This window comes from Squalius cephalus (genome assembly GCF_949319135.1).
Source record: "Squalius cephalus genome assembly, chromosome: 17".
In the NCBI taxonomy this organism is placed as follows: domain Eukaryota; kingdom Metazoa; phylum Chordata; class Actinopteri; order Cypriniformes; family Leuciscidae; genus Squalius; species Squalius cephalus.
The window spans coordinates 24166360-24309709 of record NC_137138.1 but is presented as its reverse complement, the minus strand read 5'-3'; the positions used below and the strand labels follow the sequence as shown (position 1 = coordinate 24309709).

Genomic DNA, 143350 nt, shown 5'->3' with positions numbered 1-143350 from the left:
TCTCTCTATATATATATATATATATATATATATATATATATATATAGTCTTCCCCTAGCAATGTCCTTCTTCCTGGAATAGACCTTAGTCCTTAGTCTCACACCATACTGAATTTTATATATATTATATATTTCTTCCCTTGCAATGTCCTTCCCTCTGTATGTATATATATATATATATATATATATATATATATATATATATATATATATATATACACACACACACACACACACACACGCGCGTATTTCAAATATCTATCTAGGATTGTATATGTGAAATGCGTTCTTTGGGATAAAAACTGAAAGGCTTGAATCTCTTTCATTATGTGAAGCATTTTTGGTGTTTTGTTTGTTGGTACTGTAGTAATGAATACATCATGCTTCTCATTTAAGGTATTAGTCATCTGTCAAACATCGTCTTAGGCACATTTTGTATGAAGTATTTACCACATTGATGGGCAAATCAGTATGTGAATGTTGCCTAATGTGTTACTGTGTTTTGACAGCACATTTCTGAAATGGTATCTGCTTAGTTTGTGTCATTCCACGAAACAAATTATCTTGTTTGCCAAGTGCAAATGTTTCCTCTATGCTACTTTTACAACAAAAACTGTTTTGAATTTTTTTTTAAGGTGTATTATTTTTGTTTATTTATTTTTGTCTGTCCAACCAGCTGCTTAATGTACAGAATAAACATGGTGGTTTGTAATGCTGTCCTACAGAGTCATGTTCTTGTGTGAACATGTTGCACACTTTACGCCATCTAGTGTTGACAGGAAGCATACAGGGAAGACTTGGGAATATTTCAATACTAACCAACTAGTCAGTGTTTTTTTTTGTTTTGTTTTAACTCTGTTTGTCTCAAACCTTTATATAATATTCACATTTTTAACTGCATCAAATTAAAGTAGTGTAGAAATATATTATTTCTCCCTAAATAGTAAATTATTGTCAAAGAGTGTTGTCGTTACAATCTACCCCATGGGGTAGACTAATAGAAAATATGGACATTTTAAATTTGATTAATAATAATAGAGTCCTTGTTATCGCTCATTCTCAAGCAAAACTATTAAACCTTATTTCAGAAGAACTCCACTTTAAATCAATTCTGTGTTACTTTAGCCTTCATATTGAAGCTTTTAAACATTCAATTTAAAGGGATAGTTCACCCAAAAATGAAAATGACTCACCCTCATGTCGTTCCAAACCCGTAAGACTTTTCTTAATCTTCATTAACATAAATGAAGATAGTTTTAAAGAAAACTGAGAGCTTTCTGTCCCTGACAGCCTGCAAAACTACCACTTTCAAGCCCCAGAAAGGTACACTGTTAATTATTTGACTGTAAATTTAGAGGAAATTGCAGGTTACCAGTTGCATGACTTTCACAGTAAGTTACTGTATCATTTGTACAATAAATAATTGTGAAATTATGCCATCATATTACTGTGATTTAGCTGTAAGCTGCTGTAGAATTACTGTATTTAACTGTGAATGTATATATATATTAGGCCTACTGTGATTTAGCATAAATGATAGACCAACCAAAACTGATAAAAACAGTGGTTTAACTTTTATTTTTTAGAAGAAAAATACAATTTAATAACAGAAATGAACATTGGGTAACAAGAATGTGTGTCAATATGTGTTTGCATGAGTTTACTATGTGATAATGGTACTTCACAATGTAGGAGGTGAAAAGAGAAAGAATGAGAGAGAGAAGAGAGAGAGGGAAGAAAAGACAAAAAGGTGGGAAAAGAGAGAGTTGCATAGTATGGGTTCTGTCAACTATCTATAAGATAAGAAAGACAAAAAGTTGAAGTTACTCTGTGGTGGACTGGCTCCCTGTAAGTATGGTACTCAAATTGTAGACATTTTAGGATTAGTTTTACAATGCAAGTAATTTCAATTGTAAAACTCATAAATCATGTGAACTATATCACTTAATATTAAATCAACAAACCAGAGGACTCTATACTCACTCCTGTTACTTTTACTCAGTCCTGTTTGAGGTTAAGCAAAAATTACATGACAAATTGCCACATGGCGTACATAGTAATGCAACTCAGTAGTCAGTAATGTGATGTAAATTTACACTAAAAACTATTGTAAAGTACTGTAAATTTGACATTTTTATTCTAACCCATAAATAACCTATAACATTGAAAATGTACGTTAATATTCAAACATTCAAATAAACGTAAGAACAATGAATTCTACACATTTATTGTGCAGTCTCTCTAAACTCTCCATTGAACTAGGAGACACTATAGAACACATTAAAGGGACAGTTCACCCAAAAACTCACCCTCATTCCAAACTCGTAAGCCCTTCGTTCATCTTTTGAACACAAATTTAGATATTAAGATATAAATCCGAGAGCTTTCTGACTCCTCCATGGACAGCAATTTTATTACCACTATCAAGGACCGGAAATGTAGTAAAGATTGTTAAAATAGTCCGTGTGACTACAGTGGTTCAACCTTGATGTTAACCTTAACCACTGTAGTCACATGGACTATTTAAACAATGTTTTTACTACCTTTCTGGGGCTTGAAAGCGGTTATAACATTGCAGTCTATAGGTGGGATCAGAAAGCTCTTGGATTTCTTAAAATTATCTTATGTGTTTGGAACATCATGAAGGAGTGTAAATAATGACAGCATTTAAAATTTTGGGTGAACTAACCCTTTAAAAGCTCAACATCTTACTGCATAACTACATCTAGCTTAACACAGAGACCGTGTTTCGTTAGTCCGTTCTGAAGTTGGAGCACATGCAGCTTACATTAGATTGGCATCCATTCAAAGTCAATGAGCTTCCTGATCAGTGTACAGACTTGCGGGTTTATGTGTCCTCTCTGCCTCTTTGATTTTGTACCTGTCTCTGGGTTGATGCCCAAGAAGCACCTATAAACAAAAAGACAGAAGTAGGCTGTTAGTTTGATTCAAGTGGGATGAAAAAGGTGTCAGTTTCCAGTCATCACCTTCAGTGGGTCACTGCTGTTGCAGTACAGATCAAAACTAAATTTAGCTCAGTTTTAACAAGATGACATTACTTGGATTCAGTTAAACAGCAACCATTTAAATAACAGCAACTGAAAAACATTTATATCACAACCACACAGTCAAGAATAGTCCTGCAACAAAGTAGAGGTGTGTGTGATTTACCCAGGCAAAGCATTACAGCAAATGCTAACAAAGTATTTGAACGTTGAGCAGCACGCGAGCTCATTGGCTACTGATACAGCAGGAACCAATCAGCTTTGCCCTATAGTGATGATGTTGACATTTTAAGAACTCTATCAAACCCCAAAGTAACCATCTGTGACGAATACCAACCACCTAGCAACACCATAGCAACGAGCCAGAACAACCTAGCAACCGAGTGCTGAGTTTTGCCACTGCAAGCACCACTCACATTTTCTTCAGGAAATGTACATTCTAGTTAGTATTATCATGTCCACAGGCTCTAGTCTCATTATAGGGTTATGTTTTAGACAGACTCAACAATGCACGGAAGTTTGCAACCATGTAGATTTTTATGTACAGTTTTGTTTCGAGAAGCAGCGGGTTTTGTTTCAGTTTCTCATAGACCGAGACTGTTTAAAAGCATTTCTTCTTTTTTTATTCATTGAAAGCATTTATTCAAAATGTATTCAAAATTTCCGATATCGATACCGATACCATGACTTTGATACCGGTTCCTGAACGATACTTTTTTCGATACCAATTTAATGAACAGATAATATTATAGCAGAGGCTGTGACATTAATGTGAAGAGGGGGAGAAAACAAGAAAGCTAAACTCTTAGTGCAGCCAACCTTAAGGATATAAGAACACTTTACAAGATATCTAGTTTAATCAAAAAGCATGTGTGATTTATTGAAATCATGAAACTTTTCATGAAACTTAACCATGAAACAACAATTTATTAGCAGTTTAACAATGTTTAAAAAAAACTTAAATGTTTTTTTCATGCAAAAGACACTGCATGCCAATTTTCAAGTCAATCGGACTTATTTAATGTTATAGCGCCACCTATTGTTCAAACGTCACAAATTTTTTTACTGTGACCAGAGATTGTGCCCATACAAATATATTTAGCAAGCATATAACCATCTTGATCATAGATGGAAAAGACCATTTACAGCCAATACAGGCAATTTAAGGTTTTTAACAGTTATAGTGCCACCTATGGTCTGATCTCCATTTTTAAATATTTTTTTATATAAATGATTAGTAACAAAATGCTTAGGCTACTTGTAGTCTGAAATGGCTTTAACAAAAGAAGAAAAAAATATTCTTAGATCTCTGCTAGTTCTAATCATGTACCGATAAAGTAGCACAGTAGATGTATTTGAATGCTTTAGAGAGAGTGATTGCACTGTATGTGCAGTGTCTCTCTACTAATAGTGAATATGTAGTTTAAAGACCTCAAGAAGATTGAGGATCAACAACGTCATTATCTACTAGAAGAAAGTGACAGCAGCTCGACTGGGAGCCCTGATGACAGTGATGTTGAACCTGAGACACATGCTCATGTCACCAAGAAGAACAAAAAGGTTAGACTCGCTCCTGTAATTGTCAAGAACAGAAGGACTGAAATTGAAGTTGACAATGAGGAGGAGTATGAGGAGGAAGGCAAAAGACGAACCTGCATCGAAAAAAAAACTATTAAGAAATATGTTCCCTGTAAGACATATCAGCCAGCTTCACTGGAGCAAGTAGACAAGTGGTCAAAATAATTGCCAGACGTCTACAAGCAACCAAGGAAAGCTTGGCAATTGCTTAAACGCTTACAGAAAATCTACAATTTACATCCAGTAGATGGTGTGATGATTGTTAATGTGAACTTAAGGGACAATGACCAAAAGAGGCTAACTGAAAGTGTTGAAAACAGGGTAGGCGAGTCTCAAGAAAACATTGAGGCTGGATGGGAAGCTGAACGAACATTGTTGTTTGAACTGAAACCTGCAGAGGTTAATTGGGCTAGAATTACCTCATGCATGCAGAAGACTGGAGAAAGTGTTGCAGAGTTCGAAGAACGCTTCACACAAATTTGGTTGGAACATGCTGGTTAAAATGACAGCGAGGATCTTGACAAGGACACTAGCATGCCTCTGAAAACTGCTTTTGTAAATGGACTGAAACCTGAAGTTTCAAAAGCCCTCAAAATCCAATATGACGACTGGGACAGTGTTGGAACATCTTTTAATCAGATTGTTGAGTGGTCAGCAAAGATTGAAAGAACACATGAAGTCAAACTCAGGGCGTTGCGATCGAAAACAATGTCATACAACATGTGGAATGAGCATAAAGAAAATGAAGATAATAGACAGTCAAAAACTCAAGGAAGATGCAGGTATTGCAATGAAGAAGGACACTGGGTTTGTGATTGCAAGCTGAGTTTAGACGAGGACAACCTGTTGAGGAGGTTTCAGCAGTTGACAGCCAAACAGACTCTGGTAAAAGCTGTTGAGCCGCAGGGAAACTGAAGAGCCTCTCTCTGCAGCACCAACTAGTGACATCTCATCGGACAACTGATGGAATCCATGTGTATGCAAAAATGACAAATGAAGACACCACCCCAAAGGTAAAAGCATACACAGAAGTCTCAACAACTGAAGCCAAAGATGAGGTCCTAGTAGAAGGTGCTGCTATACAAGCCGTAAAGGAAAGAGGTGCACATACGGCGGCATTAAGACAACTTCAGAAAGTTTTGCCATGTAAACTGATTCAAAATGAAGCATCCAGAAAACAAATGCCATCAGTGATGGAAGCTAAAACAAAACTGCATAATGACAAGCAATGCAGTAAGGATGACCACAAGGAAATTGGACTATGCCCTTTTGAACATGTCACAGGTCGGCCCATGTCCAATGAAAACCTAACATCTGACAGCCTTGCCCAAACTGATGAAAGACTCCACAATGCCAAGAATCAATTTTCACCATTAGAATCCAGGAGGGAAAGCCTTCATGATCTCATGGTAACTGATGAAGCAGTTAAGGTGCAGAGAAAAGAGTGGACCGACGTGAGCCATTGGGATTTGAAACATCTGCCTAGAGACGAGGGATAGAGAGGAGGCCTAGAGAGGAGGCCTAAACACATCTGCCTTGTGACGGCAGTAGTGTTTATCAGAGTCCAGATATGGCGGGACTAGGGTTTTTAGGCTCTAGCTTGTCGCCTGAGGATGAAGACATAAACATACAGCCACTGATAAACACAGTAGTGTCCTGCCAATATTAAATAGGGACAGTTTTTCAGGCAGTTAGGAATTATGTGTTTAAAATCTTTTCCTTGGCAAGATACGTTTCCCTTTTCTCTTTTGTGTGATTGCAGGTGTTCCAGTGTGCCAGAGGATGAGCAAAGACATCCAACGTTTAGACTGCACTGCATTGGCCACCAAGATGAAAACTTCTAAACATTCACAGAACACAACACTATCCGCCACTTCCAAAAGATCTTCCAGAGGACTCGAGCATTCAAGATGCAAAGTTTCACCATGAACTCTTATCCTGTCATTTTAAACCAAGGTTATTGTAGTAAAACCATGGTTCATTTGTAGTTACTTTGGTTTTACTTCAAAAACCATGGTTAAACCAGTTACTACAAAAAAAACATGATTCATTTTAATAAGGGCCTGCTCACCAGCTGATCGACCTCGTGATGAGAAGCTTCAAAATTTGACTGCCCCAAAGAAGCACAGCGATGGTTTAATGTACAGTACTCAACATCCTAGGTATCTTGTAGAGATAAAAATGCAAAGGACACCAACATTGTATAAGCAAATGTGCTCTTGATACAATGCTAACTTTGTGCTTTCATGTTGCCTGAAACGAATGTTCTCTGTTACTCCATATATGTTCGGGAGTGACTTCAAGCGACATAGATGCGAATAGATAGGGTCTGCCAGCATTGGATGTTCCTGTGTTTTGGCATTCTGCCTCCATTATTTGGGAATGGAGAGAAGAAATTGAGTGATGTTCAGGGTAGGGTGGGGGGATTTTTTTTATATATATACACACTACTTTTTTCTCCTTCGCTTTTGGCCTCCTCTCTAATTATATATTAACCTAACTTGATGAATAGCACCAGAAGCTCAGTTAGATTCTTGAGTTGGAATGTGAAAGGACTTAATGGTCCCATTAAAAGATCCAAAATTTTGACACATTTAAAACAACAGAAACCTGACATTGTATTGCTCCAGGAAACTCATCTGCGCCTCAAGGATCAATGCAGACTCCAAACTCACTGGATATCACACGCGTTTCATTCCAACTTTGATTCCAGGTCAAGAGGAGTTGCCATTTTAATTAACAAGACTGTGCCTTTTTCTATTGACAATGTCATTTCTGATTTGAATGGTAGATATGTAATTGTGAAAGGGAAAATTTCACAAACGCCAGTAGTTTTGGTAAATGTATATGCCCCAAACTTTGATAATAGGCTACTCTCTTTGCTCATAATTTGTTTTCTAAGATCCCAGCTCTGAACACACATCTTCTGATATTTGGGGAGATCTAAACTGTGTTATTGATCCAGTTTTGGATAAATTAAGTACTGTTATGAAAGCTCCCTTTGCTATGTCAAAGATATTTTCACCATATGTGAACAGTTGAGAAAGAAACGGATGTTTGTCAGTTTTTTTCGGTCCGTGCAGTCGGTCTTAAAGTGACAGCACACACTTAATATTATATACTGTTTTCTGTGTCATTGATATTAATAAAACAAAATACAGCTTTAACAAAGATGACTCTATATTTAATTTATACAGTGAACAAAGTGTGTTATTTTACATTTAGGCTTAATTATTAATTTCTGTACCTGAATATACTGTTAGACTTTGTAAACTTTGTTATTTAGTATTTATCTCTGCTTGTAATTTGTGTATTTGTTCTTATTTTATTAATGACTGCTCACTTGTTTTAAATAGCGTGTGAACTTTATCAGTTAGGTTAGTAGTTTTTAATGTAGTAGCTATCGAAAAACTTCAAGTCAGCTTTAAGTAATAAATGAAAAGCTAAGTTATTATAAAACTTCTCAATTAAAAACTTATCTTACAGTATGAGATGGTTAAAAACAAAACTACTAAATCACAAAGTACTAGAGGCCAGACGAAACAAACTTCTATAAAAGCAACGCTATTCAACGCAACACCACACCCAAAAATGTTGATGGGCTATGTTTCTTGCTAAGAATCTTTAACAGGTTTAGCCTGGCATAATACCTTTGAATGTTGTCAATATTTAACTGTCATTTTTATTTATTTAAATATTACTTTCTTTTTGTTTACTGCATTGGTTTAAATTTGACTGAAGCAAAGAGTACTATTAGGCTATGTCTTATTTTGTTTCTATCTTGTTTGGTAACATAATGTTCAGGGTTTGTAGATCTTTCAAATAATAAAGCTTTTCAGAATCGTGAGAGAATCGTGATCTTTATTCTAAGCAAAAAAATCGTGATTCTCATTTTAGCCAGAATCGTGCAGCTCTAGTTCTAAGCATTATTGAAAGGGGCTCAATAGCTATGGCAAAAAGTAATGGAGATAGGGGACATCCCTGGCGCGTATACCTGTGATAAAGTAAAATACTCAGATTTAGCATTATTAGTAAACTGAAGCTTGAGGGTCAGCATATAATAAACGTATCCATGAAATCAATCCATCCCCAAAACCGAACTCCTCTAAAGTCCTAAACAGATAAGCCCCCACTCTATCCTATCAAATGCCTTTTCAGCATCTAATGAGATGATCACCTCAGAGGAGCTATTGTTTTGTCCCGAGTATAAAATATTAAAAAGAGTACGGATATTAGAAAACGAATACCGTCCTTTTATAAATCTGGTTTGTTCCTCTGAGAAAATACTAGGAAGTATTGCCTCTAAACGAGAAGCTAAAAGTTTGGCTGAAATCTTAACATCAGCATTGAGTAGGCTAATAGGTCTGTATGAGTTACATAATGTCGAGTCCTTCCCATCTTTAAGCAATAGAGTTATAGATGCTTGTCTCAGTGATGGGGGCAGCATACCTAGCTCTAAGGATTCCTCAAATACAGATAAAAGAAGCGGAGCCGATTTAGCATGAAATTTCGTATAAAATTCAATTCATTTGATTGCAATGAATTAATTGACTTAATAATCTCCTCTAAGGTAATGGATCTATCAAGTTCAGATGCTAAAAGAGAGTCAACCTTAGGGAAGTTAACAAGTCCCAAGAAATTGTTTCATTTCTTCTTTATAGTCCGAAGCTTCAGTTTTGTGCAGGGAGGAATACACATTTTTAACTAGATTAAAGACAGTTTATTATGAACAATAGTTTGATTTATTTTTTCATTAAAAATAAAAAAAAATCCTTGAGTTGACAAATGTCACTTATATTACCACAGAATATCACTGTTTGGCACATTGAACAAATGGAATGTGTACAAGTTTAAGGCAAGCATGATTTATGTTCAGACTTTGGGGACACTGATTTTTTTGTTGAGGTCTGAGACACAAACTCCATGTCTAGTCAAATTGACACTTAAGTCACCAAAAGATCAGTTCAGCCATTCATTCTGAGCCGTCACAGAGTAAGAATTGTTAGAATATGATTTCTTTGGGCAATGAGCTTAGAAAAGCTAGCTTACATTAGTTCATTCAGAACATTTACTATAAAGTTTCTGAGACTACTCACAGATTTTACATTGTTCCACATGTCAAATGTTATTTATCATCCCTGCTTTCCATACTGATAAGTAATGCTAGTAAGAACAGTAATATTAGTAAGGACAAACAAGGGGGAAAATGATACAAAATCAAAGCAAAAACAGAAAAAAATATAAAGATCCAAGCAAAAATGTTACACTCATAGTTCTGTGAAATTCAAAATGTTAAAAATCAGAAAAAAATAGGAAATAAAATAATTTAAAACAAAGTTGGAGTAATAGCATAATGCACAGGTACATAAGTTATCTGCAGTCAGATAAACAAATTGTTAAACATTTTATTCCTATCGAAACTCAAGTAAGCCATCGTTCATCCTTCAAAAGTATATCATTCCTTTATATCTATACACAACAAACCATTCTGATTTATTTGAATGTTTTTTGTGTTCCATTCGATATTCTTTCTTTCATGTGCATGTTTGAGACACTTGCTTCTGATGGAGTACTTCTATCAGTTCATCTTTGTCAGAGCTCATCCTTCTGCTGAAGTTTCTGATCCTCTGATCTCCTCTCACAGTTACACAGTGCAGTGTGATCGGATGGCTGAGGCACTGTTTCCATATCAGGATGGACTAGAGGCTGAGTGCTCTGACGATTTGCATAGGTCTGTAAAAGGACAGGACACACAAATTGACTACATTTACTACTCTCTGTGTTAGCTGTACCCAGAAAAGTCTCCCAGATGACAGCTCTAGGGCTTTTGTTAAAAGGTTAGTTCACCCAAAAATGAAAATTCTGTCATTAATTACTCACCCTCATGTCATTCCAAACCCGGAAGTGCTGCACTGTTTACACTACGTCAACAGCATAGGAGAATGACGTGCAAGAAAAGAGATTGTTGAATAAAGTCGTTATTTAGGGGGGTTTTGCGCATAAAAAAGTATTCTCGTCGCTTCATAACATTAAAGTTGAACCACTGTAGTCACATGGACTATTTTAACGATGTCTTTCCTATCTTTCTGGGCCTTGAAAGTTGCAACAATGTTGCAGCCTATGGGTGGTTCAGAAACCTCTCGGATTTCATCAATAATATCTTCATTTGTGTTACGAAGATGAACAAAGGTCTTACGGGTTTGGAACGACGTGAGGGTGAGTAATTAATGACAGAAATAAATGTTTTTCTACTGTATAGACTGTCAAGTTTTATTAAAAGCCCATCTCGCCAGGGGCAGGTCAGTTTTGATCTATTGGTTTGATTTGCCTCACAAATACTTTATGTATATATTTAAACATATATTTAGCCTCTTTGCTATATCTTACACACACTTTTAGGTCTGAACTGTTGGTAAACATGAATATGCACACGCAAAGACAGACGAAAAACAGACAAATATATATACTGTATATTTTTTAAAAACAACCCAAAAAAAAAGGTATTTTGAAATTTTTAAATATTTTTTTTTTTAAAAGGGTACATGTAGTAATAACATGGTAATATTTTCATATACACTCATTAACGAGAAGTTATTGATCAGATACAATATGGTTTTAGTTGAAAAATATTACGTTTTATAAGTTAAATGCAAAAGCTGTCTGTAGTTTTTGAATGCACTAGGAGGCACTTTACATTTATTAGTACATTATTCAGCATTTATTGTTGTAAATGGCAGATTCTTACCTGAAAAACAGTGTAGTAGTAGCAGTAGAGTCTGTGAGGCTGAAGCAGATCTCTCACCACCGATTGTCCCATTTTAGCTACGGCCTCAGCCTCTGTGTCATTGTTCTGTGTATGTTAAATACATATTCAAGTTCTAACAATTACAAGATTTTCCTTTTTTGTTTTGCATATAATATGGGTCTCTTTTTTGCAATTTTGTCATTGTTACATGTAAATGTATGCTGTTACTATACATATTCAATGTGCTCCAAAAGGACACCGTTTGTACCTTAGCCCATTTAATCTTCTCGATGAGGTCAGAAAGGTCCCTCTTCACTGGGATGTAGTGCACACCTGGTTTCAGATGTGTGTAAAAGTGTTCGTAGTATGGTGAATCCTGTTTTAAGACCAAGCTGTTGCCCAGCATCAGGTACGGAAACCTATAGGCTGCTACTGTTCCATCCACATTCATCTGGTATTTGTACTAGAGAGATTTTCAAGCATGTCCCAATTATTCATTTGTATTATTTATTAAAGAATTAGTTCACTTTCAAAACACTTTTTGCTGATAATTTACTCACCCTGATGTCATCCAAGATATCCATGTCTTTCTTTCTTCAGTCGAAAAGAAATTAAGGTTTTTGAGGAAAACATTCCAGGATTTTTCTCCACAGAATGGACTTCAATGGCAACCAACTATTCCAATGTTCAAAGAAGGTTCAAATGTCCGTCTCAATGCAGCTTCAAAGTCTCGACACGATCCCAGTCGAGAAATAAGGGTCTTACCTAGCGAAACGATCGGTCATTTTCTAAAAAAAATAAATATATATATATATACATATTATATATATATATATATATATATATATATATATATATATATATATATATATATATATATATATATATATATACATATATATATATATATATATACACATATATATATATATATATATATATACATATATATATATATATATACTTTTTAACCACAAATGCCCGTCTTGCATCATCGCTGAGATGCGCCAAGTATTACGTCATCACATTGGAAAGGTCACGAAAAAAATAAAAATAATAATTATATTAAATTAAAAGATGTCGGACAATTTTGAAGTTGGAGGAGAAAATGAGATGACATTTAGACCCGTAGACCCGTATTTCTAAGACCCGTATTTCTCGACTGGAATCGTGTCGAGACTTTGAAGCTGCTTTGAGACGGACATTTGAACCTTCTTTGAACATTGGAATAGTTGGTTGCAACTGAAGTCCATTCTGTGGAGAAAAATCCTGGAATGTTTTCCTCAAAAACCTTAATTTCTTTTCGACTGAAGAAAGAAAGACATGGATATCTTGGATGACATCGGGGTGAGTAAATTATCAGCAAAATTTTTTTGAAAGTGAACTAATCCTTTAAGCAGAGAAAAAGCATATCACAGTTTAATGAAGCTTTTTGAACACATTACTTACCTTAAAAAAATCAAAGAAACCGACCAGTGGTGTTTTTCCAAGTTCCTTCTCCCGTTCACGAAAGAAAAAAAACGCTGTTATTCCCGCATCGAGCAGCTCTGGATTTTCTTTGGACATGGTTACCAAACGCAAGCGCTCTTCTCGACTGTCCCTGCCTCTGAAGAACGCCTTGCCCGTTTTATTTGACCACACAGGACCTGGGAAAACCAATAAAGAAGTCCAGAAAGATGAGACAAAGGTAAGTAAGATAATATCGGAGATTGACAGGAGCTGATGTTCGAAGAAGCACCTGTGTTCCCCTGGACTGACAGCAGGTCATTTGTTACGCCTCTCATTGCCTCTAAGGATGAGTGTGTGATATCATATGTGGGAAGAATGATGTCACGCGTGTCCGTGGAGCCGCACCATGAGATAATAGGCACTGGTCCAGGTTTGTCATTCACTTTCCTGGTCTCCATTGGCCAGTCTCCTACGTTAATATAAAATTCCACATCAGGCATTTTTACCTGGTGGAGACAGGACAGATAAAACAATAAAATAGTTGATATGACCAATGTGTCCAATCAAATCACCATAAAAATGGAAAAATAAATCAATCAATAATGATTTTTATTCTATTAAATTAGAAAAATGCCAAATAGAAGCATATCCACTGATGAGTGATTTTTTTTTAAAAACTGTTTCAATGTGAAATAAGAATAAAAGGTAAGAAAAGCTTACTTTTCGAGCGAGGGAGAGCAGTATCTCATCCGAGAACATCTTGAAATCGGTGTACTTGCCCAGGGAGCGCCGATGCACCTGGTTGTTTAAGATGGTATAGTGAATGAGTCCTCCTCGCTTTGCAAAGCGCATTGGAACCTCCTGCAGGAGCTGCTGCAGGTCAATAGATGGGAATGAACTGAAATCCTCTTGAATTTGGGGGTCTTCCTCTGGGCACTGCATGACCCTCTGCCACGCTGCCACATCGGACTCTGGACAATCACAATACTCATGATGAACAGGACCTGATGGAATTAAAAAGATTTTATTATGGATATTTTGCAAGAATTGCAGATCATTTGGAAAAGAGTTTGTCTTTCCATAATACTAATAGATGTACACTTCTGCATACTTTGAAAGATTATACTTTTTACGGAAATAATATGCTTTAAAAGAATATACTGAATGCAATGTTTTTAGACACTTAATTTTAATTTTATGTATTATACAACATTTGTACTTTTATCATTTTTTTGAAATATGGTTAAAGTTCACTGCCGAATGTATTATGGTAAACAAATATTTACTTAAATGTAATTCTATTGACAGCTGTATGTCATGTATTTTAATATATTTGTATCTGCACATTTGTAATGATGAAGTTGCAATTTAGTCCATATAAACTATATTAACTGTAAGTGTAAATTTTCACACTACACACTACAGTTACAAATATAATCAAGTACCTCACATGTGCTTTAGTATGTTATTAAACATCAAAAAAGGACAACAAAAGGAAAAAATAAAGACTTTTAATAATAATTGTACTGTACTGTACTACTGTATTTATGTGGAATCTCACTACAAGTGCAAAAGCGAAATATAAAGTACGGCTGGGTAAAACTAAGCCTATAGACCACATCTATCAATGTCCAAAAAATACGTTACCCCTAAGACTGTACGGTGACTTTGCCACTGGCTTGTCTTGATACAAAACTTCAATCTTCAAACCCTTCATAGAACTTCCATAGAGTCGGTATCTGACAAGCAGGGAGCCGTCGCCCCGATCCAATGGCGCTGGGACATGGACACGAAGATACTCCTTTTCCAATGAGGATATCGTCACTTTGAAAGAGTCTTTAACTAAAAGAAAATAAACAGTAACCATAAAGTGTGCAAGAAAAGATACTGACATACACTGGTTTGAACTAAACAGATTTCAGTCAATTTACATGAAAGGGGAAAAAAAAACTAAAAATGTTTATTTGCATCGATTAATAATATTTTACAACTAAATACTGGCTTTTTAAGCCAGGACAACTGTGTATTACTGAAAAGGAGATCTTAAAAATCTGGTAATCCGTAATAATCATTAAAAAAAAGATTCAAAACACATACAAACACCATCACATTCGCCTATATACTGTAAAACTGAACAGTAAACATACATTCATTAAAAAATTACAAATGTCAAGAAACTTTAAGGCTGATTTAAGTTTTTTTCTTTTCTTTTGGATAACCCCCTTGATATGATCCATCTCTTTTCAAAGAGATATTTTTTAGATATATGATCAGTGTTGGTCAAGTTAATTAATTACTAGCTAACGTTACTGTACTAATTACACTCTCAAAAAAGTATTGCATTATTAATTACTAATTACTTTCCGAATGCCAAAGTTTGTAAAGGGAGAAGGTTACATTTAAAACATATATTTTAACATAAAAGTTGTATTTTAAATCCACTATTAGGCCTATTTTATATAGAATTGTTCTATAGTCTAGTATAATGCAATCAGAATTAACTGTAATTACATTACAGAAAAAAGTAATCCCAAAAGTAATTAGATTACTTAGTAATTAATTACACCCAGCACTGTATATGATTATTATACATATTTACATTCTTACCAGGAGAGACAGTGATGTTTTCTCCTCGTGAATCAACAGTCTGAATGTAGAAGTATCTGACAGGAAGCACAACATCAGGATTCAGCCCAGGACCCCACACGAGACATTTACCCGGATTAATATCAATACTCTGACAAAGTCCAACATTGAAAGCTGTAGTAATGACCAGGGCGAAGGCAACATTTGGCGTATTTGCAAAAGCGTTTCTAATGTTTATATGAGGGATCATTTTATCTGCTGTTCCTGTCGCTGAGCAACAGGGAGTTGAATTACAGCTAAAGTTCGCTGCAAAACTGCTAAGAATTTATTGACATGGTTATTACAGACGTGTTTAGCCTTTTCCTGTTTTATAGACACGGACTTGTTGCGTTAAGGTGGAAAATAGCAAGTTAAAAATAATTAGGGTGGCTTTTAAGTGTGGCGCTTGTGCTGCGGTGCGCCTCGATAATAAATCCGGCGAGTTTTAAAAACTATTCAAGAGTTCCGGATCTTATGGGAATGGAAGTTCATAATGTAATGCAGTTAATTTTAATAGTGCGAATGCAAAATCATAGACTGTAATTTGTAATGACATTTTTATCTTTTTTATGTGAAAATTGACTTATTAGGTGAATAAAGTTCGAAATGTGCTGCTTCATCTGTCTTTTTTCATTGATTATCAAGGTCATTTTTTTATATTCCACTCAGAGCTATCACAAAATTAAAAACCATTACAAAACATTACAAGAAATAAAGTCTTTATTTATAATACACTGTAGCAAAATACATTAAAAATATTTCAGTAAATAATTAATCTTCAAAACACAATTTAATCCCGAATTAATATTACAGTTATTTATATTTCAAAACGGTTTATAATATCACATTTGGGTAGGCTGAATATTACTGACTGGTTACTAGCAAATACATTTTCCTTCATTATTCACATGTACATTTTTTTAGCAATGACAATAAAGTGCACAAATCACTAGATGGTGATTACAATGTCCAGAAGCTCATGGAAATCAAGAAAACAAACTATTTAAGACATAACATCAATGCGTACTAAATTATTATAACCCCTTCCAGTCTGAATAGAGCCGTCGGTTCTCTACTACCCAGTCAACAAACTGACTGACGCGAGCATAAGCTCCAGGCCGCTCGGGTCGTCCACAGCCGATACCAAAAGATGTCGCCCCCACAAGAACCCAATGGCCAGCCTCTTCACACATCAGCGGACCTCCAGAATCCCCCTGTCAAGAGCCCACAAAATATGCCAATACATTCAAAAAAATAATGTATGCATAAATATGTATGGAGGATTTGCTGCCTCCAAAAGTAGGTACTACATCTGACTTTGAACTAAAAAAGGACGTTCTATGTATAGTATATATAAATCTGACTTTATATATTTCACAATTCTGACTTTATTTCTCACAGCAAACTTGCAATTGAGAGAAAAAAAAAAAGGTCAAAATTGTGAGTTTATATGAGGCATGTGAAAAATTGTTTGTTCACTATTAGTGGAGCGGCTAAGTGCTTATGTTTGGTAGAATCATTCAGTTTATGATACAAGCGTGAAAATTGGCATGAGCAGTCTCCATGGGTCACTTGACAAGAAAATTGTCCGAGCCACTTGAAATTTCAAGATGGCGGCCATTTTTCAAGATGGCCGACACCTTAGTGGAGCAGTTAAGTGATATAGTGGTTTATTTGGTGATACAAGCATGAAAATTGGCATGAGCAGTCTCTGTGGGTCACTTGACAATAAGCCACCCACAGCTACTTGAAATTTCAAGATGGCGGCCATTTTTCAAGATGGCCACCACCTTAGTGGAGCAATTAGGCTTAAGAAATCATTTAGTTGGTGATACAAGCATGAAAATTGCCTTGAGCCTAATTGCTCCACTAAGGTGGTGGCCATCTTGAAAAATGGCCGCCATCTTGAAATTTCAAGTAGCTGTGGGTGGCTTATTGTCAAGTGACCCACAGAGACTGCTCATGCCAATTTTCATGCTTGTATCACCAAATAAACCACTATATCACTTAACTGCTCCACTAAGGTGTCGGCCATCTTGAAAAATGAAAAATCTTGAAATTTCAAGTGGCTCGGACAATTTTCTTGTCAAGTGACCCATGGAGACTGCTCATGCCAATTTTCACGCTTGTATCATAAACTGAACGATTATATCACTTAGCCACTCCACTATATTCTTGATCTAATTAAATAAAAAAATAAATATGAAAACGTATACTATATAAAAATTAAAATGTACACACCTTACAGGAGTCCACCCCACCCTCGGCATACCCAGCACACAGCATGCGGTCTGTAATGTTGTACTCAGGCAGCCATTCCTGACACTGTGTGTTGCTTAAAATGGGCACAACAGCTTCCTGTAACACATTAGCTACGCTGCCTGGAGATCAAAAACAAACAGCTTATACACGACCATCCAAAAGATTATTAACTCAAATCTGAAAGCACAAATGTGTATATCTGACCATTTTCAGACAGCAATCCCCAACCAGCAATAAAACACTTTCTCCCTTCTTCAATCTGTGCTCCAGGATCCGGGAGGCAGATGGGCTGAATGTAATCTGGAAGAAAAATCTTTTTAATCCTTGGCAAATCTGACAACAAAATATGTACAAATCATTTTACATTGTTCTGATATATATATCTCTGTAAGTAGTGGTGCAGCAAACAACTGCAAAAGCCAATGAAAAAAAGTGTTTAAAATGTCGGTAAAAAAAAAAATTTATGTTTTTATTTAGCAAAATGTAATTTATCATTTTTTTGCTTTTGATTTTTGGGTGAAATAAAACTTTAATAATATAATTCTGACAAACATATTCCCCCTCATTATGGCCACCAAGTTGAGATCATACGACGACATCCAATTATCAGCAGTGTTGTGGGTAACTCATTAGTAACTTGAGTTACGTAATCAGATTACTTTTTCAAGTAACAAGTAACACATTACTTTAAAACTAAAATTTACAACAAAATATCTGAGTTACTTTTTCAAATAAGTAACGCACGTTACTTTGTCTTCCCATTTATTGACTGACTGCTCTCCTGTCCTCATGTTGAGACAAATCGAAGTGCAGAGGCGTTGTGTGGTTGTGTGTGTAAACATGATGGTTCTAGACTAAATGTGAGTGTGCATTTACTCATCTCACTTGCACAAAAAAATAGATTCAATATTTCATAAAAATAAATAAAATCAGTGAAATGCAGAATAATATGCAAACCTCCAATAACTAAATAAGTTAAATAAAACATTTTTTTATGCATTTAATCTCACATTATTGACCAATGTACTTGCTTCTGACCTTCGATGATTCAGTTGAACCATAAGAAAAAATGATAATAGATTTTTTTTTGTTTTTATTGGTAAAGTGTTAAACTTTCTTCTCCTTCATCCTATTCTTGCTTTATCCATAATAACAGCACCTGAAAGGTTTGCTTGAGCGCCGCCCTCTGCTGTACACACGTGAATCTACATTTCCTTCAGCCAAAAATACATTTGCCCTTTTTTGTTATAAAAAAACAAGCCCAGCCCAGGTGGAAAAAAAGTAACGCAAAAGTAACGTAATGCATTACTTTTCTAAAAAAGTAACCAAGTAACAATTAGTTACTTTTTAAGGGAGTAACGCAATATTGTAATGCATTACTTTCCCCAACACTGATTATCAGACAATTTCAAATGCAAAATTAATAAATCATAGATGATGAAATGAGCCTACATGTACACTACCGTTCAAAAGTTTGGGGTTTATGTTTTTGAAAGAAGTCTCTTAATCTCACCAAGGCTGCTTTTATTTGATCAAATACAGATAAAACAGTAATATTGTGAAATAGTATTACAATTTATATTTTAACATTTTAAAATGTAATTTATTCCTGTGATGTCAAAGCTGAATTTTCAGCATCATTACTCCGGTCGTCAGCGTCACATGATCCTTCAGAAATCATTCTAATATGCGGATTTGATGCTAAAGAAACATTTCTTCTTATTATTATTGCTGCTTCAAATTTTTGTGGAAACTGTGATAATATTTTTCAGGATTCTTTGAAAAATCCAAAGTTTAAAAGAACAATATTTATTTAAATAGAAATCTTTTGTAGCTATAAATCACTTTAGCATATTTAGCCTATAAAAAAACTGAGTAAAACCTCAACATTTGTAGAAAAACAAAGTGTTTTGTCTACGTACCTGTGTAGTTGACAGGAGTCTGTAAGTGCATTAGGGCAAAGTCAGACTCCTTTGTTATCCTGTTATAGCGCTTGTGCATGATAATCCGATCTATTAAATGGACTTGTTTGTTAGGGTTATCCGTCCCAAACTGAGAGTGAAGACCCAACACAGCTGCCCAGTTTGACAGGTGAACGTTTTTTCTATGGGATCAAAATATAATTTAGTCTCTCAGTGCATGTTTTTTTTTTACATCAACAACTACAGCCATGAATACTGAGCAGCGCTTACCCATGAACACAGTGTGCCGCTGTTATCAACCATTCCCTGTCAATCAAACTGGCCCCGCAAACATGGCGGCCGAGCCAGTTCAGAGACACTATCCATGGCCACGACCCTTCCTGGGAATCCTGTCCGCCCACAACTCTGCCTGATTGGTCTCTGTCCATTTCCACATTGGTCTCACTTTTTGAAGGTACTTTACGAACGCCACATGCTAAAACACAGAGTAATTTGTATTAATTAGCAGCATAAGAGCGAATGATACTGTACAAGCTGCGGGTTTCAAACTTACGTTGATTGTTACAATGCAGAGACACGATCTTCTCACTGAGACATGTGTCACTTTAAAAAGACACAAAAGAATTTGAAATGAGATTTTTTGGGCCAATAAAAGGGAAAAGTTCAGAAAAGTTTTAATTGATTTTTATCGATTACCTGGGCTTCAGATCCAGTGAGCCATTAGCATTCACACTTACAGTAGTAAACGGACTATCTCCATCCATAGTGATGGAGAATGAGGCATTTCCTGACCTAGGCACATCAACAAACATGTTATACTGTTTTTTTCCACAATATGTATTATTTGATAAACTATTTTATGCTTAAGCCTATAAAGCCTGTGAAATATCTGATACACAAATTTCTAAGATATTAAAGAAACTTTGCTGTTGTACACATGCCTTCTATCCTATGATTTATAGTTTATACCGTTTTATCATATATAATTCAAAGATGTCCACCTTTAGGTTGTGGTACACGTGTCTTTTTGCTGGGAAATCTTTACTGATTTTTATAAAGGAAACAAGAATAACCTTTATATTGCTAGTAATATTCCAAGTTAAACACTTACTGGACTGAAGCAACTTCGTTTTACTTAATTATCCATATTTTTTCTTTAGAAAAATCTGATGTATGAAATATGATACATCAGGCTTTTGAGGAGAGTTTATTTAATCATTTCTCAATCATAATTGCACTGCATTATATGTTTTGCCCCCACAATAAAAACTACAGAGCTTTGATCATAAAACTAAGCATTTAAATTACAATCCAATATATTATATATTTAAGAAAAATGTGTTATTTTTATATAAAATATTCATATATAATATAAATTATGTATATACAGTGTATACATGCAAATATTTCTTAAATATATACATGCATGTGTGTGCGTGCGTGTATTTATATATACAAAATAATTATACACAGTACACACACATATATTATGTGAACACAAACTTTTTTTTTGAATGCGATTAATCGTTGCCCAGCACTAATTTAAATATGATCTTAGTAAGACATATTATTGGGTGATTAACTGATTTTTATATTTACTTTATGTAGTCTGCTATGCTGATCTCATTCATTTACATTAGAATTTCATCTTACTTTATGGCCATATAAACATTAGCCACTGCACAAAATTGCATATTTTTGGTCAGTTTGGCCATCTGAATAAAATTTAGCTGTTTTTTTTCATACTCGAGAATAAGTTCCTTATTCTCCTATATCATACTATCTGAGCCATAAAAGCCTGATGTATCAAATTATGACACTCGACAAACATATGCAATTTTTTTATTACTCAAGGTTTCACAAATTAGATTTTTCTTAGATTTGTCTGTCTTCATATGGTTAATATTATAATATGCTTAATATATTCAACGGTTAAGCGTTTACCTGTAGCCCAAGTAGCGGCATAAGAAGTCAGATAGCTGAGAGGTCCAGTCTTCAGCACATACCGTGTAAAGATCATTCTGGACCTGAAGTCTCAGTCGTTCAGTTCCAGTGACATTAGCTTTTATTAAATGCACTAAAATACAACAGCCTGTGATCAGCAGCATGAACAGCGTGATTTGATTAGTGAGGTTTTGTTGAAGTTTGACTTGTTGATTTACCACAGTCGCCTTCATCGGAGCCATCGGAGCAGTTTTCTACACCGTCACAAACACTGGCATTGGACACACACACTCCTGTGCCGCATTGAAACTGTCCAGTGGGACAGGGATCTGCATATTCATGAGAGTTTTTGCAGTTTTTTAGGCCATCTCCATGTTATTTTACCATTCGCATACTGTACGAAGAAGAAAACTAACCTGGTTGGCCAATGTTAAGGCCTGTGCTAAAGTTGGCTAGAAAGCCTCTGTCATTCTCTGAGGAGTCTGTGGAAAGCATGATGGTCACCCGAGAGGTTGTGGAAAAGAGATCCGGGAAGGAACGATCACCAGTTAGGACACCTTCAGTGACGAAACACACATTACTACATAAATATCCATTTATTTACTTTGCATATTGTGCAAATAAACATTAACTTAATGCAAAAGTAATGTTATGTTAAATATTGATTGATTATTATGGCATATTATCTGACTTTCATATAAATGGTCAATGAAATATTACAATGATCAAAATATACATATTAAAAGTTTGGAGTCAGCAAGATTGTTTTTATTTTTTTAAATATATATAGTTTAATTCAGCAAGGATGCATTCAGCTGATCAAAAGTGTCAGTAAAGACTTATACATTGTTACAAAACATTTTTTTAACTTTCTATTCATTGAAGAAAATATTTAATACAAAAATATTAAGCAGCACAACTGTTTTCAGGACTGAAAATAATAAGAAATGTTTTCTGAGCAGCAAATCATCATATTAGAATGATTTCTGAAGGATCATGTGACTCTGAAGATTGGAGTAATGATGCTGAAAATTCAGCTTTGACCACATGAATAAATTACATTTGAAAATATATTAAAACAGAAAACCGATTAAATGATTGATCAAATTTTTAAAAAATGTAAATATATGAGACCCCTTTCAAAACATTTTAAAAATCTTACCGATCCCAAACTTTTGAAAAGTAGTATATATTTTCCTTTAAATGAAAGATGTATTGAAATCCCCATTACCTATAAAATATATATATATATATATATATATATATATATATATATATTATAGGTAATGGGGATTTCAATACATCTTTCATTTAAAGGAAAAGGCTGTCAAAAGATTAATCGCGATTAATCGCATCCAAAATAAAAGTTTGTGTTTACATAATATATGTGTGTGTACTGTGTATAATTATTTTGTATATATAAATACACACACATGCATGTATATATTTAAGAAATATTTGCATACATATACTGTATATATTTATATATATAATTTATATTATATATAAATATAATTTTTTTATATATAAATTACACATTTTTCTTAAATATATACAAGCATGTGTGTGTATTGATATATACAAAATAATTATACACAGTACACACACATATATTATGTAAACACAAACTTTTATTTTGGATGCGATTAATCGCGATTAATCTTTTGACAGCCCTAATATATATATATTTATATATATATATAATTTTTGTTTTTTTTCAAAGATTCATGTCTTCCTAACAGAATTACCTAGCAACTCTGAATACGGCTCCACTCCATCCCGAATTTCCAAAATGTCATGATCCATCTCTAAAGCAACGTCTTGAAAATGCAATTGTATATTCTGGCCTTCCTTAGCATGTAAAGTCCACATACCTAACCAAGATAAACCATAATACTCAAAACATTACAAAATAAACAAGGTAGGGGTGTAATTATCCATTTTTTTATTAGAATCTTCCATGAATTATTCTGCATTCTTTATGATCATGGCTGAAAGTTAAATGAAACTATCTACAGTTGTACTTACATAAAGCGTTGTGTCCATAGCCATTGGGGTAGTTTGGAGAACTGAATGTTGAGTTTGGCTCATACAGATCAAAGGGTCCCCCACAATCCACTATTAGAATTGAATTACATAAATGTAACTCCTTTACAATTTTGTGCTAATAAACATAGCATTTGCATGACGACAAACTGACATCATTGTGACATCTTGCCTTACCTGGTATGGGAGGGGGGGTGGTGGGAGGCGGGACAGGGGTTGGGTCAGGGGGGGCCTGTCCGCAGGAACCAGGCACTATGCTGATGTCATCCAGGGCGATATCATTAAGAAATCCCGCCCTCTTCTGCGCTTCAAATACCACCTGAGACAGACAAGAAACAGGCAAATGTATTTAATGACTGTTTAATGTTACGAACTAAGTTGATTTGTACATGAACTGACCACAGCATCTGCAGTGATGTTTAGTGTGGCTTGAGCATAGTTCCAGTTGTCACCATAGTTCCCTTCTTTCTGGAAGAGGACCATGATGGATGAGCGTTCCTCAGTTGTGACTGTCAGACGCCACACCTCCTCCCCAAACATATGATACCTCAAAGAGCACAGGTACATTCATCAAATGCTTACAGGGGAGTTCAATCCCTTGTGAAAAAGAAGGACACCTCAGCATACTTTTAAGTATATACTTAAGTGCTAAACACTAAAAGAATGATGAAAATGCTAAACTAAAATACACTTTAATGTAATTTCTATCGAAACTTGCATGTCGTGTATTTAAAGTCCCCCTGTAGTCAATGATTGTATCCCTTAAAACTCATCTTTGATCACCAAAATGACATTTAAATGTTTTATTTTCCTTGAAAATGTTTTTCTTTATGCCTTAAAATAGCTTGAATGTAACTCTATATACCCTTGCCTCATTTAATATACGCGGTTCTATGAATATGCAAATGATCCCCGCCTCCACTCACTCACACCAGCTCAGAGATCCACTGGTTGACGATCACATGTCGACCTGATTGGTTACAAGGTAGTTTGTGACGTCAGAAACATCAGCGATTTCAGACTGCGTTTTTTAGACTGTCTTTGGTTCACTGCAGTTTTAAGGAGAAAATGTGGTTTAATAAAAATAAGTGTACTTCTATTGTATTCGGGTCTGTTTTGACATGGTACATAATTATTATTTTTTTAATCCATAGGTTTTAGTACGAAGATCAATTTTGTACGTTTGTTAAGATTGTCAAAATACACTTTTTTCAGATTTTTTTAACAAAAAAAAAATTTAAGAGATATAACCAACTAAATTGTTACACTTTTAAAATAAAATGACAAAAACAAATTAATGTCTTAATGTGTTTGTAGAGCAAAAGTTCATAGACCAAATAGTCAAAATTTTTAAAAGGAAAGAGGGATTGGGGGTGAAAAATTTAATATTTCACTTTGCTGCCACCTATTGATAAACCATTGCGGCATGAAAAGGAGATTCAAGCTGTTTATCATCATCATTTTTTTCATATGAAAGTGAAATGTCATGCAAGTAAAATGAATATATTTAGTTTGAAAACAGTTTTGAGCTGTTTTGATTTAGATTTAACTATTTCAGTTAATGGAGTTCATACTGGTAATTTTCATTATGATGTTACTTATAAATTGAATCTAATGATATAGTCAAATAAAATTTCTCATAAATACTGATTAAAATATATTTTCTTGCAGCCACTGTTTTTTGCTTTATTTCTTGAAAAAAAGTTTAAATTTCAAAGAATTGTATTCATTAATAAAAAGGAATAAATAGCATGGTAAAAAAAATGGTAACATTCAAAATGTCAAACCTTTTGTGCATTCACTCATTAATTGGAAGTTACTGATTAGATACAATATGGTTTTAGTTGAAAAATATTATGTTATGATTGTTTTTTTTTTTCTGTTATCTCTGTATTGTAAAAAGCGCTATTTAAATAAATGTGACTTTTATAAGCTAACATTCCACCGGGTCCAAACAGACCCTCGAATGCAAAAGGTGTATGCAGTTTTTTATGCATTAGGAGGGAAAGGACACCAAAAGATTATTTTAACAATTATTTAAAATGATTGAAAATATTTAATTTGGCATTTAAGTACACTTAAGTGGACTTTTATTTCATTAACATTATAATAGCTGCAAGTACAGTTTTTAAAAATAAACTTTTAAAATCTGAAGCACACTACAAGTGCACATTCAATACAATTAAGCGCACTTCTTTTTCACAAGAGGTGGAAACATACTTGACTACCTCTACCATTGCATAATCTGAGCCCATTTTAATTTGCATTTATAAGACACATTTTTAGAAAAATTTGCATGTATAAGCTAAATGTTTCCAAACGTTACCCCTGATAAAAAAACTAACCAGAATTGCAAACACATTGATTCCTGTGCAGGAGTCAAAGGAAGACTGTAGATACGGAATTTTTTATCCCAACTTCCAGGAGTCCGAGGGGTCACAATGTAGTACCCTATGAGATAAAAATCGATGTGCATCAGAGTAAATATCATCAATCAGAAATCAAAGTATAATAAAACACTAGACAGCATACATTTTCAAGTATTTGCTAACAGCAGATAAATTCTATGTATAGTATTTCACAGCATAGTGTATGAAATGGCACCTGATTGGTTGTTGCCCATTGTGTGATCAAAGCTCGGGCCAGTGTCTGGTGGAGAGGTAGGGCCTTGTGCTCGAATCCAGTCGCCATTGTCATCAAATTCTTGCCTCCAGAGACACAAGTCCTCTTCAAACGAACAGTTTATCTTGTCTTCATCTAACAAAGACCATAGAGTTCAATAAAACTTGAAAATGATTTTTGAAAAACTTAAATAAAAGTAAGCATTTTTGCACTTATCTCTGTATTGTAAAAAGCGCTATTTAAATAAATGTGACTTTTATAAGCTAACATCTTAGCGATGGTCATGTTGAAGACATGCAGTGGTGTAGTTTTAGCTAAGTGTATATATATCTATGCACCAGTCTGCGTACACGTCACACAATAGGAAGCACCCGCACCCTCAGATCACTTGGACGTGGTTGTATTATAAGAGGTAAAAACGATATAAATACTGTTCGTTTTCTCACACAAACCGCTCGTTTCGTGTCTTAGGCCATCAATGTGTACTTACGATGGGGAATTGTTTAATTTGGACGATGGGGAATTGTTTTAATTTGGACTCTGTGCATGCTCTTTGAGACAGTGACCATAGACCTGCATGATATGACTGACAGACAAGAACGATTTGACCTAAAAATATCAAAATTGAAACTACTGCGGAAAAAAAGACACCTACATCTTGGATGCCCTTCAGGTAAGCTAAAACATACCAAAATTTAATTTCAAAGTGAACTATCCCTTTAAAGCCATGTTTACTGCATCTGTCTCTTTATGCTATTGTATATTTGTGCTATCGTTTGCAATTTATTTATTTGTTCTTATTTTATTACTATGTAGTTCAAGCAATTCAAATAAAGCCTCCCTGTGCTGAGTGTACGCTGTTGCAACAAAATTACCCAAATTATCAAAAAAGTATGAGATAATAAATTATCTGTATGGCGGTATATATGGCAGTGCTATCGAATATCGGTATTTTTCAAGGTATCGTATCGAAGTTGGAAAATCCAGTATCGTGGCAACACTACTCTATATGCCTCTGAATAAGGTATTTCCACACCATTATTATGTCGAACGTTCCATAAATGTTCAAATAACATTGATTCAATGGCATTTATGGTATTTTCGGGGAAACCAATACCCACTAGAGAGCTCACTGATGTTCTCTGCCGTGTAAGTAGCATTGAAGCCTTGAAAGTTATTGATGTAGTCTGCGTTAAATTCAACAGTGGCTTCGTGAGATAACAGCCAGACATCCCCTGGTGACGTTCCTGAGAGAGAGTCTGAAAGACACAACCTGATGTCAAGACACTACTTAAGAAGTCAGAAAACTTAATGTAACACTGTTTGTCGAAACTCACATGTCAATGTTTTCATAGGACCGGTGCCCTCATATAGTTCCAGAACGTCAATATCTTGTTCCGTATGGAAAGTGTTAAAGACTATTTTTATGGCCATGCCCTCAGTCACTCTGGGGGTGAAATAAAAGACTGTAGGAGTTGGTGAAATCTCAAAGTATGTCTAGATGTATCTGATTATTGTATTACCGTATAATCCAACGGCAGGCGGTGGGACTGTCATAGACCTCTGGGAAGTTTTTAGAGTGGAAGGATCCAGTCGAACCAAGCAGGAGAAACTGTCCATCACACGTTGTTGCTGTGGAGTATGAAAGACACACAATACTGTATCTATCGCAATAAGTGCATACAGGGCTTGACATTAACACCCGCCAAATGCGTGTGGATTTCCGCAGTGGTGTGTAAAGCAGTCAGGCCTACTAGCCACTTTAGCAGGTTGAATATTACTACATAATATATACGTTTTTTCAATTGTAGTCTTTTAAAAAGGCATCTGAAATAATAAACTAAACTAAATCAAATATATAGATTTTTCGATACATATCGATACTGAAATATCTGCAACCTTTCCAATACTCATTTTCCGCAGAACAGATACACGCTGTGATTTTTTGCTCTCTCATCTCTCCGACAGTGAGTGACACACAAACCCGCCTCCCCTCACTCACTCCTTTCATTTGCTCCTGATGAATATTGTGTCTGTTATTTTTCGTTGCTTACTGCGCTTAAACAGTCAAATACACACAAAGTAATATCAAAATGTCGGTCTTGGTGAGTATTCACGTAAACACTAAGTTATGTTTTAATTGAACGTAAACAGTTGAGGGGAAAAAAACGCATGTGTAACAGAATAATGGATCTGTGCGTCAGGTCTTAAAGTGACAGCAGCCTAATACACCTGCTGCCAAATTATGAGATTATATTAAAAATATCTATATGGCAGTTTTTCCTCTTGGTATCGATTAGGGTTGTGCAAAAAAAAAAACATATATAAAATTATAATTTTTTCACGATAGTGTATCAATATTCCAACCTCTACTATCGATACTTTAAGAATTTATTTATTTTTAACGGGTTTAAAATTCCTGTGTCAAACGACTGCCTACAAAGAGAACAGTTGTACTTGCAGAGACGACGTGTGTGTGCACTTTGGTTTAGGGGTGTGCGATATCAAGATTTTTGATCATGGACGATTAAAATGTCTCCACGATCTGCTTTTGAAGTGCATTTTGTTACAGTGCATTCTATCAGTTGCAGTTCTGGCGCCTCCATCTCAATGCGACGTACATTCACATCACATGTTAAATACTGCGCTAATATTGTTAAATATGTACTCACAAGGTTTACATAATCACAGTTGGTTATGTCTAAAGTGAAAGCAACCGTATGAGAGGAAATTGGGTGTGCGTCATATGCGTGTATATTAGATGCGTCGCGTGCCGGTCTTAAAGTGACAGTAGCCTAATAGTAAACATGCTGCCGCTTGTCCTTAAAGGGATAGTTCAACCAAAAATGAAAATTCTATTATTTAGTACTCTCTAATGTTGTTCCAAACCTATATTAATTTATTTTCTTGTGCTAAACACAAAAGAAGATATTTTGAAGAATGTGGCTAACCAGACAGTTGCTGTTCCCTATTGACTTCCATAGTATGAAAGTCACAGGGGACTGCAACTGTTTGAATACACATTCATCAAAATAACTTTTATTTTCAACAGAAGAGATTTCAGTTTAATACATTTTGTGGGATCTTCATTTTTAGTTAAAAGTGTTCAGTGACACAATATGCAAATAGCTTTGCTAATAAACTGGAATGGAAGTTTTTATTTTTCTGATGAGTTATCAATATAATGTGATACACATACCACAAAGCAAGTTGTATTTTCAACTCTATTATTTTAAAAAAAAAATTTTTAAGTACTGCAATATATCGCAATATGTATCGTATCGCAATATATCGTGATATATCGTATCGTGACACACGTATCGCGATATGAATCGAATTGTGAGCCCCTTGCCGATACCCAGCCCTAGTATCGATGTCAAAATTGTGGCCAGTGAAAATGCTGAGTGACAAGTAGCTTTGGAAAACCACTAGCCACAGTGGCTGGTGAGCAAAAAAGTTAATGTCAAGCCCTGAGTGCATATTTTCAAAGTAAATACTAATATTTTAAATAAAACATATATATTAAAAGGGTCATAAATACATACCACAGACACTCTGATTCTCATCTGAGCCATCAGAACAGTTTTGTATTCCATCACAGAAGTCAGTCTGAGAAATACATGATGAATCATCAGCACATGCCTCCTGTCCATCTGGACAATTCACTGGAGTGACTGACGGACGATCTGTTAGAAAATCAACAGAAAATCTGTTATCTTTCACAAATATGCAATATGAATAACATTAAAAAAATAACTATTTTCTGTTTTAATGCATTTTTCAAATGTAATTTATTCCTATGATGAATGATTTTCAGCATCATTACTCTAGTCTTCAGTGTCACATGATCCTTCTGAAATCATTCTAATATGCTGATTTGGTGCTCAAGAAACATTTCCAATTATTAATGTTGAAACAGTAAATCATTTTGAGCAATCCATGATACATTTTTTTCATGGATTCTTACTGTCACTTTTGATCAATTTAATGCTAAATAAAAGTATTAATTTCATTAAAGAATATTACTGACCCCAAACTTTTGAACAGAATATATACACTGACATGAAATACTTTGTGTGACATGTTTCGCCATGGAATAAAAAAAAAATGTAAAAGATAATTGTGACTTTTACAGTTTTTCTCGATTGCTTAAACACTATAACCAGGCTTTTGAACTAAAATTTCAAAACTATAACGCCATTTATCAAAAAGCACACCCATTTCACTAAACTATAAACACTATTCCCTGTTTTGACACATGAGTCAGATTTGTTGAACTGTCACTGCAAAACTCTACACACAAATCCCTTCATTTCTCATTGCCTAGACCATGTTGTCATTTAGAAAGCACTAGCATTCAATATTGTTCACTCAAGTCAGCACAGCTTCAGCTCAGTTAGCACACAATTACCCAGGTGGAAACACTAAGAGTCAAAATTGAACACACATCAATCAGATCCTTCAATAGATAGATAAAAGGGCCCAATTCAGTTTATTGAGTTTTGGAACAATGGATCCAGAAAGACATGAAGGAAGAGGTCGAGGAGGGATAAGGAGGAGGAGGAGGAAGGGCGAGCAGACAAGCAGTCTCAGATGAAATTCAAGCCACTCTAGTTGCCCATGTCTTTATCAATGGTATGACTATGAGGGAGGCTGGGCTACGAGTAAGGCCAAATTTGAGTCGCTTTACCGTCGCCTCCAGAGCCTTCAGGGAGGTGTGGTGACAAACAAAATTCACTGAATAAAAGACAAACATTTCCAATAGTCTTTGATGAGGTGTATTTTCTTGCAAGAAAAGGCCAGCAGTCGTACAGTCACACAGAGTGGCACAGAGTGTGACAGTGAAGGGAGGGCATCCTTTCTCCTTTATAGACTTGACTCCCAGAATGTTATATTTCTAGGCAAATTGTGGTATTTTCAACTATACGTGGAACATTCTTAGACATGTTCATCATATTGTCTCCTTGAGTGGAGGCCCTCCTGTCACGTACCAACATTATTTACCATTCCAATACAATTCCATATTAGAATAAGGTTTATGTGTGCTCTTTTACTGTCATATGATGGTCACACACATCTTACTGTAAGTAAATAAAAAAAAAAATCAGAGGAGAGAGTAAAAAAAAAAAGTAAAACAGGAACAAAAATGTGTGTGTGTGTTGTACTGTGTAGTACATGAATGAATAAAAATGTGCCAATGTATCCAGTGGTTGTGTCTTTTGTGTTCATCATGTGAAAAGGTTTGTGTGTGTGTGGGGGGGGGGCACAAGCAACATAACTTACCAGTTTTGGAAATGTTGTTTTGAATTTATTGCACCAGTGTGTTCGACTATGTTGTAGTGTGTGTGATTTTGAGGGCTTGTGTGTCCTGTCTGAGGGCAAAGTTTGGTTTTTCAGCAAGAGTGAATGGTTTTGAGTGTAGAGCTCATTTTGACCTGACAATAGGATGTTTGGGAAATTGGGTGAGACGTTATAGATTTGTGTTTATAGTTTTGAGAATACGAGGCATAGTTTCAAGAAATGTGTTTAAGCAATCGAGAAAAACTGTAATCTCACAATTCTGACTTGTTATAAACCCATAATTGCAAATTATAATGTCAAAATTGCGGGATATAAACTTGCGATTGCGATAAATAGTCAGAATTGTGAATGACTTTATTTGTTGCAATTGCGAGTTTATATCTCACTATTCTTTATCAGAATTGTGAGATATGAACTCGCAATGGCAAGTTATAAAGTCTAATTCTGAGGAAAAAGGTCTGACTTTATAACTCGCAATTGCTAGCTTATATCTAACAATTGCAAATAGAAAGTCAGAACTGTGAGATGAAAAGCCGCAATTACCTTTTTTATTTTTATTTTATTCAATGGAGGAAACAAGCTTCCATCATTTTTCATGCATGCAGCTTTAATAAGCTCAAAATAATTAAGAGATTACATGGAATTCGTCACATTTGAATTCTGTAAAATTCATTTAAAATGGCACAAAGGTGATTAACAATTGTGAAAATGTAAAGATTCCCACGTTCCCTTATACAATCATACAAATGTATTTTAACCAAACATTTTGGTGTTGATAAAAAAAAAAAATCCATGGACTTTTATATTACATTTTATATACACATTTTTTTTAGCTTTTCATAACATGAATTAAATACAATTGTTACAACCAGAATTGACGTCTGTCACAGTTACCATGTCATGATGACCTCACAGCACACACTGCAATAAAATATAAAACATAACCCACCTGGTTTTGTTGTAGATGGTCTCTGGGTTGAAGTTGATTTATCTGAGGGTATATATTCGAAATTGTATACCATCAACTGAACTGTTAAACAGTCAACTGAACAATAGTTCAAACGAATTGCCTATATTAAAATGAACTAATTAAATTAAGAATATATGGTCAGATGGAGATCTTCAGATGACTATGAAACTGTAGATATGTCTTGTTATTGATGATATTACCTGAAACCTGCACACTGCTGATGTCAATCACGAGTCCATCATTTCCACCTTCACCCCGCTGTAAACCATCTACTAACTGCTCCTGCGACGTCTCAGAATCTAGAACACCTCGGAAGAGGACGTCAAAGTGCACGACCACACTGCCTTCGCTGAGAACAACAGGAAAAAAAACAGACATAAAACTGGTGACAGACATTGACACTACTTGAGAAGCACAACTATATAAAATAAGATATTTTTAGAGAATATATCCTTAAAGGGATACATTATATATTTTTATATACACACCATGTAACTTTTTTTCATTCAAAATTGACCAAATGTATATAAAGAGCGAGTACACCATGAATCCATCTTCCAAACCATGTTTTTGTCTTATCCTGAATCACTACACTACATGCCTATGATAAATGTTTTATTCAGAATTTCTGACTATTTTAGACCAAGTGGGACGCCAAACGCAGATATCTATTTTAGGAATAATAGGAGGACATGTTATAGACGGACTAGCCTATAACATGTTTGCAGGTATTTCATAACATCAAAAGCTGTCAATTTTTTTAAACATTTATATTCCTGATTAAAACCCCATCTCTAGACCGTGATTTTGCCATGTAAGACATGTTCCTGGATCAACATATTTTATTGATCCTGGATCCCTACCCACAACTTCTCCAGACAATCAGAGGGAAATGATAGGTGAATAACACTGATGTAGAAGCACCTAACCCTGGTTTTAAGCCTAAACTTGACATAAACTGTAAATTTGTCCCTCAAATCTGATTGGTTGATTGGAATAATGTAGATGTTGATCCACGAACATGTTGCACTTGGTGAAATCACATTCACCATAGGGGTCTCTAGAATCTAAATACATACACATTATATTATAGATTATGAACTTTATTGCTGTCTTTATAGCTTAGGGGCTTTAATATATATAAAGTCTCACCTGAATTCATTGACCTTGGAACTTCTGAACTGCTCCTTAAGGGAAGTAAGACTGTAGGCTTCACTGATCTGCAGGCAGCAATACATGGAGAACACAAAATCTGCTTTATCACACTAAAATACTGAGATGAAACATATTTGTAAGCCAATAACTTACAGAATGAAATGGTATGTAACATAACACACTATATACACTGAAAAAAATGATTCGTTGAATTTAATAAATTTTTTTATCCTAAGTGGTTGCATTCAATTGATTTTATCTACATTTAAACAAATGCATTAAGTTGAACTTAATCAATTTTAGTTCAACTTAATCAATTTGGTTTAAATGTAGGTAAAATCAATTGAATGCAACCACTTACAATAATTTTTTTTATTAAATTCAACGAATCATTTTTTTCAGTGTACAAATGTTAGTCACAGCTGTTGAAAATGAAGTTTGATTTGCATTTAGATTCACATAACATAGATGTGTTAAAAAAAATCATAATATAGCTTTTTGTAACCATTACAGTGATTTATCTCATGAAAATATGCTCACATTTAAAATTATATTTTACATGATTAAGCTTATTTTTACTATTAACATCTTTATATTTACATTGTGGCATGTTCGTGACAAAAATGAAGTCTAATTTATGTAATACAGTTGTTTTACAAATGAAGAGTTTTTGCCATTCCCTTTATTTTTTATCGATGATTTTCCTTATTAACTTTATCAAGCAATTTCTACTGTAAACAATTCATTAAAATCAGTCTTAAAAGGTTTTACAACAAATACGACACATGAACCATGATTTGTAAATAAATGTATGGTGATTTCACATTTCAAATATCCATTTCACATTCATTGTACAAAAATGTTTGCAAAATGTATAAATATAAATATATATACAGTATATATATATATATATATATATATAAATATATATATATATATATATACATACATACATATATACATATACACACACACATATATATTATGCAAACACAAACTTTTATTTTGGATGTGATTAATCGTTGCCCAGCACTAATATAAATTAGGGCTGTGATAAGATTAATCGCGATTAATCGCATCCAAAATAAATGTTTGTGTTTACATAATATATGTGTGTGTATGTGTATAATTATTTTGTATATGTAAATACACATACATGCATGTATTTATTTAAGAAATATTTGCATCTATATACTGTATATATTTATATATAATTTATATTATATATTATAAATGTAAATATTTTATATATAAATAACACATTTTTCTTAAATATATACATGCATGTGTGTGTATTTATATATACAAAATAACTATACACATACACATATATTATGTAAACACAAACTTTTATTTTGGATGCGATTAATCGCGATTAATCTTTTTACAGCCCTAATATAAATATATATATATATATATATATATATATATATATATATACACACATATATTATTACTGTGTATAATTATTTTGTATATACACACACACACATGCATGTATACATTTAAGAAAAATGTGTTATCAATATAAAAAATATTCATATTTATATATAATATGAATTATGTATAAATATATATACAGTATATACATGCAAATATTTCTTATATATATATAAAATTATACACAGTACACACACATATATTGTGTAAACACAAACCCAGCACTAATATATATGAAATATGTATGAAACCCAAAAATAAAAATACTGTCACCATTTACTCACACTCATGTCATTTGAAAACTGTATGACTTTTTCTTCTGTGGAACAGAAAAGCAGATGTTAGGCAGAATTAATGTCTCACTTTCACTGCGTGGACAGCAAATGGTGAGACTGTTATTCTGCCTAACATCTGAAAGTAAGTCATACGGGTTTGGACTGACATGAGGCTGAGTAATTTGTATTTTAACTGTTTTTTAAACCTTCCAGGAATAATAACTATGAAATAAATGACTAATTCACCTTCTGCTCAGTGTCATATGCCAGAGCTTTAAACTGTGCACTGTTTTTGTTCAGGAGCTCCTCTGTGAAAACCGTCCCATTAGAGATGACAAGTCTCCCAGTGAACTCTGAGCCGGTTTCCTCTCCTTCACCATCTATAGCTAAAAAAATTTTTTTGAAAAATTCACAAAATTCAAACAGGGGTCACTACAGAACATCCTAAGTATTCAGTATTATTAATCTGAAATGGAGGTAATAGTCTCATACCTTTGTTGTCCAGTGCGAGCCAAGTCACGACACTTAGTCCCACGCAAACCACAAACAGCACAACAAACAGTGTTGTGAGCAGAACCTCCGTGGATGACAAATGACAACCTCTTCTAGACATTTTATAGACAAGTGACTGACTTACGAAGACTTAAACACTTTTCCTCAGATGATAAACCTCCAGCATGTCACTGGAAAGTCAGAGGTGACACTGGCTTCCAGAGCTTCTAATATCCCACCTTCTTGCTTTTATCACTGTTATATAAACTAGCAATAAATTTTTATTGAACAATAACTGAGTACCATTTTATCAGCATTTCCAGAAAACAGGAAAACACAGAAATAAACGTTAGTTGGAAGAAAAAAAAAAAATGTTCAAATACTTTGACCTTTTCTATCATTCACAAAAACTGTCAAATCATACCTCTAGATTTCCACAATCCTAATATATTCCAGTGGGAAGAATCAGCATGTGTGAAAACTCACCTGTCCTTTCCATGTTAACCTTCAGGAAGAATCCTACCACCTTCTCCTTGACAAACACATGGTTAAGTCGTCAACAGAAAGAGCAAGATTTCAAATGGGATAAACAAAGCACCACAATAGACAAAATACAAAATATTTTATATTCAAAAATACAGTCAGAAACTTTACATTATTCTTTACTGTTTGAAAAAGTATTATATTTGAAATAGCAAGTTTGAATTTATTTTTTTACATTTAAAATACCTGAGCTTTAAATATACATCATATTTTATTAATAATTATTTGATCAATTTATTAAGAACTTTATAATTATTTATTATAATGCTATAATTCAATTTTATTATGTATTAAGATAGCTTTCATTATTTAAAGTCAAAAACAGTAATATTGTCAATTATTATTACTGTTTGAAATAGTATTGTTTGAAATCATATATATATATATATATATATATATATATATATGATTTCAAACTACTATTTTGAACAGAAATAATAATTGACAATATTACTGTTTTTGACTTTTTAAATGTGTAAACACAGTACAAGAAAGTATAATATATATATATATATATATATATATATATATATATATATGTGTGTGTATATATATATATATATATATACATACAGTATATATATATATATATATATATATATATATATATATATATATATATTTATATATATATATATTAATCATTATTTTATTGTAAGAAAAATGAACACTAGTATTCAGAAGTTTGGGGTCTGTAATTTGTTTTAATGTTTCTGACACAATTTTTTTTTAAATACAGTAAAATTGTAATATTGTTAATTATAAATACAATTTAAAATAACCCCTTTCTATTTGAACATTTTAAAATGTAATTTATTTTCAGAATCATAACTCCAGTCAAGAAACATTTATAATTATTAACATTGTTGTAAAATTAATATTATATGAAACTTTCAGGAAATTTTCTTTCAGGATTCTGATTAATTGAAAGTCTAAAAAGAAAAAAAAACAGCTTTTATTGGAAATGGAAATCTTTTGCAACATTTCAATGTTTTTAATCAGTGTACAGCATAATTGCTGATTAGAAGTATTAATTATTCACACATATCTCAAGGTTTCTGTTATGTTTGTACATTTCTTCTTAATTAATGCCAACACCAGAACCAACTGAAATACATTGTATTCTTGTACTTGGTGAATAAAAATCTCCTTAAGTCTAAAGTCTAAAGTTAATAGTTATTGCATCTTATCATACCAGTTCAATTCAAGAGAAGGAGAGGCTTTCACTGTCTAACCCACAACAGACTATTCAAGGTAATAAGAGTGAACAACTCAATGCCCTTAGAAATGGCCATAAATGATCATCCAATATAATAAATGACATTTTACATCACGATAATATTTTATCCCCGCCACTAAATATGTCATTGTAAAAATGCTAATTGACCAATCAATCATTATGCTATTGATTTTGCAACTGCACGAGATGCAAAGTCCTACTGGAGTTGAATATGAGATGAAGTTTATCAGCAAGTCACAAAAACAAACATTTCAGATCATCAGATTTGTGTTTCAATGTTTCAAGAAACAGTAAAGTGCATTTAGATGGCTTTATTAGAGCATTCACACTCATATATCCATGATTTACAGCTTACAGTCTGAATCAGTGCTACCAAAAGCACTCACTGGAATATACGGTGTATTTTTGTGTGCAAGAGGTGTCAGGATGCTTGTACTGTATTGTTGTCTCTGAAAATGAAACGTTTATCTGGATTTTACATTTAAACTCAGCCTGTAAAATAAGATTTACACTCGGTTTTGCTGTTAGGGTCGCATTTTATAGCATTTTTACTCGTTTTTTACCCTCTAAACTTACATTTGCACAACCTTCTCTGGTGCTGGCTGACCTATAAAGCAACAGATTCTCATCCAGACAGGACGTCCAAGGAGGGTATCCAGAGTTCATCCACTGCTGGAGGGGTGGACAGTACCACACGACTGGAGGACACACATCCAGAGGCCTGCTGCTGTATACCTAAGACACAAAGAATACAACACCCAGAGGTATTTTCATATTTTCTTCTCAAGTGTGCTCTTGTAAGCTCTATTTGTAGATTTAAAGGCAGGGTAGGTGATTTGTTCCAGAAACATTTTTGGTTATGCTGGTTAAAAGTCTCTTTGCATCCTGATAGCAATCACTAAGTTAAAGGGATAGTTCACCCAAAAATTATAATTAGCCCATTATTTACTCACCCTCAAGCCATCCTAGGTGTATATGACTTCTTCTTTCAGACGAATACAATCAGAGTTATATTAAAACATTTCCTGGCTCTTCCAAGCTTTATAATGACAGTGAATGGCCGGTTTCTGTTTTGAAGTCCATCAAAGAGCATCCATCCATCATAAAAGTGCTCCACACAGCTCCGGGGGGTTAATAAAGGCCTTCTGAAGTGAAGCGTTGCGTTCTTATAAGAAAAATATCCACATTTAAAACTTTATCGACTAAAATAACTAGCTTCCGCCAGACGGCCTATGCAAGTCGACTTAAGCCTAAAGAGTAACACTTGATGTATGACGCAGGATGTAGGAGTAGAGTAAGCTTTGACGCCTCTCACGGTTCAAACAAATAGGGCTGGGCAACAAACTCAAGCTCCTCCCACATTTCTCTTTAAAGCTACACTGTGTAATTTTTTAAGTTGATTCCTAGCAAAAAACACTTTGTTCTTTCAAAATGATATGTGCTCATTAATGTGTAATTACTTCTACCAACTAATCAAGTATTCTCGTAAGTGTAGAATCTGCCATTTAGAATACATACGAGCAAGTCGCTCGAATGGCGGCAGCCATGTTGCGCCTCCATCTTGAAAATACATTAGCCAAAGAGGGACATACCTGGAAATTCAAGCTTCGCCTTTCGCGTTTTTACACTCAGTGGCACCGTGACGAATGCGAGGGGGAGATTACTCACGACTGCCGGCAGATTTGAAATAATACGGCCACCGTAGGAGTTAAAACGCCCTCGGAATGGGAGGGACTAAAGTAATATTCAGTTGGTAGTCATAAACAATTTCACCGCTAGATGGGAGAAAATCCTACACAGTGTAGCTTTAAAAATTCTAGTTTTAGACGTCTAATTCATGACCGGTGTTTTGTTTTGCTCTATCCTCTGCGCTACAGTGCGTCATGCGCCAGGTCAAATGTTACTCTTATGTGTACGAACGTCTGTCGGAAGCTAGTTATTATAGTTGATAAAGTTTTAAATATGGATATTTTTCTTACACAAACGCATGGTTTCGCTTCAGAAGGCCTTTATTAACCCCCCGGAGCTGTGTGGAGCACTTTTATGATGGATAGATGCATTTTTATGGACTTCAAAACAGAAGCCGGCCATTCACTGCCATTATAAAGCTTGGAAGAGCCAGGACATTTTTTAATATAACTTTGGGTGAACTATCACTTTAAGTGGTCTAAATGTATATATATGTATATTGTATATAACGTATGTGGAAGGCGTAGGACAATACAATGTTTGTCCAATCATTGAATTCGATGGCCTAACTGCCTGTCAGCGTATTTCCATACCTCCGCGCACCTGCTCGCGCAGATATAACACGTCATCCGCGCGTTTCATTTTATGCAGAGAAACAGCAGACACCTTCTACAGTTCCTCCTGAACCAAAACAACAAGCTTATGCTGTTTTCACGCCATAACTAGAGATGGAAACCCGTGACGTTATACTCGGAGAAGTTTGTGACTCTAAATTGTACATTTCAATGGCAACACTATCAACGGCGAAATGAATCTGCAGCAGTCAGGTGGTACAGGTCAGTGCTCTTTAAGTTGTTTATGTTCATTATTATTGTAATGTTTTCTGCTTCGAGAAACGAGGTAGTTAAACGCCGTCTCTCGTCTTTGCTGACGCTTCTGTACGCGTTCATGTGTTTTGAAGGAGGCGTGGCTTTGGAGGCGCTCTAAAGGGAGGGTGGGACCTTATGCTTTCAAAGCTAGCTTGCTATTGCTAGCCTCTCCGAAAATTGCCTACCCTACCTTTAAGGAAGAAACATGATGATTATATTTTTCTCTTTGTGTATGTTACCATGTCACTCCAGCCACATGCTTCATTAGAACGGTTCTCCACACCTGGACTGCCATTTAAATTCAAAACCATTTTGTCCTGGTGCACAGCATCAGCACTGTATGGAAAACGTTGAAGGGAAATAACAAGAGTATGCGAAATTGCAATAAATGTCACACAGTTAAAGGTGATGATACACAGGGCAACTTTTTGAGCAATGTTGCTGGGCAATCTTGCATGGGCACTTTCCCATTGAAAATGGGCAATACATTTCTATCTGGATAATTTAGATCGGTCGTGGGCCCTGTGTCTCACCTGGTTGCCTGTTGACGGGAACATTGCTCAAAAAGTTGCCCTGTGTATCCTCACCTTTAAAAACAATTAAAACACAACACATTACATTTCAACATGCTAAATATCCCTTATCTTACAACAAAAGAAAACACTATACTGTTCAAAAGATTTTTCAATGTTTTTGAAAGAAGTCTCTTATGCTCTGCATTCATTTGATCAAAAATACAGTAAATTGTAAAATTTGATTACAATATTAAATAAATGTTTTCTTTTAGAATATATATTTTAATATGTAATGTATTCCTGTGATGGTAAAGCTGCATTTTCAGCATCATTACTCCAATCAGAAAATGCTGCTTAATATTTTTGTGGAGGATTCTTTGATGAACAGAAAGTTCAAAAGAAGAGTATGCGATTTCGGACACAGCCAAATTGTTGAACTTTCTTCTTCTACAGACGTGTCACGTGAATTTACATTTCCTTCAGCCTGAGGCTTATTCATTTCACTTTTGGTGTGAAAGGGCCTTTACATGTGCCAAAAATTGATCTTTTTTTGTTATTAAAAAACAAACAAGCAAGCCCAGCCCAGGTGAGGAAAAGTAAAGCAAAAGTAATGTAACGCATTACTTTCCATGAAAAGTAACACAATTAGTTCTATATATCCTTTTTAAGGAGTATTACTTTTAAAAGTAACTTTCTCCAACACCGCCCATCTCCAATGAAGTACATACTTGTAGTCTATAGTTTGACCTCGTTGCCTGAAATACCTCTGTGGTCCAGTGATTAGTAACTCACAAAAAAGCAGCCCTTTTTTAATACCCATAATGCCAAACTCAGCCATAAACAACAACACTTACAAAAGTGCATGAAACTGTACCTTTTTTTGTAATCTGACACACCTGTTTGCTATCAGTCCATTCTCCATGTGGTATGCAAGCATGTGATTTCTGTGATAATGGCCACCTAAAAATAACAAAGCACAAGCATTCTGTTAAGATAACACGCCTGCCTTTAACTCAATACTGATTTTAGTTACCCACCAAGTTTACATTGTAACTTGATTGGCTGCCCATAGAGCCAGATTCCATTGAGAAGTTCAACTGCATATGGAACAGCTTCAGCATGCTTATAATAAACACATCCATAAGGAGCCTGCTGTCCATCTCGGAATATATGCACCTTGTTTACCGGCCCAGCCTGGTAAGTGAATCATATATGGAAAAAAGAAAAAGTGTATGAATTTTTTTTTTTTTTTTACAATTTCACACTACAACAAAAAGAAATAATTCTTAAAATTAATAAATAAAAATAAACAAATGACCAACAATCATAATAAGTTACAATTCTAATATTAATAATGATAATTATAATCAAATAACCATAACAACAAAAATAAATTACCATTTAAATTAATGAATGTTCTAATGTCTCAAACAGATATCATTCTTTAAAAGTTTATTGATAAGATTTTAGGTCAATTTGTTTCTTAAATTATAGCCATAAAGCCTATCTAATTTAATGATTAAATGCTCCTTGAAATGATACTCTAAACCGGGGGTTTAAAACTGAGGTCCGGAAACTCCAGAAATGAGTGACAGGGGGTCTGTGGAAAAGTCTACAGAAAAACTGTAAAAAAATAATAATAATAAAAAAAAAAAATATATATATATATATATATATATAAGGGCTGTGTGCATGTGTGTGTATTTATATATAGAAAATAATTATACTCCATACACAGACATAAATGATGTAAACACAAACTTTTATTTTGGATGCGATTAATCGCGATTAATCGTTTGACAGCCCTATATTTAATATATATATATATATATATATATATATATATATATATATATATATATATATATATATATATATATATTAAAATAAATTAATAAATCAGTTTCAAATAAATAAATGAATGAATTAAAAAAATAGTTTAGTATTAAGTATATTCAGTTGCACTAACTGATTAAAATTAAATCAATTAATTCATAAATCATATATTTAACAGTATTACTGTAGGGAGTAGGAAAAATAAATATAATGTAACTTAATAGAGACTCATTTTAGATTTATAATATCAGTGTATAAATTGGGTGTTTCTAAAACATAGAAGCCTTTTAAATGTTAGGATATCAACAGTCACACGAGGATGATCTTTGGAGTGATGGCATCTAAAAGACTGAAACCTCTGCTCTAAACGTTAGCAAACGTACCCAAGAAATATGGGATGCAATAACCGATTTGTCAAGAAGACAAGAATCATTTGAGCATTGCATATAAATAAATAATCTTCAAGACTCTGAACAGGTGAATGATGATGGCCTGGATGAGCTCACCTGCAGAAACAACTCGAACAGAATCTCCTCCGTCACACAGCTGTGGATGTTTCCCACGAGGATGGTCTTGTCGAGATCTCTGTCCCTGTCAAACATTCTCTAAAGCGATTTTAAGGGTTTGAAATGTTAGATTATATTTTTTTCGGTTGATATTAGACAGTCATGCACTCTTTTTATAAGGACGGTGTTTGGTTTGTCGTAATGAATAACTGAATTGCGACACCGCAGTACCACAGTCAGCCACTAGATGGCGATATCGCCCCTAAAATATCTGGACGAAAAGTGGGATATATCTGCACTGATCTATTTAAATAATCAGTTTTAGAGATGAGTGACATGTCATTCCAGACGATAACAAAATATCAGTTTTGAAAGTGGCATGGTATAGATAGCACAAGCACACTTTTCAAACGACACCTGCGGTTACTCTAAATAAGCCACCTGTGTGAACTTAAAGGGACAGTTCACCCAAAAAATGTTAATTATGTCTTCCGCTGAACACAAAATAATACATTTAGAAGGTAACCAAACAGTTGGTGGACCCCATTGACTTCCAAAGTTTTTTTTTTTTTTTTTTTTTTTCATACTATGGAAGTCAATGGTGCCCCACAACTGTCTGGTTACCTACATTCTTCAAAATATCTTTCTGTTCAGCAGTAGAAAGAAATTCATACAGGTTTGGAACAACGTGAGGGTAAGTGATGACAGAAATGTCATTTTTGGGTGAGCTAACCCTTTATTATACTACTATTGTATAATATATTAATTCCATATACATTTTAAGAACTATGAATGATTTATATATTTAATTAGATAGTTTTCCAAAGTTATGTTGGTCAACCAATGTAAAAAATAATATGTGCACGCAGTCTATCTGCGCCTCGAAACGCATGTTTAATTCAGTTGTAAAATTCCAGCTTTTTTCAAGCTTCTTGTTGAGTCCTGCGACAGAGAATCAGGATCAGATTTCAGGAATGTGCCACCTGTAGGTGGATGTTGTTTGTAGGATGGTGGGTGGAGCGGTTAAAGTCAAGGAGGAGTAGCTCAGCCAGTAAGTGTGTCACCTTACTATTTCCTGGTGTCTTCAAATGAAGTATCAGCAACCCTGACGTTGTCAGACATAAGTGTCTGGATACTCCTCCAACATGGTACGTTGTCTCCTCGTTTCATGTCAAATATTCCTTGTTGCAGATAGTAGTAACTACTCTTTGTTTGAATAGACTATGTTGATGTCCACTGGTGAGTAAATGGCTACTATACGTTTGTGTGACTGTTTAACATTAGTGGTTTGTCAGACTGGTTTGCATATTATTTCATGTACAATTGTTTTAACTGGGAACACAGTTAATGTATGTTAAAGTGATTTGTTCTGCTTGTTTGGGAAGCACATTCTTAAACTCTCCCCATGACAACAGTTAAAACCAGTCTGTCTTCTTTTTAGCTTTGGTGTAGGAGTCTCTAAAATATGCACACACTCACAATGACTTCAAAACACACAGACTGTTTGTTTTAGTTTATTGTTCAGTGGTTGGGTTCTTCATTGACTTAATATGGTTTTAATGCTGAGCTAATAATATTTTGTATATTTTGTAATATATGTTATATATATATATATATGAAGAGTTCAGATGCAAAAGCCTCTAAGTGCCATCTGAAATTTTCCTCTAGAATGATCATTTTTATCGAGCTCGTATATTTAAGTTCAGTAATTTCACTTAAATGACAATTAATAGGTCATTTTCATTGCCATTTAAGTGAAATTATTGAACTTAAATATACGAGCTTGATAAAAATGATCATTCTAGAAGAAAATTTCTGATGGCCCTTAGAGGCTTTTGCATCTGAACTCTTCATTCACATATATATATATGTATGTATATATATATGTATGTATATATATATATATATATATATATATATATATATATATATATATATATATATAAGGGGTATAACGGTTCAATACATATCACGATACTGAACTCACGATACTCCAAGACATATAGTAAAATGTAAAAAAAAAAAAAAAAAATACTGTTGATTAAAATGCTAAATTTGATATTACATTGTGGGTGTAAATGAATAGGCTTGGACATAGAGCTGGTAACCCAATGTACAGGTCAGGACAATGGTGACATCAGAATAAAATATTCATGATTCTAAAGCTGAAAATACAGAATTATTTTAGACAAACATGCTTGTACTCTGTCACTCACTAGATATATTTAAAATAACGAAGGACACTTTTTACTGGTAACATAATTTGGCATTATCAGGACCCACAAATATTCCCCCATTGCATTATTATACTTTATATTCAACATCATATATAGTAGTTTAATGTAGTGCTGACACTAAAAATCTGAAAACTAGAATTTTTTCACACACAGTAATTTTTATTTTGTGTGAACTATACACAATACATATTGTCATATTGTCACTATCCACGATACATATTGTTGCATTTTTTGTATTGTGATATTAGAGACCATATTGCTCAATAATAAGTTTCATTGAAACTGAAACTGAATGTGAGTGTGTGTGCTGCTGGGGTCACTGGAAATGTATGGTTTCATCATGTGGAAAATACGTGATGCGTGGCTTTCCATAAAAAAATTGTTTTATATGGCTAGCAAGTAATAAGAAAGCAAAAGAAGTTTGCAGCTCTTCCGCCACTTAAAAGTGAGAAAAAACATTGCTTAGAAGAACTGTGAAACATGCGGTTTGTGTCATGCTTTTGTCTCTTTTGCAGTTCTACAGGACGTTCTTTTGGGGGCTCTTATATGTGACGCTGATGTTGTTTGACACGTTCAGAGGTAATGTTGAAACAAACGGTTTTAGTTTTATTACCACTTCATTCCAAATGCGCACACTTCAGTGTGGTTAACCACAGTGGCCTAAAACACCATGAGACAGTCAGCTGTGAGAAAAAATACAGTTTCTATATTACTCACAGTGAATGCTGTCTCATTATGATGGGTGTTACTTTATAAGTTCTCTTGAAATGTAATTCCATGAGTGGGCTCCACAGATGTACTGTAACATTACTCCCACTCTTCCTGTAAATTCTAAAACATACGTGCACACCTTTTTTCCACTAATTGTCGTCTGCTTTTAATTGTAAATGTAAAAAGAATGCTATTTGTAGACTACAATTGTATTCCTTTCGGTTGTCTCTTATAAAAAAGTAGGACCGTATTAGATGGTATCAGATTGCAGTGGTAATTTGATATCCAGTGGCCCTCGAAAGTTCTTGAACGCATACACCAATGTATTGTGAATGCTTCAAAGCAAAGAAGCTTTTTTTTTTTAATGACTTCTAAGCAACATGTCAAGTTTTATTGGATTAATGGAAGTCAGTTTTCTTCAAAAATCAGTTGCGAGTTAGAGTCAGAATTGTGAGACATAAGCTTTGCGCATTTATATCCTGCAATTCTGCTTTATTTTTTTATTCCATGGTCGAAACAAGCTTCCATAGAAATTCTTGTGCAGTCCAAAAAAAAACAAAGCTGATTCTGTTTTATTTTTAAAAAACAATTATATAAGAATTATTTCCGGCAGGCGGGCTGTCAGTCTGTGCATTAGTGTTAGGGATTTTTCAGTGACTCCTTCTGGAAGTTACATCAGTATACCAGTAGGTGGCAAGTGATTGTTTTTATGAGTGAGTCATTGAATCATTTGCTCAATCAATGCATTCAAACACATTTAGGAACGAAACTCCTTTATACTGGTATATATTGGTAGAGCTAAAGTAGACAGAAAGTAGCTAAAGGTTGGTTTTTTTTTTGGTTTTGTTTTTTAATGAACTTTTGTATTGAAGCTGTTGTGCTGTTTCCTACAACCAAATCAGTCACACCCATGTTGACATTCAGACCCATGCTGCGTTCCAGTCCACTTTTAGACACGCACTTGCGAACTTCCCTAAGCACTTCCCCTCGGGGGAATCCCTGCCGCCATTTTGAAGTGCGTTCCACTTCGTGAAGTGGACGAGGGAAGTTTATATGGACAGACCCTCGTTCTCTCGATTTTGACCGAGGGAGCGAGTCTACTTCAAAAGTACACTTCAGGCACCTATATGTCCCACAATGCAGTATGATTGTGACGTCCCCACAGATCTCATCTAATCATCACCACAACAAACAACTCTATGATATATTAATTATATATATTTTTTTATTTAAAACAACCCAAACACACCTATAAACATTTTTTTGCTGCATTACACAAATTCTTAAAGGAAAAAAAATGCAAATAATAAATCAACTCCATAGCTGATTCCAAGTGATCAAGGGCTTAGGACGTTCCAGTTCAGCCCGCCACAGTTTCCGCCAGTAGTGGGCACTCGTGTAACGTAAGCAATGACGTACATCCGAGTGAACGAGACGGAGGGAAGTTAGCGAGTGAAGGGCATGACAATTTTGGACTGGAACGCAGCCCCAGAGTAAGGTTATGAGCAGGGCCATTTCTAGGGATAAGCGAATTAGGCTGTTGCCTATAGTGCCACCACCTGGAGGGGAGAACCAATGAGCAACCCAACGCCCCCGTTGATACGATACATGACACTGCTTTTTAGCAAATAACTTGTGATAATAACATTGACTTGGCTGAATATTAGCATATGAAAAATTTTCAAATTGTATCGGAAAGATGGTGATCATTGATTTACTAAAATAGTAATGATTTCCAACACCGAAAGCTTCGCTGTAGTATTAAGAAAATGTGTCCAAAAAAAGATGAAGTGTTCTGTTGTAAAAGTAAAGTAGAAATGTAAAAGTCAGTAATGGATCTTGGTCTCCTCTGAAATATTTTGAATAATCATATCAATAATTTAATCAAATGCATTGATTAGTCTTATTTAATTTCGTACAAGATGCAACTAAAGTTGTTGTTTTTTAAACAAGGACTTGCTTTGCCTAAGAAGCCAGCCTCTGAACATTATTTACTTTCTCCCTAAAGCTCAAGAATGTGAGAAGATGATAGACCTTGACTTTAAAAACTCCTTTGCCGGGACGACTTTGGATGTCAGATTGCTGCTTTACACACGGGCCAACATCAACTGCGGTCAGCTGCTCTCCCACCAAGAGCCCTTCAGCAATCCTCACTTCAACCTCAGCTCTCCCACCACCTTCCTCATCCACGGGTACCGGCCCACCGGCTCACCCCCAGTGTGGCTCTACGAGTTTGTGGAGTTCCTTCTCAACCGCCATGACATGAACGCTATTGTGGTGGATTGGAACCAAGGTGCAACCAATTTGAACTACTGGAAAGTCGTGAAAAACACGCGCAAGGTGGCTGCAAATCTTACTGATCTCATCCAGAAAATGGAGGTAAAAGTGCAATCTCAGATACAGAATTTTTCAAATAAAGAATACCAGTATGTTTTTAATCACAGGCTGTGAATACTCTCTGAATAGGCGTTACTTTTGAATAAGTAATTACTTCACAACCGTTAAAAAGTACGTTCTGTGTAGTATGAATGTGTGTTGTATGGCATTGTCATGTTACCTACCAGCACCAGCATCTGCCATTCACTAATACCCTCCTGTGGCCTCATGGGATAGTAAAAGTGTCCACTGGATGCGCACTTCACAATCTTAGTGGAAGTAGTAGGTCATCTGGGAACTTTTTACGTACTCTTTATGAGTAATGTGTGTGAATTCGGTCATACTACTCTTCGCTACTATATAGTAGGTAAATATGTGATTTCAGATCAGGCTTATTGGAAATTAAAGGGTTAGTTCACCCGAAAATGATCCCATAATTTACTCACCCTCAACAAGCCATCCTAGGTGTGTATGACTTTCTTCTTTCAGCCAAACACAATCGGAGTTATATTAAAAAATATTCTGGCTTTTCCAAGCTTTATAACGGGAGTCAATAGTGTAAGCCCGTCTATCAGTCCAAATGGGGGTTCCCGCCAGAACGGGTGACGGTCTCTACATGTTACTGTCTTTCCATCTGGCAAAGTTATTTAATACCATTTAAGCTTTTATCTGACTCCATTTTATCACAACCTCGTATTTAAGTTAGATTGCCAATTGGTTATTGGTCAATTATATAATAGTTTAGCAATACATTTGATTGTTCTATTTAACTCTTTACTTATATTTTACCCGTTCATATTAGGAAGCTATGTCGCTCAGAGGTCCTCACGCCTTGTTTAACGTGGGTCTCACGATCACAATCTCTCCAGCTTTGGTCACTAAACTGAGGTAATTGCTATATACCTGAGATCGGTCGCATTCACGCTTACACAGTCAAAGATACTTTGGTATAGCCCCCGTGATTGCATACACTTGAAATTAAAGTAACGTTTACTTCAGTAGAGGTATTGCCACTACTACAGATATAAGTCAACCAACTTTACTTGTCTTTACTATAATAGCTTTGGATTGGCCATGCCGTGGTTTCCCACGTACACTTATCTAAAGTAACATTAAATTAAAACAGAGGTAAGACACACCCAGATTTAGGTTGGTCAAGCAGCACTTTTGCTGCCCTAAACGGAAATCCATCATAATAGTAATCCATATGACTCCGGTTGGTTAATAAAGGTTTTCTGAAGCAAAGTGATGCGACTTTGTAAGAAAAATATCCATAATTATAACTTTATAAACCATAATCATTGGCTTCTGGTAACAGCCATTCGCGAGTCGAGTTCCAGCGGAAGTGTGACCTCTGACCCGACGCATGATGTATTGATGAACACAGAAGCGCAGAGGATAGAGCAAAGCAAAACACCGGTCACGTATTAGACGTCTAAAACCAGAAGTTTTAAAGAGAAATGTGGGAGGATCTTGAGTTCGTTGACCAGCCCTATTTGTTTAAACCGAGAGAGGCATCTACTCTCACCTTACACTACTCCTACATCTTACGTCATACGCCAGAACTCAACTCTCTCGTGAATTTGCGTATGGCCGTTACCGGAAGCCAGTGATTATAGTTTATAAAGTTATAATTATGGATCTTTTTCTTATAAAGTCGATGCGACTTCAGAAGGCCTTTATTAACCCCTTGGAGTCGTATGGATTACTTTTATGATGGATGGATGCACTTTTTTGTACTTCAAAATCTCAGTTACTATTGACTCCCGTTATAAAGCTTGGAAGAGCCAGGATATTTTTTAATATAACTATGATTGTGTTTGGCTGAAAGAAGAAAGTCATTTACACCTAGGATGGCTTGAGGATGAGTAAATTATGGGATCATTTTAATTTTTGGGTGAACTAACCCTTTAATAAGTGGATGAGCCTAAATTGTTGGTGTGCTAGATGTCAACAATTATGGATTATTTGTTGATGGACAATGATATATACGTTATATACATTCCTGGACTCCGTTATAGATTTTTTTTTTTTACTCTACAAAAAATTTAGCACCAGAGAGGCTCACAATACTAATTAATTCAAATACTAAAATAAATCTTCATGGATACCCCATGAAATCAAAATTTAGTTTTAGTTTGAGCGTTAGTTCTAGAGCCAACAGATCTTTTCTTTGTTTTGAGTGGGAAAACATTTATGGTGGGACTTTGGTTGTTGATTGGATCTTGAGATGTGGGTGTTGTATTCACAAATATGTTCGAGCTTACAAAGGGGATTGTGGAAAGTTGTTGAACAACATGAGTTTAAAAAACGTCCTCAGGGAAAAGAAATTAATAAAAAAACATCTGATAATGTGGAGTCTTGCGCATTGGCAGTAGGTTTGTATGTGCACAGGTTAAGCATACAGGCATTTTATAGTCCTGCGTTAATCGTTAACTTGCTCAGGCTATTTAAATGCAATCCTTATGTTGACATAATAGTCATGTTTATATGCAGTGCTGAGTAGATTACTTTCAAACCGTTATCCATTACTGAATACAAATTACAAGATTAAAATTGTAGTTAGTAATGTAATCTATTACATTACACATTTTAGGTAATGTAATCTGATTACTTTTGACCCTACTCATTTATCAGATTGATTTGAATAGAATAATCGTGTAGCATAATGATATAAAAATGCAAAGAGAGAACATTTATTCCAGTTATCAACAAAGTGAAGTGCATTAAACGTATATCAGGCTTTCTCAAACTGGGAGATGTGTAGGAACTGCAGGGGGTTGGAAAATGGATGAAAAGCTAACAACTATTAAATCTTAAAGGGATATTTCACCGCTGGAAAGATGAATGTGTATTTAAATTGGGTCATTTATGTAGGAGAAATGTGAAATTATTTTAGAAGTTGGTGCCTTCTAGACTGCGAAAAGCCATAAAATGTATTTTTGTCTCATGTGGATGAAAGACAACAACTCCCAGAATGCACTTGCTTCACTGCCCTACGAGGCCACTCCCAAGCCACGCCTACTGGTTACAGAGGGCAGTATCGGAAGAAATTATACAACTAGGCTACTAGTTGACTCGAAACTCAAAAGACACCGTTTTATCATGAGATCCCACCCCCTATGGGCGGGTTCATGCGGAACGAGCTCCTACTACTGGCTGTAGTCTCTAGCCTCTGGCCAAAAAAGCCTCCGATGACACAAAATGACGATTTTTGCGTCATCTGAGTTTTTTTCCAGACACACAATACGGAAATCTCTCGTCTCAGGGGGACATGAGGGAGGGAAGAACGGTCATTCGAAAATACTACCGGGTTTCTACTGATACAAAGCTTAATGTTAATCGGTGAAGTATCCCTTTAATGTTAATTTTTTTTTTTTTTTAGAGAAACATCCAAAATAAAACTTATTTATAAATATTTTAATTGTTTATGCTGTGTGGCCTCTCAATTTCCCATGTAATTATAGCTGCCTAACTATTGTGTTTGCACGGTTGACATTACAGATCAATGGGGCCAACCTGAGCTCCATTCACATGATTGGTGTCAGTCTAGGAGCCCACATTTCAGGTTTCACTGGAGCCAAATTTAATGGAAAAATTGGCAGGATAACAGGTGAGATTCATCCATTCACCTGCTAAACCTTTAAGCCAGGGATTCTCAACTCTGGCCCTCAAGAGTTTTGCTCCAACCCTAATCAAACACACCTGGACAAGCTAACCAAGGTCTTCGGACTCACTACCCTGCGTCCTTATGTGCATATTATCCATCCTAAATAGTATGTGAGATTAGAATAAATATGTCCCAAAAGTTGCCGGATGGTCTTCTGTTTCTGGTATATTTTTAAAGTGTGGATCTGTGCACACCCTAATGGCCCACAACCCATTGCGCTTTGGAGGAGGATTCGGTTTCGGAACTACAAACAAGAATAAAAAGTGTTCAAACATGGCGGATGTGTGCGACCGACGGTTAAGTATAGAGGTTTAGATAAAGGTCAAAGAGTTTGAGTGACTAATGATCAGCATTTAACCTTATAAGAAATATTCATTTAAGTTATCTTATCCGTGTTACATTACATCTGCAACAACAATGCAAACTTTTAGATCCATTTAGCCGTTAACTTTTAAATGCATCATAATGCAAAAATATGGGAGTTCTTTACATTAAAGACCCACATCTGGCAGATCAACGTGCTATTTCTTTTCTCTCCAATACATTAGGAAATTATATTAAATGAAAAGTGGAGGATGTTAACTGTGAAAAGATGATTGACAGGCCAGTTTACGGTGACAGGATATACGTAAATATGTGACAGTGTCCATTAAAGACACAATTTAATGACGTGATAGTATGTCCTAAAGCTTGTCTACTCTTCTGCTACACACGCACAAAATTATGTACTTTTTCTTCACAAATAAAGTTCATATTTTTAGGGTGTAGTATAATAATTAGGTGAATTGGGACGCTGCACTTGAGCAGGATTGGAGGAAAGTGGAGCTCAAGGGCCAGCGTTGAGAACCCCTGCTTTAAGCTATTATCAGTTTCAGTATTGTGATATTTTCATCAGCTTTATGATATTTTCATCTGCTTTAATCAGCGCTGGATCCAGCAGGGCCAGAGTTTAATGGTCGGGCTCCCAGTGAACGTCTAGACCCCTCTGATGCCCAGCTTGTGGAAGCTCTACACACAGACATGGATGGTGCGGTTTCTCTCACACATCATTGAGACTTATCTCGACGTGGGGCTCTTGATTCGGTTCAGGAAGCGACCACTCACAGCAGTCTTGCATTGTAGATGTGACATTTGCAAAGGCAAACACCAAATGCATAATATACAAATAGAAAATCTAGGTCTGGTTAATTCATTGTTGCCATTGTCTTGTAGCACTGGGCTATCGCGATCTCCTGGGTCACATCGACTACTATGCAAACGGTGGAGCAGACCAGCCAGGATGCCCTAAAAGCATTTTTTCAGGTCAGCTTTTATATCATTTTAATAATGTAACCAAAAAAGAAAATTGTCATTATAAAAATGTATAATATTTTATTTGAAGGTAGGGAAGGCAATTATATAATGTATATCTTGATCGGTAAGATTTTTAATGTTTTAAGAAGTAAAAAGAAGTCTCTTATGCTCATCAAAGCTGCATTTACAAAAAAACTAAAAAAACACGTAATATTTATTTAATGTTTAAATTATGTTAATATTAAGATTTATGTTAAATCAGAATCAAATAAAATGAATGTATATATTTTGAGATGTAATTGTAATGTAATTTAAGCAACAATTCAACATTCAGTTTTTCAATAACTGAATAAATACTTTACTTTTTAAATAATTTTGTTTCTGTGTTTTTAAAATGAACATATTTTAATGACAGTATATTGAACAACAATTTAGTTTATCAAACTAAACTAAAGTGATTGTTTTGAACAAGTATGAACTTAGACATTTATAGAAACATTATTTTAGCTAAAGTATTTGTATCAATACTTTGTGCCTTTTGCCTTCTTACAAAATTCCTCTTTCTTCCTCAGGATCACAGTATTTCAAGTGTGACCATCAGAGGTCGGTGTTTCTCTACATGAGTTCTGTGAACGGCTCCTGTCCCATTACTGCCTACCCCTGTGAATCCTACACAGACTTCCTAGATGGGAAGTGCATGGATTGTGGGAAGTTTAAGCCAGATGGATGTCCTGTTTTTGGTAAACTCCAAACACTGAGTAAACTCTGAGTTTAATTTGTTTAATTGCTTATTCTGAAACATTCATCATTTCATTACATTGCCTAGGTTACGATGTTGTACACTGGAGGGAGCCACTGGTCCGGCTTGGACAAACAAGGACGTATTTCCAAACAAATGAAGCTTCTCCATTCTGCAGTGAGCACCTTTCAGTTACATTCATTATTACTGTCAATTGTGACCAGATTTGTTAATAAGATTTATTTATTTTTTGCTTTCACTAGTCGTGCATTGTGACATTTTTATAAGTACAATATAGTACATTCTATATAGTCTTATATGGTCGATGTTAATATTATTTCTTGTTGTTAATATGGTCATTCAGTATTATGTACACTACCAGTCAAAAATAGTGGCAAATTATGTTTTAAGAAGTCTCTTATGCTCACCAAGACTGCATTTATTTGATCAAAAATCAAGTAAAAATATTATTTTTATTTTTAAAAATTACATTACAATTTAAAATAACTGTTTTTCCATTTTAATATATTTTATTCCTGTGATGCAAAGTTGATTTTTTAGCATCATTACTCAGTGTCACATGATCCTTCAGAAATCATTCTAATATGCTGATTTGCTGCTCAAGAAACATTTATTATTATTATTATTATTATTATTATTATTATCAATGAAAGCGGTTGTATAACTTTAGTATTTTTGTGGAAACAGTGATACACTACCATTCAAAAGTTTTGGTAAGTAAGATTAACAACAAAAACAAATTAATACTTTTATTCAGCAAGGATGCATTAATCTGAGCAAAAGTGACAGACATTTATAAAAGTTATTTCGAACATTATTCATCAAAGAATCATGAAAAACAAATCAGCATAAAAGATTGATTCCTGAAGGATCTTGTAATCAGTTCTTTTAAATTATAATTATATTAACAAAATTTGTGTTTTACTGTATTTTGATTAAATGCATGCAGCCTTAGTATAAGAGAGATTTCTTTTAAAAAAACATAATTATATGTAGAAAATTAGCTTCAAGGGGAAATATTAATAATTAATTATAAATATTTGTATCGGTTAATAGAATTAACTTGATGTAGCTGAATTAATGTTACAATCAATTATTGTTTGTCCAGCGAACTCTCAGTATTGATCGTCTATCAACGAAATGTTTCGTGACCACAGAAAAATCTCTCTTTCTTAGCATGTAGCTGTTATCGCGTCGCTAAAGGGACTTTGTCTTAAAAGCAGGGACCAAAAAACTTGCATGAATGTGCACAAAAGTTTTATTTAACTCAATCACGAACACATAACTAGTCTAAACAAACACACGCCATCATGCATACATGGGTAAAATGGAAAGTGAAAGTGACTGAATCCGAAACAGAAACTGGGTAATGAAGCTATGGAAACATAACACAAACATAATAGTCTGAACAGAACCATCACTCATCTTGTTAACAAGGGGTTACTTTGGGGTTTGCTGGGTTATTCATTACATATAATGAATAATTGTGTGTCTGATTGATCAGGCCGCTACAAAAAATGGTAATTATTAATTGTAACCTTTGACTGGTAGTGTACTATTTTTAAAAGTATTACAAAAATGCTGTTTCTAGTTTTGCATTTCATCTGTTCTGTACAAACAGACTCTTATTATTTAATCTTTGACTCCATCAGAGTTCGGTTACAAGGTTGAAATTGTCACATGGAACCAGAAATTGCATTGGGGATATTTAACAATTAAATTACACAACGGAAAGGAAGAGACACAAGTTGAACTCAACCAGTAAGTCCATGAAAGTCTAATTTCTCCTATCGGACATTTGTCTTTATTAAAGAGTAGTTCCAGATTCATTATTTGGGCTTATGCTAATGTTTCTCCTCCTTTTTTTCCAGTAAATCCATAATGTTTGAGAAGTATGTGGAGACCAGTCTTTTTGCTCAGTTTGACAGAGACATCCAGCCTGTTAAAAAGATCACACTGAAGTTCTGTCCAGCAAAAGGACTCCGGCCGCGTAAGAAACTACGGCTGCTGCGCATTCGCCTGACTCCTCTACAGAACAACCTCAGGTGTGTTCTCAAACGTTTGTACACTCTTCACATTTAAGGTTTTTTACCCCGCTATTTTGCTGACTTTATTGCTTTTCTCACATTGCTGGCCAGACGACAAAGTTTGGTTAACTGGGAAAACTCCCATCCCCCATCACACTCTCGTTGGATTAAAGAGGCCTTGTATATCATCAAACTTAAAAAAATGTGATTAGACAGCCCAGTACAACATTCTCTAAAATTTGGAAGCCCTTTTTAGCATTTATACAAACTTTGCAGACTCTTAATTTGGCTTATTAACTCTTTTCATTCCAGCTAGTAGATTTCATTATACATCTTCACCCAGATTTATATTTAGAGTTCGGTTCTAAATGCACATACTACCAAGTGCACTACTTTGTCTGTCTATATTAGTATATTTCAGTGTTCCACTGTTATCTGCTAATGAAAATATATATATTTTTTATATTCTTCCATCATTACCTTTTTGTTTTCTTTTTTATTATTTATTTCGTTATTTATCTTTTTTTTCACCCTGTGTGTATCATAAATTATAAATAAATCATAAATTAAAAAAACAATAATAAAGGTTATTTATTGGCATTTATGGTTTCATCCATGGAGCCTTTCCATGGAGCACAAAAGGTTCTTTATAGGGTTCTTTAGATTGTATGTTTATATATGTTTACTTCATTAAAATAATTCAAATGAAATTTTGAAGAATAAATTTTTTTTTAAATTATGAAGCACCTGTATTTTTATATATATATCACACACATATATATATATAATTATAATATATGTGAAGACTTCAGATGCAAAAGCCTTTAAGTGTGTGTGTGTGTGTGTGTGTGTGTGTGTGTGTGTGTGTGTGTATATATGTGTGTATATATGTATGTATATATATATATATATATATATATATATATATATATATATATATATATATATATATATATATATATATATATATATATATATATATATATATATATATATATATATATATATATATATATACAAAAGTTTGGAAACAAAAAGTTTGAAAGAAGTCTCTTACGCTCATCAAGGCTGCATTTATTTGATCCAAAATACAGAAAAAAAAACCCAGTAATATTGTGAAATATTATTACAATTTAAAATAATGGTTTTCTATTTTAATACACTAAAATATCATTTCTTTCTGTGATCAAAGCTGAATTTTCAGCATCATTACTCCAGTCTTCAGTGTCACATGATCCTTCAGAAATCATTCTAATATGCTGATTTGATACTCCGTTATTATCAATGTTGGAAACTGTTGTGCTGCTTAATATTTTTTTTGGAACCTGTGATACTTTTTTCAGGATTCATTGATGAATAAAAAGTTTTTTAAAAACAGCATTTATTCAAAATATAAATCTTTTCTAACAATAAATCTTTACTATCACTTTTTATCAATTTAACACATCCTTGCTGAATAAAAGTATTAATTTTTTGCAACAAAAAAAAGAAAACAAATTACAGACCCCAAACATTTGAACGGTGATGTATATTGTTACAAAAGATTTCTATTTTAAATAAATGCTGTTCATTATTTAATTTTTTTTTTTTTTAGCAAAGAATCCATGAAAAAGCATCAGGCTATAAAATAATATTATATATATTGTTCGTCACTGACGTCAAACATGGGATTAGGAAATGTCACAGGCTAGATTCAAACGCTCGCTGCCAATAAGAATTAAATCAGCAGTACTCTCAAAACAGCATTTTCTTCACATGAAATCTTTCGACGTGAAGATTAAATTCATGCTTGTCAATACACATCTCAAACAGAATAGAAATGCAATTGACAGCCACAAAGCAAAGGATAGTCTTATGGTTTCATTCAACTAAATGTCACATTAAACGGTTGCTTTGCTTTTCAACAGGCCTCTGTGTCGCTATGATCTTCTGCTGGAGAAAAATAAAGATGTGACGTTCAGACCGATTCCTTGTGAAGACTCGAACTTTTGATCCAGACTCTCCCAAGCAAGGACATTCCTGTCTCGAGACTGTGACCCCTGCCTCTTTTAGTCAGTTACTCGGCATAGCTGTCATTGGTAGTCTTTAACTAAAATTATCTGAAGTTGTTTTTCTTGTCAACATGTTGTCTTTCACGGTTTGTCCCTTCAGAATTATAATTTACTGATTATTGTTGTTTTCTTCATCAAGTTACAGCTACACGTGTTTGTTTTTATGTAATGTAAATAAATATTTTTCTCGTTTTTGTATGGTATTACTTTAGTTGTCTGTGTTTTAACTTAAAATCTAGTGCAGTGGTTCCCATTCTTTTATATTACCCATGTAGCGGCACAATATATTTTCACAATGAATCTCGATACAAATTCCCAAGAGTCCCTCCTTAGTCTCGGAAAGTTTTTCGTTTCCACTCTTGAGACTCACGGTGGCGTATCTGTGGTTTGATCGGGTGATGGATACCTCAGATTTGGCTCACTTGGACATGTGTTTCTTTAGGTGTTCTACTTCAATCTGAAATTAAATCGAGCACAAGTGAGAAGGGTACGTGATATATACTGTCAAATTATCACAAATCTTCATGTTAGAGGACCTATTATGCCCTTTTCCAAAGTTTTGATTTTACTTTGGGGTCTACTAGAATAGGTTTTCAAAAAAAACATTTTTCACATATTTTATATTATTGCTGCTCCTCTCTTCCCAGTCTGTCAGTAATGCTCTGTTTAGTTCCGGTCTCTATGAAGCCCCTCCTTCTGAAAAGTGAAGTGTGCTCTGATTGGTCGGCTGGACCAGTGTGTTGTGATTGGTCAACCGCTTCGAGCGTGTTTGGGAAATGGCACACCCTTTAACATAACAGTGAGTTTCAACACACTACTTACACAACTCAACCAGGCCTTATCCCTTTATTTTGCGTATGCCTTAGTTAGAATTACTTAAAGGCGGAATATTATGACATGTTCTTTCCCGGAAGAAAACTCAAACAGCAACATTACACTCTAAAGATTGTTGAAAATGTGAAAAAGCATAATAGGTCCATTTTAGGCAATTAAATAAGTTCTACTTTATGGTAATGAGTGAAATTGTGAATAAAGAGTTAACATCTAGAGGCTCTTGACTCATCTTTGTGCTTACTTGCAGTGACAAACGCATCTTCTTTTCTTCATCAAGTTCGTTCATGAGCAGTTTGATCTCTTTTCTGAAACACAGTGCCATTACATTATTTTATTTTTTTACAGAAATAAAAGGATAGGAATCTCAACATTTTTATTTAGTTGAAATACAATCATATTGCACTAACTTCTGCTGAGTCCTCAGCGTATTCAGTTCATCTCGAAGATCTCGGAGCTCTGCTCTCATCTGCTCCAAGGTGGCGGGGCCCTGAAGGGCCGGTCGGGGTTTAGCTGCTAATAATGCAGAGAGATACGCAGGGAGCGGGATTGTGCTTGTTGTGGCAGAAGATGAAGAAGAGGAAACTGCCGGTGCAGGAGCAGAGGTACAGTTGCTGACAGGTTCCTAAAAAAAATTAAAGGGACAATCCTAATCATTTCAGTTGTGAGCAGTTTGTCCACTAGGGGCCTCACACTGCCAGAAGCCCCAAAAACCCAATAAGGTTTCCTAAAGGTGAGCACTGAGCACTAAAAAAATCCAGTTTTGAAAGTTTAAGATTTCTTTAATCTACACATTTCCTAAATTTTTAGGAAAGGATAAGGCAGTGCTTCCCAAATGGGGGTTCGCAAAGTTATTAATTAATTAATTAAATTGAATGTAACATTAAAATAAACAAATGAGGCTATACAATTAATCAAACTGTATAAATACATCAAAATGTAAAATAGCGATATATCTTATCACATCACAATTATCAAATCAAAGGCTGCGATTTAGATTGAACTACATGTTTCAGAGTGAAGAGCAGCACTGTGTTCATTTACACACACGTGGTTTATAATATCATGTTTTCAGAGCGGCACGGTTCACAGTAAATGCTGCTTCTCACAAACTTTGCATCTCTGCAGAGTTTAACACACATTTGAAACAAAATAAAAGATTGAGGATTTGACATTTTAAAAGCTTGAGAGTTTTGAATGTTCGAAAGTGAAGAATTTAAGACATAAATATTTGTATTGTAACTTAAACCAGGATTATGCCTTAGTTCAGTAAGGACATTTAAGTAGCTTTTATAAACATGCCTTAGAAAAAACAATACTGGTGTGCATCTTGAAACAAAACAATGGCACTGACATATTTTAAAGGTGCATTGCGCAAGTCTCTGAGTTTTTGCAGAACTATGCCCCCTCTGGCGACAAGCGAAAAGCATGACGTCACGCCCAGTCTCAAATTCCGACCCGAATCCCTCTTATTTATTTTACTGTACAGGATTATAGAGGCAATCGCAGTGATCAGAGAAGGGCTCATTCAGCCCATCAGGCAATTGTTTAAGCATGTATGGGTTAGAAAAACGGGTATTTTTAACATGAAATGTTGCGCAATGCACCTTTAAGATATGCCAGTGCAAGTTGCTTAGCTGTTATCTGACCCTTTGTCCGTGTCTGGATGTCTCAGCAGTAGCAATATGAGAAATTTTCATGCGAAAGGAATGTCATATCACAGACATGCAGCCATATATGGCAATCAAAATGAAACTAAGATAAAATAAGATATTTTATTTGTTTACTTGCATGTTTTGTGACCATTAACTAACATTAGAGAATCGTGAACATGCCAATGTGTTGCAAAATTAATGAAATATTAACTTAAATCACAGGCCCCAGGGGGTACTTCAAGTAAATATTTTACTTCTAAGGGGTTTGGCTGACAGAAAACTTTGGGAACCCCTGGGTTCCCAGAAAAGCATTCAGGCAGACTTACTTTGGTGTCTTTGGGTTCATCTGTGTTATAAAGAAACTTGAGGGCCAGCAAGTCTGGTTCCTGATTCACTTCATTCATTTCCTGTCCTGCTTGTTCCTCGACAGCCTGCAAAGGGAACAATAATAAGTACAAAACACTCAATATCTTCATAAAGGATGAGATTTTATTTTCTAAACTTCAGTTTAAAATGTTCTAAAATGTATCTTATCTCATGGTTTCATCCTACAAACACAACTCAATTTGCAGAATACTGTAATTAAATGAATTATGGAATTATCAGTGTTCATTCACACTTATTTGTACACCAGTGTTTCCCAAACTGGGGCATACCCCTGGGCATATGTGAATAAATTCTGAGTGTAACAAGGTTTAATAGTTAGAAGAAGGAAGGAGGAAAAACCTTTGCATTCCCCGAAGGATCTTTGCGTTCGCTCGCAAAACCTTTGCGTTCCCTGGAGGAACTTTGTGTTCGCTCACAAAACCTTCGCGATCTTTGCGTTCCCCCAAGAAACTTTGCGTTTGCTCGCAAAACCTTTGCGTTCCCCCGAGAAACTGCGTTCACTAGCAAACCCTTTGCGTTCCCCCGAGAAACTGCGTTCACTAGCAAACCCTTTGCATTCCCCCAAGAAACTGCGTTCGCTCACAAAACCTTTGGGTTCCCCCAAGAAACTTTGCGTTCGCTCGCAAAACCTTTGCATTCCCCCAAGAAACTTTGCGTTCCCTCACAAAACCTTTGCGTTCCCCCAAGAAAATTTGCGTTCACTCGCAAAACCTTTGCATTCCCCCAAGAAACTTTGCATTCACTTGCAAAACTTTTGTGTTCCCCAGAGAAACTTTGTGTTCGCTCGCAAAAACTTTACGTTCCCCCAGATAAACTTTGGGTTCACTCGCAAACCTTTGCATTCCCCCAAGAAACTTTGCGTTCCCTCGCAAAACCTTTGCGTTCCCCCGCAAAACCTTTGCGTTCCCCCGAGAAACTTTGCGTTCACAAGCAAACCCTTTGCATTCCCCCAAGAAACTTTGCGTTCCCTCGCAAAACCTTTGCGTTCCCCAAAGAAACTTTGCGTTCACTCACAAAACCTTTGCGTTCCCCCAAGAAACTTTGCATTCGCTCGCAAAACCTTTGCGTTCCCCCAATAAACTTTGCGTTCCCCCAATAAACTTTGCGTTCACTCGCAAGACCTTTGCATTCGTCTGAGAAACTTTGCGTTCCCTCGCAAAACCTTTGGGTTCCCCTGAGAAACTTTGTGTTCACTCGCAAGATCTTTGGGTTCCCCTGAGAAACTTTGCGTTCACTCGCAAGATCTTTGGGTTCCCCTGAGAAACTTTGCATTCACTCACAAAACCTTTGTGTTCCCTTGAGAAACTTTGCGTTCCCTCACAAAACCTTTGTGTTCCCCAGAGAAACTTTGCGTTCGCTCGCAAAAACTTTACGTTCCCCCAAGAAACTTTGCGTTCCCTCGCAAAACCTTTGCGTTCCCCAAAGAAACATTGCGTTCCCTCGCAAAACCTTTGCGTTCCCCAAAGAAACATTGCGTTCGCTCGCAAAACCTTTGCATTCCCCCAAGAAACTTTGCGTTCCCTCGCAAAACCTTTGCGTTCCCCAAAGAAACTTTGCGTTCACTCGCAAAACCTTTGCGTTCCCCCAAGAAACTTTGCGTTCCCTCGCAAAACCTTTGCGTTCCCCAAAGAAACTTTGCGTTCACTCGCAAAACCTTTGCGTTCCCCCGAGAAACTTTGCGTTCCCTCGCAAAACCTTTGCGTTCCCCCGAGAAACTTTGCGTTCCCTCGCAAAACCTTTGCGTTCCCCAAAGAAACTTTGCGTTCACTCGCAAAACCTTTGCGTTCCCCCAAGAAACTTTGCGTTCCCTCGCAAAACCTTTGCGTTCCTCAAAGAAACTTTGCGTTCACTCACAAAACCTTTGCGTTCCCCCAAGAAACTTTGCATTCGCTCGCAAAACCTTTGCGTTCCCCCAATAAACTTTGCGTTCACTCGCAAAACCTTTGCGTTCCTCTGAGAAACTTTGCGTTCCCTCGCAAAACCTTTGCGTTCCCCTGAGAAACTTTGCGTTCGCTCACAAACCTTTGCGTTCCTCTGAGAAACTTTGCGTTCCCTCGCAAAACCTTTGGGTTCCCCCAATAAACTTTGTGTTCACTCACAAAACCTTTGCGTTCCCCCAAGAAACTTTGCATTCGCTCGCAAAACCTTTGCGTTCCCCCAATAAACTTTGCGTTCACTCGCAAAACCTTTGCGTTCCTCTGAGAAACTTTGCGTTCCCTCGCAAAACCTTTGCGTTCCCCTGAGAAACTTTGCGTTCGCTCACAAACCTTTGCGTTCCTCTGAGAAACTTTGCGTTCCCTCGCAAAACCTTTGGGTTCCCCTGAGAAACTTTGTGTTCACTCACAAGATCTTTGGGTTCCCCTGAGAAACTTTGCGTTCACTCGCAAGATCTTTGGGTTCCCCTGAGAAACTTTGCGTTCACTCACAAAACCTTTGCGTTCCCCCAATAAACTTTGTGTTCACTCGCAAGACCTTTGCGTTCCTCTGAGAAACTTTGCATTCGCTCGCAAACCTTTGCGTTCCTCTGAGAAACTTTGCGTTCCCTCGCAAAACCTTTGCGTTCCCCTGAGAAACTTTGCGTTCGCTCACAAACCTTTGCGTTCCCCTGAGAAACTTTGCGTTCGCTCACAAACCTTTGCGTTCCCCTGAGAAACTTTGCGTTCACTCACAAACCTTTGCGTTCCCCTGAGAAACTTTGCGTTCCCTCGCAAGACCTTTGCGTTCCCCCAAGAAACTTTGTGTTCGCTCGCAAACCTTTGCGTTCCCCTGAGAAACTTTGCGTTCGCTCGCAAACCTTTGCGTTCCTCTGAGAAACTTTGCGTTCCCTCGCAAAACCTTTGCGTTCCCCTGAGAAACTTTGCGTTCCCTCGCAAAACCTTTGCGTTCCCCTGAGAAACTTTGCGTTCGCTCACAAACCTTTGCGTTCCCCTGAGAAACTTTGCGTTCGCTCACAAACCTTTGCGTTCCCCTGAGAAACTTTGCGTTCGCTCACAAACCTTTGCGTTCCCCTGAGAAACTTTGCGTTCCCTCGCAAAACCTTTGCGTTCCTCTGAGAAACTTTGCGTTCCCTCGCAAAACCTTTGCGTTCCCCTGAGAAACTTTGCGTTCGCTCACAAACCTTTGCGTTCCCCTGAGAAACTTTGCGTTCACTCACAAAAACTTTGCGTTCGCTCAAAAACCTTTGCGTTCCTCTGAGAAACTTTGCATTCGCTCGCAAAACTTTGCGTTCCCCTGAGAAACTTTGCGTTCACTCACAAACCTTTGCGTTCCTCTGAGAAACTTTGCGTTCCCTCGCAAAACCTTTGCGTTCCCCTGAGAAACTTTGCATTCACTCACAAACCTTTGCGTTCCCCTGAGAAACTTTGCGTTCGCTCACAAACCTTTGCGTTCCCCCAAGAAACTTTGCATTCGCTCACAAAACCTTTGCGTTCCCTCGCAAACCTTTGCGTTCCCCTGAGAAACTTTGCGTTCACTCACAAACCTTTGCGTTCCTCTGAGAAACTTTGCGTTCCCTCGCAAAACCTTTGCGTTCCCCCAAGAAACTTTGCGTTCGCTCACAAACCTTTGCGTTCCCCTGAGAAACTTTGCGTTCGCTCACAAACCTTTGCGTTCCCCCAAGAAACTTTGCATTCGCTCACAAAACCTTTGCGTTCCCCCAAGAAACTTTGCATTCGCTCACAAAACCTTTGCGTTCCCCTGAGAAACTTTGCGTTCGCTCACAAACCTTTGCGTTCCCCCAAGAAACTTTGCATTCGCTCACAAACCTTTGCGTTCCCCTGAGAAACTTTGCGTTCGCTCACAAACCTTTGCGTTCCCCCAAGAAACTTTGCATTCACTCACAAACCTTTGCGTTCCTCTGAGAAACTTTGCGTTCCCTCGCAAAACCTTTGCGTTCGACCAAGAAACTTTGCGTTCGCTCACAAACCTTTGCGTTCCCCTGAGAAACTTTGCATTCGCTCGCAAAACTTTGCGTTCCCCTGAGAAACTTTGCGTTCACTCACAAACCTTTGCGTTCCCCTGAGAAACTTTGCATTCGCTCGCAAAACTTTGCGTTCCTCTGAGAAACTTTGCGTTCCCTCGCAAAACCTTTGCGTTCCCCCAAGAAACTTTGCGTTCGCTCACAAACCTTTGCGTTCCCCTGAGAAACTTTGCGTTCGCTCACAAACCTTTGCATTCCCCCAAGAAACTTTGCGTTCGCTCACAAACCTTTGCGTTCCCCCAAGAAAATTTGCGCTCACTCACAAAACCTTTGCGTTCGCTCAAAAACCTTTGCGTTCCTCTGAGAAACTTTGCATTCGCTCGCAAAACTTTGCGTTCCCCTGAGAAACTTTGCGTTCACTCACAAACCTTTGCGTTCCTCTGAGAAACTTTGCGTTCCCTCGCAAAACCTTTGCGTTCCCCTGAGAAACTTTGCGTTCACTCACAAACCTTTGCGTTCCTCTGAGAAACTTTGCGTTCCCTCGCAAAACCTTTGCGTTCCCCCAAGAAACTTTGCGTTCGCTCACAAACCTTTGCGTTCCCCTGAGAAACTTTGCGTTCGCTCACAAACCTTTGCGTTCCCCCAAGAAACTTTGCATTCGCTCACAAAACCTTTGCGTTCCCTCGCAAACCTTTGCGTTCCTCTGAGAAACTTTGCGTTCCCTCGCAAAACCTTTGCGTTCGACCAAGAAACTTTGCGTTCGCTCACAAACCTTTGCGTTCCCCTGAGAAACTTTGCATTCGCTCGCAAAACTTTGCGTTCCCCTGAGAAACTTTGCGTTCACTCACAAACCTTTGCGTTCCTCTGAGAAACTTTGCGTTCGCTCACAAACCTTTGCGTTCCCCTGAGAAACTTTGCGTTCGCTCACAAACCTTTGCGTTCCCCCAAGAAACTTTGCATTCACTCACAAACCTTTGCGTTCCTCTGAGAAACTTTGCGTTCCCTCGCAAAACCTTTGCGTTCGACCAAGAAACTTTGCGTTCGCTCACAAACCTTTGCGTTCCCCTGAGAAACTTTGCATTCGCTCGCAAAACTTTGCGTTCCCCTGAGAAACTTTGCGTTCACTCACAAACCTTTGCGTTCCCCTGAGAAACTTTGCATTCGCTCGCAAAACTTTGCGTTCCTCTGAGAAACTTTGCGTTCCCTCGCAAAACCTTTGCGTTCCCCCAAGAAACTTTGCGTTCGCTCACAAACCTTTGCGTTCCCCTGAGAAACTTTGCGTTCGCTCACAAACCTTTGCATTCCCCCAAGAAACTTTGCGTTCGCTCACAAACCTTTGCGTTCCCCCAAGAAAATTTGCGCTCACTCACAAAACCTTTGCGTTCGCTCAAAAACCTTTGCGTTCCTCTGAGAAACTTTGCATTCGCTCGCAAAACTTTGCGTTCCCCTGAGAAACTTTGCGTTCACTCACAAACCTTTGCGTTCCTCTGAGAAACTTTGCGTTCCCTCGCAAAACCTTTGCGTTCCCCTGAGAAACTTTGCGTTCACTCACAAACCTTTGCGTTCCTCTGAGAAACTTTGCGTTCCCTCGCAAAACCTTTGCGTTCCCCCAAGAAACTTTGCGTTCGCTCACAAACCTTTGCGTTCCCCTGAGAAACTTTGCGTTCGCTCACAAACCTTTGCGTTCCCCCAAGAAACTTTGCATTCGCTCACAAAACCTTTGCGTTCCCTCGCAAACCTTTGCGTTCCTCTGAGAAACTTTGCGTTCCCTCGCAAAACCTTTGCGTTCGACCAAGAAACTTTGCGTTCGCTCACAAACCTTTGCGTTCCCCTGAGAAACTTTGCATTCGCTCGCAAAACTTTGCGTTCCCCTGAGAAACTTTGCGTTCACTCACAAACCTTTGCGTTCCTCTGAGAAACTTTGCGTTCGCTCACAAACCTTTGCGTTCCCCTGAGAAACTTTGCGTTCGCTCACAAACCTTTGCATTCCCCCAAGAAACTTTGCGTTCGCTCACAAACCTTTGCGTTCCCCCAAGAAAATTTGCGCTCACTCACAAAACCTTTGCGTTCCCCCAAGAAACTTTGCATTCGCTCACAAAACCTTTACGTTCCCCAGATAAACTTTGCGTTCGCTAGCAAAACCTTTGCGTTCCCCCAAGAAACTTTGCGTTTGCTCGCAAAAACTTTACGTTCCCCCAAGAAACTTTGCGTTCACTCGCAAAACCTTTGCGTTCCCCAGATAAACCTTGCGTTCACTCGCAAAACCTTTACGTTCCCCCAAGAAACTTTGCGTTCCCCAGATAAACTTTGCGTTCGCTAGCAAAACCTTTGCGTTCCCCAGATAAACTTTGCGTTCGCTAGCAAAACCTTTGCGTTCCCCAGATAAACTTTGCGTTCACTAGCAAAACCTTTGCGTTCCCCAGATAAACTTTGCGTTCACTCGCAAAACCTTTACGTTCCCCCAAGAAACTTTGCGTTCACTCGCAAAACCTTTGCGTTCCCCAGATAAACTTTGCGTTCGCTAGCAAAACCTTTGCGTTCCCCAGATAAACTTTGCGTTCGCTAGCAAAACCTTTGCGTTCCCCAGATAAACTTTGCGTTCGCTAGCAAAACCTTTGCGTTCCCCAGATAAACTTTGCGTTCACTCGCAAAACCTTTACGTTCCCCCAAGAAACTTTGCGTTCACTCGCAAAACCTTTGCGTTCCCCAGATAAACTTTGCGTTCGCTAGCAAAAACTTTACGTTCCCCCAAGAAACTTTGCGTTCACTCGCAAAACCTTTGCGTTCCCCCGAAAAACGTTGCGTTCTCTCGCAAAACCTTTGCGTTCCCCCAAGAAACTTTGCGTTCCCCCGAGAAACTTTGTGTTCGCTCGCAAAACCTTTGCTTTCCCCCCAGAAACTTTGCGCTCGCTAGCAAAACCTTTGGATTCCCCTGAGAAACTTTGCATCACTCGCAAAACCTTTGCGGTCCCCTGAGAAACTTTGGGTTCACTCGCAGAAACATTGCGTTCGCACCCAAAACCTTTATGTTCCCCTGAGAAACTTTATGTTCACTTTAAGGGGGCAAATATATGCCACTAAGGAAAAGGTGTGACTGTAGTCTAAGTGGAAGAGAGGGGGTCCGCCGAAGAATGTTAAATGCCTCAGGGGGTACGCCACTCTAAAAAGCTTGAGAACCACTGTTGTACACTTTTAGTCATTGCAATGTACTGAGTTGTACACTGAAAAGTTAAATATAACTCAAGGACATCCTGACACAGACTCTGTCTGTCAAAACGTGACAAACATTCTGTCTACACATTCCCAGGAGTAACAGTGATTGAAATAATCTTATGTGGACCTCAAGAGGTTTGGTTGTCATTGGTAAATACATGCCTTTATGTAATGTTGACTTAATACTCATTTTCCCTATAATCTAAAATTTATAATAACTAAATTGCCATGGCTTGTTCATGCAATAATTTAATATCTAATAATTCACTTACTGACATGATTAACTGAAAGTGTGTTCTCCAGTCTGTTCTGTTCAGACAGAATACGCTGGTTCTCTAGAGTCGACACAATGGACTTGAAATCTTCAATATCTGTGATGAGGAGATGCAATGTGGAAAATAAAATAAAAAGGAGAAACATAAAATACAGTATACAATCTGATTTTAAGAGAAATCAAATTAATGCAAAAAATATAAACCAAGCACAATTTGGTGAAATACATGAAACATAATCTTATTTAAAGTTTAAAATGCATCTTAAATACACCAGGACTCTTGTGTATTTGGTAGATGAATGAAGATAAAGGAAGGAACAAAGAAATAGATGTCTTACCAGCTGTAAGTGCGGCGTTGTAGTTGCCCATGGCAACATGAAAAGAAGGGGCTCATGGATCTAAGACGAAAACAAAGTCCAAAAGCACAAACGAATAATAATTTAGATGTACAATATAAAACAATATTTCATTTAAGACTCATTTTAGTACCCATTGGGGCTTCAGTAAATATTAGCATAGGCCCTATGCGTAATAGCTTTTGCAATTGCGATTTAAGTTTGTTTTTGTATATTAACCTTCTTGTCAGCACTGTGGTCACTACACGAATCTATATATAGTTCCTTCAAGTTCTCACACCAACTGCTCACTGTGTTGTAATTGTACACCATCATGACAGTGACTATTGTCGAGACTAAGTTTAGCCGAGGACAGAATATCTCACTCACCAACCTGATCCGGCCCAAGAAATACAGACGGATCTGGGAAAGAGAAATAAAGTAAGACATTTACATTATATTAAAGTAACCAATGCATCTAAAACTTACCGTAGTTAGTTCCAAAGTCCAACAAACACTGTGAGGTTAGAGGTTTGGCCCAGCAAACTCACCTGTCTCGGTATTGAAACAGTATACTTTCCAAAGTACATCTACAGCAATACTTCCAAAACTCTCATTTCTCCACACTCATCTTCTGTCTTTCACGATGATGGTGTTCTTCAGCTCTTCTGTATTGACACTGTGGCGTTTCTTCTCTTCCCAGGAGCCTGTTTGACTCCTAATACACTCTCCTTTTATGGAGCCCCCAAGACACCAATCAGACTTAGGACTGGAGTCATACACATGTCCCAAACACTTGTCTCTTGCATTTGTCCCACAGATTCTTTCTCCATGCTGTAGAATAATAATAATAAAGTGAACCATTTAGATCAAAAGGGGCTGATGATAACTAACTTTAACTTAGTTTTGACTCATGTTTGTCTCTGATATTATCACTCACTGGCAATGCGTAATAAAGAATATTAAAATCTTTACAGTCCATTGTCTCTCTTCGAATGATGATGGGGGATTATAGGATTATCAATTTCATTTATTGACTAAATTATTAAATGTTAGCTTATGCTCATTACCTATCTAGTGATGTATAATTAAATAATGGTTTGTATTTTAAAAAAACATCTATTGCATGTCATCATGTGTAGTGAGTTGGCTCACGTGATTTATGTTTTGCACTTCAGAACGTCCGTTAAGGGAACATGGGCTGCGTCCGAAATCACATACTCTCTTGAGTAGGTACTTGTTTTTAACAAGTGATTACTCCAGAACCGCTAAAAAAGTATGTTCTATATGAATGTGTGTAGTATGAATGTAATCTGGATGTACTACATTTGCCATGTTGTCATTATCATGTGACCTAACAGCATCAGTTGTGTCGCTTCAATGCCATTCATAAATCCTCTCCTGTGGCCTCATGGGATAGTAAAGTGTTCATAGTATGCACACTTCAGAATCTCGCTGGAAAAAGAAGCCTAGGTCATTCAGGTACTTTTCTTTCGCCTACTCTTTTATGAGTAATGTGTATTTGGACATAGCCTACTTCTTTTGTCACACACTGTTTTTCGTCTCCAACATTACATTTAGTAATTTAGCAGACGCCTTTATCCAAAGCGACTTACAAATGAGGAATACAGCAAGCGTCATCATGAAAAGGCAAACTACGCAAGAAGTTTCAGACATTACTTAGAGTAGCATAGTAGGGAAGTATGCAATTTCAGATGCAGCCATAGTGAGCATTGATGCTCCTTGGTTTTCACAGTGCATTGTGGGACTTTTTAGGGAGCAAACATTTCAGTGCACTGATAGGATTTTGTGAGAGACAGCCCTTAAAATGGCTGACTCTCTGATCAGTGCCATGACTACTGAACTAGGAAGCTGACTGAGACGCACCCTTAGTAGGCTAAGCAAAACAACTGCTCAGTCTAAACTTTTTTTGTCTTGATGTTTCTTTTATCTCTGATACTCCTTTCTCTGGCTAAGGCTGAGCATCAAGACTATCTGGACTCTGCCTTTCACATTAGATACACCGGTGTGTCCCAATTCGCGTACACTATTCTATCACGTTTTGTAGTATAATTAGTGCGAGTAGTGCATGTTCACACAATCAGAGCTTTCAGACTCCAATATTAAATGACAAAATAAACGTATAAAATATACACACGGTTAAGTAGGCTAAAGTGTGTAATTTGGGACAGAACTCATCTCATATTTTTGACAGTATATACAGAAAGCTTGGAAGACTTTTAGGCCCTGAAGTCCCTAAACATGAAACCGGCCAGTTCAATTTCAATTTGACAGAATATAAGAATATAATCTTTTGTAATATAAAAATTGGTGCTTGAAAACAACATAGCCTAATTCATTTTTGCAAAAGATCTATGGTCGTTACTCGTTATACTAACACCAAATCATTTTAAATCGGCTGTGTTGTCGCTGACACATACCAGCTAGCTGTATTCATTTTACCGTAACTCTTCAACCATTCAAAACCATTCAAATTGCCCCTGACAGTAGACAACATGCGCTTTTCTGCAATATACGGCTTATTACGGTAATTTCATGCTTTCCGTCAGCAGCAAATGACAGCAGCTTTCTGGCAGAGCGGGAATGCAATCGTTTTGCAATAATTAAATTATGCTATTTATAAAAATAGAATTTAATAGATCTATTAGCTATTTATAAAAATAAACAGTCCCACAGACCCAGCCCCAAACCCCATCTCTGCAATAATAATTAATAAAGGCTGGTTTCTAAAGTACTTCTTCCTGCCTCTATTAATGTTATGGGTAGCCTAAATGGGTTCCATTCAGACCTTAACATTAAGTATGTTACTGTTATTTGTCAACAAGATTCAAGACATTTTCGCCTGGCTATACCCAATGTTTAGATCTGTTGTGGTATTTATGCAAATTAGCACGTAATTAGATTATGCATCGTTTGTCCATGTTAACAAACAATTTAAAAAAAACTTGTAATACATTTTTTGTTTGTCTTGATGTAAGTAATCAACTCAGTAATTTTCATGGTGATATCTAAAGGTTAAAACTTTTACTCTATTCACGTGAGAAAAATAATGAATAGGCGTATGAATAGGCTATATTTGGGTCTTTTTCTAAACTTTCCCCTAATGGGATTCTTCGGGGCTTTTTTTCCCTTACTCATGACATATTGAGGATACAAAATCAGTTGAGTTTGCTTCTGTTGCAATTTGTTCAAGGTTGACCCCCATTTTGGCTTAAAATGACTGGAATAATGGTCATTGTGTTCAGCAGAAGAGCAGCGTCATGTTTTAAACGCTTTGTTTGCTTTTAAAGATTGTAGGCTATGCAACGCATGGAACATTTTGTATTGTGACGTCATGACAGTGCTCCACTGATTATGACGTCATGAGCTATCCAGTCATTTTATAGATCAGTGCATTGCTCACATTCTCAGACTTTAACGGACTTGGCTAGCTAGCATTTCGCTCGCAGACGATTTTTTTACGAACTACAGCTCAGGAAGGTGCTGCTCCTCAAGGGCTTATCTCTCGTGACTCACGATTACAATGGAGAGAGAAAAAAACAAAAAGAGGGGTCAGACGAACGGGCAGGGATCGCATCAGGGGTCCTGCTGCAAAAAGATGAAGAAAACGGTGAAAGTAACACCTCCTCCTCCTCCTCCTCCTCCGCGTCCACCGACCAAACTGCCTGATGGCTACATCCCCAACTCCATAGTCAGGAGTTTGGTACCGTTTCCTCCACGTAATGGCGCAATGCCACGAGTGAAATAGGAGAAGTAACTTACGAAAATAAAGCGGAGGAGAAGAAACTCAGAAAAAATGTGCCCCAGAGATATGGTTGCTGCCTAGGGGACATGAGATGTCCCAGAAAATTGCCTTCTGGAGGACAGTACAAAAACGAGGAGGATTTCTATCCTCTTATAAGGGTCATTCTTCATTTGTGGTGTGTCCCTCTACTTTACAACAGTTGAAATAAATTTTAAATACCAATCAATTATAAAATGTTTGGATTTTTGTATTCTGTAGGATAAACACAATTTGTAAATTTTTGTTTTAAAATAGGCTACATATTTAATTGAGTTTGTAACAAAATATGCATGTTCCCGCCATACCTCAGAGAGGCATAATGGAATGTAATTGCAACAATATAAAATTTTAAACACAAATAAAGTGGTTATATTGTGAATATAGATTGTATTTAACATGTACAATTGTATTAAATTGTTTTAAAAAATACATATTTTGTAATATCTAAGAAAAAAGTAGTGCCTGGTGTTACATCAATGGAAAAGGGAGAAATCTATTTGGACTACTTCCTGTGTGTAAAGATGATTGCAAGTGCTGGTTGATCTGAGGGGTGCATGTACATTCTTTCTTATTCATTTTCTTAAAATGAGCTAAATTCCTGACAATTTCATGTGTCACATTTTATTAGTGTCTGTGGTGTTATGTTGATAACTTGCAGATTTTACATATTTTAATACAAATTTTGATAGATACATACTTATTCATATTTCCAAAATGTCCCCTGATCTTTAAATCATCATGATGGCAGCCTCCATTTTAGAAAAGTCTGGATTTAGGCTAATTTGTCGGTGGTGTTACTGTCTTTCCTAGTAACTCCACAGACAATATACAACCAGCAAATGTTGTATTTTTAATAAAACACATAGGACATCCATAATCATATAATTGTATCTCTCTTGTCATATGGCAAGATTAACTGCTGCTGAAAAGCAGCGTTTTTATCGACCCTTAGCCAGTAGCCATATCACCCTGTAGCCCAAGACTGGTCGCCCACTGAAGCTAAGCAGGGCAGAGTCTGGTCAGTACCTGGATGGGAGACTCCTGGGAAAACCAGGTTGCTGCTGGAAGAGGTGTTAGTGAGGCCAGTAGGGGGCGCTCACCCTGTGGTCTGTGTGGGTCCTAACGCCCCAGTGTAGTGATGGGGACACTATACTGTCAAAGAGCACCGTCCTTTGGGTGAGACGTTAAACAGAGGTCCTGACTCTCTGTGGTCATTAAAAATCCCAGGATGTCGTTCGAAAAAGAGTAGGGGTTTAATCCCGGCATCCTGGCCAAATTTGCCCCTTGGCCTCTGTCCATCATGGCCTCCTAATCATCCCCATATACTGATTGGCTTCATCACTGTCTCCTCTCCACCAGTAAGCTGGTGTGTGTGTGATGGGCGTTCTGGCCCAATATGGCTGCCGTCGCATCATCCAGGTGGTGCTGCACATTGGTGGTGGTTGAGGAGGATTCCCCCTTCCATGTAAAGCGATTTGAGTACCCAGAAAAGCGCTATATAAATGTAATGAATGATTAATTATTATTATTATAGACAGCGCAGAGATGCAGACCCAGTTCGAAGAGCAGAGTTCCTTCAAAAGAAACAGCAGACCTATTTAATAAACATTCAGTGCAAAAAAAGACTGAGAATAGGAGATCTCCCAGAGAGGGGAAAGAGAGCAGCAAGGAAGCACTGGAGAATATATTAAATATATATATATATATATATATATATATATATTATATTTTGTGTTAAACAAGTTTGTGGATACATGATAATATTCACTGAAGAATTTCTGATTTTTTTTTTTTATTCTCTATTGAAACAGATCACACATTGTGATTGCAGCACAATCTATTGTGCAGACAATTTTTGAGAAAGTGTGAAGCAGGTTGTTTTAATAATATTTTTTAATTCAGTTTTTCTCTAAATGTTCTTTTATCAGAGTAGATACTTCTTGTAATCCTACTCATGATGAATTTCATTATTCTGCTCAATAAACTTTTAATTTATGTCTGTGGTGTTACTTCAAAACGTATCTGAAATTTCTTTCCTTCAAAGCCATTTAATCTTATAATTAAATGTTTTTAGACTGTAAAGTGGTTTTAATATTTTAGAATAAAGACTATAAATACCATTTTTCCTGCCTTTTTTATGTATATACACATTTTTTTTAAAAAGTAACAATTCTTCTTTGGCAAAAATAGGGGCCAAGATGAACAATTACAGTTTTTCTCGATTGCTTAAACACTATAACCAGGCTTTTGAACTAAAATTTCAAAACCATAATGCCATTTATCAAAAAGCACACCCATTTCCCTAAACTATAAACACTATTTCCTGTTTTGACACATGAGTCAGATTTGTTGAACTGTCACTGCAAAACTCTACACACAAATCCCTTCATTTCTCATTGCTTAGACCATGTTGTCATTTATTCAAAATTGTTCACTCAAGTCAGCACAGCTTCAGCTCAGTTAGCACACAATTACCCAGGTGGAAACACTAAGAGTCAAAATTTAACACACATCAACCAGAACCTTCAATAGATAAAAGGGCCCAAATCAGTTTATTGGTATGACTATGAGGGAGGCTGGGCTACGAGTAAGGCCAAATTTGAGTCGCTTTACCGTCGCCTCCAGAGCCTTCAGGGAGGTGTGGTGGCAAACAGAATTCACTGAATAAGAGACAAACATTCCCAATAGTCTTTGATGAGGTGTATTTTCTTGCAAGAAAAGGCCAGTAGTCGTACAGTCACACAGAGTGGCACAGAGTGTGACAGTGAAGGGAGGGCATCCTTTCTCCTTTATAGTCTTGACTCCCAGAATGTTATCTTTCTAGGCAAATGATGGTATTTCAACCATTTGTGGAACATTCTTAGATGTGTCCATCATATTGTATCCTTGAGTGAAGGCCCTCCTGTTACATCCCAACACTCTTTACCATTCCAATACAATTCGACTATGTTGTAGTGTGTGTGATTTTGAGGGCTTGTGTGTCCTGTCTGAGGGCAAAGTTGGGTTTTTCAGCAAGAGTGAATGGTTTTGAGTGTAGAGCTTCATTTTGACCTGAAAATAGGATGTTTGGGGAATTGGGTGAGACGTTATGGATTTGTGTTTATAGTTTTGAGAATACGAGGCATAGTTTCAAGAAATGTGTTTAAGCAATCGAGAAAAACTGTAAACATTTCTTTTGAAAAATGAAATTTAAATGATCAATAAAACTGAGTCCTTAAAGTAATTGATGTATGTATTAATTATTACCAAAAGTTGCATATCCCTGCTCATTTTAGAACAAACCAAAATTTTACTTCAAATATTGGTAACACCATAGACATAAGTGGTTGTTTCACCAGTGTTTGATTCAAATTATTTAAAAATCTAAATGTTATTAAGCTTCAATTTTAATGGATATAGAATATTAAACTACTTTTAAATGCATAGCAATACATTTTATTAAAAGAAAACAAACAAGCATTTTTACAATTTCTGCCTCTCATTTGCCACCCCAATTGAAGAATGACCCATAACTTGCGTGCACAGCAAGCACAAGTTGTGAGTTTTGCTGTGCACATGCCTATTAGTGTCCTCTTTGATCGTGGGAAATTTGAACAATGGACGCATCTCCGATTCGAAGATATCTGCAAAAGTTTTTTTCTAAGGTAAGACATCCACTTTACCATGCACTGTCCACAATGAATAGCTTATTATCCTTATGTGACTGTTAAACATAACTGGTATCATCAAACTGGCATATTTCATGTTATTGTGTCATGCAAGGTCATTGCAAAATCTAGAGAAATGTGTGAGGTGGCCAGTGGGGTACAGTTGAGACACACTATCAACTTGTAACACAAATTATACAGCAGCGTATATACAAAAATAAATAGGAATGCTGTTGGCAGTACGTTGGAAGTGAATTGGGCACACTCCATCGGGTAAAGATTTCTTCCCTGAGAATTTTGACGATCTTCTGGGGGAACATCTCTACCCATTTTGTGTAATAGTCGACTATCACAAGAAGGTAAGTGTTGTTTCTTACTGAGAGGAAAAGGTCTCATAAAATACATACCCAAAGTGTGACCTGGTTCTGTCACTTGCGTATGCATTAGAAAGCCGCTGGGTTTTGTGTTGTCATGTTTAAATTTTTGACAGATATCACATCCTTTGACGTATTGCCTGAGTCTTTTCGGACAGTGGGCCACCACGCCACCTCCAAGAGCCTCAGCAGGGTTTTTAGTCGGCCCAGGTCCTCCCATCGGGTTATCATGAAAGTAATGTAAAAATCCAGGTATCAAGTCAAGTCAAGTCACCTTCATTTATATAGCGCTTTTAACAATGTAGATTGTTCCAAAGCGGCTTTACATTAATAATAGGAAAATAAAGTAACAGAGATTGTTTGGGCTTTATAGCAGCTCTAGAATAAGTAAAAAAGTATTTTTAAAAAGTAAAAATATAGTTTTGATTGATCCACTTCCGTCACAACGATCATTAGTTATTAACTTAGGGGCCGCTAACATGACACCGTTTTAACAGAAAACTCTTAAGTTCTCTCTACACAAACTTTAAAAACACGAACCTGTGAGAAGGCTGATGGCGTGCACATGCGTATTACGAGTTCAGTCTATAGGTATGCGTGTTTGAATATATGTGCGCAGGCGTGTAGTCCTTCCCTACAAACCAACCCTCAACAAACTACTTGTCTGGCCTTAAAATGTATAATACATAATCTGTATAGCTTCCGGAATTATCCCAACAACGTTTTATCTGTACAGAGGTAAAGGGAAGGAGGCCTTCACAGGGGAGAGACTAGTTGACACTTCAGGACTGCATTGTCGTCGCGTCCAGGCGCAGGTCCTTCATCAGATCTGGATACGGCGGACTGCGGTAAACCTAGGGATAAACAGAGAGACTAATATTAGTGTAGATGCCATTCTTCTTATGATGTAACGAGTACATCAGGATTTATGGGAAGTGTTCCCGGTTCCGGCTGACCTAATCTATGCAGCCTAACATTGAATTATTGAAGTCTATAATGTATTATGTGAAAGCTAGGTCAAAGTCAAAGAGATGTGTTTTTAGTCTAGCTTTGAACTGACAGAGTGTGTGTGCTTCCCAGACAATGTTATGAAGACTGTTCCAAAATTTTGGTGCTAAATAGGAGAAGGATCTACCGCCAGCAGTCGATTTTGATATTCTAGGTATTATCAACTGGCCGGAATTTTGAGATCGCAATAGACGTGAAGGACTATAATGCGTTAAGAGCTCGCTCAAGTACTGCGGAGCTAAACCATTTAGTGCTTTGTAAGTAATCAGCAATATTTTAAAATTTATACAATGTTTAATAGGGAGCCAATGCAGTGTTGACAGAACCGGGCTAATATGGTCATACTTCCTGGTTCTGGTAAGAACTTGAGCTGCTGCGTTTTGAACCAGCTGTAGTTTGTTTATTAAGCGTGCAGGGCAACCATCCATAATAGCATTACAATAATCTAGCCTTGAGGTCATGAACGCATGAACTAATTGTTCCGCATTTGTCAATGAGAGCATATGACGTAATTTAGATATATTTTTAAGATGGAAAAATGCGGTTTTACAGATACTAGACACGTGACTTTCAAATGAAAGATTGGTATCAAAGAGCACACCCAGGTTCCTAACCGACGACGAAGACTTAACAGAGCAGCCATCAAGTGTTAGACAGTATTCTAGGTTATTACGTGAGGAAGATTTTTGTCCAATAATTAGAATCTCTGTTTTTTCAGAACTTGTGATTGATGAGACATCTCTTCATTTACTGCTACAAACTGATAACGGTCAGATAAGTATGATTTAAACCATGATAATGCAATTCCACTAATGCCAACATAATTTCGAGTCTATTTAAAAGAATGTTGTGGTCAGTAGTGTCAAATGCAGCACTAAGATCGAGTAACACTAATAGAGAGACACAACCACGATCGGATGATAAGAGTAAATCATTTGAAACTCTAATGAGAGCAGTCTTGGTACTATGGTACGGTCTAAATCCTGACTGGAAATCCTCGCAGATATTATTTCTTTCTAAAAAAGGAACATAGTTGTGAGGATACTGCCTTTTCTAGTATCTTTGACAGAAAAGGCAGATTCGAAATCGGCCTGTAATTGACTAATTGTGTACGATCAAGTTGCGTTTTTTTAACAAGTGGTTTAATCATAGTCAGCTTAAAAGTTTTTGGTATGTATCCTACTGACAAAGATGAATTAATGATATTAAGAAGAGGATCTATGACCTCTGGGAGCATCTCTTTGAGTAGCTTAGTCGGTATAGGGTCTAACATACAGTACATGTTGTCGATTTAGATGATTTAATGAGTTTAGCGAATTCTTCCTCTTCTATAGTAACGAATGAATCAAATTTTTCCTCAGGGAGACTACAATGCACTGCCTGATGCGATACTGTAGTAGACGGTTGCATAGTTATAATTTTCTCCCTGATATTATCAATCTTGTAAGTGAAGAAGTTCATAAAGTCATTACTGCTGTGCTGCTTGGAAACTTCTGGGCTTGAAGCTTTATTTTTCGTTAGTTTTTAGTTTATTTTTTGTTTAGTTAGTAAATAAAATGAATGAATTTAAATGGATGAATAAACAAACATGTTGCCCAATTATTATTATTTTCTTTATTTGTTATTTATTATATTTGCAATGAATGGTTAGTTACCTTTACATCATTAAAAATGGGTGTCTCAACTGTACCATGGTACTGTCTCAACTGTACCACATGGGTACAGTTAAGACAAAGTTGAGACAAAAAGCACCTTATTTTTATGAGGTAATTGTGGAACTACTTATGGGTATTATTGATTGATAATATCTTAGTCTACAAGCTAATGAAATGTAATGCGGAAATTCACTTCTTTTCAGTATCTATTTTTGTGTGAAAAATCAAAACGCAAAAAGTGTCTCAACTGTACTCGGTCTACCATGCAAAATTAAATGCTACCAAAAATTGTAAACATGCCCCAAAAACAGTAAGGTGAAAGCTTGAAATCTCACACAGCTTAAAGCCAGAACAAATTACACCTTCTTCACATAAAAAAATATAATAATGAATAAATAGCACACACACACACACAAAAAAAAGTTGAATAGGAAAAAAAATCAAAACATTTTTTCAATATAATCATTTAGTTTCACAGCTTAAGTTTATATTTAGTGTGCTTGTCCAAAGCAGTAGGAGACCTAATAGAAAATGTATAGTCACATTTTAATAACAAAAAAAATAGGTTTACAGCAGGGGGGAAAAAATGGGAAAATGTTGACAGTTTTAAAAAGGCTTGAAATACCAATTATTCTCTCTATATAATCTATCTATATATCTATCGATCAAAAAAAAAATGATTGTTGGTATGAATTAATGTATTTAGAATGATATAGCAATATTGAATAATATTTGTCTTAGCCTATTATATAGGGAAGTTGGTAGAAAGGCTCAGGACTCACAAATATCACCCAAGGTTGTTTATTAAATGCAAGTGGAGAAGTAGAGGTAAAATAATAATAATAATAATTAATTAATGAATTAAAATTATGAAACTAACCAAAATAAAAAATGCAAATTTACAAAAACAAAACTCTTAACTCAGTGCAAACTTTGAGTATGGCCTATACGACCAAAAAAAACACAACAACATTTGCTTATGGCAGCATAATCTACACAAACACTTTGAGCAGTATGCCCCCATCTTTTCTTCCCAAGGTTCAGTTTACTTGCATCAAAAAAAATTTTTTAAATACTTTAACATGACCAGATAAATGATTAATGTAATTCTCCAAATAAAACAAAATATAAACAACGCATAAGACATCTCTTTATGCCCACATGACCAAGGGTTAGGTATCACCCATATTAGTTGTATTAGTTTTACCAAACACCTGAAAAAGGGAAGCTTGTTCAAAACATGTGCAAAATGGTATATAAGCCTAAAAAATATATTTATTATAGTGCTGGATAGTTACTGATTATGTGCAATCTATGTAATCAGATTCCCAAAATTAAATACTTTGCAATTAGATTATATTACATTTTAAAATTACAAGTACTTAATTTTTAGAATCTGATTGATTACATAATCCATATTAGCCTACATGTAACCAGTTATACTGAAACGCCATGTTGTATTACTATTCTGCTTTGTTTGGAACTATTTTTGTTGATGAAATAGAGCAAAAAGAGTCACAATTGACAAGATTGTGTCTAAAAAATGTAACTGTTCATTGAACTGTTGTACAAAATGTATATAACATTTGGGCATTTTATTCATTTTGGTGGCATTTACGACCTGGGAAACCTCTCGGAATTCATCAAAAGTATCTTCATTCGTGTTCCGAAGATAAACTAAGGTTTTATGGGTTTTGAACGACATGGGTGAGAAATTAATGACAGAAATTTCATTTTGGGAGAACTAACACATGTTCCACAGTTTCCAGTTGACTGCATGTCTCACAATTTCCAGATATATGTTTTCCTATAAGATGTAGAGATGCATTTAACCTTGTGTGACCTAGTCTAATTCTGCTAAATTGACACTGTTCTCTCCTGCTCTTCCCCATTGACTTTTCTTATATTGGCATTCTCTCAAGTTCTATTGAATTAATAGGAAATCATCTGATTTTAATAAGGACACATTACCTAACGAGTCAGTGTTTTTATATCTGAAGTCACAATGCAAACGCAAACGTCCTAAACATTTAAATGGTTATCTGTTTAAAGTCGGGAATGTCCCCTGCTTATTAAAAGTTGCGTTAACCTTCATTACAGTAGCGAATATCAGATCAGCTGACGGACGATAAAAAGTCAACAAAAAAATGCTATTACTAGCAAGCATAGACATGATGTCTATGCTAGCAAGTAGCAACACCTCCACGGGAGGTGGCGACCAATCAAATCAAAAGGCAAGTGTTTCCTCCGGCGTGTCTGATTGGACGGAGTTGCTCTGGTGCGTTGTGATTGGTGGAGCGCACTGACCGCGGTGTTCGAATATGTTGTCTTCTAACCGTCGGCGAGCAATGCACTATGCAGGTGGACACAGACGAGTTTAGTTTAGCTGCTAGTTACAGTACTAACTGTGTTTAGGTTAGATGTTCTGATTTTCGAGACACATATGTAGCTTAGCTGACTGTATAGGAGTCACTTACGTAACTGTTAAATCACTTTTGGATCATATTTTCCTCTTGAGGACATAATAAATAAAGGTAAGAATGTATAACGTGCGCCTTTTCAAATATGCGATGCTAACGTTAGCTGCAAAGAGAAAACTCGGCTTCCGGTCAGTAAAATAAGTGTTACTTTCCTGTCGAAATGCGGTTCCTTGCTCATCTATTCTCGTCTTTTGTTTTTAATCATGTCATAATGCTCATTGTTTAATAACTAGCGCAAAACAGCGTCTTTGAACTGAAGTGAAGCTAGCTGGCTAGCCGATTGACTTTGTTTATAAGTAACGTTAGTTGTCCATTCATAAACGTCCTGACAGTAAATCTTTATCCGTTTATTGAGTGTAGAATTGTCAATGTTTTCATTTGTAGGTCTGTCATAATGGCTCTGGCATCTCCATACGGTGTTCTGTCCGATGAGGAAGAGTGTGGAGCTGTGTTTGAGTCCACAGCTGCTGATATTAGATGTCCACGGTTTGTGTCTCCTCTGCCAGAGATCTCCGTCATAACCCCTGCTGCAGATCCTCAAACACCCACTAAAGAGGTATGATATACAGTAAACTTATGCTCTGACTGACAAATAGTCTTTATTTCTGCAGGCTTAGGTCCAGGTGTTGTGACGAACAATGATAAGTGCCAGATTGTGCTACCAACACTATGTTTGTGTTGTTTTTTGGGTAAGGGTAGGTATGGACGTTAATAAAGCCTCAAAGCTCATGAATATAATGCTGGTAGCACAGTCTGATAGGTAGAATTTGTCATGTTTCTGTGGACAGTAACTTCAGAGCTGAAAAACTAACTATTGATAGTCACATGCTGACTCTTAGTGATATTTAAGGCCTTTTAATTATACTAGAGACGTGGATTGTATAACGTGACATGCTTTGAAATCAAATGTGCAAAACATAATGATTCATCACATCTTGTGACAAGCTATTTGAACACTTAGGTGTGGTTTCACAGCCAGGATTAGACCTTAGTTTGATTGGGACAAGTAGCTTTTAGAAACATGCCGGAGGAAAAAACATTACTGGTGTGCATTTTGAGACAAAACAATGGCACTGATATTTTGATATGCCAGTGCAAGTTGCTTTTAGTTAAAACAGCTCAAACATGCATTTTAGCCTGGGACTTAATCGTTAGATTTTTGTACTTATTTATTAGATCGTAGTATCTATACCAATTAGATTACTTGTTAGATTTTTAATTTTACAGTAGCTGTTCAGATTATTACATATGACAAGTAAAAATAAGTTGTGTATCACTAGTTACTAGTGATAATTGGAATTGACATCAAGTAATAAATGTGTACTAATATCAAATAACTACTTGTCAGTTTATAACCAATAAAAATGGAATGGTTATTTTTACTATTGGAATAAGTACTCAAATCTAATGAGTAAATGTTAGTCAATTTAAAAATGGAATACATACCAGTAATCATAGGTGTAATTTGCTGGTGAGATGGGTGGTACATGTCCTCACCCATTTTTGCTTGGCTTGATATTGTCCCCACCACTTCCCATCCCACCACAACATCTCCCGTCACAGATTTATACAAAGAAAGCATCTCCAGTTGACTAGCAGGGTATTCATTTAGTTTGTTTGTCTTAAATAAGAGGCGATGTGGAGCTGGAATGTGTTGTTTTTGAAATCATGCTGACACCGTGTCAATGCCGGACACGACAGTCGTCAAGTCGTGCTGCAACAGCTTGAGGCTGTCTACGCTAGACACACAATTTGGATTCTGTGTTTTCCGCATCGCAGAAATGATAGGACATGATACTGTGTTGTTAAATGTTAAATCTTCTTGCCATACTTGCCCGGGCTTATGCTTACTGTTTGTTCAGTCAACTCCTATGTCTCAGATTGTCACATTGCCAGAAGCGGCTCCCTCACAATAATTCTTTTCATTAAGGACAGCTGTAAGTAATGTATTTTTCCTCCGGTCAACACAAACAGCTTGCTTAATGGTTCCTCACCTCAGGTTCTGTTCAGACTGTTCAGAACGGTGCTTTCGTTTCAAAAAGCTCCCCGTCCACACAAGCATTTTCAATTGTTTTCCAAATGTTGCTCGTCCACACTGAAACTGCTTAAATCTCCTTACTACGCATGCGTAAAATGTAATAAAAGCTCAAGAGATGAAACCGAGAGAGCAGACATAATAAAGTTCTCACTTCTGGCACGATAATTTTTATTAGCCAAATATCCCATCACTTACCGTTGCGTCCAGGACGCACTCAAAATCGCATAGATTAAACGCAATTCTCATCATGTTTTGCAGCAGGACAGTAAATGTGAGTACATTTTCTGTCGTCTTTGCAGGAATATAATTTGATGATTCTACCAAGGAACATTTATCTTTAACAACACTGATAGTAAATTGCAGGCACAACAATGCAGGTATAACCATAGATCTTATTGGTACGATATGCACCACATGACTAAACGTGCGTCATCGTTTTCAAATCCCTCCGTTTTCACAGTCCACACTACAATGAGAAAACGACTGTTTCAACGGAGAGAAAAAGATGAGTTTTCAAACGAAAACGTGTGTACAATGCCTCAGTTCTGTGATGTTAATGAGTCTTTCATCTGTGTGACTGGCAGCCTGTCCAGATCAAGAGTGATGTCAGCAGAAGAGGCAGCGCTGATGATGGATCAGACAAGCTGAAGGTTTTCGTACGGATCCGTCCTCTTACCGAGGCAGAGAAGGAGCGGGGAGATGAGCAAGTAAAGGAATTTGACACTTTTGTGAAACACTTTTTCAAGGAAGGAATGGCTTGGTTGGCAAACAATGACATCTTTATTGTAATGTTTGTGCTGTTCAGGGTTGTGTAAATGTGCAATCTGAGGACAGTCTGCTTCTCAGAGCGCCAAAAGACTCCCGCAACATGAAGAGTGCCGAGAGAGGCGTCTCTCAAAGCCTGCACAAGTTCACCTTTACCAAGGTAATGCATCCATTATTAAGGAAATCATCAAATATAGCATTTCATATTTATATATGAAATGCACATTTAATATCCCCTTCCCATTTACTATTTACTGACAAGTTTCACCCTGGATTCAGCATCATGTACATTTTTTTTTATTCTTTGTGCAGATTTTTGGACCACAAACCAATCAGCAGGATGTTTATGATCACACCATGAGGGAGATGGTACGAGATGTTCTGCGTGGAGAAAACCGCCTCCTCTATACTTATGGTGTGACCAACTCGGGTAAAACCTACACCATACAGGGTAAGACGGCCATAACGCACTCCTGGATTTCAGCGTGTTGGTTTGGTACATATATTTATGTAAAACTGGATAATGTTATTGCTTCCTAAAGTAATGCAAGTACTGGTGTTGCTGTGATTCAACAGGGGCTGGTGGAGAGGTGGGGCTGCTGCCGCGGGCGTTAGTGTCTGTATTCCTGAAGCTGTCTGGGCGACTGTACTCCGCCATGGACCTCAAGCCCGTACTGAGCATGGAGGTCCGTAAGCTGGAGGCTGGTGAGGTCCATGCTGAGGAAATGCGTCGTGATGCTTTGCTGAGAGAGGTAAAGAGAGAGTAACAAAGAATTAGAATGGTTGAATAAGAAATGTTCTAAGCGATAATTAGAGATGCGCATTTAGTAGGACTTGTTGATTTAACACGTTAATTTAAGTAGTTCTGGAAGAATAGCGCGTATAGAATATTTAACGCACCCGCCCTAGACCTGCAAAGGTCATTGGTGACATGATACAGGGCAAAAATTCAGTGCGTGATGTAGCCTATAGAATGCAGTTGGCGGTGTTTTGTTTCTGAATGAATCCGTGTTTTGAGATAATCAATCGGGTGAATCAATGATTCAATGGCCCATTCATAAAGTGAGCTATTGGTTCTCATTCACTAAGCATGTGTACACCAAAAATTTCGTAATAATTTATTTTAAATTTAGGGAAAAAATGTATAAAAGGTGTTTATTGTGAGAACTGGTTAAAATGGCACACTTGGCACTGCTCAAGGATCGGGCGAGAGGGTGTCTGCATAAAGTGGCAAGTGATGAAAGGCTGTAAGGGAAGTGTGTGTGAAGACACATCACTCAAGCATTTTTATAAACTTTAGCAATTAGAAATAAAATATGGCAACCATGTATGAAAATGTGATGTCATATTAAACAGAATTATAAGCTGCTGGTGATTCTTGAGATATTGGTCATTCAGTGTTTCTGTAAAAAACAAAAAGTAATGAACAATCCTTTTTGTCCTTCAATAGTTTCAGATTTTTCTTGTTGTCTTGAATTGTCTTCCTTTTGTTCAGGAGGAAAGCACAGGTGGACATCAGTCTAGGCTGCGTGCAGGTTTGTCCTGGGACAGTGGCATCGGTGGACTCTCAGCTACCAGTCACATAGCAACACAGCTAGAGGGTGAGGAACTATCTGACATTCCACCATGAGCTACTTCATACTAAAAAGAATTGCAGAAATAATGGCACTTGTCCCATTTGCCAGGCACTCACAAGTTAGGCCACTCAAACTAAGATATAGTAGTTCCGTTTGGGGAAAGAAAGACACATTCCAGCTTTAATTTTTGAGCTACATGTAGTTCTCACTAACATATCAGGTGCAGTCACATTAGTGAAATTTTGCAGGCAAAAGTAATTTTTCCATTGCTTGAAGCACCGCTCGCAGTCACTTTCAAACCAAGCCGCTTTCTGTTGGTCAGCATGGTGAATTTGTGTGACCACCGATGCAAAATCTATGTGGGGAAATTTTTCACTCTCACTTGAAAGACTCAATTGCGTGGATTCCTATTGAAATGACAGGATATTGAATGCGAAGTTTCACAGAGCAACCTTAATAAAATTTTAAAGATTATCTTCTAAGCAGGTGTGTTGTATTACAGATTCAGATGGCATTTTTTTGGAGACAAATGGCCTGGGTCTCAGTGGTGGTGAGGACCTTGAGGAGGGAGTGCATTTCTCAGTGTGGGTCTCATTTTATGAGATCTACAATGAATTTCTTTATGATCTCCTGGACACTCTGCCTTCACTTCAGTCCCACAAGAGAGCCACGCTACGCCTCAGCGATGACAAACATGGAAACCCGTACGTAAAGGGTAAGAATCACAGAAGAGGACTGAAATTACCACTTTCAATTACTGATTTAAATATATATCCATTTCCTCAATTATTTTTTACTTACCCATTTTAATTATATTGAATCATTCATGTCCTTCCATTAGATCTGACCTGGATTCAAGTACGAAGTGCAGAAGAGGCCTGGAAAGTGCTTAAAGTTGGACAACGCAACCAAAGTTTTGCCACTACTCACCTAAACCACAACTCCAGCCGCAGGTACCTGCTTAATGTCATCATACCCATAATGCCGTCATAAGAGCATGAGTGATGCTGTAAAAAATTCACTCCACTTTCTTAAATGCATGTTGTTGATCTTATTGTAAACAATTCATCCATGCATAGGTTTCATTTTAAAAGTTTTGGCCTTCTAATGTTTAATTATAATGTCATAACTGGATCTATCAGTGTAAATAGCCATTTCCTCTCAAAGTTGCATGCAAAATTGGAATATCACATAAAACATTTGCAAATAAAGTCATCACATGTGTTTAAGAGAACTAAATTGGGGCAAAATATCTAATAAAAATGCGTTGCTGCAATCAGGGAAGCCATTGTGGCTCTCTTTCCTACATCATAAATGATTTGCATCTTAGAGCGCGCAGCTGAATGCAATAAACGCTGTCATGTTATCTTGTGTTTGAATTGGATGACTGGCGTTTGGGAATGAGACACTTCTGCGAGACATTGCACAGCAAGCTCAAATGTTGGTTTGATCATTCTGCCATGAAATTGGTCCTATGGTTAGTCCATTTACCCAATCGTATCCTCATCACCAAAGTCATGTGAGGTTTTTGTTGCGCATCAAGGGATTTATTAAGTAAACATGTTTCCATCGTAGTTTGTGCATGTCTTATCGGATAAAAAAATGTACAGGTTTTTTTTTTATACACATTTTTATAATGTATGCGCCTCTTGCCGTTTCCACCCAGCGTTATCCCAAAATGCAATGGGTGGATAGAAACATAGCTGATGACAATCTTCTCTCTGCTGTTGTATGCAAGACTTCTGCAAACATTTAGTCCTCTTAAAAAACCCTGTTCCTGCAAGCTCACGTTCTTCTGCCTCAACTTTGAGAGCCACACCCACATCTCAAAATCCAATCAACAACCGATAAACAGAACCAAGTCCCGTGAATCCAACACGGAAGTGACTTAAACTGCAATTCATCGACTGGCCGCTAGAGACAGGCTCCAAAAGAGAGTAAATCCCATAGCCATTTAGACCCTGGTTCCGGTGGTCGAAACACAGAGTACCACCCCAAAGTTCCTAGTTCCTGGAGAAAGTTCCTGCGGTGGAAATGCGGCTCTTGTTATGTTGAATTCATGTTTGTAAAAAAGATGCTGAAGTGCATGATATCATGACCATTGCAGTGTCCGAATAAATTTTGCATGCTCAGTGTCTAGTGTGATTGTGGCTTTACTCTTCTGTATTAAATAAATATATTTAAAGTTTACATGTATTTTAGCTATTTATTTATGCAACAATACATAAAAGTATAGTTTATTAAATTGAAAAAGAATTGAATCGTGTTGTCTATTTTCTTTCAATTTTTAGCCACAGTATCTTTACCATCCGTGTTCTACATGTCAAGCCACAAGCAGAGCTGGGACAGGTGACCAGAATCAGCGAGTGAGTCTTTCCACATTAACTGTGTGCTTCTTCATAAGTGAGGTTTTTTTTTATAATATCAGGCATTTTATTGGTGTATTGGACGGAACCCTTTAGAATTACTCTGGCGATTTAAAAGATAGTCTGCTGTTCAGTTCTCAAAAGGATTTGATTTTGAATTCTGTTACTTCCGGCAGGCTCTCTGTGTGTGATTTGGCGGGTTCTGAGCGCTGTAAAGTCCAGCAGAATGGTGAGAGAATGAAAGAGGCAAACAACATCAACACCTCTTTGCTGACACTGGGACGCTGCATCAGTGCTCTGAGGCACAATCAAACCAACAAGTGAGTGTGAAACGCTTCACAATTTACACGGTGTGATGGGTCATGATGGTACACAAGTAGTCCAATAACTGTCCAAACCATTATAATGCTTTTCCACTGCATGGGACGGCTCACTTAAATAGTACCACCTCGATTGAGGTTCCAAGCGTGTCATACTGACGTGCTAACACTGCTGATCAGTGATTTGTCAGAGAATCGTCACTACCAGCTTCATTGTATTTGTGACCCAAGATACCAAACCCGTTAGAAACAAACTTCGTCTTGCAGTGAAAAACATGCAGAGAATCAGGAACACCATTCCATCAATATGCTCCTGTGTTTGTGCGTTTGTTTGTCACATTTGCGATGATGTTACAGCAGTAGAGGCGGTGCAACTATAACCATCAGTCTATAATCCCACCCACTTTAAAGCGGTACTAAACTGCAGTGGAAAAGCAAACCGAGCAGAGTCGTACCACGCAAAGTAAAACCGCCATTATTGATGTTATTATTCTGTCATTGCCACAGGTCTCGTCCTCCGCTGGTCGTTCCTTTCAGAGACAGCAAGCTAACCAGGGTCCTCCAGAGTTTCTTCTGTGGTCACGGGCGCTCTTGCATGGTGGTCAACATCAACCCCTGCGCCTCCACCTATGACGAAACGCTCCAAGCGCTCAAATTCTCTGCCATTGCCACACAGGTGAAAAGATACTGCTTGCTTCCTCTTCTGGACACCAAACGGCATTTAAACTGTCCATTTACAAATATCTTTCATATTTCAGCTGGTACATGGGCCGTGCAGCAAGACTCGTGTGGCGTACATCCTGTCCCTGCTTCGCGAGCAGCCAGCTCATCACAACGATACCACTTTACTGGAGGAGGATGAGGAGGACAGTGATGAGGAAGGAGACATCACCATGTTTGATCCTGATGTAAATCCACTAATTTGGTTAATAAGAGAGAATAATTGTTAGTGACAACTAAAAGGACAGTTCACCCAGAAATGACATTTCTGTCATTTACTTACTCTTATGTTGTTCCAAGTCTGTATGACTTTGAAACACAAATTAAGACATTTTTTTAATGAAACCTTGAGGTTTCTGTCCCTCCATTAAAAGTCCAGGTAACCAAAATGCAAAAGCCTTTCTTGTGAAGGTATCTCTTCACAAGACTTGGATTAAAGCACTCGATTCAGATGGATGTTTTTTTACAATGCCTTCATGACCTTTTTGGATCTTTTAACCTCTCAGGTTTCATTGATTAATCTTTGAAACATATTAGTTATTTTTTAGAGTCTTATGTGTTTGAAGTTTTCATTCTCTTTAGAAAGAGAACGAGTCATTTACTAACAGACTATTTACTAACCGTATTACCAGAAAGCATAAAAAATCCTCTTTAAACCCTACTGATAGTGAATATTTCATAATTCAGCTGGATTTGGTTATGTTGGGCAGGCGCTCCTAAAGGCCATCGACGTTCTGAAGCGCGAGGTGCTGCGTCAACGGCAGGAGAAAGAGGAGCTCGAGGCCAAGGTTCGAGAGGAGGTCTGCTCTGAGATGATGGAGGTCATCAACCGGATGCAGCATGACTTCAGGTACCTAGTGCGTCTATGGATAAGTGAAAGAATCTATATCTCTAGTGTGTGTGTGTGTGTGTATATATATATATATATGTATATGTATATGTATATATATGTGTACTGTAACGCAATATAAAGTTATTTAGTTGTAAATTCAATGTTTTAAGTTCCTCCCTTGTCGTGCAGCGAGACACTGGAGGGCGAGAGGGATCTGATGGAGAAGAGATGTGACAACAAAATTAACAACCTGAAGAGCAGCTTGAAGAACTATTACAGCCAAGAGCTAGAGGTCAGTGATGTGAAGGGAGCAGTTACACTGACAATTCAACCAAAACACTGTTTACACCTGGTATTAGCATCCATTTTATCCAATTTATTATTAATAATAATGGCATAATTTATGATATGATTATTTTAAGGATTAGGGTTATCCCAGTAGACGATAGTCAGAGATATCGCAGATGGCTGATGCCTTTGACGATATCAATACGATAATTGGCATGTTGTTGTTGTTTTTTTATTATTATTAATATTATTATTTTGTTATTATTATCAGGCTTGCTAGTATTATCAAATTAATATAGACCCTATTCAGAGCAGGGCCATGACTGGTATGAAAGCGAGGCTGTGAGGGATAGACCGTGTTTTCAATAGCATCTGCTGTTAAAAGCTGTATAAATATCTAGATAACTTATACCACAGCTCATTTTGTTGGGAGTTTTTTTTTTTTTTTTTTATATATATATATCTTTGCCAGAAATTTCAGTAGTGTTTCGGCAGCAGAACCATCCAAAAACGTATTAAATAACAGTAAAACCCACTGAAGAAATGAATGTCTATCCCTCACAGTCTCACTTTCATTCCCGTTAAAAATCAAAGATGCGCTGCAAAATATAACCATTTAAATGGTGGCTGTCATATTAATTATAATATTATTACTAAAATTATATAGGCCTAATAACAATATTTAGGTCCAAACACAGCAGTCATCAATGAAAATCAAAAGCAACTTCAAACAGACTTTAAAAGAAAGAAATATTGATTCTTCTCATTTTTTCACTATCATTAGTCTCTATGGTCCACAGGATAAATATTAAGTCAATAAATTAAGGTAGATTCAGCTCTCGTCGTGTCTAAGAGAATTAATGTGCCGTGCAGCGCCAGATGCCAAAGCTCGGTCAGTTTTGATTTTCACATTCAGGGAATAATTGACTGGTTTGAGACATCAGCATAAATCTTGTACATATTTGCAAATTACATGTGTGATATATCCACGGACTCACCCTTTGGATGAAATATTTCTATGCAACATGACATTTTTCTTCATCACAAACTTGATGTTAAAAAAAATTGATAGAATTTGATTCTGATTCAAATTGATAGAAAAAGATTCTCATTTCCCACGATTATTTATTTGAAGAGGTTCTTATGCTACCAAGACTACAAAAATACAGTAGAAACATTAATATTGTGATATTAAGGTAACTTTGTTTTCTATTTTAACATTTTATTTGTAATGTAATTTATTCCTGTGATCAAAGCTGAATTGTCAGCATCATTACTCCAGAGTTTTCAGTGTCACATGATCCTTCAGAAATCATTCTAATATGCTGATTTGATGCTCAAGAAACATTTCTTATTATTATCAATGTTGAAAACGGTTAATATTTTGGCAGAAACAGTAATACATTTTTTCCCAGGGTTTTTTTATTTCTAGAAAGTTCAAAAGAACAAATAGTTTTGATCAATTTAATGCATTGTTGCTGGATGTTAACTTTAAAAAAATATATACATTTTATATTAACTTTTATTTATTTGTTTTTAAATTCAACTTTGAGAGTGAACACTATTTTCCAAAGCTGATGTTACTATATTGATGCAGGACAAATTAAAAGATGTGATGTTGATAGTTTTGATTTGGTCATTTGTTGAAGGAGCGAGATGATGAGATCAGAGAGCTCACTGCTGCTCTTAAGGAAAAGGAAGAGGGCAATATTGTCCCAGCTCCTGTTTTCTCACCTCTGAGTGATGTCAACGGTCCCCGGCGCTCACGGCGCCTGGCTTCAACACACAAACGAGAATCGGATCATGAGAGTGTGGAGCTCATGCAGTGTAAAGCCGAGCTGGAACAGTGCAAAGCTGAGCTGGACCTGAAACAAACAGAACTGCGCCTGAAAACACTTGGTACGTTTTGCATTTCACATTGGAAAAGTTTCAGGTATCAATTTTACAAGTTAAACTGTATTTACCTGACTGCACTTTTCTACAACTACTGAATCCACACTCTTCTTTAGAACTGAAGCGTTTCCAGGAGAACCTCCCACTGACGGCCGTCACAGGCTCCCTGACGACTACAGCCGAGCGGAAACTGGAGGAGGGTCAGAGGGTCAGTGCTTTTGTTTCTCATTGGATGTGATAGGCTGTTTGAATTCCGTTTTTAGCATTTTTCAATGGTTTTGCAGTCACATTTATTCTGCAAAACTTTGCATAAAAAAAATCCAGTCATTTCAAAAGGCATTCACTCAAATTCGCCATGTTGACCAAAAGAAAGCTGCTTGGTTTCAGCATAAGTGGTGTTTTGTGCATCGCTACACTCTAGACAGTGGACCTTTTTTTTTTTTTTTTCTGTAAAAAAAAGTTAATGTGACTATTTCAGAATTTGCCAAATTCCTTGAAGCACAATCAAATCATGAAATTAACTAGTTTGTGACTATTAATATGTTCTGCTTGTCTCGGGCCCTGTTTACACCTGGTATTAAAGGGGTCATGAACTGGATTGTTTTATTATTTTATAATGTTGCCTGGGGTGCCCTTATAATGTTAGTATGATTTTTACATCAAAAATTGTCATCATTTATAAATAAAAGCCATTTTTCCAAGCCTGATTTCAGCCTCAGATTTGAACGCTCCGTTTTAAGGGGCGTGTCTGCTGTGAGACTGCAGTGCAAACGCCCACTGCTGTGATTGGCTGACATGCTTGCATATGAAATAGCTAGTATTACATGAACTCTCTCGAAAACTTTTACTACGTTTTTACTATTACAGCTATCAAGATTAACAAATCGTGAAAAGTATCGTTTAAAGCATTATATTTAAATCTATTACATCGCATGAAAGGTTGCAGCATGATGAGCACTGACTGAGCAGATGACAGACAGTCTGTTGATCGCGTGAATAAAGATCTTATCATTGCAACGCAATTTTTGCACTCTCACAAATGCTTACACCAAATCACAATGCAAACACGATGTGAATACACAGTAAGAGCTTCGTTGTGTAGTGTAACAGTGTCATTATTTCATCACGAGTTTGGTAAGTGTCCAGATAAGCTCTCGCGGCTCGCGCTGTGCAGTTTGATTGACAGCTTGGGCGAATGGAAAGGGATCGTTCTTTGATCGCTTTCTGTATATAATTTAATAACAGTTTTAAAAAGATTATTTTCATAATACTACGAGAAATTATGTGAAGTTGATCGTTTAGTCACTGATGCATAAACAGTATTGAACGATTTTAAGAGAAAGATATCTGAACTTGAATAATTACACAGAAATAACTGATCGCAGATCAGGCATTAGAATACACATGGTTACTTACATGTTGCTGGCAGATCCGTCGGGAAATTGTGATTGACTGATTTAATAAAGTTTAACCATGCTGGAATCCGAAGGAAGCTTATGCAGAGTTGCAGACTGTCTTCTTCCACAAACAGGCACGCACAATATTTAGTAAACAGCATGTTTATTGCTTGGTAATAGCTCGATCCGGTTTAGCATCATGTCGTCCTATGTTATTTAGCATGTTTGGGCGAATCGGCGGGCGGGGCTAAACAGGCCGTGTTGAAGTAGGAGTTGATCTTTTGTGGAGGCGGTGTTTTATCCTCTTTGACGTCATAGTTCCCCACTTTGAAAAACGAGTCGTTTGCTGAGCCTGATGTCTATAAAAGCTTTTATTGGACTAACAAGGTAGTTTTCAGTTCTGAAACTTACAGGATATTATTATAGTATGATGATCTCTTATATGTCAAAAGCTCAAGGAAAATTTGATTTCTCAGTTCATCACCCCTTTAAGATGCGTTTTGGTCGATCGGATCACAAGTGGACGACGCTAAATACAGGTGTAAACGGGGTCTAAAACTTTGAGCTTGTCCACTTTTGACCACTTCCAGAGGGAGTCAAAAACACATTCGACCGGATTGCTTTCGTACTGTAAATGCTCATGTGGTCAAATGTTGACCACAACTGACCTAATGCGTAAACATTATGGGAAGCGCTCTTGCCAGACGGGATTTAAACTTTGGCAGAAGACCTACGTTTTGTTTGAAGACGAAAAATATACCAAGTAGGGCTGAACGATTTTGGAAAATAATCTAATTGCGATATTATTTTTTTTTTAAGCTCTTTATCTTCTGTATTATTCAACAAAGACAAGTGATAAATCAGGGATGGGAATCTTTAGGCCCCTCAAGATCCGATTCCGGGAGTCACAATCCAATTCCAAAACGATTCTTAATCTACTTTTTTTTTTCTTATGTATTTCTTAAGTTTTATTAATACAATTAATTAATAAGTAATTAAACACAGTTTTTAAGTACTTTTTAAAATTACACATAAAAAATGTCATTAAAACAATTGCATGTTAAGAATTTTAAATAGCTAATATAGCTTCAAAACATAAAAGCTAGTAAATAACAAAGAGGAACAAAAAACATATTACACGCAATAAACAAAGTGCTTTTAGTATTTGAGAGTATGTCTAGCCTAAATGTTTTCCTTTCAAGAGCTGTGAGTGACTTTTCTTTTTCTCATCTTTACTGTTTTTTTTATTTATTATTACTTATGACATCATAGACAGCGGGAGATCCCAAAAGCTGCGTTCACACCAATGCACAGCTCTCTTGTGAAATATAAGATGTGGTTTGTCCCGTCTGGACAATTTTTAATCCCTTAAGACATGACTGTGATACTCAAGCATGCGTGATGCTTGTGGTGTTTTCTGCGATTGCCTTCTCACTGTCTAAGGACAGTCCACGTCAGCTTCATCTCCAGAGCTGCTCTTCACCAGCATTTAATTTGAAACTGTCGTCAAATACAGCACAGAAACTCAAATGTCTTCACTAAAACCTGCTGAAATACATTAGCCTACTACTGTATAGGAAAGTACTTGTCAAATTAATAATGATTTTTAATACATTTCTATTAAATATATAAAACAGAATTCAGAAATATTAAAACAGACAATACCAAATTTAGGGAAAAAACAGAGTTCATAGGGCCCTAACCCTGTTGACTTTATAGTAAATGTTCAGTTCATCAGTGCACAATATTTAAAAAAAAAAGATTCAGTTTGTTAACTTTAATGCATTAGGTATCATGAACTAACAATGGACAACATTTTTAAAGCATTTATTCTAGCTAATAAGTATTCTTGTTGTAGACGAAGTCCCTCCAGGAGGCGCTTGATGGCACAAAGTCTAGTCCTCCAGTGTTGACTATTTTCATGATAGTCCCATTATATACAGAATTTGCCCTGTGTAATGAGTGTGTGTTTTATGTGTAGAACCTGAAGCAGCTGCGGATGGAGCTTCAGATGCTGGGTGTTAAGCTGCAGTCGGGAGAAAGAGCGTGCTGCCGTAACACAGATGGAGAGAAACTCCGTCACGCGCTCTCCTCAGCAGACAGCAAACTCGCCAAACAGGTAATGAACACCAATACACTTTCAGTCACGTTTACATAAATTCACCCAACATTTAGAGTTTGAATATTACATTTAAAGGGGACCTATTATGCTTTTTTGACTTTACCTTTCCTTTAGTGTGTAATAGCTGTTAGTGCAAGTAAACAATCTGCAGTGTTACAACAATGTCAATTAGAAGGAAAGTTGTTTTTTTTAAACATTAAATCTTATGTATGTAGCTGTGATTGGTTTTTTAGCTATTAATGAGGGTATTCAATAGGGCTGGGTATTGGCATAAATTTCACGATTTGATTTCGATTCATTATCGATTAATTTGGATATCAGGTACAGTACATGGCAAATTTCCAAATTTACTACATTACTATAATACTGAAGGTTTAAATGGACTGATTGGTATATAAGCACTTAAATTGCACAAGGCACTTTATAATCAAGTTATAATACTAACTACTCATGGTATTTGTTTGAATTTCATAATAAAATGGACAATTTCAAAACTTTAATTTCAAAATAAACTGCACAAAGCCTATTGTGATTTATTTGATGGGAGGTGCGCTGGAGTGTTCTGTTCATTCATCAGTTGAAGACAGCATAGACTAAAAGATTGATTCTTGATATTTAAGAATCAATATCGGTTCATAAAAATGAGAATTGATTAAAATTGATGAATCTTTTTTTAAATACCCAGCCCTAGTATTCAACACAAGTTGACCTGTCTGCCTGGAGAATCGGTCTGTACTACATCAACACCTTTCCCTCTTTGTTTCTTCCTATATTCTCTCTTTAACCCCTTTCACTTTAATTTAGACTGGTCATATTTACTAAGAACAAAATCCAAACAATGACATGAAAATGATGCAAACGATTCACATGCATCCCTTGCTCTAAACTACTTGAGCTTAATTCCTTCCCTAACATGCTGTTTCTTGTTCTAAACCTCCTGACTTAAACCAGATTTGATCTAATTGGTGTGATTTGAAAAGAATTAACCACAGGTGATTCCAGTTTCCACCTCACTTTTTGCCCTCTGGCCTCTCTAACCGTTCGCTGCATCTGTAGGATCAAATGCTGGTGGAGCTGCACACCAGCCTGCAGCTGGTCAAAGCAGACCTGCGTAAGAAAGACGAGATGCTCGGTCAGTATCAGAGCGCTCAGCCGCCTCAGGCCCCCACGGCGCCCGGATCCTGCAAGAAGAGGGGCTGCGGGGTAGCGGTAGCTTATGTGGAGAACCAGCCTCCTGAAAAACGGCCCTTCTTCCGCTCACTGTTCCCCGGCCGCACGCCCTCAAAGACCCCCTCGCGACAGGCCCGGCAGAGACCCGAGGTCAACACGCCCTACGCCCGCGTGTTGCGCTCACGCCAGCCCTCTCCTCCGTCCACTCCCATCCAGCTCAGAGTCAAGTATTAAGAGCTGGACACTGCGACATTTTAAAGCGGCTTGCTTTTCAGTCTTTAAGTGTGTTTTTAGACAAGTCTTTTAATATAATCAGGTGGCCTTGGCGCATAAATGGGCCTTATTTTGATGACAATGATTGTTTTCTTTCCTTTTTTTCTGAAAACATTGTATAGGTTTTCAGGCGTTTAATTTGTGCTCAAGGTTTTCCATTGTAAATAGTAGAAAAACATGGTCATTGACTACTGTCATTTACAGTTTTTTTTTTAACACGTGTACATGTATTATGCAAACCAAATACAAGATACAAAGATAAAAGTAGTGCTTCCAATATTAACCTGCATTCAGTGTTTCCCAAATGTATAATAAATCTGAGCATTACTCCAGTCCATTCCATGCTTTGCATTTCATTTTAAAATATTTCATGGTTGCTGCTTCATATTTGGCTCAGTGGGTTCAGTGTTAGTCACCAAATAAGCATACATGTTTTTTCCCTTATGTTTGTAAGTAGCCAAATGCACAGATTTAAGCACTACATTGTGTTGGCTGCTCTTTTGCACATTTTGCATGAGTTTGGTCATGTTCGTTTTATGGTTTGTCACTTTTGAATGTCTTTTCTCTACACTGTATAATCTCAACTAAATGGGTGAGTTTTATAATAAAACATTCAACCTTCAATGTTTTAGCATTTTATTTAACACAATGGCCACCTTTGTCTGTACAGGCAGTTATTTACAATGTAGCATACGGGAACATAAAGATGATCAAAGCATCAAAATTGAATGAAGTTTCTAAAACCGACCCGTCGGCGACTGGGATGAGTTAGGGTGTGATAGACGACAGGTCGAGTGGAGATACTCTCCTGACTGGAGTGGTGTTGTTGGACAGAGGGTTGAAGACGCAGGGTAATGACAGGTCTGTAGATGAAGGCTCTCCTTGCTCCCGCACCGCAGAGATTTGTCTTAACAAAGCCTTGCCTTCCTCTCGTGCCTGAAAAGCAAGCAAACAAGTTCGACTAGTAATGCTAGTTTATTAAGTGAGAAAGCAAGCTCCAGAAATTCTATATTGAACATTTACAAAGAGGAAATAAATGACCAGAAATTGACTTAAGCTATTTTTCACCAAACATGGGGCGTCATAGTAGAATATAGCCAAGTGTGCTGCACACGTTTTAAAGTGAAGCCAAAACATCTTGATCGACTCCCCCTGGTGGCTGGCTTTACATGTATTTGGATGGGATGTAAGCCTAACTAAAAAAACAAAACAATTACACTTCAAATAATTTTATTCCAAAGATGGTTTCTGTCATTTTAGGTAGTTTTCAATCACGCTAATGCAAGTGATCGTTTTTCCAATAAGTTTGGTCTTAGTTAGTTATTTGCTGCTATAAAACAGGGTGTGAAGTCCTGATTGCCAGCTGTGCTTGTGATTGAGGCTATAGGTGGGATCTTGATACAGGATCACTACTGCAGACTCTGGCTCCAAATTATGTAATTGGCACACAATGTCAACCACCATTTCTGGGATTATTTTAGCTTCATTTTTAAACAATGGAAGAAGGTGGAGACACGTCATCCTTACTTTTCTTTAGTCTATGGTTATCCACCTTGTTTTTCAGGTAAGTGCGGGCAAGCACTTATTTTTAGCTGTACAAAACAGCCTGTTATGCTGCTTGATATTGCAAATTGATATTTCTTACCATATTATATAAGTGTCTTAATTATAAACATGCTGGTTTGTAGCACAAACAGTTTTATAGTTTACTGCACTTTTATATATTATATAAGAAAACACCTTACTTCTGTGTTGAAAAATAAGGTGTCAATGAATGTCAATGAACGTCAATATGTCTGTCTTACAGATTGCATGGCTTTAAAATCTTCAAGCTTTTAAAACTACTTAAATCTTACAAATCCTTAAAACCTGCAAACTTAAAGCTTTTTAAATTACTTTCTGGCTAAATTACTTTGATCAAAGTCTGCAAACTTTATTATGTTAATGAATCTGAAATAATATCATAATGAAGGGTGATGAACGGAAGACACTCACGTCATTGTAGTCGCAGCAGCGCTGAGCGCAGAGAGACGCCTCATCGTACAGTCTGTTCTTGAAGTAGTACTGGCCCAGATAACGCAGAGCGGTGCTCACCTCAGCATGCTCCAACTGCTCCTGAGATCACAGAAACACATCTGATCAGTCGAAAAGACATACTTCTAATCACATGACTATTAACATCAAATCAGATCTTGATGTACTGTACGCATCACATGCAAAAACTCCAGTAACTTACACCACATGAGAAAATATCCTGGATGTAGATTATGTAGCACTGTGCAGCGTCGTCAGATTCATTCAGTTGCTCGTGAAGCCTAAAAGCAAACATAGTTTCACCAAAACGTGCAACAACAACACTATGACCATTACCCTGAACCAAACCTCACTCACTTTGCCAGCTTTAGAAGAGCCATTCTCTCCACATCCCCAACCGAATAAGCCCTCCAGTAACACTGAACCCACAAAAACAAAGAATCATTGAAAATTTCACATTCTGAGAGAAAATGATCTATTTCGGTGCTGAATAATCATAACTGTTCACCTTTTTGGCCTCAACTTGCTGAGACAGTTTCTCGTAACATTCACCAAGAGCTACAAGCATTCGCGAGTCGTTAGGCCTGATACAAACACAGCATAAGTGAACTTTCTCGGGTCTATATTGCATAAAACAGACCAAATGATTGGTGTACATCAGGGGTGCACAACCCTGCTCCTGCTGATCGACTGTCCTGCACAGTTCATCTCCAACCCTAATCAAACACACCTGCCTTTAATTTTCAAGTGATCCTGAAGACCTTAACTGGTTGCTTCAGGTGTGTTTGATTAGGGTTGGAGATGAACTGTGCAGGACAGTCGATCGGCAGGAGCAGCGTTGGGCACCCCTGGTGTACATGATGCACTCACCTGAGTTGATGGGCCTTCCTGTAGTAGTAGAGTGAGTAGAAAGGCATTTTGAGGATCTCGTAGGTCTGTCCGAGTCCATACCAGGCCCGGTAGTCCCTTTTGTTCACTTCAATTGCATGTCTAAGAGACAGAAGAGACAATGCATTACATTAATCTTTTAGGCTAAAAATTTAGCACTTACTTTACTTCTTAACATGAATACAACAATTCAGTATGACTTCCTGGTCCAAACAATAATGTAGGGGGGGGCAATTGAGCCATTTTGCCCCACCCAATTTTGAAACCCAAATCACACGTACATTTTCACCACATCTAAAGCGTGTGCAAAGTTTCATGAGTTTGAGCATGTTTAGGCCCTCAAAAAAGCGATTCACTTTGGAGAAGAAGAAGAAACAGAGCAAAAACAATAGGGTCTTCTCACCATCGGTGCTCGGGCCCTAATAATAATAATTTTTTTGAAAGAAGTCTCAACAAGGCTACATTCATTTCAGCAAAAAGTCAAAATAGTACAAATTACAGGGGTAAGAATGACTTTAAAAAGAAGGCAGCATCATTATTTTATTTTTTACACAGAGATTGGTAGGTCTATTAGTAAAAATCTGTTGACTTGAGCAATCCTTGTAGCATTATACGCCAACGTGACAGTTCAAAACTGGGAAAAACCACTTCTTATGTTTTTTGCCCCAAGTCTGCATGCCTGTAACTCAAGTATTATTAAAGATACCTTAATACCCTTTTATATTTTGGTTTTTAACAAACATTTATTTTGGTATCTTCATTTTAAAGGCCCCAAAACGTACAATGCCAGAGATATTGAGATCTTAATGTGGCTCCATGAGTAAATTGGTCAATTTACACATTTTCAGTGGTCAAAAACCAAATGTGGGTCACTTTACATACAGTTTATATTATTTTCTTTTAAAGCAGAATATCTAAACAACAAATAATGTTGAAACTAGATATGCATCTTATTTTTTTCTATCAACACAACTGCATAGAACATACCTGTCTGATTGCCATAAATATTACTTTTCCAAAGATTGTGTGCTAAATATTAAAGATATCTCAATATGATTTTAGATTCTAGTTCTTAATCTTTTCTTTTGAAAGGCCCTATATGGTTCAATCCCATAGATATGGGAATCTCAATGCGAGTCCATGTTCAGTTTGTCGCATTTTACCCATTTTCAATGGTCAAAACCCAAATGTGGTTCACTTTGCACACCGCTGATACTTATAGCATTTAAAGGAGAATGTCTGAAGAATAAATAATGTTGAAACTAGAAATATATGTTGTTTCCCTCTAACAAAACAATTGCATACAACATACCTCTCCGAGTGCCAAAAATCCCCTGAAATGGTCAAGTTGCGGCACATAACTTGCCCTCAAAAGTGTATTTATATGAATCTATATTTGAATCAGTTTCAATGATATTTAAAAGAAATGATTTTGTTCATTTTAACAGCTTCCGAAGCTAGCAAGAGTTCAAATACGCACTATCGTAACTACGTTACCCCATTGACATCCCAATATCTCCAGGATTGAACCATATATGGCCTTACCAATTAAGATTCCAAAAGAAAAGTTTCATAAGCACAATAATATAAAATGACAATAAGATATCTTTAACTCTTCTTGAGTTAAAGACATAAACTTCAGAAAAATATATTTTTGGGCACTCAGCGAGAGGTGTATTCAATTGTTTTGATAGAGGGAAACAAGATTGATGCGAGGAGATCCAGTCAGATGATAAAATCTATTTTATTTCTCATTTATTATTTGATCCAGTCAGATGATAAAATCAATTTTATTTCTCATTTATTATTTGATCGTCTGATAAAATTGATTTTATCATCTGACTGGATCTCCTAGCATGAGCATGAGTACGAGTTGGTGAATTGGTAAGGCATAAACAGAGAGGTGAGTCTTCTGGGTGTTGCGGATAGTTTGAGTCTGTGAGCAACATCTTGCGGACCCAACTCTTCCATATTTTGGCTCGAGACAAAGAAAGAGCTGGGCCGTACGACAATCACGTCCGGATTGGTGGACAATTGTCCCATAAAGGGAGTGATTGCTGTGGTTAGTGAGTGTGCGCTCCAGTCGGGAATCATTGCTTCGTCAAAGTGACCGTTATTTGGGATGTAGTCTCCATGTTCCTAAGACTCAACAATCAGCAATAACAGAGATACACCTTGCTATATAAATTATAATTGGAGATCCAGTAGTCAGCAGACATAGTTGCAGTAAGAGAAATAATATTTCATCCATAATCAGGAGTTAAAGTTTAACAAAGAAACATAACATGAACAGTCAAATCTAAGTCACACTCTGAGTAAAATATTCTTGCCTAAGGAAAAGCGAAGTGATCGAGAGCTCTCTTTCTATAAGACAAATCGCAAAAGAGCAAAGGTCTGAGTCCAAAGTAAGACTAACCTATACAGAAAATATGTCATTTTCTACAGTTAACTTAGATGAGCGAAGCCAAGTTCCTCTTTTCATTGTATATTGAAACAAGGCAGCCCCACCAGAAACAGCTACAAGATTAGACATCTGGTTTCTGTGGTTTCGCACCCCTGGGGTGAGTTTACAGTTTCTCATTTTGTTCTTGACCATATGAGACAGAAAATTGTTAGTCTCAACACATATATACACATTAGTATTTAAAAGAAGCGTCTCTTGCACCCTTTCCCCCTACATGCTAGATGTCTTTTCTGCTGACATGATATTTCAGATAACATCTTTAGCACTTTAACAAAAACATTTGTTCCATTGTGGTCTGTCTAGTGGAAACTTTAGATTTCTGCTCACGTCTTACAGAAAGAACAAAAGGTTAACTACATAGAGACATCAAGATTAATAAATGAAAAGAGCACTGAACATACATTTCAAATGATAATAATGATAAACACAACCAACTATTTATTAAAGATGATTAATTAGATTTGATTAAAGATAAAACAAGAGATATAATTTTCCCCCCTTTTTTCTGCTTCATCAAAGATACATTTCTAGTTTCAGTATTATTTGTTCTTCAGACATTCCTCTTTAAACACTATGAGTATCAGTTATTTGAAAAGTTGAAATGGTTGGTTTTTTACCAGTGGAAATTAGCAAACAATTTGAACATGGAGTCGCATTGGGATCCCCATATCTATGTGATTGAGCCATATTGGGCCTTAAAAATGAAGATTTCAAAAGAAAAGTTTAATAAGAGTTAGAACCTAGAAGGATATTAAGATATCTTGAATACTTTTAGAGTTACAGGCATGCAAACTTTGGAAAAATAATATTTATGGCACTCAAACAGGTATATTCTATGCAATTGTGTTGAGAGAAAAAAAAACTAGATACATTTCTAGTTTCAACATTATTTGTTGTTCAGATATTCCCTCTTTAAAAAATTTTTTAAGTTAATGTAAAGTGACCCACATTTGGTTTTTGACCACTAAAAATATGTACAATTGACCAATTTACTCAAGGAGCAACATTAAGATCTCAATATCTCTGGGACTGAACCATATAGAGCGTTTTAAATTAAGATACCATAAGAAATGTTTGTTAAGAACCAGAATCTAAAAGGATATTAAGGTATCTTTAATAATTCTTGAGTTACAGGCATGCACAAGAAGTGCTTTTTCCCATTTTTGAACTGTCACCGTTGGCATATAATGCAACAAAGATTGCTGAAGTCAACAGATTTTACTAATAGACCTACCAATCTCTGTGTAAGACCTACCAGTCTCTATACTGGGACCAACCACGGTCCCACGATCGAGACGTTTTGGCTTCACTTTTCAGGGCTTGTGCGGCACACTTGGTCTAAACCAGCACTGAACCATCCGTGACGTCAGCGTACGCTGATTGGCCGAACGCACGCAAAACACCAGCACCCGCCATTTTAAAAAAAGCTTTGTAAACACACATATTATTATAGCTTATATATTTACTCCAGAAACTAACTCTACGAACATGGAAAACAGTGATACATGGGTCTCTTCCTACTGACGGTGCAAATGCAACCAGGAAAACTTTCCTATGGGAACCATTAGTTCACCCTGGTTGCTAGTTCCTAGAAAGCACCTATTTATGGTTGTCTTATTTTCTTTGCTTTCAAATGCTTCTCTTTGTTGACAACAATGGATTTATAAACTATTCACATTTCGATTCACATGCACATGTTGCATTCCCAAATGCAAATTATAAGCAACACACAGCACTTGCAGAGAAGCATTTACTGAAAATAAACACAGTGCTGTGCTTTGGCTTTGCTCTGAAACATGCAGCGCACCTGACTATATATATATAGTATTACATCATAAGCGTTACGATTTGATGATTTCACTAAGCCCTATTACGTTCTCACAACCATGCATTGTTAAAATTCATAAAAAAGGTACCAGGCAACAGGTAAGTACCACCGTTTCAACGATTTTTACTCTCATTTGGCACTTTGAACCCTGGCTAACATTAACATTTTGCAGTTTATTTAGTAACTGTTTAAGGCAATTCTGCGATTTCAATCATCATACAGTAACACCAAACACCTCCCCTCCCCCCAGCCATTTTTATTACTTTCGGATGTACGCAATCCGGGTCATATTTTTCAGGTCAGAAAATACGGAAATACATATAAATATGGAAAAATCCCATCCCTGGTACCTGTAGGCCTGAATGGCAGCTGATGTGTTTTTCATCTCCATGTACTCATGACCCATGAGGGTCCAGGCCCCCAAACAGCGCGGATTCAGCTTCAGAGCACGCTGAAAATACAGGGCGGCTTTCTCATGCTGAGACCGCAGACTGTAATAGTTACCTGTGAGCGGACAACAAAACAAACAGATTTCAGTAGTGACTTAATGGCTGATGTTCAATTTCAAGGACATATTATTATAGACTACTTCTTCCTCAGGCTATTTTGTCTTGTTTTTCTTACATCCTCGTTGAAGAAATCCAAAACTTGCTAAACTGGAAGGCACTGTTTTATGCACACACGCTTCCTTGGAAAAATTCAACATAATAGCATCCTCTTATCAACCAACTGTCCAGATCACCGATATTGAGCATAGTGTGTCACTTAACCAGACTTATGACCATCGACACGACGTTGTCTCCACTTTACATCCCCTAAGAATCGCGCACTTAAGACAGTAAGAGTTTGTCTGACTGACATGTACAGTGACTAACAATAATTAATTTATATATATATATATATATGACTATATTTTTTCTCATCCTCACCTATGACGCAGCATGTTTCCACTCTGTACTTATCTATCTCCACCAGATTATGGGCCAGATAACTGAGCTCCGGCTTCATGCTCTGAAAAATAAGACAAACAAACAGACGATCTTAACACAAAATTATCTACTAAAACCGAAATTCATTTCTACTTGCATTTTCGTATGATCCTATAAATTCCAGTTTAATACAATATCATCAGATAATCTGTCATCTGGAACATTGTAATCTGACCCAAGAAACCATATCCTGCAAGATCCCCCAGCACTGTCCAATCCCCCTTGGACCCAAAAGCAATTCCACTGGCTGAGACAACTTTGTATGGGCACTCTATCCTTTGCCTGATTAGAAATGATAGAAAATCACTTTATGATGACATTTCAGTGTTAAAGTCCGCATGAAATGGAAAACTATGTTTTCTCCCTTATTCTGATGTATTTTCAAAGAAATATGACAATTAATGTCTTTTGAATTACACATCACATAACCAAAGCTAATAATTGTCAAATTTCAAACATTTTCCTTTCTGTCAATCATAAGAAAGGAGCGCGTTTTAGTTGAATAAATAATTGGAGAAGCCCTGCATACTTCAACATAGAAGTAAAAAATTTGGCCAATTATTTTATTAAATTAAACGTATACTTGGATGAATTATTCACAATAAGACCTATAATATACATTTAGAAAATAGATAAAATAATAGTTGATTAATTTCAGGCCGAATTAAACCCCTGATCAACAGTTTCTTACCCGGACATAAAGCAGGTTGGAGAACGTGTCCATGTTTTCGATGCGAAAAGGATCCTGTTCCCGGAGTTCATTAAACAGATATAAGGCTTGATCAATATCTGGGGAAGAAAAATTGGAAACACTTTACACGAAGGTTCCGTTAGTTAATGCATTAAATAACATTTACTATCAATGAAAAATACATTTGTTACAGTATTTATTCATCTTTGTTAACATTAGTTAATACAAATTCGACTGTTCGTTTTAGTTCATGTTAGCTGTGAATGAACAGATACAACTTTTAATTCTAACAATGTATTATTAAATGTTGAAATTAACATGGATAACTAAGGTTTGACAAATGTTTTTTCATTGCTAGTTCAAGTGTAGTTCATTATTGTCAACAACAAATGGAACCTTATTCCAAAGCGTTATCATTTTGAAACACATATTATGATAATACCCTTTTCCTCATCCTGTTTTTTATACACTTAAATTAATTTTAAATGTACCATGTAACTTTTTTTGTTTCAAAATGTACGAGTACATCATGAATCCATCTTCCAAACTGTGTTTGTCTTATCCTGAATCACTACAGTACACCTATAATATATATATATATAGTATATATAGTAGCTCTGGCTACAATGTTTATCCGCAAAATGCATGCAATTTTGTTCATTAACTGTTAGATTGTCAAAAGTTACCTTTAATTATGTTATTTATTACAATATAAAACCATATAGCAACATTGCACTACATTGTTAATACTAGATTGTAATACATTTTAATATAATGATTTTAAAACCTGAAAAAAAAAGTAATATGCTTAAACCAGGGTTCCTCAAACTCGGTCCTGGAGGGCCGCTGTCCTGCAGAGTTTAGCTCCAACACTGATCAAGCTAATCAATGTCTTCAGGATCACTAGAAACTCACAGCTAGGTGTGTTTGATCAGGGTTGGAGCTAAACTGTGCAGGACAGTGCCCCTCCAGGACCGAGTTTGAGGAACCCTGGCTTAAACAATGAGTAAAAGCATAGAAGAATTTCCAGATTTAGGGATATATAATTTGCTGTTTGCTGCAACTAGCGGTCACCTCGTATGTTATGGTAGGCCACGGCGATCTGGGAGATGATGTAGGTGCTCTTGGCAAACCCTGCTTCCATAAGGCTCTGATATTTCTGCAGCGCCTCTTTGATCATCTGCAGTTCAGTGTACATGTGCGCCATGAAGAAATCCCTCACCCAGCAGTCAGGCAGAGACAGGGACTTTAGCTGAGAAAGACAAAACAGAGAAGCTATTTCAGTATGTTTGTGTGTCTACTTCAGTGTACCGGCACTGAACTGTAAAGCACGGCAGAGCACAGCCAGTTGGGAAAAAGATGGACCATTTCAATGTTGGTGATGAGATTGCAGAGCTCCAGCCATGATCCCCAGTGCAGAGGGAGAGCGTGTGTCGCAGCGACAAAGATCTCTACTGCCTCCTTCAGCAAATCCAGTTTCCGAAGAACCACCCCATAACTGGTGAAAAACAAGATTGTATTAACAAAAAGTTAACAAGCAGTCCTAGATGAACACTAAACTAAAGTTTATTTTAGTATTTTCCTACTATGTGCAAACCAGAACTCACTAGTGTTGGGGAAAGTTACTTTAAAATTGTGTTAGATACTTTTTATGGAAAGTAATGTGTTACATTACTTTTACGTTACTTTTCCACACCTGGGCTGTTCTTGCTCGTTTGCTTTTTTTAATAACCCCCCAAAAAACTTCTATTTTTGGAATATGTAAAGGCACTTTCACACCAAAAGTGAAATAAATAAGCCTCAGACTGAAAGAAATGCATATTCACACATGTACAGTAGAGGGCGCAACTCAAATTATTTTTCCAGATGTGCTGCCGATCTGGATCGCAGAAGAATAGGACGCATGAGAAGAAAGTTCAACACTCACCCTTCAGCGATAAAAACGAAAAAAAATTAGCACAAATGTGATTCGCATTTTTGCTTATTAGTATTTCTAGAATTATCGACGGTCAGCAGCAAAAGCGTTGCTTAATAAAGTGAGATTAAATACATTATGTATGTTTGTGCTATTTAACCTATTTAATTTTTGCAGGTTTGCGTAATAAAAAGTTTGCATTTCACTATTTTTATTCATTTGGAGAAATATTGAATATGTGAAAAGCGAGATAGGACTGCAATAAGCATCATGTTCACTCAGCGCACACAACACCTTAATCACGATTTCTCTCAACATGGGGACAGGAGGGCTGTTAGAAATGGGAAAACTAAGTAAGTTGCGTTACTTATTTGTAAAAGTAACTCAGATATTTTGTTGTAAATTCAAAAGTAATGTGTTACATTACTAGTTATTTGAAAAAGTAATCTGATTACTTGTAATGTGTTACCCGAACACGGTTTGATACATACAGATACAGAGCAAATCCATCCAGCTCTCCGGCACTATGTTTTTTGCTCAATTCCACCCGAAGTTCTCGCAGGGCTTCGTTTCGGACCTGACCCTTTTCCAATGGACCTGCAACCAAATACATGTTTATGATGGGAGCAGTTGAGACCGTCTGTGCTGGAGACACTGTTTAAAATGTTTTTTTCTTACCAAGGCTATCCACTGTCTCGTCATCTTTCTTCTTTTCCCCTGACTGAGTGAATGAAAAAGAAAATAGGTTCTTCCACATTTCATCTCCAAACAGAAGGGATAGAAAACATGTACAAAACAATGGTGAAACATCTTACTAGGTAGCGTGAATACATATAAAGGAAATATGCTTTCTGACTGCGGCAGCCACGGAGAAAATATGCAGCTCGATCATATTCCTTTAGGTCAAAATATGATTTGGCCAGACAAAGAGCATCCAAATCTTGGGCGTCCTCCTGGAAGAAAGGGCAAGACGGTCAATGTTTACACCTGCATATCTTCAGGTAAAACAGATTATCTTCACCTGTTATTATAAACATCTAAAAATATATTCTAGCCAGCTCTACACTGTCTTATACCGGGAGCAAGACAGAAGATCAGACTGACCTCGGTTAGCTCCGGTGGTGGAGGGATCTCATTCAGAGGAAGGGTCTCCAAAGAAAATGCCAGTTCAGATGCCCTGAAACATAAATTACAGGTATATTGTCACCATTTTAAACACTGCAGAGCAATACATCAAATCTAATATACAGTAGTCAACATTTGAAGTGTATCAAAATCTTTTATCAAAGTTATACATGAATTTTGAACAATACCCGTTCTTTTCTTAGGACAACTTTGATGAACTTTTTTGATCCACTTGAAATGTTGACTACTGTATATGTGCATAAAACAGATTATATATATATATATATATATATATATATATATATATATATATATACATACCATCTATCTATATTCATAATATTCCTTGAGTAAGTAGCCTATACTTAGCAATCAGTCTCATTATGTTCTGATTCTATATGTGGAAACTACATTTAACATGCATTCAGTAGACATTTAGCAATACACACTGTAAATTATTAAGACATTATTAAATAACACACAATATTTCAAACAGCACAATACACTATAAAACACAACATACAGCACAGTGTTGAACGAAGCAGAACAAAGATGAATATGGTCAGTACATTTAGTTATCTTCTTGCCCTGGACCACCAATACTATGGTAAATATTTACTATGGTGCAGAATGATTGTCATATTTATTCTTTACACCAATGTCTTTCAAAGAATATAGTTTTAAAGGTACCACTGTGTTATAACGGTACGTCAAACAACATGGCATTGCCATGCTAGGTGTTAGTGTATGAAAGCCCCAACATGTTACAGACGCAACTAAATCAAGTGCAGAAACATGTCTATGTATGCAGATGACCAGCTTTTGAGATACAGCCACAATTTCTGTTTATTTCATTGTGTTAGCTGTCATGCTAACTAACTGTCACACATTAAGACAGTGCATTTAAATAACTGGCTGCATTCTTGATATGTGTTGAATTATAAATATAACTGTTTTTACCATTTCACGCTGTGGACGAGTCCTCTTTCTTTGCACTGCGCTATAATAGAAATAAGTTGCTTTTTAATTTGAACCAAGTCACCAAACTCACTGCTGCGCGTAGCCGCCATTTTTCATAAATACGTCATGCCGACGCAACCACAGGCGCAAGAGCTGATTGGTCAAACTGGTGGATCAGAGAAGAGCGTAGCAGAAATAAAGATAGGCTACACCATTTTCGCACTTTTAGTTTAAAATCTAAAATAAATGTTATCTTGTTGACTGGCTTGTAATGAAATATCTGTGAGACGTTATTTATGATAATTTCTTTTATGCCTTTTTAATTATCATGTTTACACGATGGAATTTCATGTAGGCTATAGAATCTGTCAAATAAAAATTAATAATAGTCTGACTTATTATTTTAAATGACTTATTGCATGATATTTAAAACAAGTGATGCAATACTTATTTAATATGGCAAGTTTCTTCAGTGAATATTTATTAGGGTATATTTAAATATAGCCTAGGCCTACATCTGAATTATAAAATATATGTAATAATGCAATAGCAGGCCACAGTTTTATTATAAAATGTCCATAAACATATATAAGTGTGTGTGTGTGTGTGTGTGTGTGTGTGTGTGTGTGTGTGTGTGTGTGTGTGTGTGTGTGTGTCACATTCTAATGGTGATGTGTGAACTAAACATATTTAAGCATGAATTTCCATAAACACATTAGACATCTGGTTGATCCAAAGTAGCCTCTTTTAGACCTCTCTAATTTACCAAAATGGCTGTACTCTCCGTTCCTCTGTCTTTGAAGTTCAGTCTGTTGTTCATTATCATTGCCAAACCCCTTGTTTGCCCCTTTCCAGGAACTGGAACATAATCAAGCACAGCTGAGGTTGGTCAGGTTCTGTGGTTGCAGTCGACTTAAAGGGATAGTTCACCCAAAAATGTAAATTCTGTCATCATTTACTCACTCAAGTTGTTCTAAAACCTGTATGAACTTCTTTGTTCTGTTGAACATAAAATACGATATTTTGAAGAATATGGGTTACCAGTCGATGGGCTGTAGGCTTCTATAAACCATTGACTTCCATATGGGAAACAAAGTAAAATGTAAATGTTTGATTACCAACATTCTTCAAAATATCTTCTTTTGTGTTCAGCAGAACAAAGAAATTCATACAGGTTTGGAACAACTTAAGGGTGAGTAAGTGATGGAATTTTCATTTTTGAAGTGAACCATACCTTTAAATTAGTCATTTCACTGTCACCATAACCCTTGGATCTATTGGTTTGTAAATACAGACAGTGTGTATCTAATATGGTTTCTACATACAGGACACATCCCTTAACTCCGATACTTAAAGTCAGCTTAAAAACAATAACAACCTGTTAATCATCGGGCCGCTTCCTCCTCAGCTTGAATCAGATGTGTTGAAACTGAATGGAATCAATGTGTCATTGCTGGATGAGGATTAAGTCATGTAAAACATGATTTCATCTAGGAAATGATTATAACACATGGTTCACATGGTAATTGTGAAAGCAATAGGAGGTGTGTGTGTGTTTGTATAGGTTTTTCTATACTTGTCCTCTTATATATATATTAAAAAATTATGACAACCGGTAGTGAGGACATTTTACTGGTCCTCATTAGTTATAAAGGCTTATAAAATGGCCAAAACTTGTTTTTATTTAAATAACCTATGTTTGCACATGTTTCTGTGATAGGTTTAGGGGTAGGGTTTGGGTTAAGTGATAGAAAGTTTAGGGGTAGGGGTTTGGGTTAAGTGATAGAAAGTTTAGGGGTAGGGTTTGGGTTAAATGATAGAAAGTTTAGGGGTAGGGTTTGGGTTAAGTGATAGAAAGTTTAGGGGTAGGGTTTGGGTTAAGTGATAGAAAGTTTAGGGGTAGGGGTTTGGGTTAAGTGATAGAAAGTTTAGGGGTAGGGTTTGGGTTAAGTGATAGAAAGTTTAGGGGTAGGGGTTGGGTTAAGTGATAGAAAGTTTAGGGGTAGAGTTTGGGTTAAGTGATAGAAAGTTTAGGGGTAGGGGTTGGGTTAAGTGATAGAAAGTTTAGGGGTAGAGTTTGGGTTAAGTGATAGAAAGTTTAGGGGTAGGGTTTGATAGAAAGTTTAGGGATATGGGGTTTATAGGGTTAAGTGATAGAAAGTTTAGGGTAGGGGTTGGGTTAAGTGATAGAAAGTTTAGGGATATGGTTAGGGTTAAGTGATAGAAAGTTTAGGGGTTGGGGTTTGGGTTAAGTGATAGAAAGTTTAGGGGTAGGGTTTGGGTTAAGTGATAGAAAGTTTAGGGGTAGGGTTTGGGTTAAGTGATAGAAAGTTTAGGGGTAGGGTTTGGGTTAAGTGATAGAAAGTTTAGGGGTAGGGGTTGGGTTAAGTGATAGAAAGTTTAGGGGTAGAGTTTGGGTTAAGTGATAGAAAGTTTAGGGGTAGGGTTTGATAGAAAGTTTAGGGATATGGGGTTTATAGGGTTAAGTGATAGAAAGTTTAGGGTAGGGGTTGGGTTAAGTGATAGAAAGTTTAGGGGTAGGGTTTGATAGAAAGTTTAGGGATATGGGGTTTATAGGGTTAAGTGATAGAAAGTTTAGGGTAGGGGTTGGGTTAAGTGATAGAAAGTTTAGGGATATGGTTAGGGTTAAGTGATAGAAAGTTTAGGGGTAGGGGTTGGGTTAAGTGATAGAAAGTTTAGGGGTAGAGTTTGGGTTAAGTGATAGAAAGTTTAGGGGTAGAGTTTGGGTTAAGTGATAGAAGGTTTAGGGGTAGGGTTTGGGTTAAGTGATAGAAAGTTTAGGGGTAGGGGTTTGGGTTAAGTGATAGAAAGTTTAGGGGTAGGGTTTGGGTTAAGTGATAGAAAGTTTAGGGATATGGGGTTTATAGGGTTAAGTGATAGAAAGTTTAGGGTAGGGGTTGGGTTAAGTGATAGAAAGTTTAGGGATATGGTTAGGGTTAAGTGATAGAAAGTTTAGGGATATGGGGTTGGGTTAAGTGATAGAAGGTTTAGGGGTAGGGGTAGGGGTTGGGTTAAGTGATAGAAGGTTTAGGGGTAGGGTTTGGGTTAAGTGATAGAAACTCATTAACCTGATATAAAATCAATGGATGTCTATGCAATGTCCTCACTAAAATAGAGTAACAAACTTATGTGTGATTTGTAAATGTGTGTATAATGGTACACTGTCAGAAATAGGGGTACAGTAGGAGTCCATTTCTGTCCCCCAAGGTACAGGTACATGTACCTTTTTGAGGGACAAAAAGCATTAAAAGTTACATATATGTTCCGTTTCTTTTAAAGGTTAAGGTACAATATTGTACCCTTGAGGATACAGTTCCAGTGACAAGCCATTGTACCCTAAAGGTACAATTATGTACTTTATTTTCTGAGAGTGTAGGCTATAGCAAATTTCTGTTAAATGGATCAAATCTTCAGTCAGTTTAGATGTTGAAACACTCTGTAAAACCTGCGTGAATGAGCACATCTACATCATTTCTGATCATGAAGATGGCCAAGAACTAATAGGCTGAGCAAGAAAAGTGTTAAATATCAGGATGTGTTTATAATACACTACACAGGTTTATTTATCCAGAGTGTTTTCATAAAACCGTCTGTTGGTTGAACAAGACACCTTATAACACATTTATCCTTACAAATCTTCTTTTACTAGAGGCTCATCATGGAGCAGCCGCTATATCTGTGAGTTCTTGTGATTAACTCCACCCCTTCACCCTCGCCTCTTTTCATTTAATTCATCCGCAGTTAGTAAGTTAGTCACTGTTGACGCTGTTCGTACGCCTGTGTTTTTCTGGTTTTATGAGTCTAGAAAAAAAAAAGCAGCATTTTAATTTAGCAGCATCAATGCTTTTGTAATCACCAACCAACAGGCAATCGCGTTTCGGACGCGTTTCTTAATCTGTCGCGTCACTCCTTTGCCACTCATTTGTGAGTCTTTCTCAGGTGCGTGGCTGATGATGGATTTAAAGGATAAAGTTGCTGTTGTGACCGGAGCAGCTCAGGGTTTGGGCAGAAGCTTTGTCGAAATACTCCTGAAAAATGGGTCAAAGGTAAAATAAAATATTTTTTAAAATTTATCAAAAACGTTTTTTATTTATTATTTTTTTATTTGTATAAGTAAACAAATATTGTACAATACAATACTATACGAAAAATAAATAAATAAAAATCAAGCATCTTCTAAAACAATACAGTGCTGTAAAGACTCAAAGGCTGTCGAAGGGCTTCCTCGCGCCGCGTCACAGAATGACAAATATACGAGATTACCTGGTTGAAAATTCGGAAAGTAAAATATTTAAAAAAAGCACACTGGACCTAAGAAAAGCAAAAAGTTATATTTTAAAATAAATAGTAGGCCTAAGCTAAATCGCAAAAAAAAAAAAAAAAAAAGCCAACAGCAGCCTCATTCTTGATAGCAGGCTGTAGGAAAAGTTAAAGAAGCGCAGGTAATTAAAATAGGCTAAATGATTGAAAATAAATATTTAGAAATATTTCGATGTCCTTTCGTAACGTTTGACCTTTTACAAATTATCGTTGCTTTGTAATATAGCCTACAAATATACAAATATATATATACAAATATATATATATAGGACTTGACATTGAAAACACAGTCGTTGCACAAACATCTGGTAATAATTGGCTGCCATAATGAGGTCAAAGTCGGAATGTGCTGTGAAGTTTGACCCATACTGGGGCCACAATTTTAAGTCTTTTTAATAAAATATTCCATCCATTAAAATCTAAAAATATACATTTTAAGAATAAATGCAAAACATTAGTTTTTTTTTTTTTTTTTTTTCATTTTGAAAAAAAAAATCTAAATATGTTACATATATTAGTAGTAGGCTATATAATATGGCCAACAAGTCATCCTCATTGAGAAAAAAATATGAAATTAAAATGGATGAAGGATACAAAAGGCACCTACTTTACTTATATAAGCTACTATTATAGTTCAGTACTGTAGGCTACTATAGGCTAATAGCTTACACTGATTCATTTGATTACAGGTGGCTTTAATCGATGTGAATAAATCAGCGGGAAATGAATTGAAGACCACACTTGATGAGGAGTATGGACGTGACAGAGCTGAATTTTATGTTGCCGATGTCTCATCAGAGGAAGATTTTAAAGGTCAAGATGTTTTATAATCTGAAAATGATTACACGACCATGTGACTGAAGTGATTTACAACATCAGATGACAGTTACAGGACAAACAACTTCACAGCAGATAATAAGAACAATGAAAGCGATTGAGGATATCTCATGGATTTTTCACATTTTCCTTTACAGGAGTTTTGGAAAGAATTGTAGAAAAGTTTGGCCGCATAGACATCATGTGCAACAATGCAGGAATCATCAATGAAAAACAGTGGGAAAAGACTATAGCAATAAACCTGGTAGGAATCTATCTATCTATCAATCTGTTGTCTGTCTGTCCATCGGTCGGCCTTTGCTTCAGCTGAATGTTTTGTGGTTCATGTTGTCATTTCAGGGTGGAGTGGTCAGGGGCACATATCTGGCTCTAGAACATATGAAGAAGGAAAACGGTGGTAATGGAGGAGTCATTATCAACATTGCATCTATGGCAGGTTTGATACAGTCCATAAATAAACAGACAGAATGAAGTTCCAAACGTAGGTTCGGGAGGAGCCTAATCATTCATTCAATTATGTCAGTCATCGTTACGAGCATATAAAAGCAGCAGTCATTGCTTCCGGCAACAATTCTTCCGGCATTCGGTGAACCATACATCCTCTTTTTACATCCTTAAAACTATACATCCTCTTTTTACATCCTTAAAACTATACATCCTCTTTTTACATCCTTAAAACTATACCTAATCTTTTTACATCCTTAAAACTATACATCCACTTTTTACATCCTTAAAACGATATATCCAGTTTTAACATCCTCAAACCTAGACCTATATCTTCAAACCTATACATCCTCTTTTTCTTTTTTTGCAGGAGCAGTTATTTCTCCCACGATTAAAATTGAATACATATCAATTGTAGCTATATATTGCATTGCATATTTCCTCAAGGCCGCAACAGTATTCTGCACGGGATGAGGGATTAAATCTGTTAAAGTCTTCTCTCCTTATATCACCAAACTACTCACAGTTGATTACAGTTTGCTGTCTGTGGTAAACACTTTGGGGGGTTTGATTGAACTCGGAGCTCGAGCCAAGCGTCCATTAAGGACAGCAAGCCATGTTTGTTTAACATTAATTATTAAAGGAGCCGTATGTAAGATTGTGGCCAAAACTGGTACTGCAATCACTTTCAAATTACTGTATCCCCTCCCCCTCCCCCCTGACTCGAGGTTGCCAGATATGTTGCAGGATCCAGCAGGAACGTAGGCTGCTACAAGGAGCTGCAGCTGTGGTAACTAGAGCAGAGCTGGCAACCCGGTTGCTGAAACACAACTAACTTCGTGATTGGTAGATAGGTGGAGGGTGGGGCATCAGGCCAAAACACAAGATGACAACATCAACATCAGTTGAGGGCTGCAACTTCACTTTTTAAATGACAATATCCTGGCCGTACTACTGTTGTCAGTGATATAAGTATTTGAAATGAACATGATTTCTTAATGTCTAGTGACATATCAGGGCCATTTTATGATTAATTGAAATCAATTTCTTACATACAGCTCCTTTAAGACTGGATGGGCAGGTGAACTCATGTAATAAAAATGAAAAGACAGGTTAAAAATATATCTGTGAAATTAAATGGCTAGTTCATCTAAAAATTAAAATTCTGTAATTTACTCATTTGAACAAGCGACACCTTGATGTTCATTCACAATGACGTTTTAAGTCGCTTTCCAAAACCTTCACACTCTCTGTTCCTCTTTGGTGGAATGAGCTGCCAACCTCCAAGAAGGATCAAGACAAAGATAAAGACACACCATTGTCATCAATAAGACGTTGTCATCATTTACTCACCCTCAAGTTGTTCCAAACCTGAATGAGTTTCTTTCTTCTGCTGAACACAAAGATGATATTTTGAAGAATGTTGGTAACCAGAGAGCTGATGGACCCCATTGACTTCCAGAGTATGGAAGTCAATGGGGTCCATCAACTGTCTGGTTGCCAACATTCTTCAAAATATCTTTTAGGTGTATTGTATATTACAAATATTGTTGGCTCTTTGACGAATTGCTTTAGTTCCTCTTTTGAGTGTCGCTTTGGATAAAAGCATCTGCTATATGCTTAAATGTAAACTGACATCATGTTATTTCAACCCGTATGACTTTCCTTTTTCTGTGGAACACACATTAAGATTGACCATACAATGAAAGTCAGTGGGGTCCAAAATGTTGTTTAGACCCCATTGGACATTTCCCACTTGGAGACATTTTTCAAAAATATCTTCTTTTCTGTTCGGCTGAAGAAAAAAATTCATACAAGTTTGGAATGACATGAGACAAATGAGTAAATGACAGAATTAAAATTTTAGGTTGAATTATTGCTGTAAGCACATGCCTTGACTGAATCTTTGCATATCGGCTGCAGGTCTAGGGCCTTTGCCAATGACGCCCATCTACACAGCAACTAAACACGGCGTGGTGGGATTTAGCCGTGCCATGGCGGTATGTGTTTTGTCTTCAGTCTGGGTGGTGAAAAATAATGCGTAAAGCATTTGTGAAAAAGATTCTTTTCTTTAATTGCATCTGTCAAATAGGCCGTTTCCAAGATGGTTGACTATGGGGTGAGAATCAACATCCTCTGTCCGTGGTTTGTGCAGACCAATCTTCTGTCCTTCATGAAATCAGAAGAGCACACCGGAAGTTTCTTTCCATTGAAAGGCTTTACCGAGATGATGATGGAGAACCACGGCTGTCTGGAGTGAGTTAACACGTTTATCCTTCCTCCCATACCAGACAAAGCAAGACTATGAATTTAACACCAAAATTTAGAAAGATTTGTATAGATGATGGGTACAGTCGATGTAATTGTTGTAATTTTGTTACAGGGTTGATGCTGTTGCCAAGGCCTTCCTTGTTCTTGTGAAAGATGAGAGCAAGAATGGAGAAGTTCTGATGATTGAGCCTGAGGGTGCAGCTTTTGTTTCCCTTCCTCAACGGGCCAAAGACATTCCATCGACTCCAGTCAGTCTAGAGTAGCCAATCAGCTTGGCGTACCCGTTTGAGCCCCTGCGTGAATTGATGGATTTTAATTCGGGATTAAAACTTTTGCCTGAGCTCGTATACGTTTATGTGGCTTGCCAGGCAAGGTATTTAAAGAAAACCCATCCTTAATTATATTTTTTGGTGGTGCTTTTTGATTGTTATAACCATGAATTTCAGCATGGTATACAGTACATTTGCTTCTATGGCAGAATACACTTAAAATGGCATGAACTGATCTGTCTCTCTCTCTCTCTCTCTCTCTCTCTCTCATGCACACACACATATTTAATCACAAAATAATCTGCATATGTAGTTCTCATTTAAAGTGTAAATATTTTCAATAAATAAGCTACTTCATTTAATATCATGGTTGTGTTGAAAGTTCATTGGACTTTCACCAAAGAAAAAAACCAAAATCAAAATAAAACAAAATATTCATTTCATCCTGAATTTGGACGAATTGGATTTTTAGTTTAATAATTAAATTGCCAGTTTAGAAAACCATAAGCTGTAGTAGATAGAAAAAAATACTAAATTCGATAGTAAACTTGTCTTTTGTTACATTCTTTGGCCAATAAATGTTTTTGTGTTGATTAAGAAGCCGTAACTCAAACAAGAACGTGACAGCACTGCATGTATTTTGAAATTGAGGCTAAAAAAAAAAAACTATTATACAAATATAAATGTGAAACAGATTCAGATGTTAATCTGAAAATATACATTAATTAGACAACACAAAACTGCAAATGTGATTGCAATAAATTATATTCAGTCGCTTCCACTGTCATCCTCATCATCCTCCTCCTCTTCTTCTTTACCGTTTTCCTCAGTTGTGTCTAAAAGGCCTGCGAAGAAATTCTGTCCCGTATCAAAAGCTTTATTACTCAGAGCTTTGAGGCGTCTGTCTTTTTTCTTTCTGCGACGATAATCGGTTACTTTCATCTCGGGTATGCTGGAGATGTCCCAGAATTTGATCAGCTCATCATGAGCGCAGCTGGCCAGGAATCGCGAGTCTCTAGATCGTGCGATCTCCTCTATGGCTTCGCCGACGTGCTGTCCGATACTGCCCACCACACGGTTGGGCAAGATACTGATGGCCCTGCAAAATTAAGGATTTTATCATTAGTTTTACTCATTTCATTGGATGTTCACCCTGTCAATATCAGCGTCTGACAGCTACTTAGGCCCTATTCGGACGGGATGGTCGTCTGTAATATTAAAGGGTTACTTCAGGATTTAGCATTAAGCTTTGTATTAGTAGAAAACCTGTAGTATTTTCGAATTACCATGCTTTCCACCCTCATATCCCCCTGAGACAAGAGATTTATGTATTTTTTGTCTGGAAAAAATCCTCCGATGACGCAAAAATCGTCATTTTGCGTCATCGGAGGATTTTCTGGACAGAGGCTAAAGACTACAGCCAGTAGATGGCGTTGTTCCGCATGTTTTCAGCCCGCCCATAGAGGGTGGGATCTCACTCACAGAATGTACACAGTGTCACTGTCAGCCTCTTTCTTTGGAAGCTAAGCTAGCAGGCTCTTGTTCTGTGGAGAAAGCTGAATAGTAGGAGAAAGCTGAGTAAGTAACCATCCTCCTTTTCCCGGACTTGTCCGGCGGGCGAGATCGTTCAAAATGTCCGGGATTCAGCTTTTGCTTTCTGCGGTCGCCATTCATTGTTTACATGCACACCTTTCAATCTAACTGAATTCATTCCGATTGGTGAATGTGAATGTAGTGTTTACATGAACGCTAAACAAGTGATGGGTTGATGTGCGTTTTACCATTGCTAAGAAAAATTCCCGCTCCTCCGTGAGAGATGCGAGACCCGGCGCGTCTCAGTAATGACGCCACCGCCCTCGCGCTGTTCTCCCGCGGCCGTCAGCCTCGTCCTGCTCGCCACAGTAAGCATGATGAATGGCCACTGTAGAACGCAAAAGCCGAATCCCGGACATTTTGTACGATCTCTAAATCCCTCGCAAACTCATCACGTAGGCTAGCTTTGTTGTTTACAACTGCGCACTCTTACCGGTAGGCGTGGCCTCCTAGGGCAGCGAAGCAAGTGCATTCTGGGAGTTGTTGTCTTTCATCCACATAAGCCAAAAATACATTTTCTGGCTTTTCTCAGTCTAGAAAGCTCCAAATTCAAAAATTTCTTCACATTTCTTCTACTTAAATGACCTATTTTAAATACACATTCATCTTCCCAGAGGTGAAGTATCCCTTTAATGGCCTGTTCGCACAGGATAAGATATCTCAGTAAAACTAGCAGAAGTGGGAGAGTGACTCGATTTGCGCATCGCCGTCCCCCTCCTGTCGTCATGTGTGTATTACGTTGCTTCCTGATATCACGTGCACAAACACATATAACCTATATTTATAAAACAGTTATGTCCGGTCTAACAATGTATTTATTAACTTCAGATTGGATTGTGTTGGTAAAAGGCACTTAGCTAACGCTAAAAGATGTTTCGTGCCTCTAACAAGTGCTTTCGATCTTCTTTCTGGTCTGAATGGTATGTGGAAAACACTTGAGTTTTGCCACAGACTCGTTCCAGCGTCTAGAATGCAACTGAATGCTTTTTCAAGCGTCTCCATACTTGAAAAACAGCGGAAAACTACTTTTAAACAGGAGATGACGAAATATTTACGTACATATTTACAGCGGGTCTATTCGCACGGGATTAGTATTACCTGAGGTCATTTTTCCGGACCTTTTTACTGAAGGTAAAAGTCGCCATAATCTTTACTGACATTGTCCGTAATGATTACTGAGATGGCACATTCAGACAGGACTAAAATCACTGAGAAGCTCTGGTAATTATTACTTTACGTCCGAATCGGGCTTTACCCTCTTAATTCCTATGGAAGCAGTAATGGTGTACTTAGTTTGTCATGCGTGGCTTCTCCTTTTTGGCCTAGTTTTTGTTAAATAAACAATGACACTGTAATGTCATGTGGTGTTGTTCATCTTAGGTTGTATTTACCTCATTTTAAGAACTGCTAAAGACCAGATGATTTTTTTATTATGTCCTCCTGATACATAAAACCATAGAATTCAAAAGGGTGTACTTTCTTTTTCACATGACTATTTAAATGGTCCTTAATGCTGATTGGGCAATAGACAATTTTATTTACAATAAAGCATGACTATAACCACTGCGCAACCCCCTTAGCAACCTTTATTAATACGTCTATTTTCGGTGTGGAAACAGTTTTATAAAAGCAATAAGGTACTCGAGGCATGCTGTATTGTGACGCTTCACGTCATGCCTAACAACATCCTTATTTACAATACAGCTTTTTGCTAACATATACACACACAAAGTGAGATAAGACCATGAACAAAGAAAGTAACAAAACATCTGTTCCAAACGTGGCTCACCTGATCACTCCATCAGTAGAGGCAGCACACAGTATGTTGTCTGTAATGGGGACGATACAGTCCAAAGACTCAGCCTGAACTGCGAAACGGTCACTGGTGGCACCAAAACCGTTCCAGTTGAAAATGTATACGGTGCCCTCACTGGATCCACAAACAACTTTACGGCCTCTCTGTGGCAAAAAAAAAGAGGATTTTCATGATTAAAACTATACTACCCACCTTATTTTTTATGAAACCATGGTCACATTATTTTTTTACCATGAATGTGCAAGGCTTTTGCAGTTATGCAAACTAGTATAGTGGTATTTGTTATATTATTTTAATCATAATAATAAAAACTAGGGCTGTCAAACGATTAATCGCATCCAAAATAAAAGTTTGTGTTTACATAATATATGTGTGTGTATGGAGTATAATTATTTTCTATATATAAATACACACATGCATATATATTTAAGAAATATGTTATTTATATATAAAATATTTATATATAATATAAATATATATACACAGTATATACATGCAAATATTTCTTAAATATATACATGCATGTGTGTATTTACATATAGAAAATAATTATACACCGTACACACACATATATTATGTAAACACAAACTTTTATTTTGGATGCGATTAATCGCGATTAATCGTTTGACAGCCCTAATAAAAACTGGTTTGTAGTGCAAATAGCTTTAATGTTCACTGCACTTCCTTATTCTTTTAGTTATTTATTAATAACAGCTAATGATTCGAACGCCTCATACATTCAGGGGAAACGGTTTAGTTCGATGAAAATTAAGGTGGATACAATAGTTACGGTCAATTCATTCGATTAGACAAACAGCACGCTAAAAGTGCTGATATTTTGTGTAGTAGGTTTTATGACTGCATTTGTTCAACTCTGTAGTAGTCTGTGCCAAAATAAAGCCGAACATACAGTGTCTAAAATGTTAATTAATTAGCAATACTGACATTTAGACTTACTTTCATAATAGAAACAGAGGTAAGATCTCCATTTTGGAATTCAGAAAGCAGTTCAAATCTTCGTCTTTTTATATTGAATACACCCATAGTGCCATCGCCACTGAAAACAAAAAAAATACATATACAGCCATGAAAAAACATCAGATTTCATCAAATTTAAACATAAGGTGATTATATATTTGCACACCTAATTTAGAAAGAACATTACATAAAATATTGCGCCATGTGCCCTTTTGTTTAATGAAAGAGCATAAACACATTTTACGGAGCACCTCTGACAAATATCGTATCAAATCAGTACCACCGAGTGTATGCGTGATCGCAAACTGGCAAGTTAAAGTAAAACGCGAGCGGGCATTAAAAAAATATTTCAATTCCACGCATGGTAGCGGCTCCCTGATGCCCGAAAATTATATACAATATAAAAATGCACTTAACAGGAACGCGTGAGTACGAGTTTTAAGGGCTACTTAAGAGTCACTGTCCATTCATGAAGTGTTGAAATGTCAATCAATCTGCCTATAGCTTTTTTTGTGTAACAGTATAAATACTTGTAATTTACTTGATGGGAATGGTTTGGTTATTTTTCTTAAAAAAAAAAAAAATGTATATCTATTAAGTCAGCCTATTTTTATAAATTAATACATTTTTATTATTTTGTGCAGAACTATTTATATACATTTACTTTGCTTTGTGGATGGAGGCATGAGCTTCCAGGATCACTGAAGACTGCTGACCTCTGCTGTTTGGTTTTGGGAATGCAGTGTTTGGTACCTTTGCCCACGAACGAACTCAATTGGCAGTCCATTGGACACACTGTTATACAGTTGGACGGTTATAATTTGATAGACTGGGGTGAAAGTACAAACTAATGTGCTTGTGTCCAAAAACAAAATCTATTTAGTCACTGTGTGAAATCACCAGTTGGTAAGTACATACCTTTATAATTACATGCAATATAATTTTTTTTGTTCAAGTTTCCTTGATCGGTATAGCAGTATTTTCATTTGAAAGTGCCAATGAGGTTCATTCTCGTGTTACGCAGCACGTTTGAGCTTCAGCAAGAGCCAATGAGGTTCATTCTCGTGTTACGCAGCACGTTTGAGCTTCAACAAGAACCAATGAGGTTCATTCTCATGATACGCAGCACGTTTAAACTTCAACAAGAGCCAATGAGGTTCATTCTCATGATACGCAGCACGTTTGAACTTCAACAAGAACCAATGAGGTTCATTCTCGTGTTACGCAGCACGTTTGAGCTTCAGCAAGAACCAATGAGGTTCATTCTCGTGTTACGCAGCACGTTTGAGCTTCAGCAAGAACCAATGAGGTTCATTCTCGTGTTACGCAGCACGTTTGAGCTTCAGCAAGAACCAATGAGGTTCATTCTCATGATACGCAGCACGTTTGAGCTTCAGCAAGAACCAATGAGGTTCATTCTCGTGTTACGCAGCACGTTTGAGCTTCAGCAAGAACCAATGAGGTTCATTCTCATGATACGCAGCACGTTTGAACTTCAACAAGAACCAATGAGGTTCATTCTCGTGTTACGCAGCACGTTTGAACTTCAGCAAGAACCAATGAGGTTCATTCTCGTGTTACGCAGCACGTTTGAACTTCAGCAAGAGCCAATGAGGTTCATTCTCATGATACGCAGCACGTTTGAGCTTCAACAAGAACCAATGAGGTTCATTCTCATGATACGCAGCACGTTTGAACTTCAACAAGAACCAATGAGGTTCATTCTCGTGTTACGCAGCACGTTTGAACTTCAGCAAGAACCAATGAGGTTCATTCTCGTGTTACGCAGCACGTTTGAACTTCAGCAAGAGCCAATGAGGTTCATTCTCATGATACGCAGCACGTTTGAGCTTCAGCAAGAGCCAATGAGGTTCATTCTCGTGTTACGCAGCACGTTTGAGCTTCAACAAGAACCAATGAGGTTCATTCTCGTGTTACGCAGCACATTTGAGCTTCAGCAAGAACCAATGAGGTTCATTCTCGTGTTACGCAGCACGTTTGAACTTCAGCAAGAACCAATGAGGTTCATTCTCGTGTTACGCAGCACGTTTGAGCTTCTGCAAGAACCAATGAGGTTCATTCTCGTGTTACGCAGCACGTTTGAACTTCTGCAAGAACCAATGAGGTTCATTCCCGTGTTACGCAGCACGTTTGAGCTTCAGCAAGAACCAATGAGGTTCATTCTCGTGTTACGCAGCACGTTTGAACTTCAGCAAGAACCAATGAGGTTCATTCTCGTGTTACGCAGCACGTTTGAGCTTCTGCAAGAACCAATGAGGTTCATTCTCGTGTTACGCAGCACGTTTGAACTTCTGCAAGAACCAATGAGGTTCATTCCCGTGTTACGCAGCACGTTTGAGCTTCAGCAAGAACCAATGAGGTTCATTCTCGTGTTACGCAGCACGTTTGAACTTCTGCAAGAGCCAACGAGGTTCATTCTCATGATACGCAGCACGTTTGAGCTTCTGCAAGAACCAATGAGGTTCATTCTCGTGTTACGCAGCACGTTTGAACTTCAGCAAGAACCAATGAGGTTCATTCTCGTGTTACGCAGCACATTTGAGCTTCAGCAAGAACCAATGAGGTTCATTCTCGTGTTACGCAGCACGTTTGAACTTCAGCAAGAGCCAACGAGGTTCATTCTCGTGTTACGCAGCACATTTGAGCTTCAGCAAGAACCAATGAGGTTCATTCTCGTGTTACGCAGCACGTTTGAGCTTCTGCAAGAACCAATGAGGTTCATTCTCGTGTTACGCAGCACGTTTGAGCTTCTGCAAGAACCAATGAGGTTCATTCTCGTGTTACGCAGCACGTTTGAACTTCTGCAAGAACCAATGAGGTTCATTCTCGTGTTACGCAGCACGTTTGAACTTCTGCAAGAACCAATGAGGTTCATTCTCGTGTTACGCAGCACGTTTGAACTTCAGCAAGAACCAATGAGGTTCATTCTCGTGTTACGCAGCACGTTTGAGCTTCTGCAAGAACCAATGAGGTTCATTCCCGTGTTACGCAGCACGTTTGAGCTTCAGCAAGAACCAATGAGGTTCATTCTCGTGTTACGCAGCACGTTTGAGCTTCTGCAAGAACCAATGAGGTTCATTCTCGTGTTACGCAGCACGTTTGAGCTTCAGCAAGAACCAATGAGGTTCATTCTCGTGTTACGCAGCACGTTTGAACTTCTGCAAGAACCAATGAGGTTCATTCTCGTGTTACGCAGCACGTTTGAACTTCTGCAAGAACCAATGAGGTTCATTCTCGTGTTACGCAGCACGTTTGAGCTTCTGCAAGAACCAATGAGGTTCATTCTCGTGTTACGCAGCACGTTTGAGCTTCAGCAAGAACCAATGAGGTTCATTCTCGTGTTACGCAGCACGTTTGAGCTTCTGCAAGAACCAATGAGGTTCATTCTCGTGTTACGCAGCACGTTTGAACTTCTGCAAGAACCAATGAGGTTCATTCTCGTGTTACGCAGCACGTTTGAACTTCTGCAAGAGCCAACGAGGTTCATTCTCATGATACGCAGCACGTTTGAGCTTCTGCAAGAACCAATGAGGTTCATTCTCGTGTTACGCAGCACGTTTGAGCTTCTGCAAGAACCAATGAGGTTCATTCTCGTGTTACGCAGCACGTTTGAACTTCTGCAAGAACCAATGAGGTTCATTCCCGTGTTACGCAGCACGTTTGAGCTTCAGCAAGAACCAATGAGGTTCATTCTCGTGTTACGCAGCACGTTTGAGCTTCTGCAAGAACCAATGAGGTTCATTCTCGTGTTACGCAGCACGTTTGAACTTCTGCAAGAACCAATGAGGTTCATTCCCGTGTTACGCAGCACGTTTGAGCTTCAGCAAGAACCAATGAGGTTCATTCTCATGATACGCAGCACGTTTGAGCTTCTGCAAGAACCAATGAGGTTCATTCTCGTGTTACGCAGCACGTTTGAACTTCTGCAAGAACCAATGAGGTTCATTCTCGTGTTACGCAGCACGTTTGAGCTTCTGCAAGAACCAATGAGGTTCATTCCCGTGTTACGCAGCACGTTTGAGCTTCAGCAAGAACCAATGAGGTTCATTCCCGTGTTACGCAGCACGTTTGAGCTTCAGCAAGAACCAATGAGGTTCATTCTCGTGTTACGCAGCACGTTTGAGCTTCAGCAAGAACCAATGAGGTTCATTCTCGTGTTACGCAGCACGTTTGAGCTTCTGCAAGAACCAATGAGGTTCATTCCCGTGTTATGCAGCACGTTTGAGCTTCAGCAAGAACCAATGAGGTTCATTCTCGTGTTACGCAGCACGTTTGAGCTTCAGCAAGAACCAATGAGGTTCATTCCCGTGTTACGCAGCACGTTTGAGCTTCAGCAAGAACCAATGAGGTTCATTCTCGTGTTACGCAGCACGTTTGAGCTTCTGCAAGAACCAATGAGGTTCATTCTCGTGTTACGCAGCACGTTTGAGCTTCTGCAAGAACCAATGAGGTTCATTCCCGTGTTATGCAGCACGTTTGAGCTTCAGCAAGAACCAATGAGGTTCATTCTCGTGTTACGCAGCACGTTTGAGCTTCTGCAAGAACCAATGAGGTTCATTCCCGTGTTATGCAGCACGTTTGAGCTTCAGCAAGAACCAATGAGGTTCATTCCCGTGTTACGCAGCACGTTTGAGCTTCAGCAAGAACCAATGAGGTTCATTCTCGTGTTACGCAGCACGTTTGAGCTTCTGCAAAAAAAAAAAGATGTTTGTTCTTGTGCGTCAAGCAGGTTCGGTTGAGCTGTTTATTTTCGCTGATCAATGTTTAAATGTGAATAAAAGCCTAAATTAAATCTGTCATCATATAAAGTGATCGAGTCGCTTTAGAAAATTTGGACTAAACCGCTCAATTCATATGGATTCGTTTTTCAATCTCTTTATAAACTCTTTGAAGCGTCAAAGTGGTAGTTGTGTAGCTCTAAGCTTTCATAAAACAAATCGGTGTTAACCCTTTAAGTTACTAAGTTTTTTCGACACGGCCTGTAACTCGTAAGATGATTCGTACAACGGTTTCTACGATCTACTTAGGCCTACAATGTTTTTGGGAAACGCAGCCCTGAGTGTTACTGACAGACTGGGAAAGAGAGGTGCCGCAGTGTTGTTAAATAAATGTAAAATGTGTATTTTGAAAAATCAAGAATAAGAGGGCATAATAGGTCCCCTTTAACATTACCTGGAAGTAAGTAGTGTCCTTTTAGCCTGGTCAATGGCGATATCACTAATATAATCCTCATGGTGCTTCAGATCCATAAATGATGTTCCTTTCCTCAGGTCCCAAACCTTCAGCGTTCCCTCATCATCTCCTGTCGCAAATATATTCTCATCAACCAGCAGCAGGGCATTGACTGGGACCCTTAAAAAAAAAAACGATCAAAAACATTAATTACTTTGCTGTTCAAAGAGCTCTGTGCTAACATTTCAACAGCTTTACTAATACAACCAGAATAAAACATTTTTTTTTAAGAATGTCTTTATAAAAATAGATAGGAATATCAAGTACGTGTGAGCTTTCGGGATGCGTGTCACTAGTTTTCCAGCCTCCACGTCCATGATGTGAACAGCCTTGTCTTTAGACACGCTGAACAATTCTGAAGAACAGAGAGGAGAAATCACTGGTAATTGCTTTAAAGAGCAATGACATTTTTGTAAGCCTTTTAGCACTTCCGGTTCCATCGTCTCAAAGTCAAAGGGTTTTTTGAATGTGTTTTTAGTTAAACGGCTGAAATAAGGTCTGTGGTGAACACAAACTCACCCCATGTGATTTTTTTAAAGCTTTCACGCGACATGAGAAAGGTGGTTTCTAACAAGTGGCTAAATGGGACTACAGAGGTTGTGTGGGACATTAAACATCATCAGCCAAACAGATAAAATCATCTACTCACTAGTCAGCTTTCACAGCCTCTTAGGCCTGGTTTCACAGACAGGGCTTAAATTAAGCCAGGATTAGGCCTGAGTTAAATTAGGACATTTAAGAGGCTTTTTTAAACGTGCCTTAGGAAAAAAAAAACATTACTGGAGTGCATCTTATGACAAAACAGAGTCTGACATATTTTAAAAGATATCAGTGCAAGTTGTTTTCAGTTAAAGCAGCTCAAACATGCATTTTAGACTGGGACTAGCTTAAGCCTTGTCTGTGAAACCAGCCATTAGTGTTTATAATCACGCTCTTGCAAACTATTTTAACTCAAACTTTCAGGATTTTTTGTTTTAAAGAATCAAGAGTTGTTGGAATCTTAATTGTGGCGAGTTTGAAGTAGTGTTGTGTAGCCTACATTTAGCTTTTTACATCAGCCAATTGAATTTAGGCTTCAAACTTTATAAAAGTTGTTCATTTGTGAAGATTATCGCAAAAAGTGTAAGAATAATAAACTTTTGTTGGTCACGGAGCATATTTAATGCAACAATCTAAAAGCAAATGGAAGAATCCTATTGGTTTTTGTTGAGGGATCAGGGTGATGCTGACTTCCAGGTTGGCCTATAAAACAAAGAAACCATCATCCCTGCAGAACTTTTAGTCAGTGTTAGGGAAAACACTAATGAATGCTTACTCTGTCCATCACTGGAGAAGAGCACTTTCCTGCAGGACTTGAGATGATGTCCTGATGACCACAGCTCTTTGTTTGCTCCTTCAGTGCAGGAGTATGAATATCTGCAAACCAAAGAGAGATGAATTTATACCGAACTGCACTAGTACACTCCTGTCAACTACCAATAAATAAAGAGATACAGCACTGAAATACTTTTTGTCATTTATTATGGTAACAGGTGGTATGCAACATGCAATTCTTACATAGTTAACATGTTTTACGTCATGGTTTGCAGTTTCATAACAACGCTGGGGCACATATTAGTCAAGGCACAGCATACAGACACAATCTTGTCAAGGAATGTCACGTCCTCGCCTTGACATGGGCGCACCATGCTCGCTGGTACATTTCCGTTTAGTATGATGTACTTTGTGCGTACGCATCCACTAAGCTTCTCCACGTGGACTCTGAGATGAGCTATCTGGCGTGTCTCCTCCACATCTTTTGCATTCAGCCTGCTTTGTCCACTTGCTCTCACTTCTGCACACATTAGTCCACCGACACTGTCCTCCCTGATGTCAAATCCATGATCTGCCAACACCAAGTCCCCAGGCAACAGTTTGTTCAGAAGGCTGCTATTCTCAGTCACATGCTCGTCACTGACAGGACCTCCCCAGCCTTGGGAAACGAAAGAGATGGCTCCCCGTGGTGTAATGCCAATAAGGTACTTTAGGGTGTGCTTGTTTGTGTTGTGGGAAAATGTCTGCGCTCTAGCTTTGAGATTTGATGCTCTTCCAATGATCACTTCAAAGCAGTCCACAATAACTGCTACACGATTGCCAAAAGCCTCTACGAACTGACGTGGCATGGTGGCTTGCAAGCACTGTCTCTCTGGCCAGTGCACCAAGGGTTTGAGATGTGTAAAGAGCGTACCTATGGTATCTCTGAATGTGGAGGACACAGTCTTTTGATCTACGGAGAAGAGGTACGCAATGTGCTGGACTGGTAGGTTCAGCCTCAGGCGCATCAGAGTTAAGAGGAGCATCTGAAACGGTGAAAGCTTTCGTCTGGTCTGTGGCAGCCAGGGAAGAAGTTGTGTCAGCACACCCATCAGAACAGCAAAACATGAAAGTCCAGTGTAGTACGTGACCTTCACGTCGTCGTCTTTCAAAAAATCCTCCTCCATCTTCTTTTGAGAGAGCTCTTCCTTCAGTTTCCTGTTCTCCTCCAACAAGCGGTTAATTTCGGCACGCCTGCAGCTACAAAAACTACATTCCTGCTGTTCTACAGTGTTGTCTTTTGGGCCAGCTTCATCCATCTGTGAATCGTCATCTGGTGGTTCAGCCTTAATCTCTGATCTCTGGTCAGCTAGATCAAGTGTTGCAGGTTCAGCATTGTTCACTTTTAGAGCTTGATGTCTCTTTGACCTCCGGTTAAACCGCACAGAGTCCGTTGGTTTCACTTCTGTGTGCCCGAGATGTAATGATGGCACCCAGTCGGGATCACACTCTAGCATTTCATAGGCTGGTTTGCCTAAAAAAAAAAAACAAGGATTTATTTAATTAGTTATGTAGCTATGCGGCCAGCTACTGGTGCAAAGTTAGCTGTTTAGCAACAACTCAACCACAGCTGCATCCCAATTCAAAGGCTTTTTTAAATGTGGCCTCGAAATGAGTTCTTCGTTTCCCATGCAATGAAGGATACAACAGATGGGCTGCGTCCAAAAGTTTAGGCAGCTGATTAGATCATAACACAAGCGTTACAAGCGTTAATGTCGAGCCCTGGATTCATTAAATTGATCAAAAAGTGCCAGTAAAGACTTTTACATTGTTACAAACGATTCAATTACAAATAAATCGTGCAAGACTTAAAACCACCACTTACTACACGAAAACAATGATGAAAAGTTGATTAAAAGAACGAAATGTACTATACAGAGACAAACTTCTACCTGACGCAAGAAAACGGTACATGAAAAAGATGTCATTGATCGGAAATATGGATCCGTATGAGGTGCCTGCAAGAGAATATACTCGAGACCCCTATGATTTACAAGGGCTGGACCCGAATATTCGTTCGGTGGGTTGGTATTCGATTTGAACATTCAAATATTCGTTTTTGTTTTTTTGCACACCTGGCATCCCCTGCGAAACGGTTCACATTTGCGCTTGAATGTTTAACACTATAAAATCTGACGAAATACAATACTCTTTTTTACAATTATCTTATATAACCTAGCCATTTTTAATAGGATGGACAGTTGAAGGAACCCAACCTCGTTATGCTTAATAAATATATTTGCTGCTTCTTGGCCTACTAAAGTGTTCCTGCAACGGGAGTGTTCTCTGGCTAGAGCGCAGAACAGCGGAGTTTGTATGGACCGAAGTGCATGCCTGAGCTTGTGTTTTGGGTTAAGCTGCGTTGCTTTGACATTGTGGAAAATAGAATAATAGAAACAAAATGTATTAAGCTTTTTACCCGTTATTATCAATCTAAATGAATAATTTAACTAAATTAGTTTTTTCTTTATTTAAATTTCTTTTTTTCATTATTAAATTTCGTTTTTCTTTATTTAAATCTACCCTTTACTGTGTCAGTAATTTGTTAGTCAGAAAAATATTAGACTACCTTACTAAAAGTATTGCTTAAGTTAACAGACTTGTGTGTGTGTGTGTGTGTGTGTGTGTGTGTGTGTGTGTGTGTGTGTGTGTGTGTGTGTGTGTGTGTGTGTGTGTGTGTGTGTGTGTGTGTGTGTGTTACGTGCGAGTGTGTTTACTTTGTGTTGTTCATGGGAAGATGTGTTTAATATCACTAGTGCAGTGTCCGTTCTCGGAGCATATAAGCCCTGCCCGTGTGAGGTGCGCCGCTTCCCGCTCGCGTTGTTCTGTAGTTTATTAAAAGTTTATTAATTCTGAACGTGTCGCGTCTCGCGTGTCTATCTATATTGCACCAAATGCGACACTGCACTCCCTTGTGAAGTCTATTGGATGAACGGTTCTCGAAATAATCTAGTATTCGGACCAGCCCTACGATTTACATCCTCTTGACATTTCCAGATATGTTTGTTTATTTAGTCTGTGGTATGAGTGTTTAATTCTGAGGCTCAGTTTCGTAATTATAAATCTATGGAATCCACGTTCAGTTCACAAATGGCTACAAACCACCGAGTTGTGAAAACACTGTTGTTCGTACAAAGGTGCGCATCATCTTACTTACCTAGCTGTGATTAGTAAAACTCCTGACTACCTGCTATAGTGTTTTGTCCTCTGTAGAGTACATTATGTTCTAGTGATTTCTCTGAGACATTACATGTCCTGTACAGAGCACATTCAGGGCTTTTCAGAGATACCAAATGATTGGATGTTTCACCATGACCACTCCCTCTCCTTGGTCTTTAAAAATGTCTGACATTATTTAGTGATCAAGTTTAACACCCTAATATGATGATTTGATGCTCAAGAAACATTTATGATTATTATCAGTGTTGAAAACAGTTATTTACATTTTTATTTATTTCATGATGCTATGATGAATAGAAAGTTCAAAAGAACAGCATTTATCTGAAATCTAAATCTTTTGTAACATTAAACACTACCGTTCAAAAGTTTGGGGTTAGTAAGAATTTTATTTTTGGGGTAAAGAAATAAAATAAATCAATACCGTACTTTTATTCATCAAGGATGAGTTAAACTGATCAAAAGTTACAGTAAAGACATTTATAATGTTAGAAAATATTCTATTTTAAATAAATGCTGTTCTTTTGAACTTTCTATTCATCAAAGACTTTTGAAAATAATTTGTACACAACTGTTTTCAACATTGATAATAATAACTGTTTCTTGAGCATCAAATAAGCATATTAGAATGATTTCTGAAGGATCATGTGACACTGAAGACTGGAGTTATGATGCTGAAAATTCAGCTTCGATCACAGGAATAAATTAGGCTACAGTTTAAAATATATTAAAATAGAAAACAGTTCTTTTTAAATTGTCATAATATTTCACAATATTACAGTTTTTTTTTATATTGTTTTTTATCAAATAAATGCAGCCTTGGTGAGCAGAAGATACTTCTTTTAAAAACAAACCAAAAAAAATCTTACTGACCCCAAACTTTTGAACGGTAGTGTGTAAATATGTGTGAATGTATGTGTTAGGCCTATTGTATAGTATTCCCTAGTGTTATAGTATATATGTGTGTGTGTATATATATATATATATATATATATATATATATATATATATATATATATATATGCGCATGCACGTGTGTATATATTACACACACACATATACATACATACCGGTATACACACACGTGTGCATGTGCATATATATATATACACACACACACACACACACATATATAACACTAGGGAATACTATACAATAGGCCTAACACATACATTCACACACATATTTACACACTACCGTTCAAAAGTTTGGGGTCAGTAAGATTTTTTTTTTAATGTTTTTAAAAGAAGTATCTTCTGCTCACCAATATATATATATATGCGCATGCACGTGTGTATATATTACACACACACATATACATACATACCGGTATACACACACGTGTGCATGTGCATATATATATATATATATATATATATATATATATATATATATTACACACACATACTTTACAATTGAACTCATGTGGCAAACATACAAGTGTTAAAGAGAATTTCTCGTGCTTCAGTCACAGTGATCAAAAATAACTCTCTAGTTCAGGCTGGGTTACACCTCGGGATATCTGAGTGGCTCAGCTGAGTGCTTTGTTTTGATCACATTCATTCAGCGCACTTTATTAGCTTGCTTACTTTGCCGCAAAGTCGACAGAATAGTGCCAAGTTAGAAAATGCAGATGAACCTATGGCTACTACTCTCTGGAAAAGAACACAATAATTTGCTAAGTGAAGTCTATACACTTACCCGAATGAAAATGCCTGGAACACACTTTCAATGATATTGGGATGTTTGCAAAGCGTATGTCCGCGCGTCTTATGGCGGATATCCAGGCCATCCGTCTCCGCTTGGTCACATCGGACACATGACTCCCTTCATTCTGTTTCCAGGCCGGGAAACAATAAAAAGAAAGTCCGCTGTCTAATTTTATGCCCCGTCGATCGTGTGAACGGACATTACATCCAACAACACAACATGTTCTTCCCATGACTACAACTTCCTCGGCGCATCAAAAGCACAGGTCAAAAGTGGCCTCACAAAATGGCGATTTTTCCCATCAGCCACCGCGGCGCTGGAGCCGTGACGTCACGTCGCCAAGCCCGCCCCTTCCGCTAACCCCACTGGACCTCTAGGTTGAAAAATCGTCAATGCAAGTGAATGGGAGAAAATAATTATTTTCTGGTCCCGTTTGAATTGTGCCATGAATGTGAACATATGTTGTCTGTGAATTTTTTATAGAATTTTTCGTGTGAAGAATGCTACAATTTAGCGTGTAGAAGTTTGATACGGTTAGACTTTGTGTGAGAGCACTTTGTGGACTACAACTCTTCGCTGCTTTCGACGCGTTTGAAACGTCACCACCACTCGCACACGGACACTAGCTCACGGATCCCGCTAAACATGGCTGTGTCTTTGGTGCACTTCACCGCCTTCTTTCAGGGAGAGGACAAAATCGTTGAGGTTGGCGAAAACCACAGGTAAGTCAACTTTATGGGGTGACGTCACATAGGCGACATGTAGTCTTTCTCGTAATGTCTTTCCACAACTGCTAGTCGAAGAATCATACCATATACTGTCAAACTCATAACATGAAAAATTATATAAAAAAAAAAAAATCACAGACAACATTGTTCACATTCGTGGTACAATTCAAACGGGACCAGAAAATAATTATTTTCTCCCATTCACTTGCATTGACGATTTTTCAACCTAGAGGTCCACTTGGGGTTTTACGGATGGGCGGGACTTACCAGCTCTATATTTTCCATAGACAGTTTTCACCTCATGGTATCGATGACAAAATTGTGGCCAGTGAAAATCCTGGGTGGCAAGTAACTTTGGGAAAACCACGGATCTTGCCGATATCACGCATTGACTTCAGAATCCGTGGCGTTGCTCCGACTTTGCTTTTCAAACGGGAAGCCAGAATTTGCTCTAAAAATGCTTTAATGACTAAAACTTAATAAGTAGGCTAACCTTTATTGTCTTCAATGATGTGTAGTCTGTACATAATCTGTTCACATCGTTTCGTGACCGCTCGGTTCGACATTCGCGGACTTCGAAGCATGCAGCCTCTGAATTGGGACACAGCTCATGTTTGCATTGCTAGCTTTAACAACAAAACAGTTGGATGTGTTTTGCTTATAACTTACCTTTATGGAAATGCCGCGAGCAAACCCGCATGTGTCGGGGGATGTTGCTGAAGGTGATGTGTTTTCGTCTTACTGCTGCCACCCATGCCATGCGACGCCGCTTGGTTAACTCGGAGACCTGAGTTCCAGTGTGCTGTTTCCAAGCCGGAAAGTTGAAAAATCGCAAGCCTTTTGGGATAGGTTTTCCACGCTGGTCGCGATTAACCACGCAGTTAACCACGCAACAAGAGTTCACCATTTCAACGTGTATAACACAAACGTTAACGTCTAAGTTACTTCCAATTATACCGCAGATTCCGTGACCTAAACTCCCGACATGCATTGCGCAGCTGACGTCACGACTCCCATGAAAACGTGCTGAATTCGAAACCGCCTACTAGTATACTACTCTTACCACATGTTTCTATGGCAGAAAGAGGAGTAGTACGCGGTTCCGAATTCAGGTTTTGCCTGTAGTGTCTTGAACTACAATATTATCTTTATTTTATTTAAAAGGGTTCAATTTGGAATTACTAATATTGTTTTACAACACGCAACATTAGCATTTGTGGGACCCCAAACATAAGACAGACAGTTATAAAAGTCGATCTCAACCCAAAATGAGGACTATAGATTCGTGAGAAATAAACAACCGTACAGGTATATATCTCCATCAATGTCTCCAGCTGCAAGGATGTCTTGGTTGGGATGAAATGCGATTGTGTTGCCAATCGCCTCTAGTTTGATGTCTTCTGGTGTCTCGCGGATCTTTGGTGCTTTGGGCTCTTCTTCAGTCTCCTCTCCAGCCTCCTCCTGTAAACACACCGCAACAAACACTGCATTCAACTCACCGTGGACAGCGCCGACAGCTTTAACGCAGTTTATTACAGTTTAAAGTGCATACATATATATTAAAATATATTCCGACAAATGACTGCACTGAAACGCTTGATATTGTACAACAACAAAACAAACGTACTTGTTCAAATGAATCCTCGTGCTCTATGGAAGTCGCCATCTTTATTGTTTGCTACATACGTCACTTCCGCTACTGGAGTGGCCAGCAGTGCATGCTTTAAAGTGAACGAGGAACGATCGATTTTTAATAGTTATTACAATGGACATTATGTTGTTGTTGTTATTTATTTTTTTTCCTTCAACATTAGGCTATAAAAAGTAATATATTTTGTGTAGAGACAAGAACATAGCAAAAGAAAAAAAGCCTATGAGTCAAAATCAAGCCCAAAAAAATGAAATCCGCATTGAGCTCATGTAATGACATAATGTAGCCACTAGATGTCAGTAAAAACACATTAAAGCTTTTCATATCAGAAGTGCTGCATCTTATTAAGACATAAATCGGTGTTTCTTCAGCCGTGGGGACGTTTGGCACTTTGGAATTTGGAAAAAACACTTTAAATTTTTAAATGTTTCTTCTTCTCATTTAAGATAAATGATCGATGAATTATGTTTAACAGCATGGGATAAATATTTGTAGTAAATGTAATAAAAAAAAATCTGGAATAAATCATGTATCCTAAATGTTTACAATTAAATAACATTTAATTTGTTTTGCTTAACTTGACAAAATTACAGCTTGACTTGAAACACGCACAAAGATGAATTTCCCTTGATTAAAACGTGGCATCAACTGTCATACCACCTGTCTAACCTCAACATTTTCCAATACACCATTGCACTCCTAATGATTTGTTGAAAATGATTAAATGATCTTCATTATGCTTGCTCTTGTATTGAGCATATGGGCCATCTAGACATGTCTAAGCATCCTTAGTGTCCTTTCTCTTACACCTCTAGAAAGCACCTTATTAAACGATCTTCTTAAAGATAGAATCAGAGGTAGCCAGAGGCATCTGCTAGGTTTTAAAAAAATGTCTCAATCCTCAATTTGTTGTGAAACATTTTACAACTCCTCAGAGTAAGTCCCTAAAGATTCCTGACTGAATGCACCCCGTAGTGCCGAGAAGCACGGCTCCCGCTAGGTGTCTTGCCTGTGGCACATTCTACCCTTTTGCGTTTGAATGTCAAGACTCTCCATGCAGAAAATTGATTCCCAATGATGCTATTGAGCAGGCAGGTCACTCAAGAGAGAAGAAAATAATCTCATGCCCCCCAAAACAATGAGATGAAACCAAAATGCTGGAGATAAAGGATTGTCATGAAATTACGAAAATTGAGGAAATCGATCACGGAGCATGAAGCAGATATGGACCCTCAATAGGTTTAAACCTAAATAAGGGCATGTTTGAGATCTCAGGTTCTCGTGTCTCAGCTTAGGGAAATTATCAGTAGGTCACTCTCAGAAAATCATATCATTTGTGTGTCCTCATGAATTAACAGTATATAGTGAATTTGCATTATTTGAGAGTTTTGAGCAAAGGCAAAGGAAGAAATTTCCTTTATTGGAGTTATATATTTTTTTGCTTTTACTGAAAAAAAAAAAAAATTATATATAAAACATGCGTTATTCATATTTTAGAGAAAATGCGGCATTCGTCTTTTCCCCATGTTCTGTTCAACTCTGTTAAAATGGTTTGATCAAAGGAACTGCAATATTTTTCAGCTCTGTGGTTGAAACCAAAGTATGTTTCTCTAAAAGTTTTTTTTTAATTATTATTTCATTATGTTTACACTTACATTGGCTTCATAAAGTTTAATAGTTCAACTCTGTTATGGGATAAACACCATTTTGTAATCTCCAGCACACGGCCTTTGAATAATACAGTGGTGCAATGATACTTGCTGTGAGGCAAATATTGGACGTTACCAAAATGACAGTAACAGGGTTGAAATAAAACATCGCTTTGTCGCAGGACAGAGATAAAGTAGCGCATGATCACAGGAACTTGCAGTGCAGCTTCAAAATAATGATGAGGCCATTATTGGACGTTTTTGCGCTAATCTTAAACCCTAGAACATTTTTTGGTTGTAACAGGGTTGTCACAAAACACATTTTAAAGAGAAATGGCATGAGTTATTTATATTTCAATAAATAATGATGTGTGATTTATTACAAGGGCACAATAAACCAGTTACCTTTTCATTTTTCAAATTTATATACATGAATTTCAAACTTGCAGTAACAAGGTTAAAATAAAGTAGTGCTTTAGGGTCAGGGCTTAGGGGTACTAACAATAAATCAATTCATCAAGCTTGATAGTTCAGCTCTGTTATGAGATAAACACCAATTTTTTGATCACCAGAACAACCTGTGAACAGTGTGGTGCAATGACATTTAATAGATGAGGCCATTATTAAACATTTTTACACTGATCTTCAACCCTGACACATTTTGTATGTAACAGGGTTGACACAAAGCACATGATTTTTCAAATAAAATTTGCACAAGTTATTAATATTTATTTCAATTTTATGTATGATTTATCACCAGGCACAATAAACTCAGTCATCTATTCAAATGTATGTATGAATTCTAAAATTACAGTAACAGGGTTGAAAAAGTAGTGCTTTAGGGTCAGGGCTCGGGCTTACTAACCACAAATAAATTAATCTAGCTTGATAGTTCAGCTCTGTTATGAGATAAACACCATTTTTAATCACCAGAACAACCTGAATAATACTGTGTGGTGCAATGATACTTAATAGCTGAGGCCATTATTAGACATCTTTGCACGAATCTTCAATCTTGAACATTTTGTAACAGGGTTGACACAAGACATGATTTTCAAAGAGAGTTATTAATATTTAAATTTTATGATTTATTACCAGACACAATAAACTCAGTCATCTATTTAAATTTATGCGTATAAATTCCAAAATTACATTCACAGGGTTGAATTAAAATAGTGTTTTATCACAGGATAGTGATAAAGTAGCGCATGATCAGGAGCTTGCAGTGCAGCTTCAAAATACATTGCATTTTGCATTCTAAGCCTACACGACATGCATCCTACAAACTGAGAACATTAAACCTAAGACTGGTTTATATGTGACACACATCACTCTTGACTTGACTCTAAACACTCGTCAGTGCTGTCTGGGGTGTGCTTTACTCCCAGCCGCCTAAAAGAACCAGCACACTTCCCCTGGTCTGGGACTAACCTGGGCCATGTGTTCAGCAGTAATTCTTCCCCTCCAGAACGGGTAAATACCCTCAGCAGAGCCCGTATCAAGTTCCACGGAAACAAAGACAGCAAGCGCTGTGAGGGACGACCATAATGAGCCATCTGTTCATCCATGGCAATGCAAACCAAATGTCATCAAACTGTGCTCCTTCTCTCACTTCCTCACATCGCCTTCAGAACAGGTGAACTGCACTCAGAGAGCATCACTAATGCTCGGCGTCACAGTTTACACAGTCACAGACGATGTCAAGTTCAATACTGCAGGGTGGATGAGCACTTTAAATGTATCTGAGAGAAAATCTATGGGAATTCTGTTTAGTTAAATGTTTAGGTGCTGAAAAAACTATAGTCCAAAAAATATGTAATTAACATGCAAATGCGTAGAATTTGTACAAATGTATTAGAATGATGGGTGTTAGGATTCTGTTGGTACAAATTGTATACATGGAACGTTACTGTGTCATTCATATGAAAAAACAGATATGAAGAGAATATTAAGAATACATGCTGTTGTGAATGAAGGTGATAGAGGGAATTAACATCTAAAGTTAATTTAAAGTCCCTCTGTGGTGAAAATCAAGTTTTTCAAGTATCAAGTAGTCAAGTATTTGTCTATGTGGTGTTTTTAATATGCTTTAAGACAAACCATGTGTAAGTTCATAAGTCAACACCATTGCTGAGTGTTTTCTCCTTAAACTCTAGTCAGTGAACCAAAGACAGTCTCAAAAACGCAGTTTGAAATCGCTGGTGTTTCTGACGTCACAAACTACCTTGTAACCAATCAGGTCGACGTGTGATCATCAACGAGTGGATCTCTGAGCTGGTGTGAGTGAGTGGAGGCGGGGCTAATTTGCATATTCATAGAACCCCATATACTAAATAAGGCAAAGTTGTAAAGTTACATTAAAGCTATTTTAAGGCATGAAGACATTTTTTCAAGGAAAGATATGTAATTTTGGTGATCAAAGATGAGTTTTAAGGAATGCACTAATAATTAAATAATCTATATATATCTATATCTATATGTATCTATATCTATCTATCTATATCTATATATCTATATATATATATTTATATTATCACACACACACATAAATAATGCTGCAGACATGACACTAAAATACATCTTCAATTAAATATTTAATGCCAGCAACCCTTTCTGCATGATACATTTATAGCTATTACAAATACTTATGGATGTGATGACGCAAAACAGACTACATACACGAAAGCATTTAAAAAACATTTGAAATACAAGTTCTTGGCAAAAGAATCTTGAGAAAGTGAAGCAGCAGCTCCTCACTAAAATCAGTGTGTTTGTCCTCCTGTAGAATATATAATAGGCACCTTGCTTGAACCATGCAAAATAGTGAATACATATACATATGAATACATTCTGGAAAAGAAATTCATAAACCGCTTACAGTAACCGGTCAAAATAAAATATTGTAGAGGGTACTGAGTGTGAAAGTGCAAAAAGAAAGGCACATAAAATCTATAAAAAGGGTTGATGAGAACTTGGGTTTTGAGACTATGTATTTTGGATTCCATATGCTCAGTGAAATGGTGATTGAAGAGGAAATGAAGAAAAGTCTCTAAAGGGGTTATTCTTCAGAGGGTGGGCTCGTGTCCAGCGGTGTCTCCTGGGTAACACTGTCCATCTCTGCAGGTTCAGAGCTCTCAGTCGATGGACTCTTCTCTTCCTCCGCCTGGCTTTTATCCTCTTCGGTGTTATTGCTCTCATCAAACCCTGACCCTTCGGCCTGCGGGCCGTCTCCGTCGTAGATGATGTCCTCTGGGTTGGGTGCAGGTGGACAGAAATCTTCATCCGGGAGGAGATGGTGAAACACTGATTCAGCCTGGAAATAACAAGAATGAATAATAATCATAATAATAAAACATCCTATAATTTAGCCATAGAACGTAGTGTCTGCTGGACTCACCAGTTTAATGGAGTAGTCGCTGCCCAGGCTGCTGTCGGGACCGGTGCAGACGTGAACGTTGCTCGGCAGGCTGTAGCTGCTGCTGTCCTGGGCCGACGTGTCCCTCATGTTGAAGTACATGACCCACAGCACTGCAGGCTTGCTTCTCTCCTCGAAACCTGCACGGGATGTTTAAGCAGTCATTTCTTTACTGTCTTTTAATGTCTTAATGCATTTTAGATGCCTTGACAATTCCTACAAATATTAAGCCTGTCTATATTAGGTGATCACTGTCCTGGAGGGTCACTGTCCTGCAGAGTTTAGCTTCAACTTGCCTCAACACCACGGCCTGCAAGTATGCCTAGTAAGACCTTGTTTAGCTGGTTCAGGTGTTTAATTGGGGTTGGAGCTGAACTTTGCAGGACGGTGGTCCTTCAGGAGCAGGACTGGACACTCCTGACCTAGATGGAACCTTTTCCCATATGTTCTGCACTGATTTTGAGGGAAAATCCATTGGTATTATATATCAGGAATATATGAGGTCCAAAAAAACATGTCGGTCAAATGTTTGGGAGCCGAAAGTACTATGCTCAGTCAAATATGCAAAATAAATTTTAATATTTAATAAATTAACATGCAAATGCAAAATATTGTAGAAATGTATTAATGTTGGGTTGTTAGGATTATGTGGGCACAGATTCTAGCGTTATTGTGTCATTTTTATATGAAAGAAATCAAATGCTGTTGTGGTGATGGAAATCAACACCAATTAATTTATAAGAAATACCATTAATATCAATTTTGATATTAAATATTATAAAATAACATATAATTATGACTAACCTAGCCACCAATATTATATTTATAAATGGTATTATTATTGCTACTCAGTCCCTTTTATTTATTCATTATTAATTTTGGGAACATTTCTGCATGTATGTTATCATTTATAAAGTCGTTTCTGTAGTTTATTTGAAACAAAACTCATGTCACACAATATTTTGAAGATTTTCTGTTAAATGACTGTATTTCCCTCAGGAAGGCACATTGTACATTGATCATGTCAACACTGAATAAACGTAAAAAAACCCTATATTGATATTATATAATAATTTCTTTATATAATATAGTTTTAAACATAACTATACATAATGTATTATTTATTAATATTGAATATAAATGTATTATATATGAAAAATAGTATAAATTATAACAAAAAAAAAAAAAAGGCTGTGGAAAGATTTTGAAAGTGTACATTAGAACCCAAAATGTAGAGTAAATGGATCAACCTCTTGTGCACGCCTCAGCCTTATACAACTTAAAGTCCTCCATCGTGCCTACTACACAATGTAGACTTTCAAAAATTTACCCAAATGTTGATGATTTGTGTGTTCGATGTAAAGCTGACAAGGTAGACTTTTTTCATATGTTTTGGGCTTGTGAAAAGTTGACTATTGGACATTCATATTTAAAACATTAAATGAGGCCTTTAGTTTGGATATAAAACCCAGTG

The 143350-nt window shown here is 37.0% G+C and overlaps 11 protein-coding genes across 22 annotated transcripts in view; 4 read left to right on the top strand and 7 right to left on the bottom strand.

Annotated features, from left to right (window-relative positions):
* adrb2b (adrenoceptor beta 2, surface b) overlaps positions 1-209 on the top strand; it is a 3479-nt gene extending 3270 nt beyond the window's left edge. The window contains exon 3 of one of the 2 annotated variants that reach the window (XR_013823999.1): positions 1-209. This exon is cut by the window's left edge and continues 719 nt beyond it. The gene's annotated coding sequence lies outside the window, so the exon portion shown is untranslated. The other variant, XM_079898335.1, reaches the window with a different exon arrangement.
* A 9512-nt stretch (positions 210-9721) lies between these two features.
* poglut3 (protein O-glucosyltransferase 3) lies at positions 9722-15831 on the bottom strand. The gene is made up of 8 exons (XM_079898329.1): positions 15384-15831; positions 14424-14618; positions 13497-13780; positions 13066-13282; positions 12777-12973; positions 11596-11790; positions 11328-11432; positions 9722-10315 (listed from the first exon to the last, which is right to left on the bottom strand). The coding sequence occupies exons 1-8, from the start codon at positions 15610-15612 to the stop codon at positions 10175-10177; spliced, it is 1563 nt and encodes a 520-aa protein (XP_079754455.1). The 5' UTR covers positions 15613-15831; the 3' UTR covers positions 9722-10174.
* Positions 15832-16105: 274 nt separating this feature from the next.
* On the bottom strand, positions 16106-36146 carry tmprss15 (transmembrane serine protease 15). Of its 2 annotated transcripts, XM_079898290.1 has the most exons (25): positions 35831-36146; positions 35585-35724; positions 33621-33688; positions 32669-32817; positions 32448-32489; positions 29743-29883; positions 27721-27829; positions 27535-27644; positions 27319-27456; positions 26180-26332; positions 25921-26026; positions 23975-24122; positions 23753-23894; positions 23558-23647; positions 23278-23403; positions 21946-22086; positions 21748-21858; positions 21530-21662; positions 20282-20377; positions 20139-20188; positions 19856-20060; positions 19586-19767; positions 17868-17963; positions 17643-17782; positions 16106-16615 (listed from the first exon to the last, which is right to left on the bottom strand). In XM_079898290.1, the coding sequence occupies exons 1-25, from the start codon at positions 35949-35951 to the stop codon at positions 16436-16438; spliced, it is 3117 nt and encodes a 1038-aa protein (XP_079754416.1). In that variant the 5' UTR covers positions 35952-36146; the 3' UTR covers positions 16106-16435. The 2 variants fall into 2 exon arrangements, 1 of the variants encoding a protein (XP_079754416.1); XR_013823997.1 differs by lacking the exons at positions 16106-16615; positions 19586-19767 and having other exon boundaries at positions 17708-17782.
* Positions 36147-36272: 126 nt separating this feature from the next.
* rbm11 (RNA binding motif protein 11) lies at positions 36273-43454 on the bottom strand (the record flags this gene model as incomplete). The annotated part of the gene is made up of 6 exons (XM_079898378.1): positions 43029-43454; positions 41724-41880; positions 41583-41646; positions 40411-40507; positions 38190-38348; positions 36273-36362 (listed from the first exon to the last, which is right to left on the bottom strand). The coding sequence occupies exons 1-6, from the start codon at positions 43122-43124 to the stop codon at positions 36273-36275; spliced, it is 663 nt and encodes a 220-aa protein (XP_079754504.1). The 5' UTR covers positions 43125-43454.
* A 568-nt stretch (positions 43455-44022) lies between these two features.
* Positions 44023-58355, top strand: lipia (lipase, member Ia). Its single transcript, XM_079898334.1, has 11 exons — positions 44023-44176; positions 45781-45844; positions 47985-48355; positions 51857-51965; positions 52948-53049; positions 53235-53324; positions 53888-54055; positions 54142-54231; positions 55728-55836; positions 55947-56120; positions 58010-58355. Exons 1-11 carry the CDS (start codon positions 44174-44176, stop codon positions 58092-58094), a joined length of 1365 nt encoding a protein of 454 aa, XP_079754460.1. The 5' UTR covers positions 44023-44173; the 3' UTR covers positions 58095-58355.
* Positions 57152-69512, bottom strand: LOC307174493 (uncharacterized protein). Of its 5 annotated transcripts, none has more exons than XM_079898362.1 (8): positions 69257-69512; positions 69162-69190; positions 68771-68830; positions 68435-68529; positions 60966-61070; positions 59395-59609; positions 59229-59292; positions 57152-58610 (listed from the first exon to the last, which is right to left on the bottom strand). In XM_079898362.1, the coding sequence occupies exons 3-8, from the start codon at positions 68799-68801 to the stop codon at positions 58572-58574; spliced, it is 549 nt and encodes a 182-aa protein (XP_079754488.1). In that variant the 5' UTR covers positions 68802-68830; positions 69162-69190; positions 69257-69512; the 3' UTR covers positions 57152-58571. The 5 variants fall into 5 exon arrangements, with proteins under 5 accessions (XP_079754488.1, XP_079754486.1, XP_079754485.1 ...); XM_079898360.1 differs by having other exon boundaries at positions 69319-69512; XM_079898359.1 differs by having other exon boundaries at positions 69158-69190; positions 69257-69511.
* A 12061-nt stretch (positions 69513-81573) lies between these two features.
* kif20a (kinesin family member 20A) lies at positions 81574-98119 on the top strand. 3 transcript variants are annotated; one of them, XM_079846744.1, is made up of 19 exons: positions 81574-81790; positions 82121-82292; positions 84359-84481; positions 84580-84699; positions 84852-84990; positions 85116-85291; positions 86035-86140; positions 86619-86831; positions 86958-87069; positions 88408-88482; positions 88659-88802; positions 89310-89478; positions 89561-89710; positions 90233-90372; positions 90544-90646; positions 92292-92541; positions 92652-92743; positions 95914-96051; positions 97111-98119. In XM_079846744.1, exons 2-19 carry the CDS (start codon positions 82131-82133, stop codon positions 97456-97458), a joined length of 2760 nt encoding a protein of 919 aa, XP_079702870.1. In that variant the 5' UTR covers positions 81574-81790; positions 82121-82130; the 3' UTR covers positions 97459-98119. The 3 variants fall into 3 exon arrangements, with proteins under 3 accessions (XP_079702870.1, XP_079702872.1, XP_079702871.1); XM_079846746.1 differs by having other exon boundaries at positions 81713-81790; positions 84368-84481; XM_079846745.1 differs by lacking the exon at positions 81574-81790 and adding an exon at positions 81830-81864.
* On the bottom strand, positions 98119-110545 carry cdc23 (CDC23 (cell division cycle 23, yeast, homolog)). The gene is made up of 16 exons (XM_079846747.1): positions 110392-110545; positions 109411-109483; positions 109122-109259; positions 108985-109027; positions 108798-108903; positions 107757-107889; positions 107466-107643; positions 106392-106489; positions 105641-105722; positions 105062-105215; positions 100402-100521; positions 100040-100115; positions 99889-99950; positions 99734-99812; positions 99493-99612; positions 98119-98433 (listed from the first exon to the last, which is right to left on the bottom strand). Exons 1-16 carry the CDS (start codon positions 110499-110501, stop codon positions 98266-98268), a joined length of 1740 nt encoding a protein of 579 aa, XP_079702873.1. The 5' UTR covers positions 110502-110545; the 3' UTR covers positions 98119-98265.
* Positions 110546-114096: 3551 nt separating this feature from the next.
* On the top strand, positions 114097-119333 carry LOC307174487 (15-hydroxyprostaglandin dehydrogenase [NAD(+)]). Its single transcript, XM_079898350.1, has 7 exons — positions 114097-114458; positions 115422-115545; positions 115707-115813; positions 115909-116005; positions 117937-118013; positions 118106-118269; positions 118397-119333. The coding sequence occupies exons 1-7, from the start codon at positions 114363-114365 to the stop codon at positions 118545-118547; spliced, it is 816 nt and encodes a 271-aa protein (XP_079754476.1). The 5' UTR covers positions 114097-114362; the 3' UTR covers positions 118548-119333.
* Positions 119171-136862, bottom strand: wdr55 (WD repeat domain 55). 4 transcript variants are annotated; one of them, XM_079898332.1, is made up of 8 exons: positions 136789-136862; positions 136468-136622; positions 129509-129609; positions 128461-128548; positions 128134-128313; positions 122920-123019; positions 121936-122105; positions 119171-119652 (listed from the first exon to the last, which is right to left on the bottom strand). In XM_079898332.1, the coding sequence occupies exons 1-8, from the start codon at positions 136825-136827 to the stop codon at positions 119322-119324; spliced, it is 1164 nt and encodes a 387-aa protein (XP_079754458.1). In that variant the 5' UTR covers positions 136828-136862; the 3' UTR covers positions 119171-119321. The 4 variants fall into 4 exon arrangements, with proteins under 4 accessions (XP_079754458.1, XP_079754459.1, XP_079754457.1 ...); XM_079898333.1 differs by lacking the exons at positions 136468-136622; positions 136789-136862 and adding exons at positions 129751-131020; positions 134425-134767; XM_079898331.1 differs by lacking the exons at positions 119171-119652; positions 121936-122105; positions 122920-123019; ... (3 more) ...; positions 136468-136622; positions 136789-136862 and adding exons at positions 129659-131020; positions 135831-136146.
* A 4174-nt stretch (positions 136863-141036) lies between these two features.
* Positions 141037-143350, bottom strand: part of chm (CHM Rab escort protein) — a 66005-nt gene continuing 63691 nt past the window's right edge. Inside the window, exons 14-15 of the mRNA XM_079898308.1 lie at positions 141859-142016; positions 141037-141774 (exon numbers count right to left, since the gene is read on the bottom strand). Of these exons, the coding sequence (XP_079754434.1) occupies positions 141520-141774; positions 141859-142016 (413 nt within the window). The 3' untranslated portion in view covers positions 141037-141519. The remainder of the gene's footprint in view (positions 141775-141858; positions 142017-143350) is intronic.

What these genes read in the sequence shown, in the direction of transcription:
- LOC307174487 (XM_079898350.1), top strand. Translation starts at nt 114,363, where the DNA reads ATGATGGATTTAAAGGATAAAGTTGCTGTTGTGACCGGAGCAGCTCAG. An exon ending in AGACTATAGCAATAAACCTG is followed by an intron (nt 115,814 to 115,908) that starts GTAGGAATCTAT and finishes TTGTCATTTCAG; the next exon opens with GGTGGAGTGGTCAGGGGCAC. An exon ending in GAGAACCACGGCTGTCTGGA is followed by an intron (nt 118,270 to 118,396) that starts GTGAGTTAACAC and finishes ATTTTGTTACAG; the next exon opens with GGTTGATGCTGTTGCCAAGG.
- lipia (XM_079898334.1), top strand. An exon ending in AGATGGATGTCCTGTTTTTG is followed by an intron (nt 54,056 to 54,141) that starts GTAAACTCCAAA and finishes TACATTGCCTAG; the next exon opens with GTTACGATGTTGTACACTGG. An exon ending in ACACAAGTTGAACTCAACCA is followed by an intron (nt 55,837 to 55,946) that starts GTAAGTCCATGA and finishes CTTTTTTTCCAG; the next exon opens with TAAATCCATAATGTTTGAGA.
- cdc23 (XM_079846747.1), bottom strand. Translation starts at nt 110,501, where the DNA reads ATGGCGGCTACGCGCAGCAGTGAGTTTGGTGACTTGGTTCAAATTAAA. An exon ending in ATATGTATTCACGCTACCTA is followed by an intron (nt 109,028 to 109,121) that starts GTAAGATGTTTC and finishes TCATTCACTCAG; the next exon opens with TCAGGGGAAAAGAAGAAAGA. An exon ending in GATGGATTTGCTCTGTATCT is followed by an intron (nt 107,890 to 108,797) that starts GTATGTATCAAA and finishes GTTTTTCACCAG; the next exon opens with TTATGGGGTGGTTCTTCGGA.
- LOC307174493 (XM_079898362.1), bottom strand. Translation starts at nt 68,801, where the DNA reads ATGGGCAACTACAACGCCGCACTTACAGCTG. An exon ending in ATGAACCCAAAGACACCAAA is followed by an intron (nt 59,610 to 60,965) that starts GTAAGTCTGCCT and finishes AATTTTTTTTAG; the next exon opens with GAACCTGTCAGCAACTGTAC. An exon ending in ACGCTGAGGACTCAGCAGAA is followed by an intron (nt 59,293 to 59,394) that starts GTTAGTGCAATA and finishes ACTGTGTTTCAG; the next exon opens with AAAAGAGATCAAACTGCTCA.
- kif20a (XM_079846744.1), top strand. Translation starts at nt 82,131, where the DNA reads ATGGCTCTGGCATCTCCATACGGTGTTCTGTCCGATGAGGAAGAGTGT. An exon ending in TAAAACCTACACCATACAGG is followed by an intron (nt 84,991 to 85,115) that starts GTAAGACGGCCA and finishes GTGATTCAACAG; the next exon opens with GGGCTGGTGGAGAGGTGGGG. An exon ending in AGGCACAATCAAACCAACAA is followed by an intron (nt 88,803 to 89,309) that starts GTGAGTGTGAAA and finishes TCATTGCCACAG; the next exon opens with GTCTCGTCCTCCGCTGGTCG.
- poglut3 (XM_079898329.1), bottom strand. Translation starts at nt 15,612, where the DNA reads ATGATCCCTCATATAAACATTAGAAACGCTTTTGCAAATACGCCAAAT. An exon ending in GTCACCGTACAGTCTTAGGG is followed by an intron (nt 13,781 to 14,423) that starts GTAACGTATTTT and finishes TAATTCCATCAG; the next exon opens with GTCCTGTTCATCATGAGTAT. An exon ending in GTCAGTCCAGGGGAACACAG is followed by an intron (nt 12,974 to 13,065) that starts GTGCTTCTTCGA and finishes TGGTTTTCCCAG; the next exon opens with GTCCTGTGTGGTCAAATAAA.
- tmprss15 (XM_079898290.1), bottom strand. Translation starts at nt 35,951, where the DNA reads ATGTCTAGAAGAGGTTGTCATTTGTCATCCACGGAGGTTCTGCTCACA. An exon ending in GAACATCAGTGAGCTCTCTA is followed by an intron (nt 26,333 to 27,318) that starts GTGGGTATTGGT and finishes GGTCTTTGTTAG; the next exon opens with ATGAAGACAAGATAAACTGT. An exon ending in CACCCCCCCTCCCATACCAG is followed by an intron (nt 23,648 to 23,752) that starts GTAAGGCAAGAT and finishes CAATTCTAATAG; the next exon opens with TGGATTGTGGGGGACCCTTT.
- wdr55 (XM_079898330.1), bottom strand. Translation starts at nt 134,665, where the DNA reads ATGGGAAGAACATGTTGTGTTGTTGGATGTAATGTCCGTTCACACGAT. An exon ending in TTCCAGGCATTTTCATTCGG is followed by an intron (nt 131,021 to 134,424) that starts GTAAGTGTATAG and finishes TTTTTTTTTTAG; the next exon opens with GCAAACCAGCCTATGAAATG.